Source organism: Aythya fuligula, chromosome 1, assembly GCF_009819795.1.
Source record: "Aythya fuligula isolate bAytFul2 chromosome 1, bAytFul2.pri, whole genome shotgun sequence".
NCBI classification, from domain to species: Eukaryota; Metazoa; Chordata; class Aves; order Anseriformes; family Anatidae; genus Aythya; species Aythya fuligula.
In genome coordinates this window covers 125,737,602-125,854,391 of record NC_045559.1, presented here as the reverse complement: position 1 = coordinate 125,854,391, position 116,790 = coordinate 125,737,602, and the positions used below count along the sequence as shown (strand labels likewise).

General features: G+C 41.1%; 2 protein-coding genes across 8 annotated transcripts; both read right to left on the bottom strand.

Annotated features, from left to right (window-relative positions):
* Positions 1–1,536: 1,536 nt before the first annotated feature.
* On the bottom strand, positions 1,537–31,050 carry BCLAF3 (BCLAF1 and THRAP3 family member 3). Of its 2 annotated transcripts, none has more exons than XM_032193491.1 (12): positions 31,012–31,050; positions 22,984–23,057; positions 20,428–21,006; positions 19,416–20,084; positions 17,027–17,205; positions 16,326–16,440; positions 16,063–16,126; positions 15,107–15,225; positions 13,164–13,278; positions 7,474–7,569; positions 3,301–3,456; positions 1,537–1,831 (listed from the first exon to the last, which is right to left on the bottom strand). In XM_032193491.1, exons 2-12 carry the CDS (start codon positions 23,022–23,024, stop codon positions 1,802–1,804), a joined length of 2,163 nt encoding a protein of 720 aa, XP_032049382.1. In that variant the 5' UTR covers positions 23,025–23,057; positions 31,012–31,050; the 3' UTR covers positions 1,537–1,801. The 2 variants fall into 2 exon arrangements, with proteins under 2 accessions (XP_032049382.1, XP_032049374.1); XM_032193483.1 differs by lacking the exon at positions 31,012–31,050 and adding an exon at positions 30,683–30,731.
* A 7,716-nt stretch (positions 31,051–38,766) lies between these two features.
* Positions 38,767–114,391, bottom strand: MAP7D2 (MAP7 domain containing 2). Of its 6 annotated transcripts, none has more exons than XM_032189649.1 (17): positions 114,322–114,391; positions 75,453–75,530; positions 72,120–72,283; positions 64,342–64,456; positions 63,355–63,453; positions 61,519–61,629; positions 57,167–57,315; positions 55,978–56,105; positions 48,074–48,306; positions 47,562–47,688; positions 46,078–46,282; positions 45,847–45,951; positions 44,538–44,591; positions 43,807–43,885; positions 42,883–43,069; positions 40,992–41,271; positions 38,767–40,389 (listed from the first exon to the last, which is right to left on the bottom strand). In XM_032189649.1, the coding sequence occupies exons 1-16, from the start codon at positions 114,362–114,364 to the stop codon at positions 41,022–41,024; spliced, it is 2,127 nt and encodes a 708-aa protein (XP_032045540.1). In that variant the 5' UTR covers positions 114,365–114,391; the 3' UTR covers positions 38,767–40,389; positions 40,992–41,021. The 6 variants fall into 6 exon arrangements, with proteins under 6 accessions (XP_032045540.1, XP_032045551.1, XP_032045562.1 ...); XM_032189660.1 differs by having other exon boundaries at positions 57,167–57,291; XM_032189671.1 differs by lacking the exon at positions 63,355–63,453 and having other exon boundaries at positions 114,322–114,390.
* Positions 114,392–116,790: the final 2,399 nt, after the last annotated feature.

Here is a 116,790-nt window from a genome sequence, read left to right as displayed (position 1 = left end):
GTAAATCTACACAGCGAAATTTTGCCAGATTCATCACCAACAGCATAATTTCTTAACTGCAGAATGTTAGCTGCATTTGACCAGGGAATCTCCTTCCTTTAGCTTCCCATTTTGTGTATGTATGGGAAAAAGTTACTGAAAAACTAGTTGAATCATTTAGTAATTACTTCAGTTGAAAACTTGGGTTTTAGAAACTTAAGCCATCTGGTGTTATTGTTGAATCACCGTAAAAATCAATGAATCTGGCACGCTTCCTGCCTACTTATTTCCTCTGAACACTAAGCAGTACACCCCATGAATTGAAGATTAAGTGACACTATTTTAGCAGTTCTGAGCCATACTTACAGTTCCAATAGACAGTCCCTCTACTGATGGTATTTTAGGAAAAAAAAAAAAACAAACATGAGAAAAGCATGCAAAAAAAAAAAAAAAAAAAATCACATCCTGACTTTCCACCAAAACCAAATTTCATATCTCTGCACTTACCTCTACCCACTACCAGAGCTCTGATCGGTTACCCACAACAGAGATTAGCCTGCATTCTCTACGGCTAACACTCAGATTGTGAAAAAAAAAAACGTTTCTTAAAACAAATAAGAACATTTTTTTCCTTTGAAAACTACTTGTTATGCATCTTTAATTTACCTGGAATAAGAAGTCTTAAATCTGTAAGACACAGACAAAACCCTACTATACACTATATATTAAGGCAAAAGCTATAAACAGGAAATAAGCACAATATTGTTTATAGCTGCTTAGAAAAACACGGCAAGCTATTTGAGTTCTGTGTACAGTGTAACAATATGCTCTTCTCTGAAGTATGGTGACCCAGAGAATTACTGGGATTTTGAACAAAGTTACAAACTATCTGCATTTAAAGCAGTTTCAATTACAAACAGCGTTGTTAGAATACATGCTTATAAAAACTTACATTTTTTGCCCTTTTTTTTTCTTCTTGCAACTAAATATTTCAGGCCCCAATTTCAGAATCCACAAAACCACCAAATCATTTATGACCAAAAAAAAAGATTAGAAAACATGTGGCTTGGTTAAGAATGTCACACACAGAAAAATATAATGGGACAGAATAACTCTGAACACAGACCAACTAATCCTCTAACAAACCCAAGCATGCTTTCAGTGCAGTTATAAGCTACTGCTACAACACATTACATACCTGCCTGCTCGTTCATTTTAATCAAATACTGAAAACTGTCTCAACATCCTAACAATTCACTAGTGTATATACACATCAGAAACCCAATAATATTATTAAATTAAAATGAAGTAATACAAAACACTTTTACGGAAACGACTGAACAGAGGTGTAAGATCTACTGCACAACCTAAAAGGTCATTACTTGGAAAATCCTGAGCTAATGTGCTATTACCAAACAATTCAGGCACTTTTTTCTCCTTTTTCTTTTATTACATAAGCAATAAACTTCCAACATATAAACTTCTGGGTATAACAACTCAAGTTCCATCTGTAACATCATGCTTAGAAGAAAAGGTATTCAATAAATAAAGACTCCCTTCAATGACTTCTTTACTTGAGGCCGGTATGCAAAAGGAACTAAAGGTACAATGTTTCATTCAAATACTGTAATTTAAAAGCAATTATTAAAACTGTAAAAAAAGTTCCGCAGCATTCCACTACTGAAAAATAAAGTTATTTTTAATCAAGAAAGTTACAGGGTTAGTTCCTTTATCCTATTGTAGGTCTTGACAAAGTTGCAAAAAATGAACAGGTGTTCCCTTTGCTGTGTTAGGTGTTTCAACTTCAGGATCAGAGCTCAGTTCAGGTTTCTGTCCCAATATTTAAATTTCCCTACAGAGAAAAGTAAAACAATCATTACCATCAAGTAGTAACAATAAAAAAAAAAAAAAAAGCAAGCTCCCAACCTTCCTGCAGGTACTGTATTATTGTATGTAACAAATTCTTTCAATTACAGATTGGAACAGCAGAACTGTAAAGACTGCAAGTGACTACACAATTATTTCAGAATGGTGAAGTAAACCATGAAGGTGTTCTGACCAGTTTAACAAATCTTAAGGACATAGTTATTATACTACACAAAATAAAGGAAATGCTAGAATCTAAGGAATATTTGGGTTTTAAACAGTTAACTTAACGAGCAATCACTATGCTATTAAGATAATGGCTGTCCTTATTCTTCAAGATTCTACCTCAACTCAACAATACTCAATTTCTTCATTGGTCAAAAATCAATATTCAGATCTTATTATGCTTCTCTAATTCAAATCGTGATCTCCAGGAGCCAGATTTTGTTAAGATTGTTTTAGTAAGTTCCAGACAAAACCTTAATATCCAATTAAAGGAACAGCATCGGAAATTAATGGGGGAAAAGCTCACTACAACAGAATTACATTATGGCACTTGATGCCCATTTTCCTGGTTTGTTATTTTTGGAAAAAAGCCCTTCTCCATCTATTTTCCACTAATTCCAATTCTGTTCACCCTTCAGAGATCAAGCTTCTTGGAGTCCATACAAATTTAAAAGCAATTCACTTGTATACTTGAGCAAGATGCAACCTGTTTAGCAGGTAGGGGGCTGTGTAGGTCACCTAATCCAATTCTCTGATGTCCGAGAAACCCCACACAACTTTGATCATACTTAAAACAAATCCTTTATTAGAACTGATCAACTGCTTGTCCTCCCATAAGCTGTAACATTTCATGCTGTTCGAAACTTCTTCTGCACCTTAACACTATCACCATCCCATGCACACCCCAAACCAGAAGGTGTAGGACAGATGTGCCTAATTGCTTCAGCTTGAGCTTAAACCATTTTACACAGACAGCACGTACTGCAGGATGCTTTATTCAGAACAGTACTCCAAGTGTGTAATTCAAAGCACATGATGAACTCTTAAGGCAACAGAACAAGAGATGAAATACAGACCTAATCAGAAAGTGTATTAATATCCTTCAAGTTAATTTAAAACTGTAGCCTGAGAGGATGTAATGTTTCTACAGAGGGCCACTTTCTCTTATCAGTAACAGATCAAGGAGAAAATACTAGAACAGAAGTAACTACAGAATCTCGGAGGCTACCTCTGATTTGCAACTATCCAAAACAGATTTCAGCAAGTTCCTATGGCATAATCATGAAGAAAATAAGTGCAAAATCAAGTTTGCCTGTGAAAGTGCAAAGAGACAACACTCCAAGAAATCCCCTCCAAGTTATTCCATGGGGATTTAAAAACTGGAGCAGATCAACTGAATATTCACATTTTCTAAAAGGACTTAGTGAAAAATAAATTAAGCCAACTCACCTTTTCTTTCCTCAAAAATCCATCTCTGAATTTATTAGTGGTAAATCCCCTTACACCAACAGAACGTAACCGCTGGTACTTAGCTTGAATATATAAACCCTTCTGTACTAAGCCTGATTTATAATGGGATTGCAAGCGACCATCTGCAAAGTTGCTCTGTAAGGATAGGGAGAAAAAAAATGCACAAAATGAGGGCACCGAAACTCAATAGTTTATATTTACAGTTATATACACATGTAAAACCTACAGTTCTGAGCAAGAATCCACATTTGCAAGTGCTGAGCCTCTATTTTCAATTTTCTGTTCTTCAGATTACTAGCTACTATGTGGATCACAGAGCTGCCACATTGTATTTACTGTTTAAAACATCTGAAACCATCTTCCTCATTGAAAATGAAAAGCATTAAAGCATTGTACAATCTATTTACTAACATCACTTGCTACTAAATTCACTGATGTTAGACTGCAGCAAGCAAACCTGTTGAGCCAAAAACAGTTATGCTAAACAGAAGTCAGTAGGGCTATTTTTCATACAGTTCTACATTATCTTATGGTCTGAACATAAATTACTCCGTGCTGTTATCACTTCCAGACTGAAATAGTGTACATCAACCTAGCATGGGAATAGGAATGAAGACCAGAGGTAACAAAAAGCTTGCAGGTGAGTGGCATTACACATACACAGAAAGAATAATATTGCAAGACCTACACTGATAGTTATAGTTATAAAAATGTTTCTGTCCTTAGGCACTCAGACCTCCAACAAAACACACTGTGAAAAACTTTAGCACAAGAAACCCCCCGTTCATCATCATTTCACTTAGTTTTCCAGTAACACAGGTCAGTTTTCAAATACAGTACTGACAGAAAAATTTCCCATATGCACTCATTCTTGAAATTTAAAAAAAAAAATTAAAGACAACCAAACAATGGTCTTTTAGATACAGAAAAGAGGAAACATTCTGGCAACATAGAATACTTGTCAGGTTTTACAAACAGCTTTGACATATAGAAGAGAAAAAGAGAGCCCTTTCTGAGCACGACACAATTACTCTGGTGAAATCTGTGTCCTTTTAACAGAGTAAGGATCACTTCAAGAAAAAAAAAATCATGTACTCTTAGGCTGTGGTAAGTTTGGTACCAGTTTTTCCACTGCTTTCCACTGTGTGGAAGATGTACAGCTAAGAAGGGACTGTACAGAACAGAGGCTCCTTTATGCACAGTTCCTGTTATTTCAAAAATCATTTCACCCACCTACTACACAGGAGCTAACTGAGAAGCTGTCCCCATCAGTTCCCCAGGGTTACTCTTAAGAGTGTTTGTGGGCAGAGGACATACTTGCAAAAGGCCACTAAATGCTAACTAGCTCCTCTGCTCAAAAGGTACCTGAGTCTCGGCACAACACAATTAGGTGCAAGTCAATTCCTTAAGTAGATAAAAGCCTACCACAGGGAGAGCCGAAGGGCATTTTTAATGCTATATTAAGCCAGTGAACGCAGTTAACATTAGAAGTTCTCGTTTCTCCCACAACTGCTGTGGTTCTCTGCTCTGACGTAGGTGGAGGCCTTAGTGGTCTGTCTCTGCATTTGTGCAGCAACAAGCGAAGGAGCAGACTGAATGGGAAAGGGAGAAAATGTACAAGATACTGAAAGTGAGATTATACACGCACTTTAGTTTCAACTCCAGTATCTGCATAAGCAGGAAGAGAAATCGAGGTATTATTAACACAGCAGAATCAGCTGTAGAGGAAGTTAACAGGCCATACATTTGGTATGTAGGTACTGCAGTCACACACAGGTCAGAGGAATATGAGGTAGTCTAAGGTGTGTGAGAAAACAGTTCACTTAGAGTCTAAAAATATGCTAGAGTGACATCTATTTTTACATTAAGACTATTTTACAAATAACGCTAATCCCAGTGCCTAAGAACTGATGGCTTCCAGCTCTGTAAGAGCAAACATACACCAACGTACTGCTGGGGTGGAGTCAATGTTCTTCATAGCAGTCTACACGGTGCTGTATTTTGGATTTGTGACTACAACAGCACTGCCACCACACCAGTGTTTTGGCTAAAAACTAAGGGAAGGGAGCTCTTGCTTGGGCACTGGCTGGGCAGTCAGTTTGTGGGAGGTGGTGAGCAGCTGTCCTTGCATCATTTCTTTATTCATCCTCTTTCCTTTCCTTAACTCTCTTCATCTCATCCCATGAGTTTCTTGCTTCTGCTCCCCCTATTCTCTTGCTCCCACCTCCAAAAGGACCAGGGAAGAGGAGAGAGAGCTACATGGTACCATGTGCTTGCTCTCCACAGCCATTAATACACCAAACCATGCAAAACAGAACAAAAGTTTAGTTCAAAAAGATAACCACGCACATACCACTTAAATGTGGCTTAGTGATTCATTTCAAAGTGTTACTACAAAAAAGACCTTTTAAGTTTTATAAGATTTGTCCAGATCTTTTATGAAACTGCTGCTCTAAAAATATTTTTGTACTATGTTAAACTCTTGAAAAACATATGGTCTTGCAAAAATAATCTAAATAAACCCCTGCTTTTGCTTATTCAGCTAGAACTCCTCCGTTTTATGTATCCGGAAGGAGCATATTTATTTGTTTTTAATAATCAGTGGAAAGCTCTTGAGTATAGAGGAATCAAATTGCCTTCCTCGAGCAGGTTTTAGCAACAGAAAGGGTTTTCCCCTCCCATGATGTTATGCGGGAGGAAACTCAATGTGAGAACTTGATGAAACTAATGTCAAATCAGCAGTGCTGTTTCCATGGCAGTGACAAAGGTAATGTACACATATGGAAACCGCAATACCAGTGAAAACACTGTTTTCCCTACAAGTTTAAAACACCATGGGACAGATCACTGGATACAGCAGTGTTCAGGTTTCGTATACACAGGCAATGACAGTTTAAGCAGGCACTTTCCTGTCTGCATAATCTCCAGCAGGATTCTTGGCTGAAGTAAATTAAGGAAGCCGTTTGTTTTCTTTATATTATGAGGCAATGTAGGTAGTTGATATAATGATACAGCAGCCAGTGCTAATGATCCATCCGCCCCCTACAAACTGGCAATACAGAGGGGATACCTATTAAGAGACTGTGATGTCCTTACATGTTAAAATAGAGATATGTCAGGCTGACATTTTAAACTTACTGGTTTCAGATTGGAAAAGTCCCTCCCCCCGAACATTACCAGAATGGAGTTAGCCCTTTCTGAGACTGTTAGCTTCACTATTTGGCAGATTGACTGGCAAAGCATACCTAAATAGGAGCACCCCAAAAACTTTTTCATAACTATTTGCTTATGTTTAGCCTGAGGAAGGGGAAAGGGAGGAACCTCCTCACCCTTCAAAGTTTCATCCAAAACACCAGCTACTCAACTTACCCAAAGCCTTATTTCAATTCCCCTATCTACAAAATCAGATCACTACTTAGTCTGTGCGGTATTTTACTCCTGTTAAATAATTAGTAGGGGTACTTGTAGAGTAGAAAATGAGTATAAGTTGTGTTTTTCTGATATAAATGCGTCTAATTCAATCCATGCATAGCAATGCCACTATCAGCAGGAGAAAGTGCTTGTTTTCTGATCCCATAATACGTTTTACAATTAAATGGTTTTAGGAAGAAACTGCATTATCACAGGAAGCAATACACCTGTTCGCCCCTTTATCATCTTGAGACCCTGAAAATAAACTTTTACTTTTTTTTTCCCCCAAAAATGAAGATACCAATATGCAGGGTTCACAGAAGACATTAGTTCCCCAGAAATCCCTATACGAAAGAGCAAATAAAATAATAGCATTAATACACGAATTGCACTGCTTTCAGAATATCTGAATTTCAGGAAACGTTTCAGGCTCCCATACATATTCAGAGAAGGACAGAAAGCTGCTCTGCTTGGTTTTGAACTTTCTAGTTGTTCTTCACTTTCTGAACTCCAAAGTTGAGAATGGGAAGTGAACTTGGCTTTCAACTGTATGGATACAATCCTGGAAAACTCATCTCTGTTGACCTTCTTACTTCCAATTAGTTCAATGGAAACAATTAGGCAATGATGCCATTATTTCCATGTCATTTAATACTTTCAAATCTGTCTTTTTACTTAACTCAGCAGGATCAAAACCTTAATTTTATTTAACAAATGCATCTGATAAAAGCTGATCTGTACCTTGAAGTGTCTTCTGATGGGTCCTGTATTTTCAAGATGTCCTCTAATGCGTCTATGAGGAAAAGTATCACTTGTTTTTGAAGAATAGTATGAATTCTAGTAGGAAAACAGACAAAGTTATTAGCTTAATGTTAAATTATGAAGGAAAACAGTCAAAACCAACAAAAGTTTCAAGATTATACTAACACACAGCAATCTTTTCAGTCTTACAGTGTTTGACACTATGACACTGTTTGAAGGCACCAGAATAGGAGAAAATGGCCTGGAGTCCAGGTTGGCTGAAGCAATGGCAGAGCCCATGGAAACCAAAGATGACACAAACCATCACGTTGGAATATCATTCTCTTGGGTCATTACCTGCTCAGATCTCTTCAATTAAGGCTCTGCACCCCTCTCCCCCCAGAACAGATGCCTCAATTTGCATGCAGCAAGTGTAGTGGAATAGCATTCATCCCTTGAGTCAGGAATAAGAATAGGATTAGTACTCTGGACATCCTTGGGTAGCATATGGACATCGTTGGTTTGCGCGTTTTACAGCAGACACATGCAATGCTACCACAGACACCACCAGAGCAACCAGACAACAAATGTGTACAACATTACATCGGTCCATAGAAGATCCTACTTTTAACTTTGCATTATAGAATAGTGTTTCAGAAAACACTTGCCTGCCACAGAAACATACTGTTTTCAAAAACAAGTGGAGCAGACAAGGGGTACTGAAATTGTTTGTGTCAACGCGCCGAACAGCTGCAGTCAAACAGCCACAGTTGCATGAAACAGAGCACGCCACCCAGCCACTGTTCTACCTGGTTATTTTGGCCCTTTTCCAGCTTTTCCCACAAGAGCTACCTTGAGAAGATCCATACAGCTAGGATATGACTCTCTCCAACCACGGTATACAATTGTAAGCGTTACATTTACATACTAACAGGTACTAATGTCATCTAATGCAGACAGACCTGAACAGCTAATGAACTCTTGGCCAAATTCAATTCTTTTTGTTCCATTTAAAAGTCCTCTTGAAGAACCACAAAAATGTTCCAGTGCTGTTATTTTGTTCCCCAAATAAATTTTATTTTTCTAAATAAACTATCATTTTATAATAAAATGCAAATGCAGGCTTTGCTGTTTATAGACTTTCTGTACTATTAACAAAATATTAAACCTTTCCGGTGGCAGAAGCTTTTTGGATGTTTTCTAACACTTTGCAATTTGGGGTGGCTAATAAATGCAACAGTGCAGTATTGCAATGCAATTCAACTCTAACAGGAATTTAAGCTATCTTTTTTTTTCCTTAAAAAAGAACATTATTGCCTACAACTCAACTATTTAGCTTCTGAAAAGCACTTTGAAGAGAAGCAACTCAGCAGGAAACAAGAAAAGAGGAAGAAAGTTTATGAAGTGAGATCAAGATAGTCAAAATGGCTTTTCAAAAAAAATTAAATACCCAGAGGAAAAAGCATGTCAGGAACTTCCCAGCTCTCTTATCAGCATCTGAAGATACTCCATGAAATCAAGTTATTTCTCCATGCACTACATAATTAAATAAGGAAGCTCCCCACTGAAGTTTACTCTTCTTTAAAGCTGAGAACTCAGCAAAATTAAAAGAGAAACCATTCAAGAACATTTCTTGTTATAGTTAAAAATAGAACTTTGGGAATTAAAGAAAGCCTGTCTTCATTAAATATGGACATCCTCACTCTACACTCCCCCCCATCCCTCCCCCAGATTCAAGCACATTCATAAAAACCCCATTAGAACTACTTGATCTACACATCTCTAGCAACCTACTGCTCAGGAGTTTCCTAAGACAGACTTAATTTTAAGAAAAAAATGCATAGTACAAGTAGGTGCTTATTCTGATCTCATATTCTTTAGCCTTTTGGTCAATAACATGCAAGGCTAGGCAGATATTTACATCTGCAAGGCAAAAGTTATTCTCAAGATTAAGCTCATCTCCCACTTATTAAATACTAACATGAGAAGCACATTCCCTTCACTGGCCTGCTGTTAAAGGTTCTGTCATACCTTGCCCTGAAAAGATATTGGTAACCAATCGAAACTGGACACTAGAAGTAGGCAATAGGAGATTTACTTGTTCAATTTGGATCCAAATATTGCCCATTTAACAAAAACCCAACAGAACCAAAATGATGTTAATATCACATTTTGATAATTTACTCTAAGTATATTTTAACAGGACTGACACAGTATCTGTCTCTACGTGAGGCAACATCCTCACATCAGATGTTGTTATCTGCTTATCAGGCTTTGAATTTAAGCAACCATCTTTTATCAGTACTGATACACACGCCTTCTTACACAACAGAGTGAAATTTCATTGTGGTTTTTCAAACAAAACCAGAAAGTCTTCGTTACTAAATTCAGACAAAAAAATTTAAATCCTGTATTACAACTTATGATGAAGTATTTTATCCTGTCAAATACTATTTTTAAACTTTTTTTTTTTTTTTAGTCTTGGCACCGTTATGTTCGTCATTGGAAGCCTGGCTCTCTGATGTACCTTCTCTCTATATATATTCACCTGTAAGCAAGAGCAACCAAGCCTGGGAGGAGTGCTGAAGGTTAGAGTTCTTCTTGTGCATTTCCTGGTACAGGTGCAACACTTCGAAATATAAGTGGTAAGAGATGCCTGCTGCATACTTTTGCATGTGTTTTCCACACCTTTACAATTTTGCTGACACAATATGCTATCACTACATCTCTTCTGCGGCATAAGACACCTTCCCACAAAAACTGGAGAGCTCTGCTTATATTGTGGAGCTCACTGAAACGATTCCTACCCACATTTCTAAGCGTAAGCAAAACCACAGTTACTTTCTTATCCAGCAACTACTATCTTAGCTCTTGCTTACATTTCAATCCCTTCCTCAGTATTTCCACAGATTTTTGCTTCCCACAGTTTATGCTCCATTTTAGGATGTTTCCTATTTCCTAAATGTGGTTGGCCCAACATCAATATTCTGATGTTGCATCAAACCATTTCTTAAATCCAACGCACTCTTCTCTGAAGGTCACTTTTTAGTCACAGTCCCTACACTTTTCAACACATATGGCACCATTCACATCTGAGCAACTCTATTCTAGTAGAAGACTGAATCTCAAACTCCAGACCTCTGTCCTCTTGTAAGAAACAGGCGTGAGTGGTCTTTACCTTCATTCATTGCTTTAAGGATGCTTTCAACTGCATTAATATTGCATTTCTGAATAAAGCAGCAGTGGACACAGCTCTGAATTTATTACAGAAACCCTGCTCAGTTCATAAGTTACACATGGCTGAAAATGTGACCGAACACTTAGAAACTACTCCAGTTCTCTACTCCCACAATAAATAGTAGAGCAGTGCTAGCACCTTACATACACAGAGGATACGCGGAGGTCAAGTTTGAGCTGCTGCCCAGCAGGATAAGCTCTGCTCCCATAGCACCCAGTCCTGAAGCACTGCTCCTTCAGGAAAGGACCCTACATTCTCATATAACGTGTCCGCACACCACAGGAAATGCCATGCTACTGAAGCTGGCTTGTTAGCTGAACTGTTTATATTGTCTCAGATATGAGAGTTCGGGTATTAGTGATCTGCTCTGCCTGGGAAAAGATGACTTTCTTTCTGCATTACTTCACATATTGAGCATCAGATGTAGCAGATAACAGGAAAACAAACAACGGGAGCAGCATACGAACTAAAAGCAAGAACAAAGAACAAAAACAGAAGAGAAGATGCAATTAGGAAGTGCCAATTAGCATACTCTGGACACATTTGCCAAATGCCTGTAACCCCTCTATGCCAGGTGGCGAGCATTGATTCATTTCACTTCTACTGGCACACGTGAATGGCAAACCAAAGTGTTTTAACTTCCCACTTTGTCTGAAAACTTACGCATGGCTGACATAATGAAGAGTCATCCCTTGCATTTTTAATACCTATGCTTTCACAGATAACGCTGTTCTGAGCGATACGCTGCACCGAGGAGTTATCCAATCTCCCCTAAGGAAGATAAGCTACCTAAGAACTGCATGTTTGCAGTTTGCTAGCAGATATCAAAATGCAGTCTTCAGAATCATCAGCAGATCTAATAGTAAGTCAGTTTTTATTTCAAACTAACAGCTAACACCCTGTAAGTGATACAGTCACTGCAAACAAAATGAGCAATCAGGATGTGTTTTGGGGGCTTCAATCTCAACGTCCCTCACTCTTTAAAATTGTTGTATTGCATTGTTTTGCGATGAAAGACACTTACACTTGCCAAGCAGCTACATTTCAGTGACAATCACTACTTTGACTAAATAAAAGCTACTTTTGGTGGACTTCAAAAGTTGTATGGTCTTCTGGAACCTTGTCCATTGGGTATTAACTATGATGTATAATAAGTTGTCATTCATTAGTTTCCTTGTTTTGTGCCCAGCAGAAAACAGGTTTTAGAGTTATACCATATAAATAAAGCTTTTCTAGTCCCACCAGTTGCCCAAATTAAACAAGCACAAGCACTCAGAAACAGCACTGCACTTGTTTACAAGGGATTTTCCAGAAGGGAAAAAATTATTACTACTGTACTTAATATAACTCCTTCCCATTTCAATATTAAAATACATTACAAAGAGAGCCTAAGAAAGAGTAAGTGCCCAAACTAGCTTTGATAAACTCAGTATCAACACGGACAAACTATGCCACTGTATAGCATTCCATCCTTAGGAATATAATTTCAGGCATTTCTGATTATTTCTGCAACATGTTCTTCATTTTTGCTTTTAGAATAAGAGCTTCCCATAACTTCTCTCATAAGGAGAAACATTGTTTTAATAATAATGCTGGACACAGTCCTGGAAAACCTGATTGAGGAGGGCTTTGGACCAGATGACCTCCAGAGGTCCCTTCCAACCTCAGTCACACTGTGATTCTGTGAATGCTACCTACACAAACCAAGGATTCAGACCTTCCCTTCCAGCTGCTGACAGCTAGTTTTGACAACTATTCCACGTTACCTCAGGTTATCTGCTCAGTAACAAGGCCTTCTAATTTGTGTTTAAGTATCATATTATGAACTAGGAGAAATGCAATATATAGAAACTTATATTGTTTGTAGCTTTATAAAAGAAGCTTGTACTGTCTCACAGTACAAATCGATCGCTTAATCAATTTCTGTAAGTCATTATGAATCTTAAGTTAGTTTGACCTGCTCCTGCTACTCAGTAAGAATTTGAGTGTTGCACACCTTACTTCCAGACTCTGAAAAAATATTTTAATTCTACTGTAGTTACACCCAATATCACCAATTTCTGACAACTTCCCTGCTAGGTTATAAAAAAAAAAAAAAAAAAAAAAAAAAACAATAGCAAAGTGGTTTTAGAGTACTACAGAGGTGTTCTAAAGCAAAAGCACCGTTTGTTATTTTTTGTTTTAAATCAGAATTTGGTCATAAGAGTGATTTTAGCTCACTTGCATTATTCTATGCTGCAGAAGTCTAAGGAAGTACTGTTGCACTATAACTGAAATTATGACTGTTTTTATTGTTGAGCAAGTCTGAAAATAAAGCCTCACTGGGAACTTAAAGACAAGAGTTCACAGATTGTTCAAGTCACATCAGCCTAAACAGTGCAGCAGAAACCGAATCATGAATAAAGATTAAAAAAAATAATGCAGAAGCTACTACTTCTATATTTAGGCTTACCAGGTGAGGTTTCCCAATAAATTTCCTGAAAGGTGGTTTAATGAACCTCATCGGTTTTTGGAAGCCATCGAGTTGAGAGTTTTGTAATTTTGAAAGACTGCAGCTTTGCTGATTCCTGATGTGCGTGAGACAGAGAGAGAAAGAGAAAGAACAATTAAAACCCCAAACCATAATATAGCAACACCTGGTAATTTAAATTACCTTATTCTAACATCTGTACCACTTAGAAGTTGTAAAGTAATGGTTTTCAAGCGATCTAAATCTAAGACACTTGAAAAATTACTAGGGCTTAGCATTAGCGTACAAGTTGCACAGTAAGCTGTATTCTCTTAGGCAATGATAATTAATGGAGATATCTGGCTTTCTCAAAAGCCTCACTATCAAATCAGGTTTCCCTGGCTCACCCAGCTACACCTGCACAGCTGGTTGTCACTGCCCTCTGCCGGTTGACCTGCTTTCTGCATTTCAGCAGTTTTGTAATGTACTATCTTTAAAAGTTGTATAAAACTCTCAATTTTGCAAAAATTCCACACCAGACAGAAGCTCTGATAAATCACTAGATGTGAACTTATGCTCATTTCATCGTCAACAAGCAGGTTTTTTGTTTTTGTTTTGTTTTGGGGGGGTGGGGATGTTTTATTTTTTACTGGGCACTTTGTTAATACAGATGTGCATAAAACCTCTAAATAAAACACATACCATGAAAAGTGATCACCAGAAATACAAATGTATAGTTCCCAAAACATACAGGAATGGTTATCACAGATGTGAAATAAATTAATAGCTGATTAAGTACTACCAGGATCTCACATGTGGACTATGAAAAAACCCTGATCTCAGGAAAATTTTCCTCCTCATCCAATTGCTGCCTTCTGCTCACAATATGCTATCCACTAGGGTTGACAGCGTAATTTTCACACTTCCCCACCCCAGGACAGCCACACTTCTTAAAGCAGCTTGAGCTTCCTTCTGTAAGTGGTGGATATGAAAGGTAGGGAAGACAGCAGCTGTGGAAATAGCAGAAGCAGCCTTCCCAGACAACTGGGCCAAACGTATACTAAAAATACAACCCCAGGCTGATAAAAGGCTATCAGCAACTGTCCAGTAATTTGGTTTATTTTCCTTTTTTTTTTTTTTTTCAAAAAAAAAAAAAAGTATAAGATACAAGAAGTGTTTCCTTTGCAGCTTTACATGTCAGTTTTCCTAAGTACACATGTATTGCTGCTATTTGCAATTTACAGACCATATTTAAAATGAACAAACAGCAATATATTAAGAGGTATCTGCAAGTCATGACTGCAGCATAGATGCATTTCATTACACTCTGGCAAATCTTCAATCAACATTTCTAGCACTAATAAGTCAAGTCAGCCAACCTCACAACATCAAAGCAAAAAAGGATGACTGAGGTTTAGCAAACACCTCTGGGCCACCCATCTTTAATAAACCTGCTGCAGGAATTCAGAGCAGGAACAAGCAATTCCAAAAATCTAATTTTAGTTCATACAATTCTCCAAGAACCACAATTTCTGACATTCCACAACATTACAAACAACTAGAGCAGCAAAACAATGCAGTCATTCTAGAATGCTTTTATGAAAAACCGAAATATCAAGAGAATGCTGTTATATACCATGTAAAGTAGCAGAAAAATAGTAAAGCATCTTCTGATTTGGTTTTTCCCCTATTCCACTCAGGTCTGCAACTTGAGCTTGCCTTTTTTTTTTCCCCCCTCCCTACTGCAACTTAACCTCTTTCAAGTCAATACCCCATTACATACTACATTTGCAATGTATATTGGTGGAATTTCAATCCAAATCAAATTCAGAAACTCAGTGGAAAGGAATCACAACAAATTTGAATGCACCTGTGGAAGCGTCAATACAATTAATGCATAAGAGAGACATGGACTTATGCAAACAGGATTGCTATTAGCTAATTACCTTGGAGCTGCACCATCTACATGAAACATTCTCTCATCTTCATTCTTCAATCTCTCTTTTCTTCTCCTTTCTATATCATGCCTTAGATCGTTTGGATCTTCTAAAACTCTCATAATGTTCTAGTTAAAAGCAAGGGTTGAAGCCAAGTTAGCTCATAATAGCTAAACATTAACTCGATTCTGTCCTTCACGGGTTGCATCCCATATATAATCTTGTTAATGCAGTACAACCATCTGGACATAAGACAGATGCACATCAACCCAAAAGATCCCAAATCCAAAACAGTAACAATAATTTGTCCCAAACAACTACCCTCTCTTGTGCCATCTGCCTTGTTACAAGCTTCCAAACAACATTAAACAGAACACTAGAATTTCAGCAAAACAAGTTCCTGCTGAGTTACCACAATAAAAAATATTCACAAATTCCAGTAAACCTTAATTAAGAATAGTAGATCTTAAATTGTATTTTCACATACTTGCACTATAGAAAAAAGGGGTAACTAAACCACAGAAAATATAGCTTAGAAGTGGAACATAAAATCCCATGTTCCTTGATAAACGCATTGGATAAAACAGCATTCTGAGGACTAATCTATATGTTGGACCAATCTAACATCTGGATAGAAGAACTGTCAATGGTTTTTCCATTTTTCCAACCTCAGATGGAAATTAGGATCTATATGTCAGTCACTTATTTCGTATTTATAGAATTCAAGGACAGAGAGGGGTTTGAGGAGCAGGGATAACCACCCTCCAGCTACTCTACATATTGGCATTTTACTCAGTGAACACATACTGGCACCTTTGTGGTATGTGTCAATATACTTGTGTGCATTTCTTTAAAAATAGTCAATTTCTGATAGTCTTAAGAGAATATAGAAGTGGCTTAAGGGGAAAAGCGTTACTTACATTTATCTAATTTTCACTTAACTGTCAAAAAAAATTAAATAGTACCTGAGGAGATTCTGATGGCACAGTTCGCTTGTTCTGAAGTTCTGCGAGAGACATGTCAATCCTCCTGGAACAGAGAAGTTACATAAGAACAAGCACCATCAGGATAAACAGCAAGATTGCTGTTAGCCAACTACAGGATTCTTTTCAGACTACGTATGGAAAATTTAAAGTCAGTTAAAAAACACTCGGGCTATATTGTGCAATGCCTCCTGAAGATTAACCACCTTAATGCAAATAAAGTAAGGCAGAAGCACACCAATTACCTGTGAATTTCTGGATCCAAACTTATTTTAGCTTCATTTGTATTTGGAATTGGTTTGTCCTGAATTTTTGAGAACCGTTCATGCAGAGTTATGTCACAAGATGCGAAATAATTTGCTGTGAAAAGATTAAACACAAGAATATTTCTTTGTACTACTTGAAGCGTTTAGCAGAAAATTGTATATTTTAAAAGATTAACTGTTAAAGATACAAACAACTTCCAAGATTAAATTTGAAACTATTTCCACTTGCAGTTTAAGACTCTCAAGCAGGAGATTAGGTCAGCCTGACTTAGACAACCCCCTTACTAAGGAAGATTAAACTGAAGAAAGTTGACTACTTATTACCTCTCTCATGGCAACTACTGGCATCCTTCAATAGCAGAGTTCCACACTGAACATGATGCAACTGTCTAGGAACTAATCTGAAAAAGTAAAGGAACTATACATAACTAGTAAGCTGTGATTACAATAAGCTTTTCCCCCCCTCTCTCTGTCATTCCTAAACAAGCAGTTTAATCTTAAGCACTTTCAAGAAATCCTTTCTACCTTAACGCTCCACAACAAGGCCTCTGTTAAGGACTGATACTTTCTTAACATCATGCTCCACGCGCCTACTTGATATCCTCAGCCTACGTTTGTAGGTTATACAGTAGTTATAAATACATAAAGGCATACATATAAACCCCCAGTATTACAGCCACCTTTAACTTGATGGATAATTGTGATTATTTCCTGAGTAAATTCTCTTGATGGGTCGTTTTCAACATTGCGTGTTACAGATTCCATGTGCTCAAACACCGGGTGGAAGTTCTCGTTTTTCCTGCCAACAGCAACCAGATCGTGTGACATCTGTCTCTCTGTAGTATGACTAGAAGCAGCCCTAAAATAAAAAAAAAAAAAAATGTAGATATTCACTTGAAGAGAATTCAATATTTGAAAACTTCAAACAAAAAAAGTAGAACAAAATAAAGAAGTTTGCTTTAGGAATAAGTGTCATGAAACAGAAATCTCATTTTGTTGCTTTGAATTTAAAAACAACCCAAAAATTGCAACTCTAAGGGCCATGAGGAAGGAAAGCTACAAAAATGAAAAAACAGCTATGACTACAGTCTTGGGAATCCTTGTTTCAAGAAGTATGCAATACAAAATTGGTAATTTTTAAATTTTATCTAGATTATTACATAAAATAGATAAATGAGGACTGATAGCCTTTTTAGTGTAATTCTGGGAGGCAAACTGTGTCTTTGTTTACAAAGAGCTACCAGACTGTTTTCAAGAACAGCTCACAGATGTCAAAACCACAGCATCTTTGATAACTGCATCACTTGAGCCTAGTCAAACATCTTTCCAGTGGCAGTGTGTAAACTTAAGAACGTGTTTAACGTCTTTTTTTTTTGGTCAGGTTTTACTCATTCTAAATATATTTATGCCTGAAATGGGTGCATTGCTTCCTAAGAGCTATTTTGACAAGGAAGCAAACGCTAAAATTTCTACTGCTTTATTTGCAACAAGAATGCTTGTCAGTTGTAAAGAATTTGAGGACTCAAACACTGCAGAATGGACAGTGAAGTCTTTGTCTTGAAGGTTTTATGTACAAAGTGATTAAGCACCTGTCTGTTCTGTACTTGAGAAGTAGGAGAGGAGAATTTCATGCAAAAATTGCATCAGAAACAGCCTCTAGCAGGTCCCAGAAGTCATCTATTCACCCCCAGTAACTGCATATGAGAGTGAATCCAAACAATCTCATTTTAGGCACTTGTCACAGATGATTTGAATTATCTGCCTTCTTGTGAGGTTTATAAAGAATCAGCTCAGTCATTTGATGTCACGTGTTTAAGTGCCTAAAGTACACAGCATGAATACTCCCAGTTATCAGCTTCTGCAGAATTAGTGTTTTAGCTTGCTGTATTTTTTTTAATTTTGGTTGCAAAACCAAATCTTCTACACAAAATAAACTGTAATCAATACTGTACTTTCTTCAGTCTGCAGAAAATAACCATGCCCACTGAATTACCACGTCCATTGTGCATGACTTTCGAGACCAGCAGCGAGAGAGTACTGCATACAGGAATCATCCTGTGGGCTTGCAACAGAAATCAGCAAGAATTCAGTTGTTTTCCTTACATTATCGTTTAGGAAGGTAAATGCATGTCTCAACAAAAATCCCTTTCCTTCCCTCAGTCTTTTATATTAGCCCCTTACATGCAGACAGTGACTTGTCTTTATAATTCTCAATTGCATTAGGTATTTCTGAAATAGTGAAAAAGGAAAAAAATATATATAGAGATGTTGTATCAGGGAAAAGAGGCAAAGTATTTTTAAAATGAAGGCTGATCAGCTTCCAAAAGGGATTACTGCCATTATCCAACATCTTTGCCTGTAACAGCAAGGCAACAAACCAGAAAACATCTAGACAAACCAAGCTGCTTACTCCACCACATATCCTCTACCTTGATTTTCATATTACCCCTTTTTCCCCCCCATTAAGCTGACAACAGCAATGCTAAGGGCAACCACAAGCACTACATACAAGACAGAAACATACTCTACTACTTTTCGGTTCCGATGCCTCAGCAGATTGCCACTTCATTCCTTATGATAATAAATAATAATCCAAAAATTTTCAAATTTTTGACAGCTTTATTGGACTTGATCTTGAACATCTGAATGCGTGACTGAGACTTATGCAATTTAAAAGTTACCTGGTTTTCAAAAGAAATGAAGAACTCCTCAGGTAGCCAAAAAAAATGCCATCACATTCCAGAACAGAGGACTAGGCATGTCTTTTTTTTTTTTTGTAATAATGTATTTGCTTACAATAAGCAACTTTTATTACAGTTTGTATCAGCCATATCTGCTCTTTCCACTCGCTACTACATCTCCATGAAATGAACTACTGTTTTATTTCTTAAATAGAAACAGGCTACGACCTTCCAGTCTGAGCAAGGCAACGTTTTAAACATAGTAAAATTAAAAAGGTACAACCTTAGTTCGTCCTTGTTACCTCCCAAGGAAACACTTGTTTCCTCTGATATTCACGAACTGTAAGCATACAGGAAGAAAGAACAACAGGTGAGGGGAAAGAAATACCTGTACTTTGTCACCATTTTCTTCATATCCACTTTGATTGTGAGATGTTCTCTCCTAGAGTTGACATCTGACATTTTCACATCTGAAACAGTGTGACTTGAATCATGCTGGCTACTGGAGGAATCTACTTTACTCCTGAGTTCCCCTTCTTTCCTTACTCTTTCCTTCTGCTTGTTTTTAAAGGGTCTCAGATCCACATCCATCTTGGAAGAGTTAACGCATGCATTGCAGCCCTTCTTTGAGCTATATTTAACGGGTACTTCAGCATGCCCTCCTTCTTCAGTCTGTCTCGCTCTTCCACCACTAAAGTAATCTAGCTCTTTGCTATTCCAGGCACCCTTAGAAGAACCGCATTTCTGGTCTTCCTGCTTCACATACTTCTGAGCTCTATCATCTGAGAAAGACTTTTCCCCATCTGGATGCCTGCGCCGTTTGTGACTGTATTCATAGGCTATCTTTGTGACAGAACCCTCCGAGTACTCCCTTTCGGCCGAGCGGTGAGACTGGGCACCCAGATTTCTTTGCTCCTCCTTTTCTTGGTAGGGTGGAAAAGAACGTTCTTGCTTCCACTTGGAATTTCTTGCTACTTCTCCACCGTCATACCTCTCCATTTCCTTAGCCCTTTTAGACGCGTGCCCATATTCTCTGTAATCGTGATCTTCAGGATACCTGTGTTGACATAAAGCAATTTACACTTGCACTAGAGAAGAAAGCGAGAACTTATATGTGAAGAATGTTGGACAGCAGAATGCGTGGCAAGTTAACCCAAAATCCCTCACGCCAAGGTACGGATGTGCAGGGGCTCTTAAGAGGGAAATAATATCCTTTCATACTCTAGCCATCAATACGATTTACTTAAAAGACAAATACTTCACTATTACCAGTCGCCCATAATTAAACTACAAAGTGGCAAACGTGTTTCAAGGTGGTTATCTTCAACTATAATGAAAACAGACTTTCACTTGAGGCTTTACACCACAATACCCAGGTTTTAATTATTTTATTCCTATACCTCTTCTGTAAAGAGCTCCTTGACGTAAATTCATCAGACACTCTTCTGGGTGACTGAACATACTTCTCTTCATGTAACCTCTGGTGCCTCAAGTCATCTTCATGCCATTTTCTTTCAAGTTTACATGAAGCCCCTAATGGTCTATGAAAAGGTTTCATTCCTTTTTCGTTTCCAGCGACGTTGTAGTGATCAAACATGTATCTGTCTTCTGTTCTGTGGTGGTAAAATGGCCGATCGTGCTCTTTATACGGCATTTCCGAGTATTTTGGTGGTAACTGGCATCTCCTATTGCCTTCAGTTCTTTCTGATGAATGTGGTCTGTAGGGTTTATGACCGTAAGCATCTTCCATGAGAATTCTCTTCAGGTTTGGCGAGGGTGATCTACGTTCATATATTCTCTGGTGGTTATTTCCATGAGGTGCAAATCTAGAATTGCTTAGTCCGTATTTTTCGTCATCTGTTCTCCAAGGCATAGGTTTCTTTGGGTCCTTACGAAAACTTTTATATTCACAGTCATAATTCATATGAGCATGCCTTTGCCTGTGGTGCTCTGGACTCCTAAATGCTGGAGATAAGGACCTAAAGCAAAAATAAATTTCACTTTAAGTAGTCCCATAAAACTGAATCAGCCTCTTAATGAGAACATCTATTCCCTAAGGATGTATAGTTCAGTACGCAGTTTTCATCAACTGGTAAGAAAATTCAAGAACATGACAAGATATTCAGTGTCATTTGTCCAGCTGGAATACCAAGCTTGCTTTCAACCCTGTTGAAATGTTTAATAGGAAGAAATACCCACCCGAAATATTGGTAAGTCAGTCATTTTCCTCTGCTGACATTTTTTCATTTAAAACTAAAATTAGTCTCATGTATATGAAGTTTCCACTACACTGAAAACAACTGTTACACATTTTCACACTTCTCAAGCATTCCCTATCTTTTTCAGTGCCAAGAGAAAAAAGGGGAATGGAAAAAAGCACATGAAGAAATGCAAAAAAGTTATAAAAAAAAAATGCCAACACACACATTTTTCAGGCTTTCTTATCATGCCAAGGGAAAAAAAAAAAGGTGTTAAAAACATTATAAAAATATTCTACTTCAAATGTCACACAGGTAGACATTTTCCTGCAGAAGAGACAAAGTTTGAGAAAGACTTTGGTCTTTTTGTGGATGCGTGTGCATGTGTACCTGTATATGCATGAACATATGCACTATTCTTGCAACTTCAGCAGCTGAACTGTTAATAGCAAAGATCCACTCAGTAGCACCCTTCTCACCTTTGAACTTTGACCTACAGTTACAAAAATGAAAGCAACTTAAGCATTTTTAGCCAAAATCTCCCTAAATAAAGAAAAGCGGCACAACCCAGTAGCAAGAGCCTGAAAGTAATCCCAGTCCAAAACCAGATCAGTGTATTTAATTATTCAATGTACACTCTCGAATAAAAAGATTGAGAAATGGAAGTTGAAAGAATTCAAGTCACTTTCTTTGTACATTTGCAATATGTGCACAATTTGGCATAACTATTTCCTCTGTTCCTGCAAACAGGTTCAAAGCCAGAGTGACAGATCTGCATAAAACTATAGCAGCTAACTACCACTCGCACCCATGCTGGCACCCCAAAATTTTCTTGGTTGTTCTGGTTAAGGCTTGCATTTTTACGAGAGCTCAGGAATTTTGTTCTGTCCTTTGCTCCAAGGACATATTGCCAATTATCAGTCTAGTACGGAAGTAGGTGGGATTTCTCTAAAAGATTATCTCTGTTATTCAAACTCCCTTTGTCACCCCAACCTAATTATTACATCTACTTCAAAAAAAAAAAGCAACCCAAAACCATCAAAACAAAGTAAGGTTTTGTATTACATACCAATAGGTTTTGAAAACTTCAGGTCATATTCCAGCCTTCTAGCTTTAACACCTCACATTCGCATTGCAAGTCCTTAAAACTAGGCAGGTAACTTAACTGCCTGAAGTTGGCTGGATGTGCTTCTGGTGCCTTATGTCAGTGACGCACGCTTCCGTGCCGGTGTTGAAAAACAAGGCCACTAACTCCCATGCTTTTATTCTGCCTTATGCTGCACGGCATATTTCACTGTGCTAAAGACCAATTAACTGATCAGCCCCAAAGGCTCAGAAAGCCTGAGGTATTTGAACAGAGCATTTTTAGCAATCGATCTTCTGGCCCTCCACTACGGACTAAGAGGAGGAACAGGAGCAAGCTAAAGACAGTGCGCCAGGTGGTGTTTGAGTAAAAATACATTTAACTATTTTGGTGCTTGAGTTCAGTACCTCAGGCAATTCCAAGTCTCAAAACATGCAAGTTGAAAAAGGCTCTTCACAAGAAGAAAACCTCAATATCTCCAGCTTAAAAAAATAGCAATAAAATTCTAATTTGGAAAAAAAGGTTGCAGAAACAGTTTGGGAAATCAATTATTATTTTGTAAAACATGATGTTCAGATTGCAGTTCACTTTTGCACAAGTTTTAAGTCTTCATTATAAAGCCCTATACAGAGCTACATTTCAGAACACAAATGGAGTTACAGATAAATATTTACCTTTGTTTCCATCGCGGTGATCTTGATCTAGACCTTGTCATCTTCTCTCATGTGTTTATATGAATTTCTTGAAGCTGTAAAAATGATAGAATTCACTCGTGTGACAACAGAATTCGCTACAGTTTGCAACAGGGACACTTGTTTTAACCAGCACAATATTAGATGCTTTAGGGCTGGGCTATGGCTTATTTTTAGCAAGTTTTATTTTTACTTCTAGCTCTCATCATAAAGCAAGTAACTTTTATCCTAATTACTGATCTTAGGAGGCAGTTTATTTTCATTATAAAGAATTTAAATATTTGGCCATTGCTCTCCCTTCTTTAATGCTGTTAACATTTAAAAACAGCAGCGAATAATCCCACAAGCTACAGCAACTGGAAATAATGCTGTATTTATTAGATGCACTGAATGCTACAGATGACAGACTGAGGAGAGACAGCCAGTTTTAAAATCAAATTTATAAGGATAAATGTTTTTTTTTTTTTCCCCCCATTATCATCCATACTGAACTACAAGTTTGTAATATACATCAATACTTTTCCATCATTACAGACCTCCTGTAAGCTTTAACTGCTCCATCAAGTGTTAACTTGTATCATCACATTTCACCCTAACAAAACCACGTATTAAAGATTAATTTCTACACTTCACTTGTTATACTACACTACGTAGACACACTGCTCTTGAATCCTGGAAGTAGTTTTGGGCATCCCTTCTCATAAAAGATACAGAGGAATGAGAAAGAGATCAGTACAATCTACCTGTCTTGCTCTTCTTAGCAAAAAGTTACCAGACACTTGGAAAACAAGTAATGAAAGGCTATCCAAGCTCACCAGTAAACGTGACTGGGGGATCAGCATGGAACAGTTATTCATTATTTAGCAAACAGGAGGATTAAAACGGGGTGAGGTTATCATCAGTTAGCTAGGTAAAAGTTGGAATTTGGACCACATACCCAAGCTTAAAACTCCTAATTACCACAAGAAATAAATGGATGCAAAAACAAATCCATCATCAGCTCTGAAATTAATGAACAACCAGTCGCTTGGAACTGGAAAAACATGCACAGGTCAGTGTCATTCTATACATGCTCTGGTATTTGCCATAAAAACTTGCTCACTGACCCTTGTGGAGGCAGAGAACTACCCTAGACTGGCCAACAAGGCCTTTTTGACACTCACAGGCACTCGGATCATTTCTCGTATAAAAATATTTTACCAGAACAACTGAAATTGAAAGGACAGGGAAAAAAACAACATGCTTTAAGGCTCGTAAGAAACACAGAGAAGTAGGCATGTGCCCACATGCCTGTTCTCTCCCACCCCACACTGATAGGTCAAATTAAATAGTAGGCCTTGCTATATCTTATTTTTGTCTGATTAGATCCTGGCTAGAACAGCACTACCTTAGAAGAGAACATACAGCCTGTTTCTGATGCCTCCCACCACAGATGGATGTTAGACAAACCATCCCTAACCCACTACATTTCAGGCTGATTCTGGAAACATTCACTTCCTACTCATAAACTGAGCATAATCTAACCAGACAATTTTTTGCAAGACGTAGTAATAGCACAGTTCTAGAAAAAAAAAAATCTAGGTTTTTTATTATTATTAAGTCTCATGTTCCGTTAGAGTATTTGCTCAGCAATGAGTCTTTCCCTGTGGCAAGGCATGAAGTTGTAAGTGCGAAGGGTTTTTTGGCTTCGCTATCTCTTGCAAAAGTACCCCAAAGACAATGTAATATTGGTTCCTTGAAATTTCAAATATGAAGGTAAGTATTGCCTCTTAGATCCTAAAGGCATGTATTTGAGGACTGTGCAGCATGAATGTACTTTAGACCCTTTGCTTACTCTGTAAGACTGTTACAGCCAAAGCTAAAAGATGCTCCAACACCAGTATTTGTATTAAATACTTTTCAAGAAGTGGTAATAGTGTGGCTGAAATAATTTCCTGTTTCTCACCAATTAAGACACACCCTATCAAACTGAGCAGAAACATGAACCCGTCAGAAACATGAAAAGACACCCCCAGCAACAGAGATACACGTCCCACAAGCTCTGAAGATTCATCGCTACTGTTTTTCCTTATAAGCTGACAGCTTTTAATATGCCAGAGTCCTGTTTTCTATCTTCCCTTCCGTTCTGAAGTTCATCCTTCATTTCAGAAGGAGCACGCAAACACCAAAAACACGCAGTGCCATTAAACCCCACCCAAAGCTTCACACAGAAACTAATATAATGCCAGGACATCATGCCACAAATCAATCAAGCTGGAAACAACAGAAGATTTCTTCTTCTTCCCAGTCCAGCTAAACAACCTCCCTAACAGCACGAGAAGTATTATGACAGCATGTCTAGGTCTCGCCTCCGGATAAACAAGATGACTCTAACTTTCAGCGAAGACACTCCTTTCCCCCAGTGGAAAGAAAGCGCTCACTTGTTTTATTGCACCTCCTAAGAAGTGACCCGGGATTATGAGATTTTCTCACAGCGAGGTTCAGAGCTGCAACACGCGGCACACGAAGGGAGCAGATGCTCAACCCCAAGCAAAACCCCCAGCGTAACACCAGAATCCACACAGTGCTCAATTCAGGTTTAAATCGCCTCACCTGGATCAGCAATACAGCTCCAAGCCAAAAGAAAGCTTTCCATAGGAAGGTACCAGGCACCAAGCCTGACTACTGCAGAATGATTTGAGCCATGTGGAGGCCCTACAGCCCCCACGTCAGCCATCCAGATGCGGCCCAAAGGCCAGCTCATTTTGTGCCAGAGATGCCAGGGCCTGCTGTACTCTGGATTCTGAATTTCACCGAGTCCTCCTATCGCTCTCTGTAGGATGCTGTCACTATGAAAGCGTGACAAAAACTTTTTTTTTTTTTTTAAAAACTGTGAAGCAAGATTCCCAGGTTCCCAGTGCTCCTCACATTTGTTGCATTCTGACAATAAGTGACTCATTGAAGGAGTTATCACTAACTGTGCTTAGATGGTTTTAACATTAATAGGAAACGCCACCTTTTCCTTGACTTTTAGAATGGAAATCTGACAGCTTCTCTCTCAGTAGAAACTGCCTTAAGCCTGCTGCCAGCTCCCCTTTGATTCTACCTTTTGGAAATCAACACTTTCTTGTAGTTTCAGTGACCCAGAGGAAGTATCTGTAGTGGGTTTACGTGGCAAGGTTTTGGTAGCAGGGGGCAGCGTCTGTGAGAAGGATCTAGAAGCTGCCCCATGTTTGGTAAGGGCCACATTGCTGACCAGAGCCGAGCCCAGAAGTGATGTTGTTTGTGCCTCTGTGAGAGCATATTAAAGACAGGGGAAAAAAAAAAAAAAAAAAAAAAAAAAACGAACTGTGCTACACAGCAGCTGGGAGCGTAAGAGGAGTGAGAAGCATCCCTGCAGCCCCCAGGTGAGTGCAGCCGGAGGGCAGGAGGTGCTCCAGGCAGGCAGCAGCAGTTCCCCTGCAGCCTGTGCAGGGAGAGGCCCCTGGTGGAGCAGGCTGTCCCCCTGCAGCCCATGGCTCCCACATGGAGCAGATCTCCACGCTGCAGCCCCCCCATGGGTGGAGGAGCCCCCGGTTGGAGCAGGTGGATGTGGCCTGGAGGAGGCTGCGGCCCATGGAGAGCCCCCGCAGGAGCAGGCCCCAGGCCACAGCTGCAGCCCGTGGAGAGGAGCCCACGCAGGAGCAGGGGGTCTGGGGGGAGCTGCTGCCCACCCGTGGGGGACCCGTGCTGGAGCAGTTTGCTCCTGGGGGATGGACCCCGTGGGACGGAGCCGTGTGGGAGCAGTGCTTGAAGAGCTGCTGCCTGTGGGCACCGCCGCAGGCTCAGTTCATCAAGGACTGCATCCCGTGGGTGGGACCCCACAGCACAGGGAACGAGAGTAACCGAGAAGGAGCGGCAGAGAAGAAGCGCTGTAGACTGACCATAACCCTCAATCCCCCGTTCCCCCACGCCACTCAGGGGGAGGAGGTGCTTTTGGTTTCTTTCCTTTGTTTCTTGCTTCTCTAGCTTGTTAGTAATAAGCAATAAATCTTACTACCTCCCTATGCTGAGTCTGTTTTGCCCGTCACAGTAATTCCTGTGTGATCTCCTCATCCTTATCTCAACCTTCAAGCCCTTTTCATCGTATTTTCTCCCCCATCCTCTTTGAGGAGTGGGAGTGAGAGAGCGGTTGTGGTGGAGCTCGGCCGCCCACTCGAGTAAAACCACCACAGTATCTTGAGAGAGATAACGTGAGAACAACCAGAAATCGTTTGGGGTACATCAGCCAGAACACACATTCTTTTGGAATGGTTATCAACTTTTAAGAACTTGCTTTTCTGAATGAAACCATCTCCAACCTCTTTGGTTTTCTCAGGCAGTAAACAAAAGAGTGACCACAATCATCTAGCTGAATGAAGGGGAATCGGAGCTCTGGCTAATGCAAACAGTCCCACACCAGTGAGCCCCAGCGAGCTAAAACCTTACAGACAGAACACAGCTGGAGTAGAAATTAACTCTTCTGTAAACAGACCACAAATGCACGGGCTGCTTTACATACTTCTGGATCCTTCCATCATCCACAATACAGATGACCGAAGAAACCCCACGCTGGAAAGGTGAAGAGCAATTTAAGGGAGACATCATCTCTTGTCCCTTTGTAAGGGACTGCCTGTCACTACAACTGCCTCCCAAACCTTTTACAAGAGGGAGGGCTAAGCAAATATTTCCTAAGTTGGGTCACACAGCAGTCACAGACAGACGCTGACCCTTGCTGCAAAACCTACCCAGATCACCATCCTTCCTCTCTGCTCTAGGAGCAAATGGGAACCTGCAAGCTTCTCATTTGACTATCTTCTAGGCTGGGATCAAGCAGAAACTGCAAGGGACGTGCCAGAGCATGCACTGCTGCGGTGCCTGTCAAGAGAGAAACCAGGGCCTGAGAGCCAACACCAAGACAGTCAAATACCTGCCAGAAATACAATCAAATTAGAAGTCCAGCGGCAATCCAGACAGTTTAAAGAGTGCAGTACAGAAAGCCATTTATCCTATCCTCTAACAAGCATAGGACTGACAACTTTTCTAGTAAGTTACAGGAACAGAGTCAGAGCTTGTCAGATGTGAACCCCACAGCTACTGCCCGAGCAGGACATCAGCCTTGTGTGCTCCTCTTGCCTGCTGGGCTTCCAGGCAAACAAGCTCCCTTGACACTGCCTGTGAAGAAGAAGCTGAGCTGACACACAGCCCTCCTCCCCCAGGCACTGCTGCACCACGTGCCTGGCCGAGGTGCTGGGTATGCACAACCAGCTCAAAACCTTATCTGCATAAACCTCACCTCCAACACCAAGTGCCCAGGGAAGAGCGTAAGAACAGACAGACATCTCCCAGCTGCAGCTTCATGCATCCTTCAGCTCTGTGCTTCCCAGATGGCTCAGGCACCACCACCACAAGCGCTGTGCTGGGCCACAGACACTTATTTTCCCCCAGTTTCTCTGCTGAACACCTCCAACGCCCAACCCCTGATTTGTACCTGCACACACAGACACCAGGGTGTCCCAAGCTGTACCTCAGCCAGGCTGCCTCTCACTCCCTGCCTCAGATCTCTCCCCACAAGTGAAGCCAGTGGCATGGGGACATCACAGCACTGGAACAGGCTGCCTAGAGAGGCTGTGGTCTCCTTCCCTGGAGATATTCAAGACCTGTCTGGACGCCTACCTGGGCAGCCTGCTCTGAGGAACCTGCTTTGGCAGGGGGGTTGGACCCGATGATCTTTCAAGGTCCCTTCCAACCCCTACAGTTCTGTGATTCACCACGTGCATGGGCAACTTGGGGATGGGGCAAAAAGGGACAAAAAAAAGGACAGCTCTGCCAGACCCTGGGGTAAGTCATGGCAGCAGCACACGTAGGGCATGCCGGTGCCACGAGCAGTCACACGTGCTGATTGAGGCAAATGAAACTTGGCTGAGGGATCTCTCAAGAGTTTACTTTTATAGGCAATGTATCTGATAACATATCTAGGCAGAAGACCTAGATACTGATTTCCACCTGCAGGCTTCACACAGGTTGATCCTTAGTATGGAGCTACGTTAACAGATGGCCGGGCCTCGTGCTAGTGCTGAAGCCATCCCATGCAAAATATTGTTCCCCTTCTACCCGCAAGGATGAAGACCTATTACTGGAAGCACAATCCCAGCTAAAGTTTAGAGGCTCATTAAGGAATATATGCATTGCAAGAAATTCCTTGAGATACAGAGGAAGTATTCCCCTGCCCCTGCGTATTTGAACAAAAGAATAAAAATAGCCGAGCAGATCTCACTGAGCATGTAACTTAAGCTCAGTGTGCTCTCATTTAAAACTAACCCATTTAATGACACTAATTAGCAGGCAATGCCTCACCTTTGTAGAAAAACAGATTACAATGCCTACTTGAAAAGACTGAGCCGGGTAAGTCTATAGCACATAATAAATTACGGATTTCAGTCTCAAATCAAAAGCAGCGTGGCCAGCAGGGTGAGGGAGGTGATTCCCCCCCTCTACTCTGCTCTCCTGAGACCCCACCTGGAGCCCTGCCTTCAGCTCTGGGGCCCCCAGCACAAGAAGGACATGGAAGCATTAGAACAAGCCCAGAGGAGGCCATAAGGATGATCAGAGGGCTGGAGCACCTCTCCTGTGGGGACAAGCTGGGGGAGTTGGGGTTGTTCTGCCTGGAGAAGAGAAGCCTCTGGGAAGGCCTTCCAGTACCTAAAGGGGGCTACAGGAAAGCTGGGGAGGGACTCGTGGTCAGGGGGTGTAGGGATAGGACAAGGAGTAATGGTTTTAAACTGAAAGAGGGTAGACTTATATTAGATATAAGGAGGAAATTCTTCACTCAGAGGGAGGTAAGGCCCTGGCACAGGCTGCCCAGAGAAGCTGTGGGTGCCCCATCCCTGGAGGTGCTCAAGGCCAGGCTGGATGGGGCTTTGGGCAGCCTGGGCTGGTGGGAGGTGTCCCTGCCCATGGTTGCAATTAGAGGGTCTGTAAGGTCCCTTCCAGCCCAAACCATTCTGTGATTCTGTAAGATAAATACCCATTTTACAAAGACAGCATGATCTATAACCATATTGGCTAGCCTTTGCTACAGGGCATTTTAGTACAGGTCTTTAACACGTGGCTGTGACAGAGCCTTAATTTTCACAGCACCATCCCCAGCCATTTCTGCCTACCAGGTCCTAAAGAGACGCCAGAAGCAGGTTAGAAATCCATACCTGCATTGTATTAATAGGTAAGCTAAAAAAAAAAAAAAAAAGTATTAACTTCTTGTCAATTGAATGCCATCCAACACGCACAGACCCTAACAGAGATCTTTGCTTTCTCGCCGTAAATCACGACAGGAGAAAAGCAAGAGCGATCCCCACGCTCAGAGCCACCAATGCCACCAGCAGGAGCCCTCCCGGGGCATCTCCTCCTGCCCCACGGAGCCGCTGCCACCCGGGGCAGGAGCGGGACGATGGGTGGGCACCCAGGAGGCAGGCGGCACCGCGATGGAGCCCACCTCATCTCATCTCATCTCACCTCACCATCTCCTCTCCTCTCTCCTCCCCGCAGGCGGCAGAAATACCAGTTATTTCGCCAAGGGCAGCCGTGGCGGAGGAGGGCACGGCCCCCCGTTGAGACAGCTGTTTACCACCAGGGCGTGTCGGCGAGGGAGAAGGGGGGGGGGGGGGGGGAGTTTCACGAACCTCACCTCAGCGGATTATAAAACACACCAGGAAAATCCCCACGGCTCCTCGGCAGCCCTGCGGAGCGGACAGGGGCAAAGACTTCACCACGCAGCCCTGCCCAGCCCTCCACCTTCCTCCCTCCTCCTCCTCCTCTTTCTGTCCCCAGCCCCAAACTTCACGGGCAGCCCCGCAGCCCCCGGCGATTTGAGGAGCCTTTGTCTCACCCCCCGCTCCCCCCCGGGCTCAGCTCAGCGCCCCCCTCCCTCTCTCCCTCCCTCCCTCCTCCCTCCCGCAGCCCCGCGGGGCCGGGCCCTGCCGGCCGCTGCCAGCACCGCGCCGCCCCGGCACTCACCGCCCGCCGAGCCCAGCCCGAGCCCAGCCCGGCCCCGGCCCCGGCCGCAGCCGCCGGGCCCCCAGCAGGTGCCCGGCCCCGAGCAGGCGGGGCGGGTCCCGGCGGCCCTGCGGCCGCTGCTGCTCCCCACGGGCGCGGCGGCGGAGAGAAAGGGCGGGCGGGGAGAGAGGAGGAGCGGGCGGCCCGGAAGGGGAGGGATGGGGAGGGGCGGCCCGCGGCCTCCCCGCCGCTTAAATCGGGGCCAGGCTGAGGCTGGGGGGCTGTCAGTGCCCTGCCTTGTTCATAACCTCAGTCCTTCAGTCCTTTCCGAAACAACTCAAACGCAAATGTCTCCTAATGTCTGGCCTGACGCTCCCCTTGTTGCAGCTTGAGGCCATTTCCCCTCATCTTCGACATACGTATACAATCATTCAGCTTTTAAAAGACCTCTCAGATCATCCAGTCCAACCTTTAACCTAGTGCTAAAGTCCACCTAACAGTCAGTTGTCACACGAAATAGTTCCCAGCGTCTTCAGCAAGATGCTTGGAAATTGTCATGTGAAAAGCATAACGTTATAGGATTGTTTTTACATTTGGTAGTAGTCTTCCCAGTTAAATGTGAGTGCAGAAGGCTCACGGAATCACAGAATCATTGTCTAGGTTGGAAGGGACCTCAAGATCGAGTCCAACCTCTGACCAAACAATACAGTCCAACACAGTCCAATATAGTCCATCGAGTCCAACCTCTGACCATACAATGCAGAAATACGGTCACAACTTTCACTAAACAACTACCTCCTCTGTTCCTGGCTGGGATTTTCCTTAACAGGAGCTCGAGGTGAGAACTGGGCAGAGCAATCTTCAGGTTGAGAAAATGAGACCAATCTGGGCCAGTGCTGTTCACCCACACTTTCCCAAAGAAACCCGGGCCCCCAGGGGCTCCCACCGCCTGCAAGGCTCCGGCAGATCGAGTCTGGCACGCCTCTCATGACACACAAGGTGATGATCACTGCACAGCTTCGTTCCCAAGCCCAAGGAATGGAACTGACACAAAGCGATTTGGTTTTATTCCCTGCTGCAGCTGGCGTAATGGTTTGCCTGCTCTCTAGGTGTAGCAAGGCGAGCACAGCCCTGATACTTAAGCATAGCCAACCCACCGCTATGTGTGCATGGTAAACTTACACATGACGTGCACTGTCCAAGTACTTTGTTACTAACCCCTTGATTTGAATTCCACTCAGATGCTCACGAGCCATCATACACTGGTTGGCGTTAGATGGTCTTCAAGGTCCCTTCCAACCCAAGCCATTCTGTGATTATCCTGATGGGTAACATCAGGCATATACACAAGGGTCTCCGTGGTAGGGACCATGTAGTCCAGGAAAATGGGAAATTAAACACACTTTACAAATTAAATTAATATTCAAACCAGTGACTATTAGGAGCTCCCCAGTATTGTTATTCTCCATCCCTAAATTGTGAAGGCTATTCTATTGCACAAGGCTTGACAATTACTACTTATTAAGACTAATTATTTTAATCTATTTCCATGTTTTTTCTAATTAGGTATCATTAGAATAGAGAATAGCTTTCATATTCCTTTAATGTTTAATTTAGTAAACATTCCCTTTGGAAACAGTACGGCTGTGGTTTGCATGCTAAATGCTTGGAAATTATGGATGGAAGTAAGCTAGAATTTGAAAGCAGAAACTGGCATGAGATAGTAGATAGACCTTACCTATCTGTTCTTTCAAGCAGGCGTTTTGTTTTCCACATAAAACTTTACTATTGGAGCCAAACTTTGCTGAATGATAGGTTAATTTAGAAAAAAAAAAAAAAAAAAAAAGCAGAAATAAAACTTTCCTCGATCCTTGGAGGGTCAGGTCCAGGAACCTGGGCTTTCCCACGCTGCCGGGCTCACCACCACAGCCACCACTTCTGCATAGCTGCTCTCCGCCGAGGTGGACTAGATAAATGAAATTAAAAGCCCTTTGTAGGGAGCGGGTTAGTTTGGTTGCAGTACGCGGTTCATTTTGGTGTGTGTAGACAGAGCCCGCAGATGGTTATACCTGAAGGAGAAACAAAACATCGGAGCGGTGAGAGAGGATCTGCTGGAGCAAACATCTTCAAAGGGAAGATCCACCATCAGGAACTGTACTGATGGTTTTAGTGGCCAACCTCTCTTAATACTTAAAGGGAAATCTTTAGTTTGCATTTCACTGTTTTATTATGCCTCCTGATAAGGCTTGCGTGGCCTCATTAACTTTGATCTCCGCTTTTAGAGCAGTTTCATGTTTGTGTTTTCTTTTTCACTTCTCACCTGCCCGTTCCTCAGCACAAACATTCCTTTCTTGTCCTTAAGCTATAACACAATATTTTTGCCAAACCACAAAGCACGTCTGCTGCCTTGGAAAAAAAAAAAAAAAAAGTAAGCTAAGTCTTTGCAGACACACAACACATTTGCTTCTTCCAATAAAAAAATAGGATTTCCGTCATTCAGTGGAACAAAATTAGCTAAACCTCCAAGCTCCCAGCGAAGGAGTGTCAGCTGTTTGTCTTCATAAAAACCTGAGATACCAGTGCTTAGGTCAACTCCTGAGGTTACTTGTCAAAATAACTTTAAATCTGAAACACCTCATCCAGGCAAGAATTTGGTCCAGAATAAAGTAAAAGACCAGATGTGGTGTTGTAGGAGCTTTGTTCAACAGCTTTCCGGAGAACAGTGGTATTTTTTTTCAGTCGGGGCTCAGAGCAACAGATAACAATTCCCTCTTTAACTGAGGAAACAAGCCCCACGTTGTTTAGCTCCGAAACTTAGGGAAAGCTGTCAAGCCATCGTTTAATTAAAACCTGAAGGAAGGCGAGAGGCTGACTGGCTGCACGCCTGGGCTCTGATATTATCACCAAATTACTCTGTAAAGGGAGCCTTTAGCGAGGCTGCAGCCCCACGTGTGATACTTACACGGGCCTCGCAACTTTCCTGTAAGGACACGCAGAAGCTGTGCCGTTGCCTCGGGGCGTGCAGCCTGCGTAAACCTGGCTGGATTTTTGCAACTTAGCAGTGAAAACAATCGCCACGCATGAATTAATACGGACGCGTGACACAAGTGCAGGTAACAAAACCTCAGTGCAGTGGCTTTGAACGAGGCGTAGCGTCCCCGTGTCGGCTGCAGATGGGCCTGGGGAGGCCACGGAGGCGCAGGGCCCAGGAAGGAGGCAGGCTGAGGAGCCCCTCCGGTGAAGCAGACAGATGGGAAGTCTGAGGAGGGAGAAGTTTCAAAGGGTACAGCTTGACAGGAGGTTGTGGGGCTACCCATACTCACTTCTCCTAGCAGTTTTAATGATAATCGCTTTGATAATACACACACATCATCCGTGCATTTCTTCAGCGACGGGACCTTCAGCCATCCCTCTTCCCTTTCCTGCCTTCCACCAACTCACTCACTAAAGCCACCAAATTTCATTTGTTACGGAGTACTTTCAGCCACAAAACATAAACTAACCTCTTAAAGATTTAGGTTAGAAATGCAGCTTGCTTGCTGAAAGAAATGCCAATGCAGTCTTCAGCTGGGGAGGTTTTATCCACATCCAACCAGGCCCGTGTGGATGAATCGCCTGTGACAGTAGAGCCTCGTTGCTGTCTCAGACACACTACTGCAGATACTCAGTCTCCAAAACAACTGATCTTTTGTCTCTCTGCTAGCGATGGTGTGGACAGTCTTTGTCCAGGAAACTGGAGCACAAACTGCTTGCAGCAGGCAACCACAAGAATTTGTATTCTCTTGTGATTATTTGTTTGAACTGATAAGAGGTTTACAAAAAGAAAAGCGAGAGTGAAAACTTCCTCGTCTAAGATCTCACAGCAGGAAAATCAGGAGTAACTCCACAGAACTTGTTGGTATTAGACCCTCATCGCTCTGCATGTTTACCATGCTAATAATGTTATTTCAGACAATATTGCCTTCTGTATTTTAAAAGAGAGATTATTCTGAAAGGGGAGGAGTGAACATAATGTTAATATAGTGTTGTCACAGATATTACCCTGGTACTGCTTACTGTGCTGTTCATGTACTGAATTTGGTGAGTGTAGCTGTTATTTATAGAAAAAATGAGGAAATCCTGCCAGAGTAATTTCCTTGATTGTGAACATATTTCACACCCATTACATTTTTTCTCCAGCTATGTAATTGAAGGTTCTCGGGTCCATTCCTGTACAGCGTCAATCACCTACAATTGCCAGTGACTTCAAGCGATGCTAGAAGATGCAGGTGATCATGGATAACTTGTGGTTTGTTATTCATGTAACTACTTAAAAATCTTAGAGCAAGGACTTCATAGAGAACAGCACGTTGCTTACCTTTTCTTTCTATTCAGTGAATCTCTTCTGAATAATAGTTGTTTTCTTCTCTGGAAATCATTAAGGCTTGATTTCAGGAGGGATACACTTCTATTTTTGTAAAGCTCCCAAGTGAACACCACGCACTAGTTTCCAGAGCATTTATTTTGATCTTGAGAACTGCAGGCGCCAAGTAATCACGCAGCCCACTAGTTCAAAAACATTGCTATCTCAGTCTTGAATCATTAGAAATACTATAAACTGTGTTATTGTACTTTAGTACTACAAGCTGGAGAACGAACAAGGTAACTGAGATGAAAACAAGAGTCAAAAATTACTCAGGTGGTCAAGAAACCATTTTCTTGTATTTTAGGTAATTATTTTAAAAGCTGAAGCATCCTTCCTCTTAGTGTTTCTGCCTGCAATTTTAAGGGCTTTTACACTTAACATGTTGCTACAGTAGATGAATTAAATTGGCCAACTGAGTGAACAATAGCACCTAATTTTCAACTGTGAGAAGTAATAGCAATAAGATAAATGATGGGATAAAGAACTGGGGAGAGAAGAACATTGTGGCTTGCAGTGTCCTGGACTGATTGCTGCCACTAAAAGCATAACAAAAATGCATTTGAGTATCTTCAGGTTCAGATTATTTTAAAGTGTATGTATATATATATGTATATATTTTGGAAAGTGAATGAACCTAGAAGCTGTTTTTCTTAAGATTAAAAAAAAAAGAACATTCACAATATACATTCTCCAGATTTTAGCATAGTGGCTCAGCGGTAATATATTATTCAAAACGTAGTATTAACACTTCAAATCAGCGTCCCAAAGTGTCAGGTAACTAACATTTATATAGGCAGCAGAGGTCAACAACCACTCTTCACATTGGTTTTGGAGGCAACCAACAGCTTGAGCAGCATTCCTCTAAAATGGGAGCAGAGGTGGACAGCTCTTCAGTCTCTGCATTGTTCTTGCAGAGGGAGGGAGACAGGAGAAGGATGAAGTCCCACGCTTTGCTGTAGCAGGTCAAGCAGCGTGTCCCCACCGATCCCTTTGTGTGCTGCTCAAATGAGAGTCTTGCTCTTGTTTTTCCAGCGTAGGATTTGGGCAGTGGCTTAAAGAAAACAAGAAATAGACCTCACAGAGTAAATCGCTGGCTCCTAAGTATGAAACTGCTTGCATTTTAATACCCTTTCAAGGGGTAAGGAACAAGTAGGTAGTCACAGGAGTGACCTTAGAGGTGCTACCGGCAAACCCTGCTCAGCAGACACCACTGGAAGAGACCAGGGTCCCTTCACCACAGGGTCCCTTCTTACCTGCTGTCCTGAGAGCACAGAGCGCCTTCTGGATGTCAGTTAGCTTAATGAGAAGGTACCTACTAGGGATATATTTCATGTTTTGGGTTTGGAAGGGCTTTGGCTGAGATGTGGAAGGGACTGCAGCTTAAGCCCTTGACAAAAGTACATCTGCTGGGGCTTCCAGGCTGCTTCGCAGCTCCAGAGCTGCCCTGACATCCCACGCTCCTCTGACCAGCCATGGCTGATCACTGATCAAAGGCTGCCAACGCCACCTCAGGCACGCAGGTTTGTGGAGAAGCAAAAGAGCTGCAGTGCTGATGCTGTAAATACGAGCCTGGTGGTGGCAGGGGCGCCTGGAGTGGCCAGCCACCCAAAGAAGCTGCATACAGCTAATGAGGCTGGGAGCTAACAAGCAAAGAGTCGCTTTTTGAGAGGTGGCAAAGGGAAGACCAACATCCCGCCAGCCGGAGTAGCAGCCTGTGCTATTCCTGTTGCTTTCTCCAGACTTACCTGTACAATTACAGGCGAGCAGATGATTCCCCCATCCTAGCCCAGTATCACTAGATGAAAATGCAGCCTCGGGGTCCGGATCCACCCATCACTGATGCCGCTTCATTTTGAAGTGAACACACGTGGAAGCCAGGAGGGCTGCTTGAGGCCTTTGCCAAGGCCTGAGACAAGCTTTGGGTGGTGTTTCCCAGAGCAATACCAAGGAAAATGCTCATCCTAATCAGGGAGTTACTGCAATGCCCAATTACCTTACCTTTATTTCTGCTTTAATAGTTATACAAGTTATTGAAAATAAATCTGGGAAAGACAGTAGCAGTGTCAGATTCTTCTTGGTGCTTGAGATAGCTACATTTGTGTTATTTCATCATACTGTATCAGCTCTACACATTACCAGAAAATATTACATGCTAGCCTAACTTTGTTAACAACTTATGTTTTCATTATAATACATAGTTTTAGTGTTTTAGTCTTAATTCTGTTTTGGTTGTTCTCTGACACGCACTCCTGTTTTGCAAATCACTTTTATTAAAGTATACTGAAAGAAAAATCCTTTCATCCATTCATGAAAATCGGTTTAAGGATCATTGCTGTAGTCTTTTTTTCTTGCTGCTTCTTAGAGCTTGATCCTCAAATGCTTTACAGCAGCAAAACTCTACAAAGGACGTGGATGAATCACCAGTGATCTTCCAGCACAGTTCCAAGGCCACCAACAAATTAAAAATAAAGCTCTCTGGGCAGATTTGAATTACAGCAGCAAATATTAATATTGATACAAAGGATTTGTATCACCTAAAGCAAAAGGTGGGAGCAATTTAAACCCCTCAACTAACAGTACTTGCTCCAGATATTCAAACGATTCTTTAAGCTTTCATTTGAAAGCAGATATAAAAGAAAATACACATGGCCTTTCTTTATAACTACAGACCTAGCACACATCCTTTAATCCTAGTAAACAACTGAGTGGGCAGATCACATGAATGATTCAAGAGTTAATAAGAGCAAGATGAACCGTCACTATGGAAAATATTAATATACTTCATTATAAAGTACATTTTTTAATTTTTTAAATTTTCACCAAAGTTATGATTTTAAAAAACGTATCTGCAGAATGTTTTCCCTCATGTTTCACAAGAATACTGCAACTCCAAGCAGGTCGCTTTCCAGGTAGCAGCACGTGCATTTAGCTTGGAGAGAAGATGAGCATTTATGTTACAGGTAGGTTACAGAACACATCTCACACACTCAGCAGAACAGTGTCTACTGGCCATGGCTCAAGTTCTCTTTTCCTCATTTTCTTTCTCTTTGCCAAGTAATACCCCAGAGAGCCGAGGCCACACACTGGTTTGTATGCCGTCACTAGTGTTTTGGATGTCATAGTCTGGAAGCACTCACCTTATGGCTTTTCTACCACTGGCCTACATTTCTTCTATGTATTGGCAAGACCTCAGAAAGCGCATTAGTGTATGGCAAAGGAAGCAATGGTGAAATGTTTTAAGGCTCTGAGAATTCCTTTGTTCACTATTTCCGAAGAAGCCTGTAAACATCTCAGCACAAATTAACACACAGGTACTTTTAAAATTAGCCTTATTTTTTTTGCTAGGATTAAAAAAAGCTAAGAAACAAAAGTTAAATTCAGAAATGAAAATGTATTTCACCTTTATACATGCTATACATGTCATGCAAATAAAGAAATCTACAGGTTATACAATGACACCATAAAATATCATGTGACATTTGTCAAATACAATGTATCACAGCAAACCAATTGGTTTTGTTTGTTTATCGTTTAAGAAATAAATGTAGGACTAATTTGGAAGACACAGTACCATGCTACAGCTTACTGCACAGTCAAAAGAAATTATTTTTCTGAAGTACACCAACATAAATAACTGGATTGCTGTAGGTATGCTTCCTGTATACATCGCACATAATTTCATTGGTTACATCCCCACTGCTGGCTTTAAAGAGCGCAAGAATGGGTCTACAATTGAGCTCAAGCTACATTTTGAACTCCCTTGCACAAGAAAAAAAAACAAAAAAACCAACAAAAAAACAAGTTTTCACTTCTTTTCATGTTAGTTTCCAAAGAGAGATGTATTTATAATTTATTTTTATAAGGAACTGGACAAAAGCGTCCTCAAAGCAGCACAGAGTCTAGCATAAAGTTATCATAGTTTACCAACAGAAATAACGTTAACACTGTATGGCACGTAATGTCTACACATTATACATCTTGATGTTAATTCTTCCATACAGATGCTTACAGGATATTAAGTAGGCTAGCAGTGTTCACCATGTGTCTCCCAGCCTTTGTATTTCTGCTGCAATGTTTGAATATTATTTTGCTGCTGACTGTACCTTGTTTTGTTGAGCCTCTAAGGAAGACAAAATGCTTCTCCACATGACAGCAAGCCTGCTGGTATTTATCAAATGTCCACATCCTCAAAGGTTAACATGTTATCTGCCCCCCGACATACTCATTTGCATCTACTACAGTTATACTATATGTATTAAAGGATTATACTAGGCATTTTGCCTATGTCGTTCACAGGTGTTACACAAGAATGTTTTTAAACACATAACTGATAGTCGCTCCAGGACTATAAGTATTGACCAACAAGTGCCACTAGTGACTAAAACTGCCAACATAACCGCAACGTGATAACTTCCACATTCCACAGTCAGTAAGAAGGCTCTTTCAATTCCAGTAATTCTGTATTTTTCAAGCCTTTTCACTTATAGATTTGAATTATACACCTGCATAAATGTTGCCAATAATTCCTTATTAAAAAGGAAACAAAAAAAGATAGGCACAAAACTAAAGTACAGTAGATTATTTCATTTCAATGCACCGTGGGCAAATTTCTTCACTATTTACAAGAAAAAGACATCTAAATATACGTATGATAAAATTAAGGAAGAATGATTTTAAAATAAAATGCACAAGTAAAAATCACAGTGAAGTGTTCAGATGGATTTTAAATTAAAAGAAATTTTAAGTGCTTTACTAGCAGCTAAAGCTCAGATTCTAATGCATAGTCTTCCCTGAAACCATCGAGGTTCTAGATCACTGTGTGCCACCAAAAGCAGACAGTTATTCAACATATTCCCTGGGAAGACGAAGTTCTATTCAGCTCCGATTATTTGAGATCCAGTGTTCAAGGACTGCAGAAGCTTTTCCAAGTGACAAGCTCATATTTTACCCTCAGTAGCATCACAGGGATATATATCCTCCACAGATCCCTACCTCTGTCAATTAAGAAACAAAAGAAGAAAACCAAGTCAGCTATGCAAGTTATATGACCTCAGTTCTGTAATTTAGAACATACACTTAATAAAATTAGCTGTGGAAACGTACTTTGAAATTGCCATTAAAGCCTGCCATTTTTTTTCCCCATGTAGTTTGTCAGCTTTCCAGGATAAGTGACTCTACACCATGCTGCAAGTCTTTACAGCAGCAGAAAAAAGCAAGCAGCAACAATAACTACTATTTTCTAGGTTGGCCCCACTTTTAACTGTTTTCTTTTTGCTAATGTGCTCCGAAGACTTACAGGAAAGGTATTTTATTAATGTTGAAAACGAGCAGCTCTTTTCACACTACATTCTGAATGGAAAAAGGCAAATGTTTCAATTTACCAGATACTTTCAGTTGCTATGATACATGCAGTTTACATATGATGCCCATTTAAAAAGAGCTGCAAATGTGAAAGATTATGCTACATTTAAGTATCTCAGAGACCATATGTGAAGAGAGGAAGAAAGCTGGTGTTTACAACTGCTCTATCTTCTGGGAAGCTCATAAGTAATCACAGCAATTTATCACATCTAAGTTGTTTATCACAATACTGTACCTTTTTTTGTTCTGCTGAAAAGCGAGGTTGTCAACAGATGGAATTAAGTGTATTTTCCTGTCCTGGGCTGTTAAACCCCTCAATCAAGTTTTTGTTACAGTCATCTAGGCTAATGGTATCACTGGACATCTTGGAGTAAGTAGCTTGGCCTGTGAAATCCAGGAGATCTTCAAGAGCCTTGGCATTACTTGTCCCGTTTTGGTCCAAAGAAACACCGGGCATGAGTTCATTCATGGGTGAATATTCAGGGATAGAGATAAGTTCTTCTTTTGAAACCGGGCTATAGAAAAGATATATGAAAAGGTGATGCAGAATAACAGCTGTGTAAATTTTCATTAAGCAACAAATTAATCTTCTGACCATCTAAAACCTACTACTAATCTTAGGGCCAGCTGCAGTAAGCCTTTACCTAGAATATGTCCCAATCCAAACAAGAAGAGATTATCCTGTTCAGGAAGAAAGGTCACACTTAATTTACACTCCTTAAAGATTAAGGTTTGTGGTACCTGTGGGACATGAACATTCATCCCTAAAAAACACATCTCTGGTAGTTTACTGAACTGAGTTTACTGACCGCTCATTACAGCACCTGCACCCTTCCATTACCTAAATATTAATCGCATCTTGCAAATTACTGTCCCGCCCCTGCAAGTATTTACCTAAAGCAATTCACAATTTAAATAAAAGGATATTTCTTAATACTTTATGACATAGGTCAGACATAGAAATGACAGAATTTAATTTAAGCAGCATTGCAATCAGCTGATGCTTTACAGAGACTACAACAGCAAGTACCTTCCAGTTCAGAGAAGAAAAGGCAGAACTTCTGTGCATCAGGTTCAGTACCACCAAATCTAGGTGGTGCTCAATGATACTGGTAAGAGACTGGGTTTAACACAGCTCAAAGAATATAATTTACCTCAGAGGGACTGAGCTGTAGAATTTGCTGCCAGATGAGGTCATGGAAGCAAATATTATTAGCAGGTTGAAAAAGGAGTTAGATAAACACGAGGAACAGACTGATCTGTTGATATTAAGCATGGCAACACAGACTTCTACCCTCCAGCATCCCTAATATAATACTTCTGTGTGGTATTGGATTGCAGGAAGTGGTTTAGGCTCAGGTGCTCTCCCTAACTAGATTTTCCTATTCATACTTGCTCAGACAGAACAATGGCTTAGGTGGACTTTTGGTCTGACCCAGTAGGGCACTTATGTACTTATGCAGATTTGCTGGAAATATGTAAACTGTATGAGAGGTTAATTTACCTGGTTGGTTAATGAAATGTAGTAAAATTTTAATGTTTAAAATTCAGAGCTAGCTTTCTCATAACAACCTTAAAATTACCAACTTCCTTCTTTCCTGACTCCTTCAACCAAAATCCAACAGAATTTAATACATAGGAACTTACTTACTCATTCTGATAGGTTTGTTCCAATAAAGTACTTAAAACTCTGAATTCATAAATTTACTTTATTCTGTTTGTATGAACAGAGAAAAGCTTGTACTATTCAGTCTTGATACAAATAAAAGAGTAATGGTGGCATCTGAATATTATTTATAGTATCCACTTTCACAGTAAAACATTCTGGATTCTGGGATCTATCTGAAAGGTTTGGGAAAATTTGTATGGAATCCATACAACAATAGTAGAAAGGTTTTGAAGCTCCCCTACCCCCAAATATGTGAGAGTGAGATGAGGGTCAGACTCTTGTCTGAAACAACCAATTTGTATCTCGACAGAAGTGGAATATGCCACAGCAGACACCACTATCCTGATGCACTGTGGAGTAGGTGAGAAGTAAAGGAGTAAGTACTAACAAATGAAACAGGAAACTGTTTGTGTCTAATATGAATTTCACAAATTCTATTTGTAGATATGGTCTGTACCTCACGTCCATAGACTGAACCTCATCTGTTGAGTCTTCCATGCTGTTAGACTTCCCATCAACAGCTTCCAGCTGAATAAGTCCTGGAACTGACTTTAGTCCATTAGCAACTACATCTTGGGAAGGGACTACAGAGGCAGCACTTTCTAAGCTTTTATTTTTTAGGCAGGTTGCCAGTCCATTGATCTCTATAAAAGAAAGTTAGAAATATGACAATAGCAATATTTTATTATTATTATTATTATTATTATTTAATCAGAAATGCTTTTAAGTTACAGAGTAGAAAGGAGAACTGACAATGAAGGAGGGACTCAAGCTCATCTATGATTCACACTACACTTTCAATCCTCCTTTCCACTCTAAAATTGTGCTTTATGTTACAACTTTTAATGAAACAGGAAGAGGATGCATCATCTTTTATGCCAAAAGCCCTTAACATAGGAAAGTAAACAAAACACAGATAAATGCCACAGCTATTTTTTTTTTAAATTAATTCTTAAAAATATGTGTTGTTTTCAACAAGTCAAATTAAATCTTACTTTCATCAAGACTCTGAGCAATGCTATAAAAAGCTTGCAAGCCTGGTTGCGTGCTGAAATTTTTTATTTTTTTTTATTTTTTTTTTTTTTTACCAACAAAACTCCAACGTAGGTTGCAGCAGCCAAACCAACTAGCAGACTGGAACTTTTCATTTACAGAAATGCTATGTCAGATACTAAATGGAGAAGAAACTTTCTTCTGCTTCTGTTTACGTGGCTAAACAAGGGTGAGTTCCCAGTCTCTAACATTTGTGACTGACATAAACCTAGCTATTCTTTTTGAGATAAAAAGAACGAACCTGTGGTAATACACAGCGTTATGTCTGAGAAAAACTCTGAAAAGAAACAGTTATTAAAAGAGGTCAGAAAAATACAGCAAGCCTCACCTGGCTGGTTGAGAACAAGGACTTTTGGTTGCTTTTCCACATTCAAAGTTGATGGTATCTCCAGTTTTGGCTCTTCCTTCTGTAATCAAGTAACAAATCAACTGTATTAGACAACGTAGTGTAATCTTCATGGAACTGATTGTGTTCCAAACCTCTGGGAGTACCCCCAGGACCAGGGGGTGGTCAAAGTTCATCAACAGTATTAGAGAAGTTTTTTTTTTCTTTTAATATTGGGCTTTTTTTAAAAAAAAAAAAAAAAAAAAAAAAAAACAAACTTCAAACATTCTCTGAAAGTAACTGAACAAATTATTTTCTTAGTAGAAAGTTTACATTTTAAGTGAAAACTTAACTGTTCATAACTTTCTAGCTGCACACACCTGCCTTGTTCTCAAAAACTATGTTCCTGATAGGCTTAACATGGAGAGCTTAATAACTAATTCACTGGCTGATACAAAGCAGAAGATACAACACATCAGCAAACACTACAGCTCCAGCATTCAGTACTACCTCCAAGGGATGGGTTCTTCCCACCTCACTAGGAGGTACAACACTTGCATAAAGCTGTGTCTCTGTTGCAGTGGCACAACAGTAAGTCATTCTCAATTCTAAAATGCAACTAAAATTTGGGTGTAGGGCATATCTAAGTATACTTAGTATCATAGAACAATGCTAGGGTTTAATTTTCACATGAGTTATAAACCAAAACAAATCCTGAAAAAATAATTTCATACCTTTATTTCTGGTGTTTCACTCCTCCTTGTTCTCTTCATTATTTCATCTATTCTCTAGAAATCAAAATAAAATGGTGTATGAGAAGGCAGGCAGAATATTTAACACAAGAGACAAAGGAAGAAAAGAAGATAAAAAGTTGTGTCGTTTCACGACTTCATCCCTGCCTCTTCTGAAAAAGGGAGGATAAATAAGTAAATAAAAGATAGAAAGCAGCTGGTAGCTGGCTTTCACATACCAGAGCTCACAAAACAGGACTTTCTCACTAGATGGAATTTATAGGCAGACATATTTTAAATACAAGGTGTTCGTAGTTTTGAGTTATGCTCAGCTTTGGACAAAGAGATTTATTTTAAAACAACAGCTATTATTTTAATCTAGTTGCTTTTCCTATTTCCAAATAGTTGCTTTAAAAATAGTTAGGGTTTTTGGAATGGAGTAAAATGAAACATCTGAAGTTATTCTTGCTAGGAATGTGCAAGTAGCTACCCTAAAACCTCTTTTTCTTCTCTTTTCATTAAAAATAATGAAAACCCACACAACAACAACTCCCAGCAAGCCTTGTTTCTTGACACTACTGTGAAAGGAAATTATTTCAGATGTAAAGACATTTTGCTTTGGTATTCTAATCTGCAACTGCAACATGCCTCCAGCTCAGTGGTAAACTGTTAAAAATAACATATTGGAATAACATATATGGAAAGAAGGCCTTCTATAATCAGAAAGAGGCTCAGCAGCTCTGCAGCTGTTGTCTCTTGCCACAGAGCTGTAGGTAAAGCTAAGCTATGCAGTTCCAGCCTTGCTTGTGCAAAAACAGTTGCGGAAGACAGCCCTGCTGCCTCTGCATAATGTAACCAGAGACAAGGCAGGTGGGAAGAAACCTGTTTATCCTATTAGCTTTCTCGATTAAGAACACAGAGCTTTTGTTGAGTAAGTTTTAAAACAAAGTCACTCATGTTCCTCAATAGTCTGTGATGTCCTGGGCTGGGTGGCAATCAACATTTGCCTTGGCATGCCATTCCCTGTTTGTCTCAGGCATTTAATTTTGTGGGTTGAGGCTAATTCTGTGTTTGTTCACTACTTAGAGGAAAGTCATTTCTTCTAAATTGCCTTAGGCAGCTCCACTTTGTTACATATGCTGATGCAGACATTCCCCTAACCTGTAAGAAGAGAATACTAAATTAAGCATAAACACTAATCTGTAATCCCTCCCCCCCCCAGTGTTATTTCTGGATTCTACTGGATACTTCCCAGGTTATATATTTAAACAAGACCTGAAATAAGCATCTTAAATGAGACACAAATACCTACCTTCTTCCGCTCCAGTCTTTCTTGCTCAATTTGCTGCATGATTTGCTCCCTTTCAAGACGAAGCTGTTCAGCTGCCTCACGGGCTTTGATTTCCGCTTCTTCCCTCTAATCAAAATGTGCAAAACACGATAGGTCCACTATTTATTTCAGGATGATTAGTGGATAGTGTAAAATATTTTATTTCTATGTATATATAAATATATGTATACATATCTGTGTTTGAGATTATACCTGTTTCTCAATTTTGGCCTGGAGCTCTTTTTCTTGCTTTTCTTTCAGCATTTGTTCTTCCTCAGCTCTTCTCTTGGCTTCCTCTTCTGCCTTTTTTCTAGCTGCTTCTTCTTCACGTCTTCTCTCCTCCTCTTTCTTACGAGCCTCCTCCTCGAGACGAAGTCTTTCTTCTTCTGCCTTTCTTTTCTGTTCTTCTCTTTCAAGCCTGCAAATATACATGAGTACATTTAAAAGGTTTCATCTTGTTTAGCATGAATCTTGTGGTATGTATGGCGTACAGTCATCATTAGCTGTCTCTGCATTGGTGGACATCTTCTTGAAAAATACCAAGAATACAAGAAAGAGGTTGAGCACGTGCCCAGAATATCAAAGGTTTATTCCAACCTTAAATATAATAAATATATTAAATATAATGTCTCATAGAAATTATATTTCCCCTTAAAAAAAAAAAAAAAACAGGTTTGATCAAAGAAAAAACAAATCATTTCCATTCTAGTTTCCAATGGAATATAAAGAAATAATGTTCTGTAAGCTTCAATAATAAAAGACATCCTTCTTCCCCAGTACTTCACTTAGCTCCCAGAACACTGGTATCTATACACAAGCATGTATTTCTGTCCTTCATTTTAGCTAAACACATTGGATCAGTAGCAGCAAACAAAATCCACTGAACAGTGATATGCTCAAAAGAGTGGGTCTAAATATTCCACCTGTGTTGTTCACTGGCCCACTCAAGGACAGCATGTTCCTTCACCATCACAATCAAGAGCTGTTTTAAGAACTGAACAATCTTATCCCTGCATATTGGGGATATGGGAAGTATTTCCGCTGGGCCAAACTGGCAGACACTAGTGATTTTTTTCCCCAAACATTCTCAATAAGAACAGGCACAGTTGCATTTAGACATGTAGAGAGAGTTAGAGATTTAGTATTAGGGAAGGAAGGCATGATTAGTTGACATATGCAAAGAGCGTCCAGTATGGAGAACAACCCAAAAACTTGCTCCAGGAACAGAGCCAGAAATCCACTGTTTAGCCACAACAATGTTCATTGTGCCCACACTCTTAAAGCCCTCAAGTGTACTGGGCAGGGAGATGAACTTCAGGTAATTTTTTTGAATATAAGCCTTGCAGTTTAAGGCATAAACTGTTACCACATGGTGATTTCTTCTACATGAACTAGCTCATTTAAAAACTGCCTCAGATGTTTTTACAAGGTACTGCACACTGCAGTGTGGACACACCTGAAGTATTTGGATGAGTGAGTTTCTTCATGCTTCTTGAAGGGGCAAAATTGCTATTTTCTAACTTCACTAGTCATAAAGACTGCATAAAGACACTAATGAATTATGGATCGAAATTTAAATAAATTAACACTTAAATGTAAGCTTCTGCCTTGACTCTAAAAACACCACAGTTTCAAGCACCTTCAGTGATACAAGTCAAATTATTAGCTAATAAATTTTCACAGATCAGCAGTGATACCTTTCCCGTTCTTCTCTTTCCTGTCTCTCCCTTTCTTCTTGTTCTTTTTGCAGTCGGGCCTGTCGTCTTTTTTCAGCTAGAATTTTTGCAGCTTCTTCTGCATCAGTTGTTCCTGCTGTGATCTTCCCTGGAAGAAGACCAAGGGTGGAAATCAAAAAGGGAACTGAGAGAGTGCCCAGTGCTTCCTCACTGGCACAGCAGCTAAAATGGGCCAGGTTCACACTGTTATGCCACCTTTGCTTTTCAAAGCACACATCAGCGTTTTCTGAAGATAGAATATGAGACAGGTAAGGGCATCCCTGTATTGCAACATTTTCACATTCGTGTTAACAGACATTTTTCATACAGGGGCAACCCTGGTGAAAACTATACATTACTGGTTCCAGCACGTACTTTTACACTTATTCATAAACCCATAGCCAAATACCTTCACAAGAACAGTTCTTCACTGCTTGAACGCCCGCCCCATGGACCCGCAATACCTTGCAATGTGTTCTTGCAGTAAAACTCACCTTCACTGCTTTCAGTCTTCGCTGCAGAAGGCACGTGCTTTTCAGAAGCCACCTGGCCTGCCTCATCGGGGCGTGCTCCTGGGGATTTTTGATGACTGGCATTTTCTTTCTCTTTATCTGCTTTCTTTTTAGGAGTTTCCTGGTTGAGATTAGAAGTGGCACGATGCTTCACAGGAGAAGCTGGATATTGTTTGGCATTTTTAGGAGACTGAGGATAAGTCTTTGCAACTGTCCTGATGAGGAAAGACAAAAATCAAAAACTGTCCACAAATCGTGCAACTTCAAATCAAGTTCCATCTTTACACAGATCATTCTTCCTTCTTCTTGGCTCTGGTTACATAGGAGTATCAGCTGTTTTGCACAATGCTGCATAGAAATTACCTGGATGCAAGCAATCAGAACCTGAAATGCAGGGAATTGGCAAGCAAGTGCAAATGACTACAGACTCCTTTAGTAAGACCAGTAATACTGTCTGAGTTGTAGGAAAGCAACCACAGACTACCTAAAAACAATTATTTTCATAATTCCATAATCATTTTGTCAACACTACTGTATTCAAGAGCCTACCTCAACATCTAAAATGAAGCTATGACTACTTTCTGTCTGCAGCAATGATGATGAGCCGCAACGTGCTGCTTTCCTCAGAATACAGCCTTCTCAAACACCACCTTTCACTAAGTAGTATCTTTAAAATGCTTTTTTAAATAGCACCAAATATTATTATATACCAAGGTAAAGCCAGGCAGTGCAAGAGAGACAGAACTGACCAAACCATTCCACAGCCCGTTCCACTATTTCAGCTGGTGCTTTCTTCAGCACCAAAAAGCAGGACTCAAGGCTCAAAGCCCAGACCGTGTAACCTGCTAGATGGCCACACTTGTGGAGATGGGATGGCACAGCAGCAGTGCTGCCAATGGATAGCTCATTTGGCTGCTGCATGCCTTAGATTACCTGATAACCCTGAAGTCAATTCCAGGAAAATGAAAGGGCAAGGACACATGTTTTCAGTAAATAAGAGAAGAAATTACGAGGAAACAAAACTACACAAAAGAATCGTTCATTATTTATCTAACAGCAGTAACTAGCACTAAACACTTCTAACATTCAGAAAAGCCGGGCTGTGTGGCTAAGTGTTATGGAAGTAATGAGATTCCAATCTTAAAAAATGATTTATGCAAGCCCCATTAGAGGAAGCAATCCTATATTAAAGCAAGCATTACACAAGCAGTTTTAACCTTCCTTATGGATATATACAATTACGATATAAACACATTATCCCCTATCACTTTTTTTAATCTGCACAGTACACAGTTTCATATAGTACAGCCTATTTTCTGTACTATATACTCATTCTGGCAGACCACAGGCATGAAGAGCACGGGCAATGCCTTAAAATTAATGGACCAGAGTGCAAAGCTTTGTATAAACTTAACTATAGTATTGTGTGGCCAGAGACTATTACAACTGGAACAGGATTTGCATTACAGAGCAGATGATAAAAATTACAAGTCTTTCAACTCCCCCTCAATTTGTGAGTTCAGGAAAAGAAATGGTTCTTTTCCACCATATTATGTTGCACTTGAAAAAGGCTGAGCCACCAGAACACAGGGAGCTCACTTAAAGTTGCCCAGTTTATGGGGGAAAGACTGTAGAGTACTGCCTGTACACTCGTTCCCATGAAGAGCCACTGCAGACTGCAAAAGCCCTTGGGCTAGCGGAACAGTAGCACCCAACTAAATTTGAAGTTCAGCTCAGGTACCCTCTGCCCTCGGGCCCAGGAACTCCCTGTAAGCTCAGCTCCTTGACCTTGCTCCTCCCGTGAGCTAAGCTGCACAACTGCGCCCAGCCTCCTACCCTGATGATCCTGATGTCCTGGTTTGTCCTTAGACCTGAATAATTATTAAGGCCTTTGCTGTCCGTCACTGGACTCTTAGCTGACTGGTCACCAACACCTGACATGCCCCGGTCACCTTTTTTGGGTGCTGTGGGATGGGGCCCTGTGAGTGAGCTCCCTGACCCTCCCTGCCCTGCTGCCACCCACAGCTCCTGGATCGCTTGCCCTGCAGTGCAGCCCGCTCCTGCTGCTGCTGGACAAAAACAGGCATTGGAAGATGCAGAGAGGCAAGTCAGCGTTTCCATCCCTTGCAATAAAGAGCAATGGAAAAAGGTGATTAACATTGGTTGGTGTTAGTCTAGTCTGTTTTTACCATTGCCTTTAGTTTTCTCTTCATGATACAAATGCAATTCCCAAAGAGATGTCAAAGTCCCTACCTACTTACGAACAGTCTCAAAGAAGCGCCTCACCATTACACCATTTTATTTCATAAAAATATAATGTGTAAGTAGAAAGCAAACAACCTTTATGTTTCTCCAGAGCACAGAGGATGCTTCTTGCCAATCAGACACTGTTTCAAAGCACAGCCCCATCTTGCTGTCTTACATTTGACTTTGCCACGTATTTCCTGCAAGGCTTTCTATTTAACTTGTTTTGACAGGAGCAGCAAAACAGTCATAACTAAGGCTGAGTCATTTTCAGTATTAGCACAGAAATAAGTAATTGTTCTCTAATAAAGACGTGACAATCAAATTAAAGAGGCTGGTAGGAAGGAGTCTACTCATGACAGCTACGTATCTTGGACTGCATAGGAATTAGTGCAAACTGACTGTACAACTTACCTGTTGGACTAGAAACGTGCCCTAAATGTATGAAGTAAAACATCTTGAACTTTAAGACCTACAAGATTTTTCCATATAACTGTTTGGCCAAAAGAACACCTATGGCTTCACTTGTTTTAAAAGAAACTAAAAGGGAGAAGCATATAAAAGCCAGATTACTGTAAGGACAATAAGAGCATACTGTGAGGAGTGAAAAGCTGAGAAAGCCCATCAGGAACAAAAAATCTTTTTTTTTTCCAGAAGCTTAAGATCATTTATTTGATGCCAGAATAAATTATTAAATATAGTTTTTCCCCCTTGTATTTAAACACTGTCAAGTTAGCATTTTTAACATTTCTAAGCACAGGCAGAACTGTTAACGTGTAAAGCTTTCCTACTACTAGTATTTAGATTGATGCCACTCTTTTTTTTTTTTTCCTCCACCAGAAAGGGACAAACTGATTGTGAAGACAGAGAACAGGATCATTAAGACAAACAGATCAATGCTTGCGCTGGGGTCTGCCCAGGTTTAAAAAACGTTCACTTTTTTTTGCCTTGGGAGAAAAGGAAGGGAATGGAATGAAATGCTGGTAAGACTGTGGGAGCACAGGAAGCATACCAGGTGAAGATTAATTAATTAAATAGACTCCTGAAAATCCAAGAAGTGGTAACACATCAGTTGTGTAGAAGTTAGCTTATCTAAGCCACAAGATTTTACAGGTGAATGCAAAAGCACAAGAAGCATCTTCCTGCCTCCATGAAGCCTTACCCTTCTCCTCTTGCCCTCATGTTGACGCAGGGGAAGCCATTTGCACCATGACCCCTATGTGCACTGCAAGAATCTCTACCGGGCCTGAGAACCCACTGGTGCTTATGTTACAGGGGCCCTTATTTCAGTTAAAGAGAAGTAGTAGCAGCCCGTAATGCAGAATAATGTCCCATGAACAAGTAAGCCCAGCAGAGGAGTTCTGACCTTATTCTGGCTAAGCACAGAAAACAAAGTACACGTAGCACATGAGTCAGAGGTCAAAACCAATTTTGTCCATAAGAGGCATGAGAAAGAACAGCATGCTTTCTTTAAAAGCCAGGTACATGGCAGGTCATCGGTTACGGTAGTTAAGGAGGATATCTAAATCAGAGATCAGCAGAGATCAATGCCAGTGCTGCCTTTTTTTTTTTTTTTTTTCCTCTCCTATCTCCCTATTAACTCAACAAAAGCTCTGCTGGAACCATACCAAGGACTTTCATGTTCTCAAACTTTTCTTCTTAGATTACTCTGATCAAACACTGTTCCTGGGTTCTGACATTTTTGCTCTATCATTTGCAATGCTTTCTCAAAAGTATTTCCTTTTTACTCTTAATTTTGATCTTTTCTAGCCACAGACAGATTTATTTCTCTTAGGTTCCTTAAAAGAGCATGAACTCAGCATAGGTCTATTAAATATTGCTGTTTGATAGCTGCATTATTACCAGTTTTCAAAACCTTCAGCTGGCCCATCCTTTAGGCTAGCTGCCGAAAAAAGAACTCCGAATAATCTCAATCCAACGTTTTAACAATTGTTTTCATCTTTGCAATGCAAACCAAAGATTGATACAAACATAGTAGGTATTAAATAAATTTAGATCTAGGTTAGCGGGGTCATAGAAGCTACTTCTATAAGGAATTCACCACAAAACAAATATCTTGCTAATGGGCCATTTTAAAAACTTTTAGAAGTCTGGGCATTTTTGTACTACCATACATTCATATTTAATCACTTTTCCGTAATTTGATTGCACAGATGTATTTCTTTAGTCACAGCGATGTCCCAGTGGCTGCAATGGGATGTCACTTACCTGAAAGAATCACCAAGTTACAGGTTCAGTTAGTGAAACTCTCAGCAAAGGGTAGTGGTACAAACAGAGCTGGAAACTAACAAGAATGACTAGCAGGGTTGCATTCCTGTTTCCCTTCCCCCTCCCCTTTTTTCTCCTTCTCACATGAGATAATGGTTTGGCATAGTGATCTAATGTAGGGGCCTGTCAGAGCTTTCCATTTTTATTTGCTATGGCTTATCTGAAGGCACTTAAAACTAAAACCTACTTCCTCGATTCAGTCAAGTCCCATTGATTTTGAAGGGACTATTTACCCAAAGACATGCGAAGGACACAAGCATTATTGCTTTGCCAATCTGTAAGATGGGACACTTACCAATTCTCTGAGGGACGCTGCAAGAATAAACTGATTAATGTATAGATCTTTGAAGATGAAACAACCCGGGGGAAAAAAACACTCTAAAATCCTGGTATTATTGAACTTGTGAATAGATCTGAAGAATAGAAGCATTTTACACAATTGTGTATTCAATAGCAATTGTAAAAATTAAAGATCATTTATCTATTTTCCTAGCTCTCTAATGCATTAACTGTCATCTTTGTCAGCTGATCTACATTGGATTCAAAGCAATAGTTTTGTGTTTCTTTCTTGTGTGGCGCCTCTTAATATCTTTATTAAAGATAAGTTTCTCAAATTTATTTAAAGATAAATTTGTCAAATTTCTCCATCCTTTGAAGTCCTTCCTTGCTTGTAATTATTCTTCACCATATACCTTTTTCTTTCTTTCCTCTTTTTATGTCTGTACTTGTTTACTCATTTTTTCTTGTGTATTATTTTTTGATTTCATCTTTTTTTGCACCTTCACAAACATTTTTATTTTATTTATGCAATTACTGCAAATCCATTCTGCCAATCACTCTCTCTGTTCAAGTTACAGTTTTACTGTCTCGTTTGAGCCTATTTCAGTTACTCTACCACGACAAAGAAAGCTGTTTAATTAATAAATAATGAAACAAGATATCAAGAAGAGAAGACAGGCAACAACCACTCCCGAACCAAGATGACAACTGTAAAGAGCTAACAACTAGCACAATACCAAGTAAACTGGAATGTCAAGTCACATGTTTTTGAGAAGAAAAATGCCTACATCTAATTATCACCTAAATCACTGGCCGTTCTTGATTCTTTACTCAATAACTTTCAAAGTTAAGGTGCTATACAGGATCACTAACTACTAATGCTGTTGAAAACATATTCTTGTTTCTTCCACACGTAGCTTTTGGCCATGTGGTGTGCTGGATGGAAAAAGATTAAACTTGTAAAAGTTTTCAAGAAGAATGAGTATTTGTCTACATACTTACATTAAAATTATTCTTAAGCTCCACAGTTAGCTTTAAAGGAAAAGCTAACATTATACAATCTAAAAGAAGCTTCCTATGCTTAAATCCGCTGACTAGCCAGATCATCTGGCACTTGAGTTGCATGAAGAACTGCATATCTTTATATAATACTACAATATGCTGAATGGGATACTTTGTTTTGTTTTTTAATTTCTGAAGGGACAGTTCAAGAGCACTGAAGCACAACTGTCTTTCTGCAATCAGTAACAAACATAGATTTAAACTCTATTTGCTGCATCTCTCGTAAGGTCAAGAAGGGTGTTCAAACTGGGCCATGCTGAGATTAAACTCTCTGTAATACATTGGTAGCAGTGATCAAAATCAGATTCTCTTGAAGAAGAGAGAAAGAGAAAAAAAAAAAAAAAAGGGTAACTATCTGGGGCTTACAATCACAGAGAAACCCACTAGAAGGCATCTTAATTCCTCCATATGGCACCTGCTTCTTCCTTTAAACAGCGGAGTCTATATTCATTATAGGAAAAAAAATATTTTCCTATTAAAAAGTTCTCATAATTTGCATATCTGAGGAAAAAAAATAAAACACCTTAAATCTTTGCCTAACTTTTTATGGAAGCTAGTTCTACAAATTAAGACTGGATATATTCTTTTCATGGAGAACGAAGCACCTGTTTCACAAAACCTCTTCCCCACCTCCATGTCTCTAGAACGAGCTGTACCAGCCTTTTCAGTATCTGCCCGTCACGACACGCTTCACACTCAGCAACCCATTTTCTGCAAATCATTTTAACTATACATGTTTCTTGGTATGTCTTTTATACTGGTTAACCAAACTGAAAAATGCATTCTGAAGAGAAAATATCAGCAACCTCTAGAATAATATACATTTTTAGTGTGACCTTTCCTCTGTACATTTTTGAGTGCCAACCGTAGCATGATCTGCTCAAAATTTTACTGAAAAAGCCATTCACCATTAACATTTCCTACCATTACATTCTTTACAAAATTATATAGTTCAGAATGTGATGATATTCTAGATATAATATTGAAAGTTTGAGCATTTGTGGCCCATAATATGAACCAAGAATTGTAATTTCACATTGCATGCAAGGGGATATCTGAAACAGAAAGAACGTCCATAGTCTGATGATTTCCTGCATTTTGTTTAACACCAGATGCACACACAAAATCTTTCCTCCATTAAATGACTGTGCACACCAAGATGAAGCAGAGAAGGAATGCTAGCTAGCTCTTGAAGCAGAAGAAATTTGTCAGAAAGATCACCAAGAGTGGTCCAGAACATAGCCAGGTTCAGATAGAAAAAATATTTCTAACCAGACCAAAGGAGATCATTTCCAACACAGGACCCATGAACAGGGTCTAGAACAGAAAAAAAACAGACAACTACTGCTGACGGTTAGGCCTTAGAGACAATTTCTGCATTTGAGCCAGACTTAATATCTTGTTCAAAGAAAGCTGAAGAGACATTTGGTAAGACCTGGGAGTTGTGAGCTGTATGCACAGACTACAGTTTTGAGAGTGTGCAAAAAGCAAACTAAGAAAAGCAACTCAGTTGGCAGTAAGGCCACACATGCCACAGGCCTACAGCTCTGCATGGTGCAGGGTGGGGGAAAGAGGTATGTAAGTAAACAAAGATTAAAACTGATGGTTTAGATGACACACAGTTAAGTATATTGATGGATCCAGATGGTAATGCCAGCAATAGGAAACATTTTAAATGCTGAAATTTCTAGTTAGTAATTGTGCTCTATGCATTTGCTCAAAATCATATAAAACAAAAAGCATTCTTAAAAACAAACGTTTAGTAAAATTTCACAGGAACTATGAATTGGACAAGGATAATTTGAAATGACTGCGAAAAGGCAGAATATCTCCAGTGACCACTAACACAATTTTACATATATTGTATCTGCTCATCTACTTCTCTCTACATAGCAATATATATGGATAAAATTAACTGGATTATATACAATACTACAAAGGAAGTTCCTCAGGAATCTGTCTTTTTTATAGGTAAAAAGAAACTCAAAGTGTATTAGACCAGAGAGGCATACTTAGGTGTTGCAGGTGACGCAGATCTCCTGGACATGGCAGCGGGAGAATCAGACCTTCTCAGAGGAGATCCCATACCAGATGAAGAACTGGGTGTGGAGGGTCGCTTCTCTTTCTTTATTTTCTCAGTCTAGAAACACCATTCATTTTAGTTTCCATAATTATGAGCAACATTTCAAGAACGTATTTGATAGATATAGTAAAAAGATGGCATAAACAGATCTTTGTAACATACATAAGTTTTTTAAACAGCAACTCACAATTGACGTGATTTTTTTCCCCATATACAGAAAAAATAATCATGTCTTTCATGGACATAGTATTCAAGTTGCAAATACAAAAAAACATATCAGAGCATTGTATCTCCAGGAGTTCCTGAGGGTAGAGGGTCTAAACCAAAATCAGACTGCAAGTTCTCTTAGACATGGTGTCAGTAGTATGACCACATAAGTGGTGCTGGATGTAACACTGTGACTTGCACCTAAGTCAGACTACACAAAACTTCAGCTCCCAGCTCTGGTCCCCTCACTTGCACCCAATTCAGACAGCATAAAACCCCTTCCCATTTGATATTAACTATTCCAAGACACAGGATCTTATAAAACACAAATTTACAGCCCTAGCGTAAGTTTTCTAGAACTTGTCTTATATTGTGTAAACTGAGTGAAGGTGAAGGATTTATTTGCCTTTGGTTTTCTGGAAACTAGAGTGGATCAATAATGCAACTTTTAAGCAAACAGCATCTGAAATGTCTACAAAAGCAATGTGAATAAAAGACAGGCATGGCCAATACTTCTGGCAAGTTACCAAAATATGTGAAGCTTGCTAATTAACCAGCAAGACTGGACTGACTTATAGTCAGTCATATGCGGTAGAGAGATCCTGTTTGTCATCCCCATTCCCAGAAGTTAAAGGCAATTCTAGATGTATGCACTTCAGCACCAGAAATCTCACTCCCCTGAAAATAAAGGTGGTGTTCCAAATACCATTGTTTAACATTGACTCCCAGGAAGAGGAAAACATTAAAATGTAACTAAGCAGGAATGTGAAAACAGCAATGTGAAAACATGCAAGACTTACTTTCTTACAAAAAGGGGCATCACTTTATTTTTATGAACATAAAGTAAAAGCCAACAAGCAGAAGCCACGTCAGTTTACCCAGAAGTGAAATCAAGAACGTTCTAAACCCACCTGAGTAGCTTCAGCTGCAGCCGCCCCTTTCATGGCATCCGAAGTGGAGGGCGAAGTTGCCTTCTTTCTGTCTGTGCTTCGGGTGGGGGAAGGCTTGTAGGGAGATTTAAGAGGACTAGCTGGTGCTACACGAGGACAGATATGGAATACTAAAGAGTTATAGTACAATAGCAAGAGTAAAAGGGAGCACAGACAGAGGAGGCAAAGGAGAGGAGAAAACAGCATACTTCTATGTTATAATATTCAAAGGTTGTTTTAAAGTTTTTAAAAAAGCATTTACAAACATCACATTATGTAACACATTCAACATAGCCCCGTATTTGCTAAAAATGCCTCAACTAAAAGTAACATTCTGTAAGACTTTTTTAAAAAAAAATAAAAATATCTATAACATACCACTCTCATATACTTTTTGAATCACTGTACTGTGACTATGATTCTTTTCTCTTTTGAAAACTCTGGCTTCCTGTCAATATGATAAAAAAGTGTAATAAAATAATTCTAGCTGGGTTGCTTTTGAACAAATACTGTGAAACAGGAAAGGGGATAAAAGAATAAAGTTTTTTTTTTGTTTGTTTTTTTTTTGTATTTTTAAAAAGCCTAAACGTGGCCAAGGCTCCCGAACACCTCAGTTGCTCTTCAGAATAATACTTAAATTATTTAAATAAATTCTAAATAAATGCTGCTGTAGGTATTTCAGTTATTGTCATTAGTGGCAAATATAAGGTTTGAATAGGACACATGCACTGCAGTTTACAAGGCAACTCTTTCTGGATGTTTCCTTTTTACCTGCAATATGAACAGGGTTTTAAAAAAAATGAGATATTTTACTCTTTTTTTCATTCATATTGCTTTCTAAGATGAAGCTTTCACAGACATATAGAACAATCAACAGTCACATGTAACCACGTGACAGTGTTTACAGCCTTACTTTATTCCACTGAGGTCACGAAGGATATTGACTTTGGAAAAATGTTAATTACACACAAATTTTAAGGAGAGCACTTTTTTTTTTTTTTTTTCAAACATCGAGGACATTCCTATATCATCTCTTCTGATGCCTTTTTGCGTGCTTTCAAGTTTAACAGGGCTGTGTTTTCCTTGACTGACTTTCCAACAACTGGACAAAAACTTTGTTAGATGTTAATAAAAATGTTCAGAAACTTGATTGCTGCTTAAGGTATTCCTACTTCAACCATTAAAAAAAATGAATTATTATAATCTTCCAATAAAAACTGTTTGCCTGAATATCTTGAGTTATGGTAATAATGCTTTGCCTTAAAGAAAGAGTCATAAAAGTGAGAACCCTCATTTCTAAACTTATAGAAAATGCAGGAGCAGAGTAATTTTGACCCAAACATGATCTCAGAGGCATGGTATCCACTATGAAAAATAAAGACCCTATTCCCTGTTCTGGAAGTTACTTCTGTTGAGAGAAGTACGCCTCAAATAAGAGATCCTCCTTCACCCTTTTTGCTGACAACTACTGTCAAAATCATCAATGGACACTGGGTATCGATGTTCTTTGCAATCTGTGCTACAGGTCGATCGCCTTGCAAAGAAATGACAAAAGGACGCTGGTTCAGAGTTATTCCCAGAATCAGCGTTCTAATTTCAGCTCAGGGAAAAGGCGATCTGCAGGCCAAATTGCATCCTTGTCAGACATGCCAGCATGCTACTTTAAAAACTCTGTGATGACGAGGGAGATAAGGCTGAGAGTTTACAAACAAAATGACTGGAGAAGGACAAAGAAAGTCCCTATTGATTTCTTCAATATCAAACAGCATAGAAAACATCCAAGCAATAGATGGTCCAAGCAATTCACCTGAAAGTTTCCAGCAGACTATTCTGATCTAGTTTTGAGTGGGCTTTTTTTTTTTTTCTTCAGTCTTGGCAGTAGTTGCTCCCTGAATAGTAAGTAAACTGGGAATTTTCTCATGGGCAAAGTACCGTATGACAACATTTCTGCTCCTAGCAGGTGCTACCTTTAATTTAAAACTGAGGGAAGTAATTTCCAGGTCATTCAAAAACCAACATCCTTATGCACTACAACAAGAAGTAACGCACAAAGGAAAGTACAATTACTTTGTAATTAATTTTTAAAATGTTTTGTATTAAAAAAATCACAGATGTAGGACCTGAGCCTACTGCAATTACAACAAATGAAAATATAGAACATGAAAATGGTAATCTATCTACTGTCTAACCAGTTTCATCCTTAAAAAGTTTCCTTTGGCAGACAGTTGTTTTTTTTTGGTTGCTTTTCTGCTTTTGAATAAAAGTGTGGGAAAAGCTATTAAACCTTTTTCCTTGTTTCTGTGAACACTATGACAGCAGGCATAACTTTTTAACTAGGAATTACTCAAAGTCAGGCCTGTGCCTAAGTATTAGCAGGACCAGAAACATTAATTTTTCATGTTTGCAAAATAAGGATTTTATTAAGACCGCCATTTACAAACAGGAACAGTAATTATCTTCCTCAACTTCTAGTTTCTTAAAGAGGAATATTTTCTAGAACTTACACCTTCCAAATCAATGTGTCTACGTTTTTTCCTTTAAGCAAATATAATTTACTATGTGTATTTGTATGTATATACATACATACAAAAATAATAGACATACACACGGAGTTAAAGACAAAAAGTGATTTAACAGCAAAGAGCTGTAATCCTGATAAAAATAGTAAAGACTCAAATGGTACACTGGGAACTTTGTTCTGCATACTAGTTGGATGTAAAAGATGACAACACTACTAACAAGAACAGCTTAGTTAATAGTCTATTTTGTGCTACCATACAAAATTGTCATTTGGTTCATAGTACTCCACTTTCTTTAGACAACTACTCAAATGCAACCCAAAACACACCTTAATGGTTTCAAAAATTCACATTTTTACCTGGATTATTGTACTGCTCAGAAAGCACTAATGTACTTCTGCTTCTGGCTAAAGACGACTGTGTGGGAGTCAGCAGCCGAGAAACAATAAAGTTTTCCATTGGACTAAGATGCATGCGGTGAGCTGAAGGATGGGAGCAAATAAAATAAAATTTAAAATGCAACAAAACAAAAACTATGTTAAAGTAACAGAAACAAAACAATGAAATGATTAAATGAAATGAAAGTCTTGAAGTGTTTGAGATTTTACGTATTTAAAGGTAATTCTCATTCCCTCTGAAAAGGGGATTCTTGTTTCTCCACCACTTTAAATTATTTTTCAACCTGTACAATAAATACAGTAAGGTTAAGGCTATGTAGCATTTTGTTCTCACACAGAGCAGTGTTCCATTCCACAAAATGGTGGCTTTCGTGACTCAGCATGAGAAACACTTGCTTTCTTCCCCAGTAGAAAGGTGAAATAGTTGGTGTAACAGCGCAGCTACGCTCTAGTGTGCCAACCATACTGGAATGCATTTAAAATTTGCAGTCTCACTGCATTATATAAATCTTACTTATACAATATGCCTGCATTCCCTTCTACCCTCTAAATATAAGCACCAACTATATAAGAACGATATTTATAGATGTTCTTATTGCATGCATATGTAAAGCCACATATCACAATAATCTCAAAGCTATTGATGAGTTTTCACTAAGCAATTCAGAAACGAAAGCAAATTTATTTTCTCTTTTCATTCTAGAAATGAGCCTTTACTGTCTCTTATTTCAGTCAGCATTTTGTTTCTGAATTAAAAAAAGGCCAGAGAAAAGGTGGGAAGAGGAAAAAAAAAAAGACACAAAACAAAACAGAAAAAATCCAAACAGTTCAGAGGGATAAATCCTTCAGTCCCCTAGTCAGTGTTCAGCAACCACTAATCCTGCAAGATGATCATCTTTTGCTGAGTGTCTCATGGATCAGGGCTTCAAACCAAATTAAAGGGCTCTGAAACTCTGGTCACCAGGCTGAGGTCTCCCAAGTGACTCATCGTAGGTACTTCTGCCAATAGTATCTATTGTCCAGCTTTGTTTGCTTTGCTTTGTTTTTCATTACTTGGCTAAAAGATTACAAGCTGTAGAGTTATGGGAAATCGCTGCAGTCACAGCATGTACAATCTCGTTTGCTACAGTATCAAAAGTTGAAAAAAGAATCTGTAAACAAAAAAAGAACACCAAAAAAAGCCAAGACCACAGCATTTGTCCCTGGCCTAGGATCTCCAGCAAGGTAGCATAGTCTTGGGACAGGCTATTGAACTGTTTTATCGTATTCCATATCAATAGTTAACTTACAGCCCCCCAAGCGTTTAATGGCTTTTGAATCATAGACATAAGAGAGCTGCATAGATATATGGACAGAAAGAATTGCTTTTAAGCAGAAGGAGAGTTTATGCTGGCAGGAGACCAGCATTTTCACTTGCCTCTGTCGGGGGAATGTGTTATTGCCGCTGTGGAAGAGGAGAGGCGCTTACTGATTGGCGATTCCATTTGCTTTGGCAGGTTCATTGTAGAAGCTGAAAGTTTGTCACATGCTGCAGAGAGACGCATTGAAGATATTTGTATTCTTATCACAGCGTTGATAAACTCCCCAAATTAACCTTGCATTTGTACTCATGGCCCTTGCCACTGATCACAGCGCTGGATGACTAAGGCATGAGGTATGCTTCATCTGACTGCCAAATGACCAGCGTCTTTTAAGACATGCTTTGGGATGCAACTTTTCTGCTTGTGAATTTCACGTTTCAGGTACGTAACAGCCTGTGTTTTACAGTGCCACAGGCAAATAGTTATGTATCAGGTCTGAATGAGGGAAGCCATTCTGATACAAGATAATCAGTATCAGCACAAGCAGAAAGTTACCTAAAGAGAGGGGGGGAGAGCTTTTTGGTACTACCCCGAGTGTTTTTTTTTTTTTTTTTTTTTTCCTGTTATTTCTTCTCACTGCTTGACAAAGCTTGTTTGAGCACATCCCATTTCCTACCTTGCCATTTATTCAACAGAATGACTGGAAAATGCTGTTCAACAAATATTATTACCAGAGTGCACTCCTCTATGATGATCACTGCATGGTGCTCAGAAGCACAGCAAAGCACAAATGCTTTGCCCTTTAAATTTAAATAATTTCTTTCAGAAACAAAAAACTTTCAACTAAAGACATATATGTGGCCCCAATCTGCAGCACCTCAATTACTGCATTCCCTATAACATCCCCAGAAACCCCCTCAGTGGGGTCTGCAAGATTTGCCTCCACTTATTACAGTAAACTACAATTCTCTACATTTACAAAGCAGACAACGCTTTGTAAAGCAGGTAGCACACACCAGCTGCACATCCAAATCTTTGTGCATGAGCAACAATTAGTACAAAAGTTCAGATGTTTGTGCAGAAATAGTTCTGCAAGAGCATGGGCACAGCAATCAATAGGCTGCATTCTGCAGAAGGAATAGTCAATCCTCGCTCCTCCTCCTGGGGGAGAGAAGGAACAGAGCTCTTAAAGCACTGGCTGCATTACATTTTCAAAATGTCATGCACATTTTAAATCAAAATTAGAAGTCCTATACGTAATTCGTTCTTAATCTTGGAGTGCTGTCTTTTAATGGGGAATACTTAAAAATACTAAGATAGATAAAATTGAAAGGCACAAAAGAAAACAAAAAGTGATTGCCTAAACACAAAGTCAACTATTGGAGTTTGTTACAAATAGCAGCATGGCCAAAACCTACTTCAAGAGGCTGAAAACATAGCATGGCTGTTTATACCATGTGTGCTTTATACCATGAGTGTGCTCATTCTGAAAATACTGCAGAAAAAGGCCCTTGAGATTTGAAAAGAGGACTGCTCTGACGAAATGCTGACTCCGTAACACGTTTTCTCCTACTGATTTTTTTCAAAACAGCACCTGCACACATACATTTGAACTGTAATATATGCATATTTACATTTACACACACACAAAAACACAGAGGACCCACAGAATTAACAGAGATGAGAATCTGGGCTGTAGAAGTCTACAGTTAGTGCGAAAATCATGAAATGCCTCTACTGTGTCGGAATGTGAGGCATGCACTGCTCCACATGAGAAAATTAAAAGGAAATTAAAAAAGACACTTGGTCCACATCACGAAGGGTAATGCTGGAGAGTATCAGACTGAAATAATAAGAAAACAGTGGTTAGGGAGGACAAGATCAGTGGATGGGTTACGGTGATTAGAACAGTTATAAACGAGACACGATGGTACTGTGATTCTCTGAAATACCATTGAAGGAATCAGCAGGAGCGGTAGAGGTCACAGGGTCTGGAGGAAGGGTGTTGGCAGCTAAACCTAGAACAGGGGGTGGGGTATTTTCTGATTCACCTACACAGCAGAAAAATCAGAGCAAAAAGAGGTGAAAGAAATTACTGAATAAGTTGGGGGAGGTGGAAGTAAGCATAAACTGCATCACAAAGACAAATCGGATTCTTTCTCAGAGTATGAAAGACTTTTTATTATCATGTATATTTAATTTCCTGGCTTTTTTGATGGCATTCCATGAAAATTAAGACATGAAACAGTTTGCCATTTTAGAGTTAATTATACTTACACACTGTTTTAAAAAAAGGTCATTGCCACGCAAACATGGATATGTTTCCCTATAACTACAATTTACTAAAACCTGGCAAATTAAAATAAATTATGATTTAAAACAGAAAATATGCATATTTTCAAAATATAAAAGCAGTACATGACTGATCATGAAAAAAAAGTATTTTTTCTGAAGTCAAATCAAAAAGAGCGACAGCAAAAGTATGCGGGAGAAAAAAAAATTGAACTGAAGATGCTGCATAGTCATCTAGAAATTCCCGTTAGGTTTTTAGAAGTACCAAACAATGACAGATCGTCTTTTGCAAGGCTTGGACAGCACTTAGTCCTTTAGTGAATATTAGATTTGCTAACTGTATGCGTGGGAAGAAAACAAGGGAGAAAGAGCACTAATTTTGATTTTAGCATCTGTCATCCTCAAAACAGATTCTGATTACTCTATTAAAAAAGATTTGCATTCCTAAAGTTAGGAGTGACCTTTTTTCCCCAGCAAGTGTTAGAGAGAGGGAACCTGGCGAGCAATTACAAAGCATTTATTCACGCCCTGAGGCAGTAGCCCCTGCAGCACCACACGAACTATAAAACGCACCCTCCCTACCATCTCCAGCACCTCATGCATTTTGCACTTCAGGATCTGCAATGCAGGCAGCCTGTTTCCCTTACCGTCTCTCCCTCCTGAGCCTGCAGCCAGTGCTCCTCCCCACGACCATCGCTTCTGCTTCTGTTCCAGCTGCTGGCTGCGTTCAAGGGACCGCCGCATCATGGCTTCTAAACGTTCCTGGGTACAATTGTACAAAAACAGAGAAAAACTGAAATCAGTTCTTTCAGGGCTTTTTTTTTTTTTTTAGTTCCCGTTCCGAAACCATGCTAAAAATAAGCTGTTCCTCTGATGCTCGACGGAGGATGTTTGCAGGAGCTTGTTTCCAACAGGAGAAAAAGGGCTAAATAAAGCAGGTATCAGCATGCTACCTACCTCCAGATATGTGTATCCTTTGTCTGCAAGCCACTGAGGTCACTACAGAGGCCTAAGTAAATAACACAGGTTGCATCACTGCCTAGCATCTGCTCCTGCTGGTGATGCTGCTGCTGTGCCCTGGACTTAATTTGTATAAGAATAATGCTCGACAAGCATTAACTCCTTCTTGTCTATGCAGAACTCGGGATTTCTCCCATCCCCTTTCTGAGTACAGCTAAATTGCTGCAATGCCAGTGGCTCCTCCTAGCCACGCGGATAAATGATCCCTTCAAACCCAAAGTAGGTTGCTTTGCAGGATGGCCAATTTATTTATTTATTTTGGGGAACACTCCCTCTTTTCTTCCACTATCTTCTTTACAGTCTAGCTGCAGGCATTTAAAAGCTGCTTCTTTTTTCTCCCGTGTATTTTTTTAGTACATGCCCAGATCACCCTGTTCTGAGCTATCTTTTTTCATGAACCTCCATATTCCTCTCCAAGGCTTGATGAGTTAGGATTTTCAGATGGGAAAGAACAAGAAGTCTCCTTCCCTCTCCAAATCCTGCTCTACCTTTAACCAACAGCTAGGTATGGTTTTGTTTCAACTCCACCACCTCCTAACTCTCATGGACCTCTACTCAGTTTTGTTGCCACCTCCTCCCCCTACCAGATTCTCCACGACTTTTTGGGGCAACTCTCTCTGCAGCTGTCTTCCTCCTTTCAAGCCCATAAAACCTGGGTCTTCCCCACCCACCCACCCACCATTTCATCACCTACCACCTTCCTTCCTTCCTCCTCCGGGTACCTTCTTGCTCACTTCTGGCAACCTCTTCTTTCTCCTGGTTCAGGAACACAGTCTTTACTCGTGCCTCCAGCTCCTGCCCCAATCATTTTTAACCCTTTGATGCTATTAGTAGTTCTCGTCCTATAGTAGTTCTCTTACTACCTTTGCCATGTCCTTCCCATCCTGTATAAAACTCCCATTCTATTTACTTCAAGCTCTCTCTTGCAGGCTTCTCACCCCAGAAACACAGTTTCTGTGGTTACATCACAGCCCCTTCCATTTCTACCAATCCCCTGCGCCACCTCCTGCATCTTTTGATAGCTCAGCCCAACTGCACTGAAAGCCTTTCTGCATCTCTTGGCCAGATTATTTCTTCTCACTGACTCGTGACTTCGGTCTAGGTCTCCTATACCCTTCCCTGCCATATTTTAATCACAAAATCTCAGTCATTGTTCAAGCACATCTCCTTCAGTCTGTACAAAAGCCCTGTATTCTCCAACAGACCAGACATCAACACCAGGCACCTCCAGTAACTAGCGTGTTGGGAACCTTTATGTACACCATCCATAAACTTTGTTACCTTCCTGCAATCACCTGTAGTCACTGACTTTCAGTAACAGCTGATACCCCAAAGCTGTTGGGCGTGTATCTGCAACAGCCTTTGTCTCTTCCACGTGTTTGAGGAATCTCTTCCACCACCACGACTTCCAGTATTTTATTTCTGACCAGGATTTCCCACCTCAGCCAACCCCACTACCCACTGATTCCAACAGCCAACCGCTACCTTTTCGTCCCCAAGTTCTCTTAATTTTCTCACCTATCACTTACACCATAAATTCCATCACAGATTCCTCCAGACAAGGAATGAAAAGAGGCGCTCAGCTCTCTGTTACCTTTTGGCCAGTTGACCCACCCTGCTTTTACCATTTCTGGTGCCATCTCCAGGAAGACAATCTTTTGGTCCCCTGTTCTGAACTCACTTTTTTACCTTCCTTCCGTATCTTTAGCTTATGGTGTATCAGGTAGAAGGAAAGCAGCTGCTTCCTCCTTTACACCCCCTTTTTTTCTTTCCTCCTATCTAGTCAGTGGCATCAGTGTTCAGGCAAGCAGGAATGCAAATCATTGTCCTTCCTCCCTCCCTCCCTTTTTTTTTTTTAAACCCCCTTAAGAGAACATGCACGAAGCATCACAAAGCTCAAGCACAGACCTTTCTATAATAGCATAGTAAAAAGAAGAAAACACGCATGGGTTTGAATGCTCTATCACTTCTTGTCCATAGTTTGGACACGTAAAGAAAGTAATCTTCCAGTCTTAGAAAACCAAAGTCACTGCCCTGTAGCACAATCTTTCCTTCCTTGCCACTTAATGATTCAATTTTCACATTTAAAATGTGTGCTGGCTCACTATTTCAACTTCATATTTTCCACTTTTAACTACACACCCTTCAACATTAATTTCATTCTATTTCAGGCCCTTTTCTGTACTCTTTTCAAACCTGTTATTTCAGTACCTGTTCTCTGCAATTCACTTTTTTTCATTACCTTTTTTTCTACTATGGCTCTTACCCCAAAATACCTTTCTAGCAACAAAATAAAACAACCCTCCCACTCCTTTCCTATTAAAGCATACAATTCTACAGAATCTTCTTTCTTTCCATATCTAATTAATATCATTGCACATTAATAAAAGAGATGGTGTGAAAGCAGACAAGCTTCAATTATCTGGGTGATTCATGACCTTTTTAAATGCTGCTCGGAGCAAAGCCCAGCACTATGTTCCAGCTTGGAAACCACCGAATACACTTACACTACCTACCATGAGGGCATTGTTCTAAGAATCAAACAATGTATATGATGAAATAATATAAAGAAAATAAATGATTTTTCATTTCATACGTATATGAAAGCTCAAACCACACACATCCTGAGGTTGAAATCTTCAATTACTCAACGTGGAGAAGCCATCATTTATTCTCATTTGCAAAGAGCCTTTCATTAAAGTGCTGCAGAACATAATGATTAAGCCACATGAAACCCTGCAGATATATCTTAGATAAAGAACAATATGAAGGCCTTCTGCACAAAGAAAGGTCTGTTATTAAAAAGCATTAAGTTAGCACAAGGCTGAATGCTAAAATTAAGAAGCCAAACAAAGCCAAAAAGACAAAGAGAACAACCGAGATGCATAGAAGCATAGCATAAACAGCTCATACATTAATAATCTTTTTGCGACAAAAACTAAACAGCAAGACAAAGCGTTTCTTCATCAGCAAACACTGTGGAAAACCCCTCCTATGTTATAGACACGGTACCTTCTTAATGACATACCCAACTGTCTGACCCTTGTTTGGGAATTCTAATTGCTATAGATTGAGAAAAATCTCTGCACTGGGTATATAGTTAACTTCCACTAAAAAACATGTAATGTACAAGCTTCACACGTGGGTTAACTTAAGAATGAGTAAAAGCATAAAAAGAGAGCCATCTACTGCTGGTAACTAAACAAACATGTTGCTTTCCAAAGCCCATATAGTTATTCATGCGTGTTTTTCTCAGACTAAACAACAGAATAAACATTTGGGCTGCCTGAATTAAAACACAAAACAAAAAAACCTGAACTGTGAATACAAATAATTTGACTGAAGTACTTTCCTTTTACTTATGTAAAACATGACGCAGATGCGAAAACAAAGAAAAAATAATTTTACAAGTATTATGACTCATTTTGTGCAAACAATTCTAAACCAATCTCCCTTAAACCTGCAATAAAACATCTAAAAGACCCAAATGTAAGATTAGAGAGGAAAAACTCTTCCCTTTCTTTTCTGTATTCATCAGTGCAGTATGTAAGTAGCTGTCTCCTGATCTTATCAGTTGGCCTCATCTTCTATTAGAGAGGCTCCTCCACATAACAACAAAAAAGCTATTGTTTTCTACTTAAAGAAAGGAAATAGATTTTAAAAAATCATTTTTTAACTACCCCTTCTGAATATAACTCATTTCTACCCCCAGCAATTTAAAATTATGGGTGTGTATAAAGAGAAGACTTACACAGAAAAAGGGCGTGTGCATCAGAGAATAAAAGGACGGGACAAATGAAGGCTCTGCGTTACTGTACGTACGTGTGGAGCTGGAGCAGCAATAATGGCAGAGGGGGAGCACACAGCAGCAGAGAGGATGCTCATTATTACACAGAGGACTAAATTCTCCTCATGCCCACTGCAGAGCAATCAAGAGACTGCTTGCATAGCAATCTCAACCAGCTTGCAGCAAAATTTCTGTGTTACTTGTGCAACTGAATTCCACTTGTTATATGAGCTGCTACCAGATGTTTGAAAGGTGTTTATTAATTACATATATTATAATTAGAAAAGTAAGTAATTGTCACTATACCATCCACCTTGGTTTTTCCACCTTGTGTTTAAGTGCATACTTTTTTTCAAATGTAACAAGCACTGGACATACGCCAAAACAAACATCTAACTAAAAAAAAATCTTCCCGGTGCTGTAGGATGTTCTTTTCCTTTTAACATTGATCTGTTTAAGTTGGCATGCTGGCCTAGATTTGATGCTGTCTAGCTCTTTACTAGTAGCTGTTCATTTAAACATTAGTATATTGGTAGGATCGGTCCAACATGTTATCAGTTCCCTTCTTAACAATATTTGATTGTTTTATTAAAAACTAATTTTGGGTGTTATATGGGTGCTCTCACTCCTATTCACACTACTACCCTTAACAAACATCACTTGTATGGGCCATGTATTGTTTCATGGACTACATGAGCAGAAGAACACTGCTTCTAAAGAGACTTCCCAATATACTACATGTAGGAAGGCTTTTATTTACAGTGTACTTCCAAAGCACATGGAAGCTTCAAGGTGGGAAAAGGGGAAAAATTAACCAAATGAGGACCAGTTTGCTTTTATTCAGCTGGCTGAACTCCAACTGGCTGCTTGCTGTTTGAAGTAAATCATTGATACCTCCAGTTGAACACCACCACTCTTCTTTCCTCAAGGCTCAGGGATTGCTTACACTAAGGAGAAGGCAGCTTTAAAAAGAACGTGGAGGGAGCAGCACTGCTACTGAGTACCTCTCCAGATATGAAAGTTGCAGTAAATGTAGAGCAAGGACTTTCAGCAAGGATTTTCAGGCACATTTATTCACTTTCTGCCTGAGGAATTGGAAACACTTCCATCTTACTCTGAGGGAGCTCCAGTTGCCCTGGAGAATAACTCTGCTAGAACACCTCTCTTTCCATTAATACAAAATTGCCACCTCTTATCTGGCAGTGGAGAGGGAAAAAAAGCAAAATAAATCAAGTTTTGGTCACCTCCTCTTTGACAAGGCCTTTGCATACAAAGCAGCTGAGCATAGAAAGCTCTAATGTACAAAATGAACCAGAGCCATTCACTTCTCAAGCTCTTACAGACACAACAATATTTTTAGAGTGAGATTTATATAACCTGTTCCTGTCACAGATATGCGCTGCCTTCTGCTGTGCTAAAAAGCCAAAAAAAAAAAAAAACAACACCCAAGGAAGATATGAAGGATAACCAATAAGGCAGACAGCAAGGAACAAAATCTCTCTATTGGGCACTTCAGACACCTGATGGGTAGGTAACATCAGTGCTCCAGTCCCCACCCAAGTAAACCAGTCTTAAAAGAAGAAACACCAAGCACATGCTGTAGTGTGCTGGCTCACTGGCCAGGTCACAAACCCACAGGGTGTGGGAAATACAGGCTCCAAGCTCTTCCAGTAAAGACAACCTCAAATGTCCAGAATGATTCAGGTGCAGTGAGTGATCTGCAATGCCCATGGAGCTGTGACTTCATCACCGTCCTTACTCAGACCTCCACTACTACTGCATATATGGGATTAGAGGGGAGAAACCCGTGGCTCATCAGAGCTGGGGGGTGGCTTTGGCAGATCCTTTAGTAAAATTCAAGTTTGAGAAATGAAAGAGTGACAAGTAGCTGTGAAGCAATACCAGGATGTGGTGGTGTCTCCTCTTCCCGATCCCTTTCTTCCCTCAACCTCCTCTTCTCTACAGATTATTACTCCATGTACCCTTCCCTCCTTCAGAAACTCCTGGATCTTCCCATCCATCAGGGATAATCCAACCCCAAACACGCACCCACCCTCTCCTGTCCTCCTGCCCCCAGTAGCCCTTCCTCAGCTTCCTCAGCCCATGCAAGGCGTTGGACAGTTTAAGCTTGAAGGATGGGCTGAATGAGCAGATCTTTGAGCGTTGGTATTCATTCAATGATCACAGACTTGGAGGCAACAACCCTTTCTTCAGTCAATAAAGAAGTCTCCCAGTATGGGAGCTCTCATGTTTCACAACCCACCCTTCCATTTCTCCAGCGTGGGTAAATCATGCAGGCAGGCAAAGCAGGCAAGTTGCTTGCTTTGCCCACACCCCTCCCCTTCCCTGCCCACCTCCAGTGCAGTTTTTGAGGACAGGGATTTGGAAGTGTTTGTACTTGCCACTTTCCTCTACATCCCCCATGACGGAGATCGATTTTGCTTAGCTGCAAAAGGTTATCACAGCTGGAAGTACTGGGGAAGGAGAACATCAGGTCAATGATGTTACTGTGGAAGGAGATAGATCTCCTAAGCCTTTGTTTCTGTTTTTGTCATCCTTCGTAACAAAGTTTTAAGCTATTCACATGACAAAACATTTTAAAATGAATTCTCAGCTAATTATGCAGAAGCCAGAAACAGTATGTTACAGCTGAAAGAGGAATGGCAGGATATAATTTACTGTAACCTGAAAAGAAAATTTAGAGAAGAATCAAACACAGGAGGAAAAAAAAATACACACTCAAAGAAGCCTGTTATTCTGATCCCACGTGGAAGTGTTTCATCTCTTTTGCAAAGACACTTGATCAAAAGGTGTGGGGGGGAAGGCTAATAACTGCAGATTTCTAGGGCATTTTTTCTACAGAAACTAAGGAAATACCTTCTCTTGCTTTTTTTTTTTTTTTTTTTCCCTAAACCACTGTCCCCTTTTCCTAAAATCATTAATTCTTTATCAGTTGCAGTCGCAGTGCTGATGTTTTCTACAGAATGTGGTGAAGGCAGACACACACACACACACTGCAACCAGAGATCAGCATCAGAAATTGGACTCACTGGAGCACAAAAAAAAAAAAAAAAAAAAGGACCTTAAATGATCTCAGTGGAGAGAATAGAAGAGAGGTATTATGATTATTTCTGTTCTACAGATTTAAGTCAGACTAGATTCTTCACTACTTTAAGAATTTCTCATTATATGTTACCGGGGAAAGAAAAATACTAATTTCTTTACACTGCCCATGCAACTGAAATTGCATTTATGGAAGTGTAAACAAAATCGTGCCAATTTATGGAAACACTCATCTTTAAAAGCTACCTTCCAGAATGTTGCTGCTTTACCACCTGCCAATCAGAATCCCAGATATATTAGTGTAAGTAGATGACTGTTTTGTGAGATCAGACAAAAATCAAGGGACAAAAAAAGCTTGGGAAAATGTTTTCGATGTACAAGCAGTAGAAGAGTATTTATGGCTGTGGTGATACATGGGTGCAGTTCACAAAGTAATGTCCATACGTCTCTGGGACAAGAAAAAAAGAAAGAAACCTGCTGTGCATGTCAATATTCCGCTATCTGTAATGTTAACAGATACAGTTGCTCTGTTGTATGAATCCCAGTGGACCTTACCTCCTCCTCTTTAAGCTTTTGCCTCCTCTTTTCTTCAACAGCTGCTCTCTTCTGCTCCTCTCTCTGCCTCTGTTCCTCCAGTCTTCTCCATCGTTCCTCCACATGCTTTTCATATTGAAGTTTTGCTCTCCTCTCCTTCTCCAGTATCTGCTGCTCCCTAGCAGCTTAGGCAGAAAAAAAAAACACGTGTTTCACTTAATGCAAATTTTCTCCTACTTTAAAATTACTTGATAGTGTGACACAATAGAGTAAAAATAACAAACACAAGTACACAGGCTCTTTTAGTGCACTAAGATCAAAAGTACAGTACACAGAAATGCTTGAATGATTAATAAATTCAACTGATATACTATTTAATATGGAAGCCCTTTGTACATAGGTGACAGTTTGTCCCCCCACTTGTGTAAAAACAGCGTGCAGAATAGTTAACGATTCTTTTATCTATATAAATATATATAAATCCTTCTAATCCCTCTGTAGCTTAAAACCATATTTTTTTTCCAGACATAACAAATGCTCCCACTAGATTTTGAGGTGAGTCAATTTCTTATGTTGAAGCAAAAGCCCTTGGAATTTCTTTAAGACTATGTTTCTCTTTACAGGGCTACCTTCAAAATAAATACATAAAAATAGAAGCTAAACTTTCCATTAAGCTTTGAAAATACACCATTCTGCTCATAATTTGATGCTATGCTGTTATAGGCTCCAAGCAGTAAAAGAAAACATTTTTATTATTGAAAGTTTGTTCAGTTGCTTCTTCGAACTGGAGTCATAATCCTCTTGAGACATTACCTTGTTGTTACAGAAATTCAGACTGCAACATTACACACAGGACTGTTGCTTCAGGTTTACACAGGGGGCCTAAGTAACAGAAGTTAATGTGACAAATGGTGAAGAAAAACCCAGTTCTCATGCAAGTGCATTCCATAAAAGGCATGAAAGAGGTCAGTAAGCATGCCTTCATACACGCTGACCTGTAACATCATACCAACATACATACAGCCACTGTGTAAGAGAGCACAGCTGCCAGGCTAAGAACTTGAAAGTTATGGAAATCCTGAATTAGCATGATTTATACAAGAGCTGGTCCTTCACTCTACTCACCTGTTCAGCCCCAGTCAACTTTTTCAGTCACTGCTTCCCTGTCCAGCAAATTATCACCCTTCAAGCATTCTCACTTTTAGCTTCTTCCCATCAGTCCTAGGCTCTTACTGAGCTATCTCAATTCCCTCTTCATAGATCAGCCTTTTCTCCTCAGCTCCTTGCCTCCCAGCTCTTTAACCACAGCTGTGGCCTTCAGTCCCTTCTAGTATCGCTCTGTCACCAAGCCAGAGTACCAAATAACACCAGATGCTTTCCCAACAGATGCATTTCTTCCTCTTGAATACCAGACCCTTATAAGATACTTCCTCCAGGTGTCCAACCTGCTTTACAGAATGCCTCCTGCCTTATTCCTGTTAGTATTATGGTTGGTGCTGTCTTCCCCTTTTGTCTTGGGAGAACTCACTATTTTTCTTCCACTGCAGGGCAGGTCAATGTGAGAGGGGTGTTAGTGCTGTAGGTGAGCCTGGACTCTTAAGAATGAAGGCTTGGATTTTTCAACAAGTAGTTACCGCAGAGACGGTGGAAAACAAGTGACCGGTCACTAATTATTGATGACTACTAGCCACGTTATGTAGAACACGTGAAAAGAGCATGCTGGAGTTGATAGAAAACCAAAAACAGAGTGAGATGTCTGGAGATGGTGCTAAAATTACCTTTTGATTACGTAGCTGAAACCTGGGACAGATTCTGGACAGAGAAGCAAACCATTCTGTCATCATGGACATAAAAACAATTCTTTTTTTTTCTTGATTTAGGGATACTAAGCCACTACTTAATGAATTTTGGCTTTAATGAGAAGGTTATTCTATATTTGTGCAAAGTACCTGCTGGCAGCATAAATACATGTATTTGTCCTTCTGGGGAACTCAATGTGTTTTTTTTCTGAATTTCTGAAATAAACCTGCTGCAAGACAAAGAACTACTGAGGCCAAAATCCAGAGGTCCCTAATCTAGGAATGGTCTCTCTCTCTCTCTCTCTCTCTCTCTCTCTCTATATATATATATATATACACATACACACACACCTTTCCAGAAGGCACGTACAAATGTACAGTGTCTGGATATAAGAACCACAACCAACACCTTTCAAATGCCCTACACCAGCCACTCCCAGATTCTCCAGTTTTCAGTTTTCCTCCCATCTTCTCTTCTGCTTTTTAATCCAAGTCCTTTCCAATCTACTACTCATATCGCTTACTCAGGAGCCAGCAAAGCAGGGATAATAAAGAAGAAAGAAGAGGTAGTTGGGACTGAATATAGCTATAGGAGATAAAACCTTAGGCTGGTGCATGCCCCATGTGGACAAAACCTCCGGGGAGATTAACTACTAAAACCTAAGTCCTCACTAAGCAGATTTGCACAGGAACTACAAAAAGAAACCTTGCTCACCAAGCTCTCTGAACTAAAAAACATCAAATCTCAGGCCTCTGGTTTTACCAAAAAATTGTCAACAGTTTAGTTACTTACTGCAAAGAAAACAGTACTTTCCTGTGATTCTTTCCACAGGTGCCCACAGTATTTCAGTTACCATTGCCTCGAAATATATAGCAAACCTAAATCTTACAAAATCAAAACACTGGCAATTCCCTTTGAGAGGTAGCATCAGGTAACCTTAAGGAACAGTGCTACTGGCCTTTCTGGTTACTGTACTGAGGAATTTTTTTTTTTTAAACCTTTATATATGCGCACACACACACATTAAAAAAGTTTGAACAGTTCATTTTTCTCTCTTACAAAATTTCCCTGACATTCTCTTGGAGGTGTTAGTACATTAAAAAACACTGATGCTTTAAAACACAATGAATTGATAGATTTTTTCATTCCCTTGAAAGGAGATTAATCCTTTTAAAACTGACAGAAAAATATTCAGCTTTATGCCACACTGAACAGCTCCATATCATCTTTTAATATGTCTAAAACTTAATAGACTAAAACTGAGGCTGTTTCAGCAAATCATCCTACATATTATCATAAATACTACACAAAGATTATTTGTTTTGTTTTCTTTTCTTTTCTTTTACAAATGAGAAATCTAACAGTTAGTATCTTGCACGTTAACCTTAGAATGGAAATCAAAGAAGGCATGGACTAGTTTTGAAGAAGTAATACAAGCAATAAGGACTAGCAATAGGCAGCGTTTAGAATTCAGAACAGACAAAATGTCACATAAGTAACTTAAGCCTATTAGCACATATACATAAATAATACATGCACCTCCTGCCATCTTACCAAGGTATTTTTCCCTTTCTTCTCTTCTCTCCTTTGCGAGTCTTTGTCTCTCATCAGTTTTTAGAAATCCATCAATGGCTGAAATCAGAAAGAGAAGAAAAACAAAAGTGTTAATCAAATTAAAGCATACAAGAGAACTCAAAAAAAAAAAAACCCACCGAATTAAATCTAATGCATTTAACAACCCAAACAAAAACGCGATTTTGCACTTGGCAAGGAGTGAGGGGGGCAACAAATTGGGATTTGGATACATCCAGAGCAGTCTCCTACCTACTGCTGAAGTCCAAGTACGGCTCATCCGTGTAAATACCTGACTCCTCTCCTCAGAGCGGAAAAGCATGCTGCTAGTGCTTGTTTACAAGTTTGTAACTTTCTTGGGAAACACCATAAGGATGCAATTAGTATCTATTCAGCCTTGTTAATAAGCTCATTTTCAAGTTTTCGGCTAAAAGAAGAGGCGGTTCAGGCAAGCAGTAAAAGCGGTACACAGCTCTCTCATAGTTCAATGCTTTGTGGAAGTCCCAGCCTTCGTATTTATGGCTTAACCCAGGCACACAACTTCCCTGCCCACAGGAAACCACGAGCACCAGCTCACTGCAACAACCAGTAATTAGCACTGGATGAGGCTAGGGAGGCAGCTGCCCTCCTACCCCCTTCTCCAGGTAGGAAACACAGGACAGCAAAACGTGATCCTGCCAGCTCATTTCCTCAAAGACTCTAGAGAAAAACCTGAAATATCCGTGCCTCTGTAACCTAAAAATAAAACTTCAAGGCAAAGCACGTTTGCGTACACCCTCTAGTGGTCTAGCCAGAAAAGGCGTTTATTACGGTTATTAATTCTGCCCTGCGTCCATGTGCTGAGACCAGTCCTACTCTGGTCCTCAGCTGATCTGACACATCTATAACAACAACTGTTCCCTGAAACAGGATGGCTACATCCAAACTCATTTTCAGGAATGGTCTTTGGTCTATGATAACTCCTAAGTTGCACAAGTTGCTTGAGAGAGCATTAGCTGGTGTGAATCAAAGCTGTGCCAGCGTTGTAACCACACAGCACCTTCCAGCTCCATCTCTGAGCCTCCCCTGCCGACACACGCAGACAGAGACTCCCCGATGGCAGCCAGGCCCCTGGAAAATTGCGACGACAGCTGCCGGCTGGTTAATTACACCCAAAAGTTGTGGGTCAGATAAACAGCTATTTATTACCAAAGACTCATCCACTTGTTTGTTCACTCGGTGAACATTTATGGTCAGATCAGGCAAGCAGTGGGAACAGCAAGCGGCTCGGTAATGCAGCCGTGGCAGTGCTGTGCGACTGCTTTGAAAGGTCCTGCAGGAAGGAGCTAGGAAGGAAATTCCTGTTGTCAGCACGGTTAAATTACAGCTCCCATCCATGGCAAGTTTTTCAGGGATCTGAAAGTCAAAACGGCTTGAAAGCTACAATGGGACTCTGTGATTCAGACTCGAGGTAGCAGAGGTTAAATCAAGACTGGAACAAGAGCCTGAGGAAGGAAGAGTGGGCTTGGGAGCACGCAGGGGCTTAAACAACGAAGGAAGCAAGCTGAGGCAGAAACTGAGGGCTTCTGAGGCAAGGATGGAGTTGGGATGGAAAAGTGGCACTTGTGAAATGGAAACCAGGATGGTGATAAGCTGGAAGGATTGTAAGAGCCCCTCGATCGTGTTCACAAAACCCTGCACTGCCTTTCATCACTCTCTTGCATTTATCTCTGAAACTCACTGTCAAATATATGTCCCGCAATGATCGCCAATAAAATTAGAGTGAATTTATCTCTACCTTGACTGCTTTATGAATGCAGCTGGCAGAAGTGGATCTGCAAGCTCTGGCCTTGCTCACAGCTGCCATAGCTGTCCAAAGCTGAGGTACGATGAGATGGGATGACATTTCTGATGTTTTAGGCTGGCTTTCTCAAGACTTCAGGCGTCTCAATCTCACCCAGGTAATACAAAAAGAATACAAAGATTGTAATGCCAGATACTTCAGAAATGCAGATGTATCAGAATTGAAGCAGTCTGCGTGATCCTTGTTTCTCTTCCATCCACACACATATTAAGCATTCTTTCCTTTTACGTCCCTTATGTAGCACATCGGATGAAGCTCCTCAAGGGGTGAACCAAGTTCACAGCAAAACAACTGTGACTTATGCTTCCTGCTTCGTTTCCTTCTGAAACTGGGAAGTGGTTAGAAAGAGAAAGGTCTGTCATCTGAAGGCTGCCTTGGAGAAGAGCGCTCCAGAGGTGGCTACGTCACAGGGGAAACAAGTGCATAGGATGACTGCTCATTACGTGTGCAACATTAAAAAAAAAAAAAAAAAAAAAAAACCTACGTGGAGGAAAATATCATGCAATCTAATTAAGTACAGACATCATAAATGCATGTGCATGCAGCAGGGGTAGCATTAAAGTTGCACAGGCATCCTCAGTAGCAGCATTTCTTAACTCAAACACTTGACTTCATGAATCAGCTTGCCTGCAAAAAAAACAGAAATTTGCTTGCCTTCTGACAGTAAACATGGCTTTGAAGGATGGAATAACCATTCCTTGGATAACAACTTGTACTCTGTACACTAAGGCCAAAATTAGTGCATTTACTACACATCTTCATGCAGTACACATTATAAAAGCAATGGGCGCAGCAGTAACCTGTGGTGAAAATTTTGATTAATGAATTAATGATAGGAATTCAAATTCTGTTTCATAAAGCAGACTACAAGCAGCAAGCCAGCACAGACAACTCTACCATTAAAGTAACGTAACGTCATTTCCATCTCCTACTATGAACTACCGACAGAGGGCAGATCAAGGTTTGAATGAAAAAGAAAACCCCACAGTGAAAAAACAGCTTTCACTGTGACGTGGGAAGTGACCTCAGGTTAATACCTTGTACGCCCAGCTTTATCCTGAGCTTTCCTCGTATTTACAACCACACAAGGCTAAAAAGCTCTGCAGCAGTCAGTGCAACGTTTAAGAGTCAGGACATCAACACAGAGTGGTTGTGCCTTCTGCCAACCAGGGTAATAAATACAAAGAAGCACCAGCAGAAAACTCTCTTACAGTCTTTTATTCCCAGTCTTGGGGAATAAGGAAAATGCCCAATTAACAACAACAAAGATTTTATTGCAAGGAAACCACCCTCCTCGCCCTCCCAACTACTACTTATATTTCATTTCCCTGCCCTCCTCCAAAAAACCTTTTCCAAGGAGTCCCCACTCTCAGAGGAGTGAGTCTGACCGCTGGGCTAATCCCTCGAGATCGTACCTCATTTTTTGACTGAGCAGCGCCTGCTGCTTCTCTGGGGCTTGGTTACAACAAGCACTTCCACAGAAGAAGAAGGTGACTTAAACCAGTGATAGTGTCGGTGGTCCTGCAGCAGTCACCTATCACCTTATGCTGAAGGACTCCTCCGACACCTTGTTACTCTGAAATAAATACATACAGAACTGAAAGCTAGCATGTTAATCGCGGCTTTGACCCTTTTAGATGGGCAACACAGATCTACTTTTACAGATGAAAGAGGCTCAGACCACGTGCACACACTCTGCACCATGTACTGTTGCATAAACATCTCGGCTCCTGCTGAAGACGGAAAGGAAGGTCGCTGCGTCCTGATGAGACACAAGGCCAGCTCTGTCTCATGAAACCCATACCCTGCTTTGGGTTGAGAAAATGAGCACTCGAGCAGGGCAATCGGGTTACTGGAAGCTGAGAGTATGCTTTGTTAGGATCACACAGCTGCTTGAACACCTCTTCTGAAATTTGCACGTGAGTAGCTGCCAGCAGGTAGCACCTACATCCATTTTTTTTTTCCTTATTTTGTTTTTAAACCCATGTACTCTTCTGAGCTCTGTAACATCCTGTGGTGTTTGGTTTCACAGCGTGTTTTTGTGTAGCAGATACCCAACCCTTTGACAGCAGGCATCCCAATGGAGAAGAAGAGTCAGCCGGGGCTCCAAGGCCAGCTCTACAAAACCACGTCCAACACATTCAGACCTTTGGCCAGCCTACACGGCCGCGTTCAATGCCTTCAGACCTTTGCCCACTCTGCACAACCACGGTCAACGTTATTTAGACCTTTGCCACAGTGTGTGTGCCCTAAAGTGACGTTGCTGCATTGGTGAAATTCCTGGTCCAGGTGCAGTTCTGTCAGTGGGAAAGCATTTTTCTTCCATGTTGTTTACAGTGATCAAGGAGACAACACAGCTGAACGCTCATAAAATAGACATTTGCCAGCATGGAGGTGGCGAGAAGGTCTGTAGAGAAGACCAGACAGAGGCATCACTGCACTTACCACCCACCCTTCTGCTGGCAGTCACCCTCGTTTCAAATAATATAATCCCGGTCCATAAAATCAATGTTTTACTCCCTGGAATCTAGTTTCTGTCCTTTGAGGCTGTTCTTGGAAATAATAAAGAATACACTCTTCCACCTGCCGCTGCTTCCCTCTGGGTACTGCTGAATGAAGAAATGTTATATTCTTCAAGTTTTCAGGGACTGACTACACTCTGAAGGGAAAAATGGTTTAAGACTGCATGGGACTGGACCTGGATGACTGTTTACATCAAGGAAAAGTGCTTTTCCTAAACGTTAATTACAGGGTATTGCTGAGAGGCTTTCAGGTAAAGTCAACAAGCAAACAGCAGACAGGCTTTGCAGATATATTCAATAAAATCCAGTAAATCTGCCTCATCTTTGATAACTGCCTTTTTAGAAGTTTTCTTTAATTAATAAAAGCTTGCAGCTACTTAATTTTATTGTTATGTTTGCCAGGCTGGATGTCAAATATCACTATAAAAAAAAAATAAAAGGCACTTTCTATTATGCCTAATTAAGATACCAGGATAGGTATCTGTTGTTATAAAGATGTTAAGCAGATGAAGTCATTAAGGGTGGACTCAGCTGCCAGACACAGGGGCATTTCAGACACCCTGGGCTAATTGTCTAAGACATGGCCTGGCAGATAGCAGAGAGAGCCTGCCAGGGACCTGCACACTCCAGTTAAACAGCTGGGACACTGGGACACGCAGTGTCACAAGGTGCCAGCCTTCTGCTCCTGACCCCTACCCGAAATGTTCAAGTTACTCATGTAAATCAAGAGCTCCAGCTGCATCCCATATTCACACCAAAGTGTCAGTAGCAAGGTATATCCTACTGGTATGTTTACTTAAGATAAAATGATCCCAAGGTGCTGGCCAAATAGCTTTTAAAAGATACATAAAGTATCAGGTTGTTTGCTGATCATCTTCAATCTTAAAAATATCTTAATTACTGTACTGGAAAGAAAAAAAAAATTGCTAGAACAGAAAAGGCAGATCTCTGCGGTTCTGCCTGAACCCACAAACACCTCATCATCACTGACCAGAGCAGCCACAGCTCTATGGCTAGCTCCAGGGCAGAGCTGCAGCTGGGGGCTTGACCATGCACTCATTCCACTTCTGCTCCCCTTGAGAATTTTATCTTTCGCACAATACCAGCAGTAGCAGTATTTTTATCAAGGTATTTCTTACAAAAATGTGAGAGTTGAATAAAAAATCTGAATTTTGCAAAGTTAGATAAAGAAAAGGAAAGCAGCAAAAAAAAAAAAAAAAAAAAAAAAAAAAAGAGGCCTGAAGATTCTCTCTTTTTTTTTTTTTTTTTTTATAAATGCTACCAAAATGTTTAATACTTTTGTACTTAATTGCAGCTCATTTTAGTTCAACATTTGCAGTAGGTCTAAGCAATTTCTGGAGCTGTTTTATCAAAAAAGAGGACATTATACAGTATCAAAATTGCAAGCGTGAATGATTTTTAACACGTCTTAAAACAACTTAAGCAGTTTGTAATTTTGTTGTTTATTTAAAACAGAACTTGCTTCTTAAAGAAAGAAGCAAGTTCTTTTTTTTTTTTCTTAAAGAAAGAAGCAAGTTTTTTTTCCTTCTACTAAACGTAGAAATTTTCAGTGTAAAAGAGAATCAAACTTGAAGATGCGCTGACCGCGATGTGGGAAAATTGGTCTCTTTAAAATTAATCCAGTCACAACTTTTTCTTATGATTGAGAAGGTACCATAATCAAAATTCTCAAGAATATTAACCAAAAACGATAATGTAGCCCTTTCCCCCTTCAGTGAGCTAAACTATGCAGAAGGTCTAGAGTAAGAAGCAGAACAGAAGATGACTATAATCCCAAAGGAGTTTTTGCATTCCTGACACTACCTTGATAGCAGTTTCATTCCGTGAACACTGTGTCCAAGGAGAAGCCATCCTTCCCAAACCTGCTCCCTGGGCAACTAAATAATCTTAAAATTCTGTGCACAGTTACGTGCCACTCTTTCAGCGCACCTGATGAATGGAAAAAAAAAAGTCCTTCTGGAAAGAAAAATATGCATTCTGGAATGGATTAAAAAAAGGGAGAAAAACATAAATACTACTTCTAATTCACAATTAATATTTTTAACATAAGCAATGGTAGAGTTCACTAAGGAATAATTGTTGGTACCAGCTGGAAATAGGCTAAAACAGCAAACCAACCCCCAAACCCAGATTCATAAACATTAAAACTGTAGCATTTTTCCCCTCTTTTATGAAGGCTTTTTGTTTTTTTTTTCTTCCACTGCATTTCTCTTTAATTAGCAATAGTCCTGGCACATATTTAGTAGTCTCAATGCATTTGCTAGCTTGCACAGACAAGTTTCACTGAGCCCAGCAGAACGGCTCTGTTAGAACAGGTGGAAATACCTCGTCAGGGAGCACTCACGTACTCCACCCAAGGCTGCAAGAGGCCCCATCACTCATGTGCTGCCATAATTAATAACCTGATGAAAAAAATACAGTTACTGGAAAGAGCTTCTATAAATACCCAAATACCGCTTGGCTAGTTGACTTCATCTCCCAACGTTTACAAGAAAAAACATTCTCATAGGACGGTAAGCCTATGAGTCAGAGTCATTTTCTCAAATTATCTAAGAGAAATGTTCTAGCATTATACCCAGCTGTTTATCAATCTCAGTGACTTCAGCCTAAACAGCAGCATTTCAGGAACATGCACATAAATGCAAAAGAAATTCAAGTCTCTTTCCAGAAACTTTTGTCCTTTTTTTTTTTTTTTTCCAGCCAGGTATCACTCGTGATTACTTACTGGAATAAACCAGAAACAAAAGCTTTGCATTTGCAGTGTAGTTTAATACACTGCTACTCCTCATTAAAAGTTGGTTTCTGGACGTGTGGTACACATTTATATGCCAACACCTGCAGGTGTTATGTACTTATTATTATGCATTAGACTACCTGAGCCGAGCGAAAGCCAGCATTGCACCGAGACACGCTGGTATTTTAAGCATCAGCAAAGGAGATGGAAAGGGTACGCATCCATTTCCCCCACCTCCAGGTAGCAACTACTCCCCAAGCGCACATTAAAACCCACTTCCTATTCAAGTTAATTGGCTTTCTTGGTGGGTAGCACTGAGCGGTGATCTCATGCTTTAGCTGTTTTACAGTTTTCATTGCTGTGTTGTGCTCTCAGATGACAGCTGAAGTGCATGAAGACAGCACAAGCGAAGGGAGAGCACAGACCTGCTTTTCTAGGTCCAGATACCAGGAGCTTTAGCGGTGTCCTTGCAGCCAGCGCAGTCTTGCATAGCCCCCACGTGGACAAGGAGCTGATCTGCAGCTGGAGCTCCATCCCTGCTGCTTCAATGTGCTTTTTTTTTTTTTTTTTTTTTCCCTTTGCTGACGATGACAACACTCACTCAAACCTTCACAGCAACTTCCAACGCTGTAATTTAAAACCAAGGGGTGCAGGGATCTGCAAAGATGGTTATTTGGAGAAAACTGCTAGCTTTTCCCACACGAGCACCTGGAAAAGTTACTGCATCCTGCTTCCCAGCAAAGTGAAAAGGTGAGGTGATTTTCCCACCGTGGCAATAGCCTGAAGCGTGGGTCAAGCTGCAGGGGCAGAGCAGACTCCTGTAGCCCTCTGTAGCACAGCAAATGCTTACAGCTGGTAGGGATTAAAAAAAAAAAAAAAAAAAAAAAGTCCTATAATCTAACTCCTGATTAACCTCTACGTCAAGGTACCCACACAAAAGCTTGACACAGCAAAACCAGCTTGCTCCTAAACCAACTAAGCCAGAGGGCATCCTTCTGGAGCCTTGAGTAAAAATGACAACGCAGATTTGTTTTCTCATTAGCCATCATTAAAAAAAGATAGTCACTGATGAAATGATAAAATAATGTTTTGATCTATGGACAAAGGAAAGTGGTCGCCCAGGGGAGATAGAGGCTTGGTGAATGAATATATAAGCCATGGTAATTTGTGCAGTGTAACACTGACCTTAAACAATGCACTCCACACGTACGTATTAGGATAACTCTCAAATCCTTAAACTAACATTTATTCATTTCAAGTCTAATTTTCTTGAGACTGCAACTATGGTTTGGGATTTTATGAGTTTTAGAAACAGTGTATTTACAGAATCAAGAATATATATTTAACTTCCAACAACACTTACAAAAAGGCTGTTATCAGCGTGCCTTTCATTCCCAAGATACTTTTTCTTTTTTTTTTTTTGCTAGACAATACAGTTCACTTCTGAATATTACCTTCATTTTTCATAATACCCTGTCCTTCATCATTAAGTCAGCAATGACTGAAGATTTGGAGAAGACTTCAGAGTCATCCTCTTCTTTTCTTTGTGGTGAGTAAAATGAATATGAAGCATTTCAAAGAAGAATCTGTTTGCCATTTGCCATTTATACATCATCCCATAAAAAACTACACAAAGTGCTGATGACTTACTAACATGGCATGCTCCCATCAATGACTAATCCACATGATTTCCACTTTCCTATGCCCCAGGCTGATGCAATGCTGAAACTTCACGTTATTCCCCACAGAAGAAACTAATGTTTCCCAACAGAGAAAATATATTTTCCCCGTGATTTGGCAAAAGCTTCAAAAAAGAAGCAAAGCTGATTAATCCAGAGTGGATATTATCAAGTGAACTTTATCCTCTGGGGACTTGACTACGATTAGGAGCAGGAATTAAAGCGTTGCTTTTACTGGACTTCACACTAATAATAATTCCCACAGATTTATTTAAGGGAAAGGAAGAGCATCCACTGACATACCACAACCAAAACAATGCATTCTAGGAACAAGCACGGCCAATACTCACAGGGAAGACAAGCTTACATGATTTGACATCTTGCTTTACCCTTTCCTCTTGCATTCTGGTAGGTGTATTTGGCCAATATACTTCACCATGGGAGATGATCAGTCTCACCCATCTTGCCTAAATCCTGCTCCATTTTTATGGAAAGACGTTACCATTTTGCAAAAACAGCCAAAAAGCATTAGATATATTCTATTATTATTTAGAAGAACGTTTTTCAAGGATAAGACACAGTATGTAGACAGAGTCGCTAACACAAATAAAGGTGAAAAAATTACGTGAACCTATTTTCTTAAATATTAATTTCAGTAGAATTTTTGCACTTGAAATAGCGTTAAAAAGATTAAGTCTACCTTGTTACCGCTGCAAAAGATAAATCTTCCTTTAATCTGTAATTTCTCAGAGGATTATTCACTGAGTTTCCGCTGTAAATCTTCTTATCTGTTTACGTAAATTCAGAACACTAGGCACATTATACATGAGCTCTTAACCTGCGGAATAAGTAAGATATTTTACCACAACAAAACTTTTCTACACAGGAGAGAGGGGCGGATTGTGCTTCCACAGAGTTTTCAAGTCTTAAAAAGAGGAAGTTTTATTTCAGGGTAAGAATTTGGAACTTTCAAGGGGATTTAAAAAGCTGTGAAACACTAAAGGATGAAACAGAAATGAAAGCTATCTGCAGAAAGTGACTTAACAAGAAGTGATTAAATTATGTGCAAAGATGAACACGCATACACTGAATCCAGAATTCATGGCACACATGCCAACAGAAAAAAGCCAATTAAAACACAGTGGGTCCCCAAACTCTGCAGCAAGTAGCACTTAGCACAGTAACAAGGTCCTGTATTCAGCACCTTCTGTCAAAGTTCATCTCAGCCTCCAGACACCCAAGGAACGCAGTGATATGCAGCAAAACTGCTTAGGATGGAGAGAGACCCCAGTTGGCACGTGCATCCCCTACACTCTTTATTGATGGTTACAGGCTAAAGAGAAAGAAGCTGGGCGAGGTACCCAAATCAGTAATGTGCAATTTTCATGCTTTGCAGGCTACAGGCAGAGCACTTGCTTTTTGAGTATTACACAAATTGACTTCAGAGATCTCAGACACTGGCACAAAACATTATTTTTAAGAAAATACGAACATACCCATGAAATGCCATTCTTTATTATTTGTGTATGAATACTGATGACAGGACAGAGGGTTGGACAGACAGGTGGGTGACAACTGAAATCTTGAAACTGGAGCCAGACACTTAAGACCCAAATTAAAGTCCTTATTCCTTTGCACACCCTGAGAGAGTGAACAAGGACACTACACCACTCAGGGTCTTCTGCCTCCAAGGTCCCAGCTACTCACACAGGATGACCTTGGAAGAAAAGAACACCCATGACAACTTAGGAAAATCTATCATAAGTTACGCAAGTTGCTGAAAACAACAAACACCAAAACCTTTATGTTCTTTTTATATAATCAAGTTTCAGAAGAATATCGATACCTCTTCTGCACATTATTTTCTTAGTAATATATGAAATAACAGTACTGGAAAAAAAAAAAAAAACAAAAACAAAAAACAAACTTCTATTAGCCAAAAAGAGCTGTGAAATTTAAAACAGTTTAAATATTCTAGGAAACAAACGTGTGATATTACACTGTACTGATTTTCAGAGCGTTTATTTCCCTGCCACACTGAAACTGGCAAGTTTAAAGGAAGGCAGGGGGCAACAGATGAAATGAGCACTTTGAAAGAAGTTTAATCCAGCGTCATGACATTAAATTGCCCACATAAATTGACCAACAATAATGGAAGAATAACTTCCAGTGGAAACTTTTTTGCTTATTTATAAAAAGCAGAATGAGAAACTGTTAATGCTTGCACTTTATCAAAACAGCACTGTCTGCTAAAAACTGGATGGTAACAGATGAGCTTAAATGTTTTGTGCCAAGCAAAACAAGCTCTAAATGGAAACAAAGATAATTATTTGCACAAGTAAACAGTGACACTAACTGGCACTAAGACTGAAAAGTGAATTCACACTCATTTTTTTTCCTGTGAGAGATGCCACACTAAGTATATGGTAATCATGCAGTCATATTTCTTTTTTTTTCTTTGTGTAAAGATCAGCCTAGTAGCACATGGTACGCATGTGTTCTGAAATAAAAAAAAGCTCTTCAATAAAGATAAACGCATGGTGAATACAAGAAATTAAAGGTCACGCATGCTTGGCACGTGATACCTTGTTCTAATTGATTTTGGAAAAACTTGAATGGCGAGTTAGCAGTTAAAGGACCTACTTACAGCACAATGTAATTGTACATTTCGGAAGACAAACACTAGTGAGCTCAACTTCTTAGATTTTTCTCTGTAAGCCTGTGATGAGCCTCTATGTGGATTAAGAGGTATTTTCTACTTAAAATTTCCTTTGCAATTTTCTCTGGTTCATTGTTCCTCCCTCTCCCTTCTCTTCTGATGTGTCACAATTTTGGCTTTACTAAAACAATTTCTTGGCAGGAAATTCAACCTGGCTGACCCTGCAAATAAAACAAACATAGCTTTATTTGGCCCCACAGTGTAGGTGTTTGAAGTCAAAAGCTCAGGATCCACCTTGCACCAAGAAGATGGCACAATAATCCTGTTTTAAGGATTAAAACAACTGCTGTGTCATTGTTTCCCCCTCCTCCCCAATCTCAACACTAAGTCTCAAACTAAGTTTATTTCCTACTCAATTACTTGTATGCCACCAAACCAGTAGGACAGAAAAGTCTAGTTTTACGGAGTCCTTCAGTTATGATGACACTTGTACCAATAAAACTTCCTCTCCGGTCATGCTGTAACTTAATATCTGTTTACATTTCCTTCCTTATCTATGTTAATATCTCCCTGAGGTTTCTACTGAGACAACCAGACTGTCCGCCTTGCACGGGCTGCCAAGAGCTCGCATTACGGCTATCGAGCAGAGACAGATACGCAACTTTTCCTGTTCCAACACTGTCAGCTATGTCAATACAGAATTCCTACGCTGGAAAAATAAAAACTGAAAACTATAAAACTATAAAACTGAACAGGTTTTCACAAAAAAGCATCCTCTCAGCAATACTGCGGGCACAAACTGGCAGACCAGCAGCCTGACAAGTACAACTGCACAACACAATTATAGAAATACCACAACATTACCAGTGTATTTTTTCTTCTCCCAGCACGCAACCGATTTCAATATATGCATAGATTCAAATCAGGATGTAATTTCATCACCCTTCTTTTGGTTTGCTATAAAGTTATTTAGGATCAACCATATATACAAAAACATCTACTGCAGGGGGGGAAAAACTGCTATGGTCTACCCCAAAGTGACTGGACTCTAACAGAAGATGAGTTTCACATAGGGTTGTTTGAAATAACCTTGCATGAATTATGCAATATCAACCACATTACAAATGATAAAGAATTGCTAGAAATATTGATTGGAACCCTTAATTAAAAATTTGCCCTGTTTACAAACTGCGCAGACACAGAGCAACAGAAAGGGCTAATCCAAAGAAGGCAAAACCTAAAACACTATTTAATGACCTCAGTGGTCTCCACAGCAGCCAAGGTCCAAGCACTCATCTGCGTAGTAAAAGACCTACTGGACAGCATGAGAAGTTTTGGGCAAACAGTGAAACTACCCTGTAACCACCTGCCCTTTCTGTTTCACCAATGAACATCTCTGGCATAGCAAAGGGACTAATGCCATACTGGTAGTTTTTTTTTTGTTTGGGTTTTTGACTGTTTGGTTTTTGGTAAATTTTAAGTTGAAGTATTGGGTAAGCGTAAGCTGTAACTGCTCAGCAGCCCTCCACAACTCACCGTGTATCCCTCGCCATCAGCAAAGCCACCCAGAGCTGCTGGTTGCCCTGAGCAGCCTGGAAGACATTACTAATTTGTTTCACGTGGAAGAACCAAAGTGCTCAGCCCTGTGTGGCTGGTTATCTGCAACCCACAGGCTGCTGCAGCTGTGTATGGACAGCACTACTTGTGCACCGTAACCGTGTCATTTACAGCAAGGCTTATAAACTGTTAAGTGCATTCGACAAAAATAAATAAATAAATAAAAATCAAGTGTTCAAAGCTGGCAGTGTTATACTCTTCTGTTTTAGTCCTAAAAAAAAAACACACATGCCTCACTACCCAGGTATATGATCATGCTAGGCCAAATGCTCTATACATAAAAGATGCTCACAATAAATGATTCATTTAATGTTCAGAAACAACTGCTGGTGCACAGACAACCAGAAGCCACCAAACCACCCATGTGTTGACTGCACAGAGGGCTGTCAGCTGCTCAGAGAGAGGGAGGAAAAGCTGCTCTGGAGACCCCTCCCTGGAGAAGCCAGCAGCCACCTCCCGCCCAATGAGTGACAAGCCAGGAGGAGTTAAATGAAAGCTTAATTAGAAGTTAAATAAGGCTCTGGGGGAAAGAAAAAGATTAATACCTACACCAAAGCAATATTTGTTCCCCCGACCTCATGTTAATTAACCTTTCTTCTCCCTAAATTGTAGGATGTACTGCTAATGAACCTGTCCTCAGACCAATGGCTACAAGGACAACTAATGTCATTAGGTATTGAGTGCTGAAATTGAAGCATTTTTGTTTTGAGACCTTAAAAAACAAGTCTTAGAAGGAAGGGCATCTGAAAAGCACACTCACTGAAGAGGAGACTCCTACTGCCTGTGATCCATCAGGGCAGTTCAACAAGGTCAGGGCTATTTGCATATTTGCATATCCTGCAACTCAAAAGGACCAAGGTGAATTGTTTACTAAAGCCCCCTTAAAGAAAATTCACATAATTTAAAATAAATAAGGAGATAAGCAAGACCCCATACATACATATAGCACAACTGCAGCAAGTTCTGAAATTGATAAAAGTAGACCCGGGAGGAAAAATCACTAAGTTTCAATTTGAAAAAAGGAAGTTTTCAAGATGAAAACAACTAACTAATTTGCCTGCTGTGCCAACAGCTTTTGATTATTAATACTATCTATATCTAGACAGATAGGAGACAATATCTTGCATGGTGCAGCTGCCATCACCAGCAGTAAAATCATTCTTTTAAACTGCAATACCACAGCTAATTCCAGAAGTTATTTTCAGAAAATATTCTGTAGGGTTTCTGTAGTGTTGGTTTTTTTTTTTTTTTGGAAATAGTGCAAAGTGCTCTATTGAACACTAGAGAAGAGAGAATAACTCCCCCCCCTTTAGAAATATTAAAAATATAGCTAAATAGGTCATTCAATTTCACTCTCAAAATGACTCTGCCAAAGACATCTACCAGATGATGCAAGAAACTGAGCTTCCTTCCTCTCACTGGAAGAAGATCCAGGCTTTTTCTAAGGACTTTCCATCTTTTAAGGGTATAAAAAAAGTAATAGGTCTACTACTGTAGTTTATGCAAAGCTAACTTCTACAGGAAGATCAGTGCACAGAGCTCTGTTAGTACTGTCTTTTTAAACACAAATACACAACACTTTACACAGTGATTACATTGTTATTTCAAGATTACATTTCTTGCTGGCAAAGAGTTCAGTTGGAAGTGTTGTTTATTGTATGAACAATCAAAGATTGGATTAGTCTTTACATTTTTGCGTGTGTGTTTTGTTTAGACCATGTTAGACTGATTTGCAGGATTAAAAATGCGCAGTAAGATTTAGGAAAAAAATATATTTCTGTGTATAGATATATGCGCCCTCATAAATATATACGGCAGAATGGGGGAGGGCAGGAAATGAAAACAAGATGTAAAAATGTGTCCCAGTTTTCACAAGCAGAGTGATAAACAGTAGCACCTTTCAAAACAATGCAAGATTGTACTGCAGGCTTTATCTTTTTTGACCTTAACACCATTCCCAAGCCATGATGCTCACCATTTTACAAGGTTATCTCACAGATTAGCAGGAAAACTGCTGCTACAGCTTCCATATGCAGGGCAGACCAGGAACGATCACATCAAAACCCGTTTCCCTAACACAGCAGTGTCCTGGCAGTTCTCACCTCAGGACCAGGATCTCTGCCCAGAGGCAGAGTTACAGCCAAGCGAACAGCTTTGTGGTGTGAAGGACAATACGCAAGTTATGCTTCACTGGTGACAGATGTTACACAATGTTGATTCTTACACTGTATTTACCAAAGAAAACAAGCTGTATTTATACATACCTGGGTAATAGGGGTGTATAGATAACACTGCCAAGATGACACGTGATGACAGTGTGATTAGGCTAATTACCTGTTTCTACCTTAGCAGACTACTGCTACAGAGAGGATCAGTACCCCAGGCTCCATTTCTCCTGATCTCATGCAGTTTTCCTCACTCAATTTATTTAAAGGAGAACAAATGCTTATGGGAACCTTCCCTGCTTTTTTTCTGGAATAATTCAGCTTCCACCTAAAATGAAGCCCTGCTGTTGGGCCCTGCCTGTGCGTGCATGCCCTTCTTTGGCCCGCCCTACAGGTCCTCACCTGCCTTCCCACTTCTTGGACTTGATCCACATGAACTCTTTTCCCTCAAAACCTCACAGCTGAAAATAAAACCGTTTTGGTCACATCCCACGTGCCTTGCTGCCACAGCCCCAAGGCTTCCAGTACAAGCACCCTGCGCCCCACCGCTATGCCCACTTCCCCAGTGTGTGTGATCAGCCAGAGGAGGCTCCTGAGTTGCCACAGGGCTCTCTGGCAGGACACACAGACAAGTTTTACTTATGCAACCATGTTACGTCTCAGCCCCAAAAATTTGTCTGGGCTGAACAAACAGATAGACAGCACCACAACAGGCGGGGATGAGCTCAAGTGAGAGGCGAGCCTCGGCTGCCTCACAACATGGCGGCACAGGCCTGCAGCACGCCAGGCACAACCACCCAGTGAGCCACATTACCTGAGGCGAGGCTGAGAATTACAGGGAGCCCAGACTGCTCACATTTTCATTTTTCAGTCATTAAGGTAGGACAGACTTAAAACCACCGTAAAGAAGAACATTTGTTGCCTTGCTGTAGCTGACTGATATTTTTCCTCTCATGAACTATTTAGAAGAGTTGCAAGGTCATAAAGCAGCACTTACTGCAGTACACCTTACAGTAAAAGTTCCTCTCACTTCCAGTTGTAGTAAAAAAGAGAATCAATGCAAATCAAACGGGTTACTAAAATAGAAATATTTCAAAGTTGACATCTTCTTTTATAGAACTTTACCTAGGGGCTCTCTGACAAAAAAAAAAAAAAAAAAAAAAGAAATATGCTTTGTATTCAATTTACTGTTGAAACAGGTCTACTCCATCTCTTTTTTCAAGGAATTTTGTCCAGAAATATCTGAAATATTTGATGAAAAATGACATTCTAGTTCTTAATCAGTATCAATATACTGCCAATATACCACTTTCAGAACAACTTTAATAACACAATAGTAATAGCACAACTTTAATTAGAGATGGAATATGAAACCTCAAGTGATCTGTTCCTCTTACAAGGAGTTTAAAAGTTGTTCAACTTTCCCCTTTCTTTCCTCTGAATTATCTGAATAGTGTTTGGCATATACGAGTATCCTTGCAAGTGACCTGACCCAAACTAAACAAGGTCAGCGGGGTTTTTATCTGAAAGGATTCAAGGATCCAAGTGCGAGATTCAGTGCGTCCACACTGATATGGCTGATACACGCAATGACAATGCATAGGGCATCTTTGTTGTTATGTCTAAAGCTAGCTTAACTTGTGCTAATACTCTGAAAGCTCAATTTTTGGTGCATTTTCTGTAAGAGGTGGAAAGGTGCAGAGACAGATCGGGTTTAAAAGAAATGTAACATCACTTAGAGTTGGATCCTCCCAAGTTTGCTTGCCCCCACCCATGACAGAAGGATACTCAGCTTATTTTTAGCTACACAATCAGCATTATCAATATCTTTTTATGACACATTTTTCTATTACAAAAAATACACAATCACTGACAAAAATTCCTAGTGTAAACAGTTATGTTTACATGGCAGATTCAGAAATATTCAAGCAAGGACAAACCATTAAGTCTGTAACAAAGAAACACTGAAAAATCTCATCCTTAGCTAAAATTTTGGCCCAGCAGCCTCAGAACATCCTGTAAGGAACATTTCTTCCATTTCCATCCCCACAAATACCTGTCTACAAAGATGTAGATTTCCGCAGAACTACCATTTCTGAATCCTCAGACAAATCTCTCTGCTTTAAAGACTTATTTGCCACATTTTAAATAACAGCATCTTGTCACACTACTCAGATCAAGCAATCACAATTTGTTTGATATACCACTTCTCAAAATAAGTCTTTGGGTTCCACAGACACTTCAATGCGACGCTCAGAAACTGATGAGGGCAAAGGTCTGAGTGCAAAAGCACTGTATAGATGTAAAAAAACTTCAAGTGATGACAAATAGGGAAGGGTGAAGGTGATGGCTCAGTCTTCAAGGGCAGGCTGGGGGCACTATAGGCTTTTCTTGTCAGCTGTGGGAATTCAGTGAGCAGAACAATTTTGGAAGCTTGTTACTGGTTCAGTGAGCAAAGGAAGCTAACGAACACTTAGCGCAGCCCCATGTTACCAACCAATTAAAAGCTTTACGTTATCGCACCACCTCACTGAAAGCAATAGGCAGGAACATCATCAGCTTCACAGATCTGCTCCCTCTTTATAAAAAAGACCAGACAAAGAAAAAAAAAAATACACGAGTCTATGCAGTCATTCTTCCTGCAGCTATCATTGCAGCACAAACGGAGGCATGTCCCCGAGCAGCTGTACTCAAAACATAGGCTGTTTTTATTTGGTGAATACTGTGATTACCTTAATATAACTAATTTGGGGTGAGCCTGTACACAATTCTTTAAAAAGAAAATTGCCTCTTTGCTAAGTAATGTTTTCATACCACTAAGTAGCCAATTTCCACACAACCTCCGTTTTGCAGAGAGTAGTACTATGCTCTCATCTATTATACATAATTATAGCAGAGAAGATCTCTTGGATACTAGCACTTCTATACTATAACAGCTCTGAATTCAGTGACAAAAATAGCTGCCTAAAATACTCAGGGCATTATTTTCCCATGGTAATAATGCAATTAAAGCCAAGCACATTTAAGTATTAATAATCAACACAACTATATATGCGGTTAGCATCATAGCTGGGTGAGTAGCAGTTGCATCGTGATCATTTCTTGAGAATCCAAGCAGGGGGAGATGAACTGGGCCAGCTTACAACAGCTGAACAAGGTTGTATTTTTGATAACTGCCTTCTGGTGCTGCAGAATCTAATTTCCATACAGGAAAAAAAAAAAAAGTTTTTTGGCAAATGGAAAATATCTCTAATTTTCTACATACGCCTCAGTCAATGGGCTTGAGGACGTGTGGATCGCACCTGTTGTTTCACGAGCTGTGGAGTACTGATTTAGGCACGAGGAGCCTGCCTTGTTCTTCCACCCCCAATCAAACAAACAAAAAACAAGAAATCTCCTCCAATTCTTCATTACATCAGAAATAAGCAGCTTGACATAAATAAATTCCCTAACAGCTTGAATGCCTTATTTGTAAATGGCAAACAAATCTCTGTCTCAGTATAACAGCTTTTCCTGGGGAGTCAGTTTATTTTAAAAATAAATTCAGACATTATCATACGAAGACATAATTACGGGATTTCATGTCTGAAGTACCAAAGCTGTGCAATTAGACTTCTGTAGCAAAAAAAAAAAAAAAAAAAAAAATCAATAAATTAACAGTTACATTGGAGGCCCTATCAGATTTGCTTCTAGGAGTGGAGGAATCCTTATACTGCACTGCTGTACACCTTGATCCTGCTATGGATATGTACACCTACGCTCCCCATACCAATAGCTTATACCAGTGGCTGTGTCCACGTGCAGAAATCCATCAGTGGCCACCAGCACAGCTGTGTCTTGGAGAAGACAGGCTTTTTGAGGCAGCACAGCTAGAAGTACCTCTACGTTGCTGCAACGATGCTCCCATTAAGACTGCCCTCGTGAAAGGTAGTTCGATGAATTCACCCATTTGATCTAGGGTTTCAGCATTATGCACACACACTATTGGCACCACAGAAATGAGGAACAGCATGAGGCATCGCAGTCTCCAAGGACAAAGTCCACATATCTAAGACTACCTATGACCGAGTGCTTTGGTGCCAAGGCGATGGATGTTATACAGAGACCTGAGGGAGATTACTCACCCAGCAAGTCTCTCACACACTCAAGTGGGGTATTTGAAAACACGATTTTTTGTTTCCTAATTACTTTTTAAGGCTTATCAAGGAAATTTCATCCTACTCACTATACCAAAATAACAAGAAGTAACACCAGAAGATGCCTAACCAAAACATCTCCAACCTCCAGGCAGCAGATTACATTTGGGGATTTCTGTTCCAACGCGCACACGAGCACAGCACATCTCTCACCTTTTCCACCTACCCAGCACATGAGACCATGCACTGGCTTGCAAGGGTGTAGGGGGACCACTCCATGCAGTGGGAAAACAGGGATAGCAGGGGAATGCTTTGAAGGCAGGACACCCAGCTCCACCACAGCTTGGCACCATCACCTCTCCCACGCCACGACTGCTGAATAAAACGTGGGGAGTCTGGCAGAGTGCAGCTTGAGCAGGCAGCTACGTCTGGCAGGTGGGAGGGAGGTGACAGCACAGCTCTTTAAAGCTAGTGGCAGGTGCTGACCTGCCTGAACGAGGGAATTTCATGCTTTATCTGCACAACCTGATGGGTCTGACTTTGGATTTTGACTAGCACTTGAATTTTTTCCAAAATACAGTACTGTGTCTGAGCATGACAACCAGCTTCTTTCAAAGTATTCTGACTGTAGCTATCTAAATACACACTTGCTTACAAAGGTCATTAGGTAAATCAAAATCAAGGGCTTGCATGACACCACAAGGCAAGAAAGAAGGGATTTCATTTGAGATCCACTTTATTTTACACGCTTATCTTTTTTGTAAAGATAATCCAGGCAATGTTTGAGGACATGGGGGAGCATGATAATACAACATACAGAAGCATCCTCTGACATCTGCGCACACAAAAGCGGACCAAGCTAAATATTTTGACATGGGGAACCCAGGGAAGAAACAGCATCACTTTGATAGTCTCCAGAGGCAAAAAAAGCTTTTAAAAAGGAAAACAGCCGCAAATAGTCTGTGTGGGAAGATTGAGTTAAGGCATTACGAAGGTTTAACTACAGGCTCTTAAAATTTTTGTTTTTATTCTCTGCAATCGCTCAAGCCCTAGTTCAGAATGTTTTACCAAGCAAGTCAATCTTTCAGAGCAGTACAGTGAAAATTCCCTTAATGTGCACATCTCAGAGCCCTGAAGGTCTTCAGAGAGCTGTGACCCTGCTTAAGGGTGAAAACTTCACTTCTTTTATATGGCTACACTCTTAAATGTGTTCTTAACAGTGATTCTTTGGTAGCTTAAAAAAAAACAAAAAAAAAGTTCAAAAAATAGTCTGCAGCATCATAAAAGAAGCCTGATTTAGCCAAGGAGAAAGCACACAGCTCCAGACTACTAGGATCAGTCCAAACTCAGACCAGGGCTGGGCAGGCGGCTTTCTCAGGGCTGCAAAGTGAGACAAATGGGATACCCCACAAGGAGGGTGTGAAAGGTGGACATCTGAGATGTGGCAAAGCAGGGAAGGGATCCCCTTTGCTCCTCATCTTGCCTGAGCAGACGTTCCCAAACCAAACAAGGAACACCAACGGGGACCCTTGCACTTCAGGCTATGTTTTCCAGCCCTATCCGATGGACAGACCTGCTAGAAGGTAACTTCTGTACGTCACGGGGATATCGGAAGGAAAAACAGGAGCTTGGTCTAATCTATGTAAACATGAGATTTCACTAAGAAATCACCTCATGAAACAAAGGTCAGAATTTAAAGAGGGCAATACATTTGCAACACAGCGTGCTCCTGGTTTAAACTGGAAACCAACAGAGCCAAGCTTGGACATTGTAGGTGTACATTGGTCTCCTTTGCAGGCACCAGTTCTGAACAACTAGGTCATATTAAAACAGCATAGAGAGGAGATAGAGATATGGATATTTTTGAAAAAGATGGAAAACAAGCAACTGCAATAATGCCAATGCATTCCTGAAGGAGTTATCTTATAATCTTAAAGATAAAAAAAATCATATTAGGACATGATGATCTTGAGGTCTCTTCCAACCTAGAAATTCTGTGATTCTGTGATGTCTGTGAGTTTACATACAGCAAACATGGTAAGATCCGCAATGAAAAACTAGAACGCTTTTGGTGGTGTTACATTTTCAATCGACTTACCCTGGAACTTGGTAAGAAGTGGACCATTTACAATAAAACCCATGATATTTGAACCCCATCAGAAACACTGCTTGCCTTATTTGATTTATAAAGGCAACATAGTAAGAATAAATGGCCTTCCGAAATGAAAGCAGGAGCCAAGAACTCTGAATTTGCTTTGGGAGCAGACTGTTGCTGTGTTCACGCACACAACAAGGCCCACTGCTGAACTAGAGGACAAATGTCATGCTTATCTGCTCAGGAGCATCAGACGATGTTATGTTTCAGAAACAGCATTACCGTAGGTGCTTTGAGATAAGACTATTAATAGGAACAACAGCAACATCCTCAAAATCAAACAATTTCCTAGCTTCTGAGTACTTTCTAACTTCATATCCTTATCTTGATTAAACCACTCTAGGATTTTAAAGGACAACCTATGAAGTTCCTTTGATCAAAAGACAACAGTAAGTAATGATTTTGCTGTGGAGGACGACGTGTATCTGATTAAAATGTAAAGCTCAGAGCGAGGAATAAGACAGCAGTCTCTATACAACTAAATTTTCATTCTGAAGATTACTGCTAGTTTTCATGGAGAACTGAAAAATCTCCTCAAGTCTACATTATGGTTATGTACTTATGAAACTGGATGATTAACCTCAAACAGGTAAAAAAGCACAAAAATACACAGCAGTCTTGTAGATTTTACAAAGGCAGTAGAGTTGGCAACGTTTTCCTTGCTGCATATTTTCTGCAGAAAGTTCAGTTTCAAACAGAATTGGGACTTCACAGTGCAAATATCTGATAATGGCATTGAGAAACAGCAGCTCATTCCACATATGCCAAATTGTGGACAGCACTGAAGTTTCTTAAAATATTTGAAATTATCATTAATACTTCTAACATGAACTATACTTATTTTCCACATACTACACATAATTTAATAGACAAACTGCAAGTAGCCAGCCTCTGAATGACCATTAAGATGGCCAATCAATTAGAAAAAAAGACTGTCACATCTCCAGACAGCAACATGGCCCTCTGAAGGGCACAAAGGGCACGGGGCTGCTTGCTTAGCCCACCCTGGCCAGAGCCAGCAGCTTAGGGGCGTCCTGCACAGACATCCCTAATAAGAAAATACCCCCCCCACCCCATTAGACATGCCATACGGGTCCACCCTCTACAAACTGTCACTCTTACACATTCAACATCAACAAGACCACATGACTGTAAATTCTACAATTTTCCTTATAATGCCTTCTGGAAAGGCATTTTTTTTTTCGTTTTTATATCACGCCTCCTGCCTGATTTTTCTTTCTGTGGCACTTTCCAGTTCTTGTCTAGTAAGACCCACTGAAGAATGGTGCCCCAACCCATTGCCCACATTCATACCCCTGACTTTTAAGTTTGCTCATTAGTCAAGCTGTAAATCAAACCCATTTTATCTGCACCCTGTGGCTTTTTATTTCACCTTTCTGGATGCTGACTAGAAGTGCACATACAATTTCCCAGGTCATGTACAAAGCACATGCTTTGCAACAGAGCAGTGTCCTTCCCAAATCTTACTTAATGATGCAGTTCACTTCTCTTGACCACTGATGTTTGAGTACACCTTGCAATCCAAAGACTACCTTCCTTTATGCTAACAGCTAACCCCAAACACCTCCCTGCTTACGCTTGCCTCCTGCAGACATCATTCCCCACAGACATTTGCACCTAATGAGGATGTAATTCTGTCTGCCTTTCTATTGCTCAATTACTCAGTATCATTTTTCTAATAAACTTCAGTAAATGACAACTCTGCCTGACTGTTCTTAGCACCTTATCAACACAAACCACCATTGCTGTATTCACACTTTTCCCACATCATTTATGAATTCAGCAGGTAGTGCAGGGATTTCTTTATGTTTAGCATCTGATGAAGAATACTGCTACCACCTTTTAGAAAACCCAAGTATACCTCTTCATCTGGACCACTTCACGTATCTGATGACCTCCTGTGAGAAGGCCAATTACTATAAGATATGCAGGTAGAATATATATAACTTTTCCATAGACTTTTTCCAGTATATGTTGTCTATTAAGTTTTATGCTTGAAAACTTAGATTTGCCACTCTTCAGTTCTCTGCATCACTTTGAAGTCTTTGTATGGAGGATAATTTCCTCTGGCATCAAAAATAATTTCAGGAATAGATTAAACTATATTCCACTGCAAGAAAAACTTCGATAAGAAACATCCCTTAAGCTCTTCCACAATGAACACTGATTCAAATAACTAAACTTGAATGGTACAGCCTTATGTTTCTCGACTGTTCCCTTCACACATGCACCATTTAGCCACCTGCCACAAAGTCTGGCAGGCTTGGTGTGATGGGGGGGGGGGGGGGCAGAGAGGGGGCTACGTTCACAGTCCTTTTTATGTCTTTATTGGTTTGCTCCTCAAAAACATCCATCTTGTAATGCTATCCTTTTAACTTCCCAAAGATCATGCTTTCTTCCATATTCTCATTTGGATATATTTTCCCTCCTGTACTTTTATTTCCAGCATCTTCCTTCCTTTATTCTGCTGCTTAACCGTGCTTTGTGTGTCCATGGAGAAAGAACGAACTATTTTTAGGTGCATAGAGTGGCTGTCCCATGCCTAGACAGGCCATCTCCTGCCACACAGGACAGCCGTCAGCACAGTGAGGAAGATGAGAGCTGAAAGCAAACTGCCACTGCTCTAACAAGTCTTGTTGGCTTCATGAGGGCAGCTACGGTGCCTCTAACTTGCCAGGGAGGTCGAGACCCATCTGAACTTCAGTGGTCCTATTTAGACACCTACCTCTGGGTAGTGGCTCTTGGCTTCTCTCTTACCCACCTTCTGGAGAGAGCAAGGTGCTTTTGGGAGCAGCCACCTCCTCCTGAGGCAGGAAGCATTTAATGGTGACTTCCCAGCTAGGGATCAAAGGCTCCTAACAGAACATGCTGAACTTGGCGTTTCCAAGAGATTAGACGAGAGCTCATATTTTTCAATTTCATTACATAAAACCACATCCTACATCATCAGCCTTTGCAGTCTTGAACCAAGGCTGCATTTCTTCACTGCAAGAGAAACAGACCTTGAGGCAAAGACGGTATCAAAGCTTTGAAAAGAATGGAAGAAAAGCCAGTTAAAGCATCCCAGCTTAAGGAGGAACTAAAATATTAGGCACTTAATTTCATAATTATCTCCTTGGACTGGCAAAGAGATAAAAACATTGCCTCAAAACCAATTTCAGCAAAACTGAAGCATTTAAGAAAGTAGAATGCCCAAAACAGATGAAGGGAACCTAGCTCTTGATGTAATGTTGACAAGTCCACATTTGATGACATTTCCGCCTGGCAAACCTGTGTAAATGCTCATTAGAAGGTATCATTTCCCAGGAAAGTGTCTCTTAACAAGAAATTAGCACAACAGTAGTACCAGCCTTCCACTATATAGTTTCAGGTTCAGGACATGCTCAAGCTGAATGCTCAGAGCAGCATGAAATAAAGAGCACAAGCGCTCTGTTAACTTTAGAGATAAGAAATAAACCCAAGGAGACCTCAGAGTTTTCACAGTTAAATGAAAGCACAGCAAGAATGATTATTGAAAAAGGTCACTGGGAAACAACAGCAGTGCAGTGATGCTAACGTAAAATAAGACCTTTATTTAATCTTAATCTCATTAGCCTTTTTCTCCATCACAGAAATAAATCCCACTCACAGCAAAAGGGATGCATAGCATGCTTTTTTCTTTCTGTGACTGGCTGTAAAAGAACTTGAAGGAAAGCACAGGTTGCTTCCAAAGATGACTTACAAAATATGTATGTATCTGATGCACAAAATCTGCAATAATTAAGTCCATTATAAGAGAATGAAAAAGAATAAACAGTAAGAATAAAGCAATAACCTCACTGAACTGCATTTTTCTTTCTATTTATATGCAGGATGACAGATTTTAAAATCCACATATCTAGCAGATGTTCCGGTACACAGCCTCACACATTGATTTCCTTGCAGGGTCATCCATCAGGAGCAAGATGCTCCTTAAAAAAGTCTTTAATCAGATCTCTTCTTTTGTGAAAGAAATCAATGCACAAAACCCTTACCTGTTTCCACATTTATAAATGCATGTGTAACAGGACCATGAGGAAAATCAATGAGTTCCTCTCTAATGTAATGATGTTTCTTCACAGAATACAAATATAGGGAGACTATTTATTCTTTAATTAGCTTGTCATTCTTTCTTAAGCCTGTTTTTACTCTGTTTTAGCCAAGTGTCTAGAACGCAATATCCAATTCTGTAAAAGAAAAATATTAACAACAATAGTGTTGATATCTTCTGCTAAGAAACACATTAGAAAAAGCAGAAAGAGAGGGGGAAAAAAGCAATTTTGTCAGAGGAAGAGAATTCCCACATTCTGTACTATTCATCAGAGTTAAGTATGCCCATGCCCAAGTGCTTCCAAGATGAATTTCTTTGTTCTACGTGGAAGGCTGCATTCTGTCTTCATAATAAACTAAATGGTAGGAAGAACAAACTGTAGAAAACAAAAGAACTTGTAAAAAGAAACGTTGTGAGGGCAGTTTTCACTGCAGATCTTTTGTCCCTGACCTGAAAAACAGGGAACAGGAACACCTTCTCACCATCTTCCCTTTGGTCTTCAGCTCACACGTGACATAGATGAAGTGAAACGTATTGATCAAAGTTATCTTCCTCAACATTTTTCCCATGCCAACTACAGCTAAACCTTGAAAGAAATTCAATCCTTCTGACAGCAAAGGAGGCAAACTTCTGAGACCGGAAGAAATTGTATTAGTTTCTCCAAATGAACAACCTACGTGTTTTATATTGTACTCAGTCTTTTAAAAGCACTATAAAATTGATAATTTCAACTTGAGAAACTGGTTTTGCAACAGTTGAGGGAAGAAGGGAGGAAAGATGCAGAAACGGCACAGAGGTGAGATTAACGTTTGAGAAATTCAGGCTTATACTGCCATGTTTCACCCCTGATATCACACTATCTTAACAAGATAGCTATGCACAGATGTATATTCTTAATTCGGGTGCAAGAAGCATGGCAGATAAGCACTATGAAATGTTAACGCTTTCACTGCTTATGCATTCCTCCACAATTTTGCAGAGCTTGGACATTGAAAATTATGAGCTTCATTCTCACTTTTTAATCAACAACTTAAAAACAGATAAATCCATCTACTCTCCAAATCCTTCCCCCGCTGCTTATTTATTTATTTTAATTCAAGCTATTTGAAAATCTTGTATTTCTGTCCTTCTACAGGAGTCAAGTCATGGTCACTGATTAACAAATATATCTTCTTTGCAAAACGCAAGCCTCACTAAGTAACCTAAGCGGTAACACCAGTACCAGAACAACAGAGCAAATGCTATGAGTCAGTGACTTCCAATAGTAATGAACTTTCACAGTACTCAAGCTGGGTGAAAAAATGTCAGTGTACCGTAGGAAGCTCTAAGGAAAGCAATGCAATTGCTCATTACTGGTAATACAAATGACTAAAGCCATGTCCTAGTAGCATCAGCTAAATAAAAGAAAATACTAATGCAAATAAGCATTCCAGTGTGCGCAGTTTCACACAAAACCCAGCAGCGTGAGCTTCCTACCACCTTCATTCACTGCCACTGCTCCTCAGGGAACATGCAGCTGTACAGAAAAAAAATAAATTGCTAAACGATCTACCAGAACTTGTCCATCTATATCTGAAGCACAGACTTCGTTGCTTGTTTTCAGGACCTAAAAGCTCCTACAGAAGAAAGCAGAACAAATGGATTTCTTCCTCACTTCTGAACTTGAAGCTGCCAATGCTATGCGTGTTTCATGTTGGCTCATCCGTGGCATGCATGAAGTTAAAATAGCGTTAACACTGGCATACGGAGAAGTACCACTCACGTGTAATATGAAATAGCTCAAATACAGAGAAAGCTTTTAAAGATACCAGTTTTCCATGAGCTGCCTCCCTGAAGCCAGGCCCACTGCAATATAAGTGGGTGATGCTCTGCATCCCAGCCCTGAACTGCGGTAGTCCACCTCATCACCTCCCTGAAGTCAAGCCTAAAATGTGCCTTTGATACAGCTAAACTGTCTCCATTTATCTCCTTCCACAAGCAATCGGGACTCTGAGGGAGGTGTCAGCTACCTTCAGCTTTAGGATCCTTTCAGAGGAAGGGAAAAGAAAAAGGACAGTTTGCTATTACTACCTTTTATACCTATACCTAGCTACTATACCTATTATTTCCACCTCCTCTAAAATAAAGCAGACTGCTTTCACTGTCCTTGTCAATACACACCTCTTTGGCATAACTTTTGGTCCATCCCTGCCTCTACACACACATACAAGGTCACAATTTAAAAGACTTCTGCAGACTTCTCCCCCCTGCCCACATTTCTCTGCTACCTTTACCAACTTACAAGACACGAAAGCAGTAAGGGAAGTGTTCACCTTTCTCAGCAGCTTACCCTGTCCTCCTGGATCAGCTTCCCACCTCCTCCACGTGTCTGTGCTGCACACAAGCCTTCTCGCTCCTCCTGGCTGCGATTTACTGTTCTGCCAAACATTTTTAAAAAGCACATGCCCTCACGCTGCAAGCACGGTGCTAAGAGAGCTGCTACTTCTCTAGACCTAGCAAGCAATCTGTGTAGGAGATGAAAACACACACCATTTTCAAAGGCAAAAAGCTTTGAAGGATATCCTACACAACATTCATGGCAGGATCTTAACTTTCTATTTTTAATTTTCACTCACCTGAGCTTTTTGTCACTAGGAACAAAGCAAGGTTAAAATGAAGAACAATCTTATAATAACTTGGAAAGCTCTTAAATCCGAAACTAACCAGTTGTACATGGCCTCATATATTCACTTCCCTTCAAGTGAAGTGGAAAAAAAAATCACCCTCAGGCACCAAAGGTTTTGACAGTGGGTCCCGGTTACGGCTCCTGATGAGAAGCACAGCTCGGCTAAATAAGAGAAAAGGTGGCCTTCCAGCTAACTGTGCAGGTCCCTAATATCTTAACAACTGGAGCCCTTAAACGCTGAAGGACAGCACGTAGGCATGAGGGGCAGAGCTGGTGTTTGGCACGAGGGCGAGCCCCGGTGTTTGGTGATGCTGTAGCTGGCAGCAGGATCTCTTCTGCTCTCTCCTAACCCTAACCCCTTCCATAAAAGCCTTATGGAGAACCAGCAAAGCTCCTGCTGAACTCCTTGTTGCTAAATAAGTGTCCAAAGCCTGTGCTGGCCGAACCCCTAGGCACACCTGCAGCACGGGGCCTACCACAGCCCTGACAAAAAATACAAAATAAACAAAAAAAAACAACTGCACTATTGATGATGCTTTTGCCAGCCAGGACACACCTGACATTTATTCCTTGACAAAGGGAGCTGCCTAAGCAAGGCAAGTGGAGGCTGTGTCATGCTTTCCATGGAAGCTCTCCAGCAGCGTCATTTGTATCTTCACGCACTGCACAGTGCAAAGAGGTGAAAACCCGAGGTAACAAATTACCTGCCGGACACAAAACATGAGCCCTACCTGCTTAAATACACTTACTGGATTTAGAAATTGGTAAATATTTAGCAGTCAGTGCAAGAGAGGAAATATGCTTGCTGCAGCATTATTTACAACAAGAATCCGAAAAACGCATGCATACAGCAATGGTGCAAGTCAGTGCTTCTCTCATTTCCACTACCCTACCAAAAAAAATAAATCACAAAAATGTGTCCTGGACAAGAAGGGTATGTCAAAAACCTGTGTTTGCACCAGTTCTACTTTCCTTTGCTAATCTAGAATTGCACCAATTAAAGTGTAGTTAACAAACCTACTAATCAGGGTTGCTACAGCAGGCAGAAGTGAACAAGAGCGGCGGTAGTTTGGGCGTAAGCACAAAAGAAGAAAAACAAAACAAAAAACACAACAACAAACATCTCGGGTAATAGCAGAGCAGCAGCAGCTGCTTATGCCACACTTTGATCTGCACCCCCAGGGGCTTGGCTTGGCTTCCCCTCGCTGCTACCTCGTGAAGCATAATGGCAACACCCGTCCTGCAAATCCGGAACGCCTTCCAAAATAAATGTCACACCTCAACTCCAGTTCCCTCCCCCTCCATTAGCTCTTACCTACAGCCTGCCCTGAGCTGGGCACGGCCACCCTGCCGCAGCACAGCCCCGTGCAAAAGCCCGGGGCACGGCATCCCGTGCCTTGGCAGGGAGCCTCGAGGCTCCTGCACCCACCTGCTCTGTGATTTTGGCCTCCGGACGCTCCCATGTGCCACGAACCGGGATGCAGTTGCTCCTTTTCCAGGGGAGGAAGCTGCTTGTTTATGCTACAATTCACGGGTGCAATAAAACGAGAGCGCCTGCCCACCAGCTGTGCCTCGCTGGAAAGGCAGGCTCAGCAAAGCAGAGGAAGGAGCAGCCTTGGCAGAGGGCAGCTGCCTCGCCAGGAGCGATTAGGCTCAGGTGAGGACATTCAGAGCAAAGTTCAGGACGCACCTGCACACGGAGAGGCTGCCGTGCGCTCGTGCCAACAGGATGGGGCTCTGCCCAACGCAGCACCATGCACCAAGCTCACGGGGGGGACCCGCACGTGCTCCTCCAGCAACGCAGGAGGATGTCCCTTCTGCACACCCAAGCTGGCAGCAGCAAGAGGGACCGGTCTGTCTGGGACAGCAGGTGAGGCGACAAGAAGGCAGAGGCAGGTAAGACACACAGCCGACCATTTGGACCTCCTCCGCCTCTCTAGGGTTGGTGCCACCAAAGAGTTAGCAGCAAAACTCGGCACCCAAGCTTGTTACACGGGAACCTAACAGCCAGACTCGATGGTCTTTGAGGTCTTTGCCAACCTAAAAACTAAGTGTTTGAAGACTCGGGGCAAACTCCTTCAGCACAACGTGCACGGCCAAACCTGGAACCAGGAGCCCAGTCCCACACCACCCTGTGTACGCTGTGCTGGCTGACACACACCAGGAAAGGTTTTTGCTCTGCAAAGCTGACACGATGAGCCCTTACAAGCTTCCTTAAGCTACGCCAAACCCAGCTCCCAAAGACTGCAGGCTGCGTGCTAAATGGCAGCCCTTCAAATCCACCTACATATTCTGCTCTACCCCAACCTCTACCTACACAGAAGAAGGATAAATTGGGTTTATTCTGGCAAGACATAAAATAACGGAGTAGATTATCTAGCTGGAAACAAAAGACTGGAGTTGAGCGCATTCAAATCTAGTTGGAAGTAGAGCTAGCTTTTGGCTGCTGAACAGTTAGCTCTTCCCGATTCCTTCAAAGGTTTTCTTTCTTGGGACCTTTTCAGCTGCCTGATTTTATGAAGGACTGCACAATACAATCTGCCTGAAACGCTGCTGCTTCGAACCAGCTCCAGCAGCTCTCGGCCAGCAGGGCTGGAGGCCAAAATCTAAGAATTACGTCTTCCAAGAGCTAGGCCGCCCGTAGTAGTTTTGACTGGATCTCCTCGAGAAGCGTGCATCACCAGGAGCTATCTGGATGAATTTCAGTGCCAAATTGCCATTCAAATACCGTGTGGAGGACTCCTCCCTCTCCTCCTCCCAGCCTCTAACTCCAGGAGACACCTCATACCGCAACTTTGGGTAGCTGACAGCTGCTCTGAAGGCTAGGGAAACATTCCTCAGCCTGCATGCTGTTTGTTACCTTTGATTTTCAAAGGGTTCTTTGATATGGTGATTCTCCATTTTTGAGCTGTGATGCCTGGAGCAGGGGGTTAGATAGCAAGGAATGTGATTTCTTTCCCTTTCTGCCCAGCCTCCTCGCCTCCCCTGCAGCTGCCACAAGTCAAAATGAAGAGGGACTTCAGCCCTGTGGGCTCCTGCTGCTGAAAGGCAGGTGGGCTGGCGAGAGGTCAGCTCCTACCAGAGGCCACCCGATGGGCTCAGCCTCCTCCTCGGCCTCACACTTACTGCTCCCAAGGCTGGGTGGCGTGGAGTCAGCTCCATGGGAGCACAAGAATGAATTAATGCGCTGGGTACAGCTATGGAGCCAGAGAGAGGAGCAGGACAGAGGATGGGAATGTATCCAAGTCCTCTGGATGTGTCTCCAGCTCCAGGGCTGCAATCTGTGGGACACTAGGAAGAATATCGTGTGCTTGCTGCGATCTTACCCTCTGCCCTCAGCGTCATCTTCTGGCCACCAGGGAAGAGAGCAGTGAGGGAGACACCTGCTCTGACTAAGCCTGTCCGTCCTTACAACCCTGTAGGCAGGGGTGAATGGATCAGAATGGGGAAGGAAGCAAGGACCATTAAATAGAGAGGAAAAAGAGCCATCCTACAAGAAGCTCGGGAGTTAACCCAGTAGGACGTCAGTTTATCAATAGCATGGGTGCACCAGCACCTACCTTGGCAGCAGAAGATTCGAATGCTGCAGAGGTTTTACCTAAACGGAGAGCTCTTCTGAGTTGCTACAGGGCCTGGGAGCCTGTCAGCATGCTTCAGGGAGCACCCATCTCGAGGGGCGCTGGCTGCACGGAGACTTTCCTTACACTCTTCTGTTTGTCTTCAGTGACAAAAATTGGATTTGAAAGTGGATGTGCTCATACTGCGTAACGTGACTTTCAGCTCCACTCACACATCATTTAGGCAACTTCATCACAGGCTAAACGTATTAGGATTCACAGACAGGCTGCCTATTCTTTTTGAGACACCCTTCAGCAATGTGAGACTTAAAGGGGATAGTCAGCGACTGTGGTGCAAGAAAAAAAAAAAGAGTACTTTTGGGCAGGGGGGGATCATGATACAGGGAAAACATACCACAAGGGGCAATGCAAACCTGCCCTTTGATTCCAAAAGGTACCATGAAAAAACAAACCCTTCCTTTTATTTGTAAATAACTGCAGAGATTACATGAGGCATTTCTGTTTCCCTTTCGTTCAGTTCTGTAACTTGTCAGTGTCCTAAAACCTGTCCTCCCTGCAAAATGCCTTCTCTAAACAGCATCTCCCTGTGCATCGCTCAGGCATTTTCACTCAGTGCCATAACCTGGCCTCTGAGAGCCGCAGCCCTGAGACCCTGCAGCCCGGTGCCCTCTTCCACAACCAGCCCCTTCAGTCACGGGAAGGTCACCCCTTTATTCACTGCACCATTAAACCGCTTCCCATGGCTGCTGAAAATTGCCCTGTTTACGTGTAACCACAGCACTTAGTGTTACTAAACCCGGGAAGCATAATGGAAATACTTCCATCTATGAATAGGCCATTAAGGGTAAGGGAAAAGATGCCCGCTGGCTGGAGCACAATACTTAAAGTCAAGGAACTAAGAATAAAAGTCAGGCCCGACTCCCACTCCCCTTTAGGACGGGGAGAGGAGAACCGGTCCATCTACCATTTATTTTGGAAACAGTAATTGGCCTATCTTTTTGATCAAGATCTCAAGAACCCCAGCAACACGTCTCCAGCCCTCTCCCCGAGGTTGCTGCCTGCACGCACGCAGAGGCGAGTGCCAGGCTCCACACAAACAAGGGCGAGAGCAACGCGGGCCTCCAGGAGGGAGGGAGAAGGAGGGGACCGCAGGAAGGGAAATGAAAAGCCCTTGCTCCAAGTAGGTAGAAATCACAGCAGTGATTTATTCCAATTAAATAACTGAGGCAAGCCTACTGACACTGGTGCGTGCTTGGTTATCTGCTGCAGCCATGAAGCAGCAGTGCTCTCCCTGCCTGTGCAGGGGAAGACCACTTGGGCGCTCCTTCTGTAGCCAGCAAACCCAGGCTTGCTGCACAGCCATCAGCAACATTTGTCTCTCTCTTTCACGATCAAAGCCACATGACGAAGTGCAGTCCTCCACCACGCCTGCAACCCAAATTAATTGCAAACCAGAAACATTTCAATGAGCGCTTTGCTGAAATAAAGAATAGCTCTGCGAGCTTCTGCTCGGCATGAGACGAGTAATTTGATAATTCGTAGGGATTGAACCAAGCAAGGCATCCTTCCAGGTCCTACCTAATTGAAACATAACCACAACATGCCCTCCAGCATCTGGCAGTACAACAGACAAAACAATCAGGTATGCTAATGTTACTATCGTTTTCCTGGAGATTTCTAAGGTGCTTTTGCAGAGGTATCCACAGACTGATACACGCTTCCCAGATATTTTTGTTCAACACTTCCTATCCCACCCCATCAAGGCCTCAGGTATTAATGATTAATAAATGAAATGGGGTTCTAGAGTGTAGGTCGATGTAAGGAAAGAGGAATTTGCAAAAGAAACCTTTCAACAAACAAAGGTAAGCAGATTCATGAAAGTGCCTCAGACTAAGGAGCCCCTCATACAAAACCAAGTTAACGTGTATTTACCTCTTGGAAGGCGAATGCAAACACAAGGGATGACTTTACAAAACACAGAATTATTAGTAAAGGGGCTGACTTCAAAGGTTTGACCGGTTTCATCTATTTCCGTACTCTGTGCACAGAGAAAAGAGCATCTACAGGTTTCCAGCACACTGAAAAAAAAACAAAAACAAAAAAAGATCTTATTGCCTAGGACAGCTCCAAACATGTGGTTACACTTGTAATAGAAAAAAAAGTTCAAAAAAGGTAAATACTGTGCTGCAGAAGAAACGATCTCTTCTGTTGAATCATTACAAGAAATTTGGGTTGACACTACAGCTTTTAAATGATCCCAACTGGTAGAAGCACGTACGCATAACACTGGAGTACAAGAAGCTGCACTTCCCATATCGTAAAGGAATTAATTTAACCCAAGCAAAGACATCAGTAGGAGATGTTTGCTAGTGGCACCCTATTTACACCAACAAAACAACCCGCAAGCAGTGAAAGGAGAAAATTTGGCACACGGAGAAGCGCTCGCGTTGCTCTCGCCGAGAGAGCGTGACACAGAGGTGAGCCCGCCCCTTGTGCAACCAAAGCTCAAGCAAAGGTCACGGGAAGGCTTTATCGATCGCCACAAAGCCAACGTTTGGCTGCGGCACCGTAACTGCACGAGGCGGATCGGCGTCCTGCTGGGCAGGGAAGAGCCAACACGTACTCACGAGGAAGCCTCCAGGTGCTCGGGGGCAAACCAGAAACCCACGTCCCAGCGTTTGGTCCAAACACTTCCACGCGGGTTGATCTCGGCGTTCAGTGAGCACACGTGGCACGTGCAAACAGTGCGGTAAGTGAAACCAAGCACCTGCTTCACAAGATTTCATATCACAGAGGGGATAAATCGTTTGGGAGAAGTGGATCGTTCATTTAAGACAAGAACTGCGTATTATTTGAATGACAGGCACGAAGTCTGTCAGGTGTTGCAGTATTTTAACTAGTAAAACAGCAATCCTGATTTTCCTTTTTTTTTTTTCAGCTTAATGGTAAGATAGATTCCCACTGTGTGAAAACCACTTGCCTCCTGTCTATACACCCCCACACATCAGCATTGCTCATCATCATTAAGGAAATAAAGCACAGCAAAAGGTATTTGCACATCTCCCATCTAAAGTCAGTCCCAGGTAATACTGCGTGGTAAAATAAATCTTCGATTAGTCCAGATTTCATGTCACCTTCTCCATCAATTTGATAAGCAGACCACTACACGACCTACGCAGCACTAATTCACCAGCTAAGCTGTCTGAACACCAGTAGGAAATAAAACACACGACATACCCTTACACGCACTGCTTTCAATCAGAGGAAACACAGGGGTAATATAACAAGTTGTGACAGAAATACCAAACAAGCCAATTACAGCAAAATAACTCAGAAATTATCTACACATCATAAACTATGTAGGTTTAAAAAAAAAAATAAAAAATCCACTGCAGTACTGCAAGGACTTTGTTTTTTATGACTGCAATAACCTTAACTAGTTACAGCATTATTTAGAAGTGCTACTCATATTTTTCTCCCAGCCAGTATGAGAGATTTACAGCAAAATTAAGCTTGGGTGTGCAACACAAACAAGTGTATTTAAGAGACTTACTGGCCCATGTCACAGTACCACAGGACACAAGAGATGAATTGCAAAAGGTCCCAGCATTAAACAAGACCTAGAAGATGCATAAACCTCCCAAAACCTGAGGTTACCAGGTGAGAACAACTGAAAGAGCCAACTAAAGGAGGAAGATGGTAAACAGGGAGGAGGTGACTTGAGTAGGTCATTACTCAATGCAGTTCGCATTCCCACAATTTGCATTAGTTTCCTGATCAGCTGTGTTCCTTTCCCCATGTTGTAACATCCATTTATTTATAGAAGTCCCATGCAAACAACTTTTTTTTTTTTTTTTTTTTTTATTGTCTGAACCCTATTAGAACAATTCAGAATTAAAAGACTTGCTCTTACTTTTCTGTAGCCTTAAAATGCATGAGGCAATGAATGACAGATAAGAGTAAGATATTAAAAGCATTTCCCCTGCTGGTTTTTCTCCACACACATTAAAAGACTAATAACTAAGAAAGTTATAATTGTATTTTATTTATTCATGAGAGGCAAGAAGGCTTTACTTCATAAATCTTCATACAATACCAACACGCAGGATGTGTAGTTTCATTTACATGAAATATGTATACGCTCCCTCAATTAGCATACCTAGAAATGATTACTTCATACAAAAAAAGCATCCCTGATGCATTTCCACCAGCCACCAAAGCACAGGGAGGTATGTGGCACTACACAACAGCATCTTGCAAGCACTCTGAAATTTTTGGGAGTTTCACCTTCCTACCACGCATGTTTCAAGGCATCGATATGCCTTCCCTTTAATTCTCCAGTCTTGTAATTCCAAGGTAAGTTGTTCTTTCTCTTACAATTTAACAAAAATTAGTTGGAGAAGGCTCTGACCTTTTTGTTTTTTTTTTTTTTTTTGAAACAGAGGCAAAGCCTGCAAGAAAGATGCTGTTTAAAAAATTAAATAATACCTTGAAAGCATGCAGAGTATTCAACTCCTTTGAACTAAAACCAATACTTGCAAATAGTAACATCACACAGAGAGCAGCACAGCAATTAAACCTGAGGGTAAACAACCTTAAACATCCATACATGAGAAAAAATGATGTAATACAACAGGAATATACTAATGACTTAGAGAAATCAGTTCGAAAAACACTGCTAAGAAGAAGAAGAACACACAGTATTTTGAAAGAAATACATGTTTGCTTGTTTATTCTGATATGCAGTCTAGGTTGATTTAACATGCAATTTTTTCTTAAACCCTCTTGGTCTGAAATCCAAAGCGTTCAATATTTCAGTCTCTCAGAACATACATTAAGCCAATTTAACTAGGTATCAAACAGGAAGATGAGTGATCCAATACTAAGCAGCTTGTCCTTCAAATGCTATTTAGTCATTACTGTTACTACAGATGGTAGCAGCAATAACGCCTACATTTTGGTCACCCAGCGCTTTCCCTTACAAAAAAGATTCCTGCAACATCTCAGGTTGCAGCATCTCTGTTTGTTTGCTGCATGGGCTTAGGTTTTCAGCAAAGAAAAACAGCTGAGCTCCGCAACTATTAATTGCTTGAGCCCCAGAATTTCGCTCCTTTTTGCAGCATTATATACCACTGATCTCTTCCCTAGCAGCCAAGAGATGCAAACAGCCTCCCGTACTGCAGGCTTGTTTGTTCAGCTCGATCTTGGCAGAGCCTGAAGTGATGGACGGCTAAATCTGGCGCCTCACTTTCGCTTCCATCCCAGCAGCATCCTCAGCACTGGAGGGGCCTAGGGAGCAAGACTTGGATGCTGCCAGAGCACCTCCCAGTTTGGGGAGGAGGACCAGGCTGCCGCCACCACCTGTCACAGGACAGCACCCCGCTAGGAACAGCTCCCAGGAGCAGCATTTTGCTTTGGGATACAGAGGCAGGACCCTCCCCGTCCCTGTGAACTGGAGGAGGACTCCAGGAGCTGACGTACACACAAACGTGTGAATTAAGAGAGGATGAGCTCTGTGCTCCCTCCCAGCGATTTGTGTGAGTAGCTGTTCCCACTGCCACAGAATTGGTTGAGTCCCAGAGAAGTGTCTTGTTCCCTGCTGCAACAGATGCAAGCCCCATCCACGCTGCTGTCTGTAAAACACATCATGCACACATCCACAACCTCCTCCCAGCACACTGTGTTATTTTCTACCAGTTTACTCAAACAAAACAACGCATTTGGCTGAGAGCACTCCACACCGCGGTGCTCAGGCACTGGTGCTCAAATGCCAGCGCCTGGCCACTCATGGTGACGCCTGCCCGTGCCTGTCCTGTGTGTGCCCTGTTTAATACTATCTTTAATTACACCACATGCTGCATTTTCTATTGATTCTCACGAAAAATGGTGAAGCTCTTTTGCAATGTTCATCTCTGAAGTTAAAGGGTAGAAAACAGGAAAATGCCAGAAGAAAAAACTCCGTTAACAGGGCACATGAATACCGGGCAGACTTTCTTCGGTTTCAGAGCGGGGGAAGAAATCAGAAATATGAATTCTCAGCATTAGTTGTTTTTCTCCCATGTGAGACATGGGGAATTGGAGACCCAAGAACCAGAAGCGCACGACTTCTCAGCTGCAACAGATTACAGGAGGAGCTGTGGCTGCCGAGCACAGGAGAGCGAGGGGCAGAACAAACAGAGACGCTCCTGGCTCCGTCCCTGGCTGCTGACACGGTGCGACCCTGGGGTGAATCCAAAGGCTTGGATTCACCTTCCCACTCCCCAAGTTTGGGAGAATAACACATATCCCCCAGAGCAACTGTAAAGCTACTCTCAGAAGTTACAGCAGCCTAGGACAAAAAGGAAATCAGCTCTTCTAACGCCTGGGCTGCGGACAGATTGCTCGCCACAACGCCAAGGCCCCGTATCAGGCGGTGGAGGTAAAAGTACAACGAGGAGCTCGTTCCTCAGTCCCCACTCACCTCAGGCGTCGGACGGGGGAAGAGGTCGGGCGAGGCGCGAGCAGAGCCACGGTGGCCACCAGCCAAGCGCGAAGGCGGTGACCCCACCACCGACACCCCGCGCTGCCGGGGGTCCCTGCCCCACATTTTCGAGGGGAGCGGTGCGGAGGCACCCACCCCACCCCCAGGAAGGCTCGGCACCAGCTCAACCAGTTCGCCTGGCAGCGCAGGCAGGCCCGGGCAGGGCACGGCACAGACCCAGGCTCACCCACAGCCCCGCTCCACTGCAGGGCAGCCCCGAGCTGCCTCCCTGCCTCCCTCCCTCTCTCCCTGCCTGCCGGCACCGCCGCCGGCCGCGGATTTCACCGCAGCCCCGAGATGGCGGCGGGCACCTGCCGGGCGGGCAGCGATCCTCACCGGCGGGCGAGGCGGGACGGGGACGGGACGGCTGCTGCTGGAGGCTGTGGCACCGCCATCCCGTCTCATTTCATCCCGTCCCGTCCCGTCCCGTCTCGTTTCATCCCGTCCCATCCCGTCCCGGCTCCCACCTGCCGCCCTCGGGGAGCCGCGCGCAGCCCCCGGCTCCGCCATCTTCTCGCTCTCGCCGCCGCCGCCGCCGGTTCTCCGCCAGCCCGGCCCTGCCCTACCCGGCCCCGCTCCGCTCCGCTCCGCTCCCCTCCGCTCCTGGGCGGCCGCACAGGCGCACTGCCCGCCCCGCGGCACCTGACGCCGGGCGGGGAGGAGCGGGGCCGCGGATACCGGCAGCCCCCAGCGGCTCCCGGCCCGCCAGGTGCTGCCGCCCCGCTCCGCCCCGCCCCGCCCCGCAGGCACCGGCTCTGAGGGGCAGCCGGGGGTCCTTTGTTTGGGGCTGGGGGAGACGGGGAAGCGAGGAGACGCCAGCTTGCTGTCCCTTAAATGTCTGCATGCTAAGCACAAAACGGAACAATGCAACTTGTGGCACGCGTTTTGGTCCCCCCCATCCCGTTTCGGCAGGCTCTGGGTGGTGTGGGGGTGCCTGTCCGCATGTGGCGATGTGAGGGGCCTCGGGCACGGAGCTCCGCTTGCTCCCACTCCACCGCCCCAAAGCCTCGGTAGAACTGATGCTACAGCCACAGACCGCCTCACCTCCCATCCCACTTCACCAAAACTGGTGTTTAAGACCTATTCAATCCTCCTACTTCCCTTTCTTGGTCTTTCTGTTCTGTTCTTTTTGCCTGGCAATGTTGTCCCCATTACATTCTCTCATTAGCTGAAAATTCAGACCAAAATCAATGCAAGGTGGCGGAGAAATAACCTTCCCTTCCCTTCCCTTCCCTTCCCTTCCCTTCCCTTCCCTTCCCTTCCCTTCCCTTCCCTTCCCTTCCCTTCCCTTCCCTTCCCTTCCCTTCCCTTCCCTTCCCTTCCCTTCCCTTCCCTTCCCTTCCCTTCCCTTCCCTTCCCTTCCCTTCCCCATTGGTTTTCCTTCTGCATCTCCCAAGCAAATTGAAGTTTCTTACTAATTGCAAATTACACTGTTGGGAGGCTCGCTGGTCAACAATTTGCCTTTCATCTGTACATTCAAATGCTGTCCTCGTGTTTGGGTTTGCACACCGCGATAGAATGTTTAACAAGGCAGATTTAGTTTTTGTTGGTGCATAAAGCACCGACTATTCCTAATGCCGCCTTATCGGTTTCAGACTTTATTGATGTTCATAACTCTGCCAAATTTAAGCAATTTCAATTGACATTTTCACACCAGCTGTTTCTCAGGCTAGACTTTTATCCAGGGGTTTCCCTTACAGTGATTCTACCCATCTAGGGATGACATTGTTGTGTTCAACTGTTGTGTTCATGTTACAAAACAAATTTCTTACATGTCTTATTGTAGCAGTGCCTCCTACTTTCCAGGGGCTCCTTTGGCAATGCCACCAGAAGAAAGAAGACTCTCCGGTAATCTCAGTTTGTCTCCACCCTAGTGGTGTCTGACAAACACACAGGAAGAAATATCTGGTCTCAGTGTGAGTTACATGGGCTTGAGAGAGAGGAACCAGAGGGTCTGGAACTGGGAGAACAGGGCATGGATAAGGGGGATACAAAGCCACGGGAAAAGATGGGGGAGTGTAGCCAGAAGCTGGAAACAGGGATATGAAGGTGATATGATATTTGGGCAGGAGCTGGGGACTGGGTGGAAAAGGACAGACAGGACCACAGGAGAATGTCTCCTGGGGAGCGTGAGCCAGCTCGTGCTGGATCCCAAGTGGCTGTGAAGTCCTTCAGCATAGTACATCCCATGGAAAAATAACTACTCTCCTACCACTGTAATATCCTGTGAGAGATGGCTCACAACCTGACTAGTATTCAGCCTGGGAGTCATGCGATGAAAATAGTTTTTAAACTAAATGTAAGGAAACTGTACTGAAAACACTAAGGATCCAAAGACAAAAAGCTCCCCTTTGGTACTGTATGTAGCATGTAATATGATTCCATCTTTAAATCACTTTCAGAGTATTTTTTCTGCAAGACTCCTGCCTCATTCAATGCAAAGGATAGTGTTTAATTAATGTATAGTTCTTCAATGTTTGTCTTCATTTTCATCATGTAAAGTGGAACCTTTCATGTCATATTTACCGTACATTCTTCAAACCCTGCCTTGAAGACAGGTTAATTAATTTCCACGATGGCTTTTCTGTGATACTCTCATTGTACCATCTTAACTCCTTCAAACATTAATAAATTTAACTTTATAACATCCTTCTAAGTTGAAGTAGTACTATTATCATATTTTATGCATGTGGAAGAAATTAGAGAAGGTAATGGATCTGGGGTTGCCAGTAGATGCTTGTTAAATCCTTTACGTGCTAAAGGCTGACAGGTTGTTTTAAAGCAGGGAATTTAACACAGCAAGCACTTAGCAGCACCTAAAAGACAAGACCATAAACATCCCTGCTCAGGTTTTACTTTGAATACTTTACAGATCTTTAAGTACCAAACCTAGGGCAAATTACAACTTACAAGCTTTGCTATGTATTGAACACCCA

Coding starts and splice junctions, on each gene's coding strand:
- BCLAF3 (XM_032193491.1), bottom strand. CDS start 23,024: ATGACAAGGTCTAGATCAAGATCACCGCGATGGAAACAAAG. Junction 21,007..22,983: donor TCACCGCGATGGAAACAAAG/GTAAATATTTAT, acceptor TTTTTGCTTTAG/GTCCTTATCTCCAGCATTTA. Junction 20,085..20,427: donor AGGAGCTCTTTACAGAAGAG/GTATAGGAATAA, acceptor ATGTCAACACAG/GTATCCTGAAGATCACGATT.
- MAP7D2 (XM_032189649.1), bottom strand. CDS start 114,364: ATGGCGGAGCCGGGGGCTGCGCGCGGCTCCCCGAGGGCGGCAG. Junction 72,284..75,452: donor AGAAAGGGAAAAATACCTTG/GTAAGATGGCAG, acceptor TTTCTGCCTAAG/CTGCTAGGGAGCAGCAGATA. Junction 63,454..64,341: donor AGGCTCAGGAGGGAGAGACG/GTAAGGGAAACA, acceptor TCTGCTGTGTAG/GTGAATCAGAAAATACCCCA.